General features: G+C 42.4%; 2 long non-coding RNA genes across 5 annotated transcripts; both read left to right on the top strand.

The window, feature by feature from the left end:
• The first annotated feature begins 7588 nt into the window (after nt 1–7588).
• LOC118145699 (uncharacterized) lies at nt 7589–35112 on the top strand. 2 transcript variants are annotated; one of them, XR_008474983.2, is made up of 3 exons: nt 7589–7646; nt 29054–29144; nt 29738–35112. It is a non-coding gene; the product is annotated as an uncharacterized LOC118145699 (long non-coding RNA). The 2 variants fall into 2 exon arrangements; XR_008474982.2 differs by lacking the exon at nt 7589–7646 and adding an exon at nt 12597–12656 and having other exon boundaries at nt 29738–33888.
• Nucleotides 35113–43964: 8852 nt separating this feature from the next.
• Nucleotides 43965–114350, top strand: LOC108593722 (uncharacterized). 3 transcript variants are annotated; one of them, XR_013523052.1, is made up of 6 exons: nt 43965–44059; nt 69503–69887; nt 95008–99816; nt 107602–107642; nt 113279–113372; nt 113549–114350. It is a non-coding gene; the product is annotated as an uncharacterized LOC108593722 (long non-coding RNA). The 3 variants fall into 3 exon arrangements; XR_008474985.2 differs by having other exon boundaries at nt 109494–113372; nt 113549–114349; XR_013523051.1 differs by having other exon boundaries at nt 113279–114350.
• Nucleotides 114351–144179: the final 29829 nt, after the last annotated feature.

Below are 144179 nucleotides of genomic sequence, written 5' to 3' on the forward strand. Positions count from 1 at the left end.
TGGTAAGTTGGTTCTAGTGATGGCAGGAGCACCGCCTGAACTGCTCTGCAGGGCTGCTTGAGTATCCTCATGGCATGGCGGCTGTCTTCCCCAAGGACAAGTAGTCTGAGGGAGAGCAATGTCTTTATGACCTAGCTTCCAAAGTCATCCATCATCATTTCTGCAGAATCCTGTAGGTGATGCAGGACATCCCTGCCCAGCCTGGGAGAGGAATATACCAAGGAGCTAGGACCCGTGGAGTCATCTTGGGGGCTGGCTTCCACAGTGATTCCAAAATTACATCATGCTTGTATGCCTTTCTTATAAGTTTCGTCCATCCGGTTTGTGATTGTATAACAGAAGTGGCCATCCCCAAATAATACAGCAAACTCACATTGCAGTCCTGCAGCTAGTAGGTGGTAGAGAGGCCCATCTACTTCCAAACCTTTTCACTTCTCCAGGCTGCCTCCTTGGGAGACTGGCTGTATCTCATGCCTTAATCTCTGAGCGGATTTTTAAATATTAAATTACAGCTATTAATAACAACAAAAGCAACTATAACAGCGACCATCATCATCACTGAAGCACACTACTCCATAGACACATTATGTACAAGGCTCTCACACAGCCGCCCTGTGGGGACTGAGAAGAGCTCTGGGCTAGTGGCTTAGTAGAAAAAGGAGGTGGCTGTTTCCTGTAGAAGCTACTTTCATCCCCTGGATATGGGACTCATGACTGAAGAGCATCTGGAAGTCCTTTAAACTTAAGATGTGAGACACCAGAGGGGCCTCTTACATCTGGATAAGCATCTCAGTCCAACTTGTATTTCAATTTACCATCCTCGTAAATCCTGACCACTGCTTTTGGTTAGAATATTGTCCCACATGTCTATTTCTGTTTTGCCTCCATTTATGGCATGATATTTGCTTCTAATTAGTGGCATCTCCTTTCTGAGACCATGCAGAAAGATCATTATTAATTCATGCCTGATTTTCCCAGAGGTTCTGGCCTTGGCCTTTCAGAAGAGCAGCAGTTTTGTCCTTACCGATGCACGTGTTCGATGACAAGTCACATACGGCAGTTGTTTTGTCCTTACCGATGCACATGTTCGATGACAAGTCACATAGAAAGGTTACACTCAAGTTGTGTCCGACTTTGCCATGGCCTTCCAGGATTGCTTATAATAGGTTAAACTGTCCTAAAATTGTCCAGCTGGAAGCAATCTCATTCTCATGTTAGTAAAAGGCAAATTAGGGCCCGTCCTATAATTGAGCAGTCCTTGAATACCACTGGATTGGGACACGCATAGAATTAGATTTTCATTTGTTCCTAACTTCTTTTGAATCTTCCTCTCCCCCAAGGAAGGGGAGTGGAATGAGTCTTTTCACATGGGGTTCATTTGATGTCTTACCATTGTCACCCTTCAGTTCTTGGTACAGTTAATTAAAAAGAACAGCAGTTTTGGAGCCTCGTTGCTCACTAGAGGTGGTGACTTAATGTTTTACTTTCTGTGATGTCACGTTATGTGTCAACTTGACTGGGTCGTGTGGTACCCAGACATTTGGTCAAACATTATTCTGGGTTTTTCTGTGAGGGTGTTTTTGGATGACATTGACATTTAAATCAGTAGACTGAGTAAAACAGACTTCCCTTTCTAATGTGGATGAGCCTCATTCAATCGATCGAAGCCCGAATAGAAGGGCTTTGAACTGAGAAACTGGCTTTTTTTCTGCTTTTGGACTTGAGTTGAAACATTGACTTTCTCGGGTCTGAGCCTACTGGCCCCCAGACACAAAGTATACCATTAGCTTTGCAGGCTTTCAGACCTCCTGGACTTCAGAGTGGAACTAAACCATTGGCTCTCGGGTCTCCGGCTCGCCCACTCACCTCGCAGATCTCAGGATGTGGCAGCCTTCATAATCTTGTGAGCCAATTCTTTATAGCAAACACATCCTATTGGTCCTGTTTTTCTAGAAAACCCTGTATAACACACCTACCTTGTGTTTGATCCCTGATACCATTGCCATGAACGGGCAAATTGTAGCAAGTCCACTCCAGTGATACGCTGCCATTTATTTTAACCAAGGGGGCCTTCACTATTTCTTCCCACCCCCACCACTAGCAATGGTATATCTTTACTTGGTAATCTCTCCAGGACATTTTCACTGTCCTGCCCTTTGTCACCCTATAGTGCAATGAAATCTTTTGTCTCTCAGTCTAACTCCTACTGTATTGCAGGAGTTGTCCTGAGGCAGCATATTGATGTGTCCTTGTTCAGGGACCATTTAATGATCTTCATGAGTGCATCTCTCATGGGGCAAATAAGGAGATGGCTTCTTGGAGGATGGCTTCTCTGGCAGTCTAAAGTCCAGGGTCCCAGCTCCACTGGCTGAGCCCTTGTCAGGTGCTGGGCATGATGCTTTTAGGACTCGGCAAAAGTGCCACTGCAGGTGTCCTTTTATACCTAGGAGATTCTGCAACTACTGATATTGTTTGATGGTACATTTTCATTTCTAATCTGAGCCTCTTACAGATACCAGTCCACCAGGTTTCACATATACCCTCTACTTTTGCCTGGAGGTCCAAGCAACAGGAGGGCTTGAACTGGAGCAGAGGCTGGTGCAGTGAGACCTGTTCTGATATCCTATTATCTCACTGCCCGTGACACTGCAGCACCTTCTATGGCACCCATGGAGACGCATATGCCTTCTGGGGCTTCTGGTAGTTTGTTTCTTCCAGGCTCCAGATATGATCCCTGGACTTCTGAGCAAGCAAACTGCTACCATCCGTTTTTATTTAATGGTCTCCTATGGGAAATCAACTTTTAGCTGCTTATAGAGATCTGATTAAAATCAAGCATCTACGTGATGACCATCTATCTACATAAGAAAAATATCAAAACCACATGTACCCTAAATTTCGTTTACTTGAGTTATGTCCTATCTGGAATAAAACAATGTTGCCCATGCCACAGATGGCTGTATTTAGGTGGATGTGGTATATCTGGGCAGTAGCATCTCCCTGTAGATACTTTCCGCTTCTGTATGGTGGTGATGAGCTGTCCCCTAACTAGGAGTATGGTGACCTCAGGGATGCTGGTTCTAAGTTCTCCTTACTTTATAGCTAGCCATGACTTTTAAGTGAGCTAGGAAGCCACCTGCCAGGGTTCACTGATGGCTCAGTGTGATACAAGTAACCAAATAGAGCATGGGGGCAACAATGCATTATCCAGCCCTGAAAGATTTCCACAAGTACATGAGATGGGTCCCTCATTCTAGTAGGATGAGCTAGGGGCTCTACGTATGGTAATTACCAAGGTTATCTACTTGTGCATTTCCTCCATCTCCTGCTAAATGACTTTCGGATTCTGGATAATGGCCTCAGTCACTGGTTTCAGTGGGGAGACATTTCTCATTAAGACCAAACTGCTTTGGCTGGGGCACCTGTGGAAAGAGTTTAAGCTTGTTGGAAAGGATCAGCATCTAAATCTAGTATGATGCTCATCACCGGAAAGGCTCTTCCTCTTGCTATGCGGATACCACAACACAAGTCGTCTTGTTCTCAGTCCTGACCCTTGTGTCACTAGCACAGGTAGGCTAGCACAGTAACTGCCAGGGATTCCCTCTTCCTAGTTGCTCTATTATGCAACTACCTTTTCTTTTGCACCAGCTGTCAGCAATGTGGGCTTTTTGAGAGTCCCTTTTGTATGACTGTATCAGTTAGATGTTTTTGTATGACTGCATCAGTTAGATATCCTGTAAACTATATGGGACTCTTTCCTTTTTGTCCGGACCAAAAAAAAAAAAAAAAAAATGTATACTGACCCTGGAGGACTTACTCCGGAATTGAGATTCCTTTCTGTTTCATTTGCTTGTTAAGGAGGCAGCAGCCCCTCTGTTTTTAGAGATAGGGCATGTCACAGCATGCCCCTGTTGCTTCCGCCCAATACTGAGCGTGAGAAATGGACATTCAGTGGAACTTCTACCTTGCCTACCATCCCCAGTTGGGGTGGGGCAGTCAGCATCATTGAAATGTAGAGTGGCCTTTCAAGAACCAACCAGCCCCCCTTCCCAACTCCATCTTTCTCTCTTTGTGTCCCGTCTTGCCCACATAGTAAAGTCCTGAGTGGCCACTCCCTTTGTGGCTTTGTTTCTTTAGCCACTGAGGTGTGCAGGGTCTGGGCTGAAGAGTAGAGAACTGGGCTCATGTTTTTCTAATCTGGTCTTTGTCCCACATTTGTATCTATAGCTGTGCATCTTAATAGCCTCTTGGTAAGGAATCCTGAGCCTAGAAAAGCTAGAAATGCTACCATAATTTCCCTACATGATACATATATTAACCTTTTCTGCTTCTTCTTTTCAGGGATAGCTCTCCATATTCCACTCTACTCATCCTTCTGTTTTTCGCATTTTGAATATAAGATTGTATATTTTTATTTTTCTATAATTTTTACCTTTTCTACTGTGAATTTAGTAAAGGGGGAGATCTTATCATGCACTCAGTCTGTCATCATGAATGAACGGGAAGCCAGATCCCCCTTTCAAACTCAATTCCCCTTTCTTCATTGTGTAGATCAACTTATCTCCCTACCCCCTACTCAGCTCTGAGCTCCTGTTTATATATGCAAAGGCTCATTGATGTGCTCTACTAAACAGTAGATTATATATTCCAACTCTCCTCTTTGGCAGCCTGGGATAATTGGCAGAAGGTTTAAAATTTCCATCTTTCCCTTCATCCTCCCCCATTAATCTCAGCCAGGGGAAAGAAGCTACATAAGTTTATATCCTTTCTAATATGAATTATGTCTTCCTAAAAAGGCAGATGCAATTGTTTTTAGTAATATTTTTTTTCTCTATTATAATTATAAGTAACAATTGTGGAGCACTTCTGGACCAAGAATTCTATAAAGTAAATTTACAAACATTAGCTCAGTTAATTCTTACAACATCTCAAATGTCAGTATTTCATCTATGTATACAAGCAAGAAAACAGGGACTGAGAGAGGTGTTGACTATCATCTCACACCTACTGAAGGGCAGAACTGGAATTCAAATTCATGCTTTGTCTGATTTTAGAGTGAACTTTTTAAATAAAGACTCTGATAGTAAATATTTTAGGCTTTGCAGGCCATGTAAGGAGTCTCTTGTGCATATTCTTTAATACATCTTTAAAAATGCAAAAACTATTCTCACCTGGTAGACCATCAGAAACAGGCCATACCAACAATCATATGATAAAAGAACTCAACATCACTGATTGTTGGAGAGATGCACATCAAAACCACAATGAGATACCATCTCACATCAGTCAGAAGGGCCATTACTGAAAAGTCAAAAAATAACAGACGCTAGTGAGGTTGTAAGAAAAAGGAACACTTATACACTGTAGGTAGGAGCATAAATTAGTTCAACAATTGTGGAAAACAGTATGGTGATTCCTCAAAACCCTAAAGACAGAAGTACCATTTGACCCAGTAATGCCATTACTGGGTGTATACACAATGAATGGAAATTATTCTATTACAAAGACATGTGCACAGGTGTGTGCATTGCAGCAATTCACCATAGCAAAGGCATGGAATCAACCTATGTGCCCATCAATGATAGACTGAATAAAGAAAATGTGGTACATAACACCGTGTAATACTGTGTGGCCATGTAAAAGACTGAGATCATGTCCTTTGCAGGGAAATGGATGAAGCTGGAGGCTATCACCCTTAGCAAACCAACACAGGAACAGAAAACCAAATACCACATGTTCTCACTTGTAAGTGGGAGCTAAATGATGAGAACACATGGACACATAGAGGGGAACAACACACACTGGGGCCTATTGGAGGGAAGGGAGAAGATCAGAAAAAATAACTAACTAATGAGTACTAGGCTTAGTATCTGGATGATGAAATTATCTGTACAACAAAGGCCCATGACACAAGTTCATCTATGTAACAAACCTGCACATATACCCCTAAACTTAAAAGTTAAAAGAAAAAGAAGAAAAGAAACAGGCCCTGGGCCACATTTGATCTGTATTTTGCCATCCCCTGTGCTAGAGCATCTGCTTTAACCACCATAGCCAGGAGGGGGTGGCCAGACGGGGAATAATTCCCCCTTGCTGTCCCCATGTCAACACCACAAATAGCAGCATGTTGCAGCAATGGTTTAGAGGCAGGCAAAGCCTATATGTTCCAGCTGCGTTTTTGTCCCTGCTTTCTGAAATGGGAATTAGACAGGACAATAAGACTGATCTTTTTTTTTTTGCTTGTTTTTAATCCGCTTGTCCCTATCTCCTGGTATTTGTCACATTGAGCATTTGGGGCCCAGGTAAAGAAGCTGTGAGTTCTGTGCCACTTTTCTCCTCCAAGGCTTCAGGCAACAACTGCTTTGCTGTTCCTTCTGGCTGAGAGACACGTATCATAAGCCTGTTTGGGGAGAAGAGAAGAGGTCAAAAGGGTAATAACTAGAGTCAGAGTCTTCACTTCCTCATTGTTCTCAATCAATAGACAGATAATTATTTAACGTTTATTTTAGAACATAAGGGAGCCCATTTGGTAGGCAGGTAATAGGTTAGAGCTCAGAGGTGATAAAGACCTAGCATAAGAGAGATTGACAATGGAGTGATTTTAAGGAAATAACAGGGCTTGGTTGCAGGATATGAAGCATGGGCAGAAACCTGGGCTGATTGTAAGAGGGCCAGCCTGGGTGACTGAGAGGATTATGATGCCACTGAATGATAAAAAACAGCAGGAAAATGTGGATGGGAAGATGCCAAAGTCTGTACTGGATGAGTTAAGTTTGAGGCTGTTTTCACATGCAATTTGAAATACAGGTTTGGAACTAATGCAAATGCCAGGCTAAATTGTTTAGGATTTAGTCCCAGGACAACCTGGACCTACTGGAAATATTTGTGCTGAGGTGTCTCTTCACAAAAGCTCTGTTTAGAAAAATTATTTTGTAGGAGGAAGAGGCCTTGTATATTATGATGCAACGTTTCCTGCCTATGATGTGATGGGTCGTGGCAGTAAGAAAAGAAAGAGACAGAGACATCCAAAAGATACTTCGCAGTGAGAATTGCATAAACTTGGTATTAAAATTTAATACACATTTCTTCTAAACACACTATTTTCCCCAATATTTTATTTTTATAAATTCTAAATGGACCATTGGGAGAAAATAGTACAATAATTACCCATATTCTCTTCACATAAACTTACCACTAATTAACATTTTTTGCCTATTTACTTGCTTTCTCTCTCTTAAAAGAAAAAATATTTTTGTCTATATAACCACATTATAATGATCACATTCAGGACATTTAATAAAGATATTACTGTCTTATCTAATATATCACCCATGTTCCAATGTCCGTGATTTATTCTAACAATGGATTTTATGGGTTTTTTTTTTTTTGGCATTCAATCAATGGTCAGATATTGCATTTAGTTTATCATGTCTTTTCCATCTTCTTTAATTTTGAACAGTTTCCCTGCTCTGTTGGTATTTTATGACAGTGACCTTTTGAAGAGTCTAGACCAGTTCCTTTGAAGAATGCCTGGTGATTAGAATCTCTCTGAATGCTTCTTTATGATGAAATTCAGGTTAGAATTTTCAGTGGGCGTAACATATAGGTAGGGCTGCATCCTAATGACAGCGCCGCAGATGATGCAGGTAATGTCGATCTGTCCCATTACTGGTGAACATAAGTTCCATCATTTGGTTAAGGTGGTGTCTGCCAGAGTTTGACATTTTTTTTTTATTGCATTTTAAGTTTTGGGGTACATGTGCAGAACATGCAAGACAGTTGCATAGGTACACACGTGGCAATGTGTTTTGCTGCCTTCCTCCCCTTCACCCACATTTGGCATTTCTCCCCATGCTATCCCTCCCCAGATCCCCCCTGCTGTCCCTCCCCTATTCCCCCCAATGGATCCCAGTGTGTAGTGCTCCCCTCCCTGTGTCCATGTGTTCTCATTGTTCATCACCCACTTATGAGTGAGAATATGCGGTATTCGACATTTCAAATGTACTTTTCCTTTTACCTGTTGGGTAACGCTTTGAGATTATTTGAATGTCCTAATTTCTAAAATTTATTCCCATTCACTTAATGTTTTAGCATCCATTGATTATCCTTGCCTGAATCAATTATTACATTGGTGGTTGAAAAACTGAGGTTTTCTAACTCTATAATTCGTTTACATTTGCTGGCTAGCATTCTTCTGCGAAAAAGAACTTTCCTTCCCCCAGCTTTTGTTTTTTTGGTGTCATTCTGAACTCATGGATTTTTAAAGTTCAATATTTTTTAATCCATTGCTATCATTTTTCTTCTTTTAAAAACTGAGCTATAATTTACATACAGTGCGGTGCCCAGATCTTACATATACAGTCAGATGAGTTAGGACAAGCATGTACACCCACAGGATTCACACTCTTATCAAGATACAGAACATTTCCAACACCACAAAGCTTCCTCAAGTTCCTTCCTGGTTAATCCCTGTACTCATTCTAGGCAATCACTTTTTCATATTAATTTGAATGTCCAATCCATTCCAAATTCATTCCAAATTCGGTCAATAAGAGCCTGTTTATGCTGGTGTTGGGGCTTTTCTGTTACGCTTCCATCGGTTTCTGAGCAGTCCTGGCTCTCCTGCACACCTGTCTTTTGACTTTACTTACGGTGCTTTTTTTGGTGCCATATTAAAGTTTATTTTACTGTAATTAAAAAATCTAGTTTGTTTTCATTGTACCTGGATCTTTAACCCTAGTTAGAAAGCCTTTCCCCACACCTAGTACCTATGCGATTCCATCTTTTACATTTTAAAAATGTATTTGGAGTTTATTCTGCTGAATGATATGAAGAAAGGAGCCACTTTTATCATCTTCTCAAAGATAATTCCGTTGTCCTAATGCCACTTGTTAAAAAGTTTGTCTTTTCCTCAGCGATTTGGGATGCCAAGCTCTATGATATACTAAACTTCTGCGTGTACTTGGGCTATTTCTGCATTTTCCCTTCCACGCCAATGGCCTAAATTTTCCTTTGTCTTGCGTTAGAATCATAATCTTTCTTTCTTATTATTTCCATTTGCCTGATAACTTGCCTTTCCCTTTATTTTTTAGCATTTTGAATCAATTCACCTTAGAGGTGTCTTTTGTGTTCACCATACCTTTGGCTTTGGCTCTTTGAGCCAAATTCAACAGACAAGTACGTTCATGCTAATTAGCATGACCAATGTTCTATCCCGACTTTGTCATGTTCTTTTGTTATTTTTCCTATCAGTATTACGTTGTATTTGCTGTGCTTCTTTCTATTATTTGTTCTTTGCTTATTTTTCTTTTTAGTATTTCTTCCATCATTTAAGAATTTGTCTGGTTGTTCTAGTACATTCTACTTTTTATGGCACCTGCCGTCTCCTCTTCTCATATTTAGGCATCTACTATTTTGTTGTCAGGTTTAAATGTTGTCTTGGACTCATCTCTCCCGTCCGTGTGACAGTCAATGAATTTATTTATTTTTTTCTTTATCTTTCATTTTCTCACTTTTAAAAGGAATCTGCCTTGGAACTACTTTTAAAGACATTTAAGCATTTAAGCATTATGGTCTCTCACCCTTGTCCCACCTTGGTTTTAGTATTAGAGCAATGAATGTATTTAGTTCTTGCTCTAAATCCTTTCCTTGATATTTTCCAGGCACCTCTTGGTTAGAAGATGCTTAGTTTCTAGTTGATTCTTCAGAAGGGGATTCTGAGTACAGATTTCCCTTCGTTCCTGCACATTAAAAAACTTTTCCTCTAGCCTTGATATTTGAAGGACAGCTTGATTGGATATAAGATCCTTTGCTTACGCTTTTAAAAAAAATTCTTGGAAATACTGTTTCATCACCGGCAGACGTTAAGAAGTCTGACTTCAAACCTTTTCTTCCACTATCAAGGGTAGAGAAAAAGTTTTAAGTTTGATCAAGATATATGCTTAATGTCTCAGACTTAAGCGTTCGGGTCAATATTCTCAGGCACAGGATGGCTCTTTCAACGTGCAGATTCAGGTCTTTTTTCATCTGGGGGAAGTTTTCTTTGAATGATAACTTTAAGTATTATTTCTGTTCATTTTTTTCTTCTTCAGAGATTTCAATTATATATGTTGAGTTACCTTTGCTGTCTTCTATGTTAATCATTGTCTGACACCTTTAAAGCACCTTCTTTACGTCATTTTTGTTTTCTTGACTGTCTCATTATATTTTTAGTTAAATATATTCTCCCTTGGGCACCTTTCAATTTAGTTTTCATTCTAAGATGATTTTGTCTTTTTCTTCAATTTATTTCCTAATTTAATTGACTCTTCTTTTACGCCTTTCTGGGAGTTTTTATCCATTTCTGTTCTCAGTATTTGAATTTCTTTTTTCTTTTTTTTTTTTTTGCCAATCAGTTTGAGCTTATGAGGTTGCTCAGGTTAGCCTTGAACTGATGACCTCGCCTTCGCGAGCGCCATGACCTCCGGCGGGAGCCACTTTGGACCCCTGAATTTATTATTTGAGTTGCTTCTATACGTGCAAATATGTGCTTAAGGATGTTTATACCTGCTTGCAGTGTTGTGGTATAGTTTTCTTCTGCTTCAGGTTGGAAATGGGGGAGAATTTTTACCAACTGAAATATTTTATATCTCATTTTTCTTTTTCTTTTCTTTTTTTTCTTTTTGAGACAGAGTCTTGTTCGGTCGCCAGGCGCCAGGCTGGAGTGCAGTGGCGCAATCTCCGCTCACTGCAACCTCCGCCTCCCTGGTTCAAGCAGTTCTCCTGCCTCAGCCTCCCGAGTAGCTGGGACTACAGACACACGCCACCATGCCCAGCTAATTTTTTATATTTTAGTAGAGACGGGGTTTCACTATGTTGGCCAGGATGGTCTTGATCTCTTGACCTCGTGATCCGCCTGCCTCGGCCTCCCAAAGTTCTTTTTCTTTTCATGTAACTTTGTACAGATACTGTCTGTTCTTCCTCAGTTCATTTTGAAATATTTATTTTTCCAGACTATTTTTTTTTTTTTGAGATAGGGTCTCACTCTGTCGCCCAGGCTAGAGTGCAGTGGAGTGATTTCAGCTCACCACAAACTCTCCCTCCCAGGTTCAAGTGATTCTTGTGCCCCAGCCTACAGAGTGGCTGGGATTACAGATACACACCACCACACCTGGCAATTTTTTTTATTTTTTAGTCGAGACAAGGTTTCATCATGTTGGCCGTGCTGTTCTGGAACTCCTGACCTCAGGTGATCCACCTGCCTTGGCCTCCCAAAGTTCTGGGATTACAGGTGTGAGCCACTGTGCCCAGCCTATTTTCTCAGACTGCTAGTGACAGCTGTGTGTAGACAGGGATGTGAGAGGCTTACCATAATTTTTTTGTTTGAGAATACTTTCTTATTGAGGTATGAAATGTGAGCTCTTTACTACATGGTGCCTTTCACAGGAGACGAGTCAGTTGTGAGCTGGTGATTCTCTTTTGTTTCTATAGGGTCGTCAATTTTAATTTCCACTTCCTGTTCCTTTTTTCCCTTTGCCACTCAGCCTCCAGATGATGCTTCTTTGAAGTCATCTTCTTCTCCCTCAGAAGCAACCCCTTCTTAAGCGGTCACCATCTTTGGCTCTCTGAGCCTCCAAGGCTTTTCCAGTAGATTCTTTAGTGGCCATGCTCTGATCACCAAGGCCCTGCATAGTCTCATCTGCCCACTCTGGGTGGTATTTTTTTTTATAATTCACTCCACGTCCACCCCCTGCTCCCCAGGTCCTCCCTTCCTTCACCTCTCTGGTACTTTTTCCCAATGGCTCTGCTGGTTTGATTTATTTCCTAACTTGTGCATTTCAGAGTATTCTTGGGTTATGACTGGTTTTATTAAGTCTTCTTTTAATTTTTAGGCCTTTTCTTGGGGGGAGGATATATGAATTGATTTGAATTCAATTGGCTATTGTTATCCTACTGGAAGTTGGATCCCTCATAAGCTTTGAAATTTGAAATACATGTTAGAGATTACTTAGCTCAAATCCCTCTATTCACAAATGAGAATCTTAGTTCCAGTAATAGCAAACAATTTGTCCAGCCTTGTACAGGAGCAGACCCAAGACTACCACTCTATTCCCTCTCTGTCTCATAACAATAAAATACCCTCTCAAAATGCAGATAAATTGCACGATGGGGGGAATCCCCAAAGTCAGAAGTCTCAAGGATTTCTATACATTTGTTTAGTTAGTGTCCTGACAAGCTACAGAGAATAGAAATTGTTCTCCTGAGTTGCTTGGAATTGTAATAGAAGGCCAAGGAAATAGCTCTGGTCCTGTTGAATTTTCAAGCCCTGGAAGAAATTGCCTTTGCATTCTTATCTCTGACTGTGCAAGCTCTTAGGGGTAGAGGAAGAGTAGAAGCTCTTAGGGGTCTGATCTAAGCTGGAGTTTTGCTTGCATATGGGAAGGTAGGAGAGAAGAAGAAATAAGAACATCGAATTTTCTCCTCTCTTCTCCCCCAGAATCCTCAGAGATTATTTTATTACCATTCTTTTTCATTTGATTCTTATCTATTTGGCAAAGAAACCACAAGGAAAGCCATGATGAGTCAAGGCCAAAACACTGGCTGAGGATGATTCACTCAGTCGGCAGCACTAATGGTGGACCTCCGGTATGCTAGACTGCTGAACTGCGGGAGAAACAGTGAGTTATAAAGCAAAAGTTTTCCCACAAAGAGTCCACTGTCTCAGGGAATGAGTCTGCATGCATTATACAACCAATGTGGTAAATGCTATATGATGTACATACAACTAACAAAGGGAGCACAGAGGTGGAAACAATGACTCTGCCTTGGAGAGCAGAAGTCTTTGCTAATGAGGTGGCATTTGAGTTGAATTTTAAAGAATGAATAAGCGTTTGCTAGGCAGAACATGCAGAAAATGCAATTTCATATTTAATAAACCAGAAGCAGATGGGGAGCGGTTAGAAGGTTAGGCATGGCTTTGTACCAGAGACTAGACCTTAAATGTCCTAGCATATCTTGAACTTTAAGTGAAAAGTAGCAAGAAGTGGCCAGGGTCTTAAATGGGTCAGTGACGTGATGCAATTTGTTTTAGAACGTTGGTTGGGTTGGGAGGGGCTCGCCTGGAAGCAGAGAGATGAGTTAGGAAGTTGCAGTCACATAATTGAAGGAAGGCCTGCACCTTGATGACTCCCTAATCTCTGTGTTCACTGTTAGGTACAACCACTGCCTATTGGAACTCTATCAGATACCTCAGACTCAACTTGTCTAAACCAAAACTCATAACTTCCTTCCTCGCTCCTTAACATGCATTTCCTATTTCACATTTTGAGCTCTCCAAACCCCGCCAGATGCCAAGGATCAGCTTCTTCTTCACTCCATACATCCAACAGTCACCAACCCTTAAAAAGTTCAAATTCTGTGGATATGGGGTGGACAATGAGAACACATGGACACAGGGAGAGGAACATCACACACTGGGGTCTGTTGGGGGGTGGGAGCTAGGGGAGGGATAGCAGGGGGTGGGGAGATTGGGGAGGGATAACATTAGGAGAAATATCTCATGTAGATGATGGGAGGATGGAGGCAGCAAGCCACCGTGGCACATGTATGCCTATGTAACAATCCTGAAAGATCTGCAGGTGTACCCCAGAACTTAAAGTATTATATTAAACAATTCAAATTCTTAAATATCCTCTCTCTTGATCCCAATTGCCACGGCCTTGGTGAGGATATGAGGAGCATAATACAGAGTAAAATACTATGTCAGGAGTCAATGGATTCGAGGTCTTAATGAGGTTATAGAGTTTCTGGAATGAGAGTCCTAGCATGTGGAAGGTGGGAGATTATGGCCAGCCAGTGTGATGCTTGGAGCTGAGATTCCAAAACTCATACAGTTTTTGTTGATGCTAATGTCTTCATACAGCTATGAGAGGCGGGGTACATGACTGTCAGAGAGAAGGAGGTTAAGAAAGTGAGAGGTCAGGGTACTGGATGGATTATAAAGACATGATTCCATTTGTGCATTTTCTATTTCAACTTTCAATCACATGTGCTTTACTCCTTTTCGCCTTTCCTTATCTTGGAAGGCTGAGAGTTTCAATAATTACTTCCACAGCAGACCACGTTGTGAACTAGATGCTTGCCCTGGTTAGCATTTTATTATTTTTTCCATGTGCTATTACCCCATCTCCAGGCAACTTGTAATGCTGCCTAATACCCTTCCCACTTTCACCTCTCCCTAAGTTCTTCTCCTATGCCTCCTGGTCTCCTGCCCACTCAACCCACACCCCACCACAAACTATCACCCCCACTTGCAGGCCCGCACAAACACGCACATATTGCTAACTCAGGCCAAAGCATGCACATTCTGGAGTAATGAAAGGACTCAGGGCTGAGGTCTAAACTGTGGGAAACTCCCACATTTAGGGGTGAGGAGCAGGAAGAGGAGAATTGGCCAAAGATGATGAAGGAGAACCAGGACATTTGTTCTAAGGTCAGCAGAGGAGGAAAAAAATCAAGAAGCACAGGTAGTGCTGACGGCACTGAAGTGTGCCGAGGGACCTTGGGACTCGGTGCCTGGAAGCCTAGGGTGGCCTGAGCAGGAACCGCTGTAGCAGAATGGAGCTTTGCAGTGGAGATTCAGGCAGTGGGTGGATGGAGCAGACACAAGGACAGTGGTTGTGTCCAAAGGGTTGAGGAACACATCCGTGTAAAAAGGGAGAAATGAGGTGATGTTAGAGAACAGTTATCAAATGAAGGTTTTGTTGTTGTTGCTTTTTTTAGTTGTTTACATGGAATCCAGGAAAACCTATGTCTGCTTGTGTTTCATTCTCTCTGGGTCAGGAGGGGAGGAGCTCAGGAAAGGTGTGTTTTGCAGATAAGAGGGAAGCTCCAAGTGTTCCCCCTCAGGTCCTCCATATCCTTGGTAAGGAAGGATGTGAAAACATAGAGAGCTTAGCCTGCTGTCACTGGCCCAGACTTTCAGGGGCTATTACTAGGAAAGAAACAAACTCCAGCTTTCTAAGATCAGCTTCTGAATTCTCATGTTTTTGGCACTGGGTGATTTCGAGTTTTGGCACTTTAAGGGCAATGAAATTCAAGTTCCACCTTCTCTGCCAGCCCTGGAGGGTGATGCTACTGTCTCTCCCTCTCCTCCATGTGAGTCCTTAAATCGTCTATCCCAGCGTTTCCAGATTATGATCAGCTTTTCATTGACAGACTGTGCTGAGCGCTGGCTCATTTATGGAGTACACAGTTGTTTCCTGTACTCCAGCCATGACAAATAGCTGACTGTTGGCATCACTGATGGAATAAGCAGGGCCTCTGCCACCCCAGCTTCTATTACTTTTTCATACGAGTTACTTTAATAGAAAGACTTAAATGCTTCTTTCTGTTGCTTTGCCTCAGCACTTCTGGGGTCATAAATTCTTCTCCCTCTTGTCTGCTCTTACCGGCATATCAATCCTTTCTAGTTCTATAAGCACTAAAATGGAAAGAAAACAAGGTTGTGGCTTTATGCATTTTTAATTTAACAAAATCCCAGCTTGGGGTTGAGGGAAACAATGCTTGTGGCAGAGCAGTGTGGCCACCAGCAAAGCCTTTGGAGAGGCTGGATCAGTGGAAGCTTTATAGGCAGTTCGAGTCTCTGCTCTTAATCCTCGGGGAGCTCCCACCTGACTTAGTGTGTGCTTCTTCTGAAGTCCAATCTTTCTTTACCCCTCTTCTTCCACTCCCCCTTGAGAACATATAGAACTCGGCTGGGATGGGCTGGGATGGACCAGTCTGCATTCTCAGCCTTGGAGCAGAATCCATGCATCATGTGGTTCATTTCCAGGGCTTCAGGATGAAGTATTTATCTGGTTGGATGACAAGAAAGGGGAAAGAGTGTCTCTGTTCTTAAAAAATATATCTTTAAGGTAATTCTCCTTAGCACTTAGTTCCAGGGTCTCCAAAGGCTGGTAGGAATTCCTTTCTCTCCTCCAACTCACATTTCACCCTCTGGAGAAAGAGCCTCCCTGGAGATGGAAAAAGAGCAAGTTGACATAAGGCCTAAGACAGAATGAAATAAAATGTCCCCCTAGGCATGGCCCCGAGGCATGATTAACACGACTGCTCATCAGCATAAAATATATTCAATTATGAGGGATTAAGAGGCAAAATGCTAAAGCAGATGAAATATGAGCACATTAGTAGAAAACAGTACCCCAGTACAGCACAGGATGAGGCTGCCTCCAGGTGGAAGTGTGTGTCAGAGACGCTGGGGGTGCACAGCTCTGCATTCGATGAGCGAGGACTGCTTCCCTCTTTGGGTCCTAAAGGCCTTCTATGTCCTGAGGAGGGCATGGGGCTGGAGAGGCACCCTCTGCCTAACCTGGGCCCATTCACCCTGACAAAAGAAAGTGCTTTGCAAGATCTTTAGTTTTCCTTATAGCAGTGAATTAAACCATGGTCAGTGGGCTGACCATGGCGAGACCTGCAAAAGGAGACGACCCGGATTATTCTCTAAGATCCTCTCCTGTGGATTTACACAGTTTAGGCAGAGATGGGAGTGGGTGAAGAATGCGGTGTTTGCATGGAGCAGACTGGGGCAGGGCCTTCCTTGGGCAGGTGAAAGCCCATTAGGCAGACAGAGAATCAGAAGAATGGCAAGAGCACCCTTTGAGATAGAAAGTAGTGACCCTGGAATCAGGCCCAGAAGGCTACTTGCCTGGAGTAGAAGATCAGCAACCAATCAATTACCTGAACAAGTGTTTGGCGGCGCCTTCTATTTTCTTTACACTGTAATTCATCAGGTAGTTAGCAATGCAGAGAAATGCTGAGCTGAACCCGGAGCTATTGAGGGGAGTGTGCAAATTGAGAGAGGACGTGTACTAAAGAAGCAGCAATGGAGAGAGACTCAAAACAAGGACCAGTTTGTAGGTGATATACCACGGTGGAATTCCCAGAAGTAGAATGAGATACTCCAAGACTGGAGCAAATTGTTGGAGAACAGTGCTGTGATTGAGAGTGACCTTAAGGGTTAGGAGGAACAGTCTGAAAGCTGATGTGATTTGAATGAGTTACATAACCTTTCTCTACCTCCTTGTCTTCATCCTTGAAATGGGAATTATAATGGCACCCATCTCCGGAAGTTGCTGTAAGAGTGATGGTTAATCAGGCGTGTGAAGCTCCTAAGACAGTGGTTGGCACTGAGTAAGCACTCAGTACATTTTTATTAGTATCATCATCCTTATCATCAGAGATGAAGCTGAGAAATATGAATGGAAATAAGAAAAATGGAGAGTCAGTGAGGTGACAGGAGCAGATGGCAGGGTTCTGACAATCTTTCAGTTACATTTGTCTTGTCTGGGGCTGTCTGCTTGAGACTGGGGATATAATGCTGCCCATGCAGTAGGGGTCTTCAGGGGCTGCATGGCCACTGACGGCCAAGGTAGGGGGGCCAAACAAGAATGAAAATAGAGGAATTCAGAAATGTCATCTGGTGCTTTGTCAGATGCATTTGGGATGGGTTGAGTTGCTTATTCCGGACAATGAGTAGGGTATGTGATTAGGTGCAGAGGCAGTGACTTGAGTAACTGAGCTACCTGCTACTTTTCCTCATAGTGGCATGGAAGAGGTGAGCCCACTGATGTCTAATTGGCCTTTCTGTTCCCTAGACAGAAGCACTCTATTTGGACTGGTTTACAGAGGAATGGTTTAAAGTAGCTTTGCAAACAAGGCTCAAATGTATCTACCTTCTTTTCTTACTTAAGAAGGGGTTTGAATATGAAGTAAGAGTTACTCTCATTTACCCCGGAAAAATAGAAGGGTAGCTTTTCTGGCAAAGCTGGTCATTTTCTTTTAAACAAAAGCACGGTAAGAGTATCACTTGTAAGTCATTTTGTAATCCACTCATCCATTCATTTGTTTGACAACTCTATATTGAGTTCTCCTTACATGAAAAGCACTGTGCTAGAACTTGGGAATAAGCAAAGAAGCCCTCAAGGAACTCGTAAGTGAACCTGTCAGGTTAACACACATCTGCCATCAAAAGAGGAGAGAGCAACAATGGAAGTAGGGGATGAACTGAGCCTCTTCTATTTCTGGGATGTGTGGTCCAAGTTCAGAGTAGGGATGGTGAAAAAATGCCGTAACATGGAACCAGGGACCGGATCTTCATTCCCTGTGTGATTCGGCATGATATGGCCACCTCATGACTAATAAATATCTTCCTCCAAAGCAGTAGAATGAAAGTTACAGAGAGAGAGGTCACTGGGGTAATGAACATACAACATCTGTCTTGGTCCCCAAGTCTCCAGACCATGCGAACCTCCAGCTCTGGAACCAGAATTTAGAATAGTTTCCTCCCATGTGTGTGTTACCTGGCCGGATGTAGCATTGGAACCAGGGAAGAGGGGAGACATGTCCCCAGTCCCATCTACTTCCTAAGCCACATTCATCTGCTCTAAGTCCCTCAGTATCTGGCTCCCTGGAGGCAGGGCCTTCACTGGAAAACCAGGTGGCCAATAAAATTGAAGGCAAACTTGAGAGTAGGGAGGTCTATCACAGGAGCTGAGAAAGGGCAACAGGGGTGGAAATCTTTTCTATCCAGCGGAAGAGGAAATTACTCATTTCCTTTAAGGCTAAGCTACCCTGTGTTAGGGTGGACTGCAGGGCAAACTAACATAGGCAACAATAAAGCCCAAGCTAGAAAGCTGGGATAGAAACTCTGTCCCCAACAGGGGTCTGTAAATAACTGTTGCACGGATGAATGAAATGCATATGTGTGCACCATGTTCTTCCAGCCCAAGGTTTTATTTGGTTTCCATGTCTAGAGGCCAGATGCCTACTGGGAGGTCTTCCAAATCACCAGTCTTGATTTTTTCTTAACTGCTCCCAGGGGATCCAGGGAGTGATTCTGGTATCTGGCACCAGCAGCATGGCACTGTGCCCTGAGAACATCAATGCACTGCTCATATTGGCTTAGGTCTGTGGACCCGCTGAGCAGAGCCTACCACCCAGATGGTATAGACTCAGATTCCAGTCCACTTGGAATGGCCATGTCTTGCCAACTCCATCTCCAAGGGGACAGTCTGTACAGAACTCACATGCCAAAATACCCGGGAGTTAGCCAACCAAAAGGTGGTGAGTGGTCTTGTCCCATAAGCACCACTTAAAACAGGCGGCAGATGGGAAACTGGGGTAGGGGGTGGAGAACAGCTGGATGATATTTGCTGCATAATAGCTCTTAAGGGATTTGAAAATCATTGTTTAATTTCCCTTTCCACCTTCTCATGTAAACAAGTGTCCTATATCAGGAGTGTGGAATCAGAATTTTTGGTGGTTGATCTCATCTTCACAGGCTCCGCAGCCACCTTCTTCCTGCTTGCCAAGACTCACACATGATGCGCGTGGACACACACAGACACAAATGTGCACTGGTGCACACATATGCATTCACCTCCATCAACAGGGGCCTTATTTCATTTATTGAGTATCTAAAGCCTTGCCAGGAGCCTAGGCTTCCTCTCTGAAGTCTCTTTTAAAAATTAAATCTGGCTCTTTGGGGCTGCAGCAGGAAAATGGAATTTGAGATACCGTAATCCTAGATATTTATATCCTCCCGTCATTTGCTCAGTTGGTCTTCTGCAGCTGTGGTTTGTTAGGGATTATCCCACCAAAAGGAATAACAGAAATACACATATTTAATAAGATTTTTTTTGTTGTTGCTCCCTTTCTTTTTCTGGTTCTAAATAGGCACTTGGAAGAAGGAAAGCTCTACTGTAGGAGAGGCTCTCAGGGCAAGGAACAGTTGTCCAGCAGCATGGGGGGGCGGGGCAGAGGAGGGAGTAAGAGGGGGGCAGCACCTGCAAGGAGGGAGGAGGGAGGGAGATGGGAGCCTGGAAAAGCTGGAACTGGATCCTGGTCCCAATGTTCATACAGAAGAGAGGAGAGTGGTTCTGCAAATGCCCCTTTACAGAAGAATTTCAAGTCCAATTCTGATTCCTTTAGCCCCTGGTTTGAAGGCCAAGTGTTCTGCAGGCTGAGCAATCTATTACCTACCTATCTTCATCACTTCTGGGTAGAGTTTATTTGGCCCCAAAGAGAAGTTCCTGACTTTGGAGTACTCTCCCCCTCACTTTGACTTCCTGGAGCCTTTCTTCCTAGGGGTGGAAGGGCTGGCTGGTAGATACCTGGGTATGGGTTACTATACCTCCAGGCCACAGGGGCCCATAAACACCCTTGACCTCAATCTCAAATGACCTCTAGGTGCACACATGCTCTGGGGCTACATTTCCATTGGTCTTTTGACTCCTATTCACAGTGTCTGGGGGACTTTTTGTTGGGGGTGTTATATAAAATTTTTTGAGTCTCACTTGAAATAATCAATCCCTCAGTCTAGGCAATTCTTTCTTCTCTGAGAAAACAGAGAGAGAAAAAAAGACAAGACTTTTCTTCTTGTTTAAAGCTGTGCCCTTTCTGTGGAGAGCCACTCACTCCAGCACTCTGCAATGTAGTGAAATCTCCCCAGGCTAACTCCTCCTGTTATGGGAGCTCAGCATAAAAATTACAGCTGCCTCAGAGGCCACCTGACCCTGATGCATCAAGCCCTGGAGTGAGGCCAAGTCGCCACTTAAAATGACAATTCTGTACAAAGTGGCACAATGACATGTTAAAAATATATAGATGAATATAGATGTAATATGAAAATACGTATTTTTCCTGCTCTCCCCATCAGAAACAGGCATGTTAAAGGTATTAATCGGCATTCTTCTCCAGAGGGATCCTCTAGTTATATGCTTTGGAAGCCAGACAGGAAGTGTGAATCATGAAGCAATGCAAAATTAATCCAGACAAAATGAAAAATGAAATGATGCAGCCAAGGTATCTGGGATGGAGGAGCCAGGAGGGTGAGAAGTCCTGCCCTGTCTTCCCTGGCTCTTTGTGGGAGAGGAAAGGCTTTATTTGTAGGGGGTGGTTGCTGAGGGACCTGGGACCTCCCCAAAGCAGGGTGAATTCATAAATCCTCTCACTGCTGAGGAGTAGAATACCTGGGGAGGGAAGGTCTGTGCAATGGCCCAGGCTTCCAAATGGCTGGCCCTGACTTTGAGGGCACCTGGAAACTAGTTGAAAGCTTGGCAGGTGTATGCGGAAGACACAGATGTGGTTCCTACCCTCCCACCCCCACAGTGCTGGCTCTAGACATGCAGAGTTGGAGGTGACTCAGACCCCTCATGCACCTGTCCCCAGCAGATACTACTCCTGTTGCAGGGAGTGGAAATTTCCCAGACTAGATTCCTTCCTCAGAGGTGGGAAACACAGAAACAATCCTTTCTTTGTATCCAGATTGTTTTTTTTCTTTTTAAAAAAGACAGAAGTTCTCTCTGTTGTCCAAGCTAGAGTGCAGTGGTATGATCATAGTTCACTGTAGCTTCGAACACCTGGGTTCAAGCAATCCTTCCATCTCAGTCTCCCAAGTAGCTGGGACTACAAGTACATGTTATCACCTCTGGATAATTGATTTTTTTTTTTTTTGTAGGGATAGGGGTGTTGTTATGTTTTCCAGGCTGGTCTTGTACTCCTGGCCTTAAATGATCCTCACACCTTGGCCTCCCAAAGCACTGGGATTATAAGTGTGATCCACTGTGCCCAGACTATTTCCAGATTTTGATTTCCTAGAAGCCTCCTCATGGGTAATTCCTGAGTGTTTTTCTCAAATAACCCCTCAGTTCAGACAGGAGAGATAATCTTTTTTTCCTTCCTGTTTAAGGACAGAAAATGACTTTTCTACTCTTAAAGTATCTTTCTATCGCAAGCAACTTGCTCCGGCTCTTTGTAGTGAGATATGAAATCTCTGGTCCTGACGGACTCCATGGACCACGTTTTGGGAGTAAAAGAGTAATTAGGTAGCACACATTGGTGTTTTTCAGCCCCTTCTGGGCTTACTGGCAAGCACACTATAGTTTTCTCTTTCTCTGTCAGCTTTAGTTTGCTACTCTGTCTATATTCTTTTAATTTTTGCTTTAGTTTTTGGAGTTCTAATGTCTGTCTTTTTGAAAACCTTTAAAATTCAGATATAGCCTGTGCAGAGTAAGGTGTGCACTAATCTCACATGTGCAGCCTCAATGAGTACTTCTATGGGAAGATGCCTGACAATCCCCTACCTAGGACGCAGAAAGTCCTACCTAGGACACACAAAAAGGAGTGTACCTGAACAAGACTAGTATCATTTATTCTGAGTCATCTGCTGCGTTCTGAGGCAACTGGGACACTCAGTCAGTCAGCTACCCTGCCAGAGGGAGAGCTGATGGACCTTCCCGAGCACGGTGGAGAGCTGCAGAGATCAAGTTCAACCCAGGTCAAGTTCATCCCAGGTCAATTTGAAGAACACATCCAGCCTCCTGGGAGGCAGGCTCTTGGGAGAGCTCCCTCTTGTCCCTTCCTCAGTCCCTTCTACTCCCCTCTTCAGCCGCAAGCCCATCACTCACTTCTATCACGGTAGTGAGTTTTTTTTTTTCCTGGAGTTTCATATGAATGGAATCATATAATATATACTCTTGTGTCCGGCTTTATTCATTCAACATTATGTCTTTAAGTTTCATCCATGCTGTTGCACGTGTCAGTCAGTTTTTTGTCTTTGATGTTGTGTACTCCATTACATGCACATACAGAATTTGTTTATTCTGTTGATGAATATTTAGTTTTTTTTCTAGTCTGGGCTAATCAGAATAAAGCTGCTTCGACCATTCTTTTACATTTTTAGCTGTTTTCGTGAACACATATTCCCATTTCTCTTGGGCACACCTAGAGTGGCATCACTGAATCATAGGCTATGTGTGTGTCTAGCTTCAGTAGAGCCTTCCAGATGATGTTCCAAAGTGACTGCAACAGTTGACACTCCCACCAACAGTCTATGAGTGTTCCACTAGCTCTACATCCTTTCCAACACTTGGCTTTGTCTCTGTCTTTCTACTTATGGTTGTTTACATAGGTAGTTGTGCGCTCGCTGGCTTGGGGCCTCTTACTCCTTAATCAAACCCTAAATATCCCAAAGCATACTGTGCAGGGATGGTGGTAAACAAGTCCTTGGGCTGTACCAGAGTGAAAACCAAAGGTTCCATGTCCTGGGACTCCTCTTAGTCCTAGGCAGACTGGGATGGTTGGTCAACCTAAGTGTGGTATAACGGAAAGGAAAGATGCCATGGCAAGAAACTAATCTGGTTTGAGTACTAGTTTACCCACTAACTGGTACTCAGTTAAGGGAAAGATTGATAGATAGATGGGTAGACGGATGAGAGAGCAACTATAGTAACACGTTGATAGAAGAAACTAAATGACGGGTATATGATGTTAACTGCCAATCTTTCTCACTTTGCTGCATGTTTGGAAATACTAATAATATAATGTTGGGGGGAAAATGAAATAGAAATAATGCTTCTTACTTGTAAGGGCATCAGATTTCAGAACTCGGAAGTGACTTATTTCCTGTTATAAAACAGCTAAAGAGAACAAATCCCTTCATCATCCTGGTCTGCCAGTTCAGCTGCCCCACCCAGTTCCTCTATCTTTAAAAACCTTTCAGAAGAAGAGAGACAAAGGATCAAATATCAAATAAGAGCAACTGAAGAGAACTTGTCTTGAAATTCCAGTAGTCACATTGCTTTGCTCAGTCTTCTTGTGAACAGAGCCTGAAGCTTGGTGTCACACCTCCCTGTCCCCCATGACCTGACACTGGTCACAAGTAGAATAGACTGGGCTATTAACCACGACCTGATACCTTCTTGAGCCACATTTCCAGCCTCTGGATTCTAACTCTGTTGTCATCACTTGCAAAGCCGACTTACTTTTATCCTCTTCAAAGACATCTCTTGTTCCCATGGCAACTTACTGGGGGTCTCCTATCACCATGGGAACATGGCTGCTGGGTTTAAATACACCTTATCACCACAGCATTAAAAAATATGGGGAAAGAGGGAGACTGGTTGTCAAGGAAACAGGCTTCAGGTCTTCTCCATGAGAGATAGGCTGGAGGAAAGGAAGTGCTGTGGGGTGTTTGGAATCAACACCATGATCAGTCCTGGTCCTGCTGGGACAGCCATGCAGCCATTCAGTGTGCAGATTCCAGGGTGAGTGTGTGTGCAGGTATCGTTCTGTGTTGACAATCTGCAGAACCTCATAGGAGAGCACCTTGGGGATTTCAGGGGTCTCACAGGAAGCTCTCATATCTCAGCCTGAGGAATAGGAGCAGCATGGTCTCTCTTGTGCATGTGCGGGCACATGCACACACACACACACACACACAGGGCAGGTCACTTTGGGGCATCTTTCTTATTATTAAGAGGGTAGCAATTTTGTGATGGGCAGCCCAGGAAAACCACATCAAAGATAAAAAGGGCTTAAGAGGGGCTTAAATAATGGGAAATATGAATTCTACCTAGGACACAGAAAAAGGTGTGTACCTGAACGAGGGCAGCACTGTTTATTCTGAGTCATCTGCTCTTTTCTGAGGCAAACGAGACACTCAGTCAGTCAGTGATCCTGTCAGAGGGAGGGTTGAAGGGGCTGGGGTCACCTACCTTCCCAAGCAGAGTGGCGAGCTGCAGAGCAAAGGAAGGCGCTTGATCCCGTTACTCCTCAGTGGAGGAAAAAAACGCCATAGAAGAGGCTTTGTGAATTCCTAGATCATAGGCTTCCAACAATGTCCAGTACTGTGCACAGTGACTGGCTGTCACTGCTCTGGGAGATTTGAAGGAACAAGGCAAATACCACCTAATTCAACTCTATATCATCCCTACCCAAGTGCCCAGGTCCTTATGCATTTCTGGGAATTGCATCTCTAGTGGGCTCTGTCCAAGGGAGGAATATGAACAAATGCATCCCAGGCCTGGCTGACAGCTCTTCCTTTTCAGCAGTCTGGAGACCCTCAAGTCCTCAAACTGTCATGTGATGGCTCAGCCACCCATGGTGACATCCTGCCCAGCTTGGTCCTCTTCTCAGCCCATTCCCAAACCCCCTGACCTTTCACTACATCAAAGTTTACCTTTTTCCTCATAGACATGGAGTAGGGGAATGAGAAAGAAGAAAGACAAGGCTCTTAGAAAATTCTGGGTTCGAATTGCAGCCTCACCACTTTTTAGATCCATGACCTTAAAGGAATCTCTTACTTAAGTTTCTATTTTTTCAATAAATTCATAAAATTATTTTAAGGATTAAATGAGATAATGAACATAAAAATGCACCACAAACTATGGGTGCTATGCACTCATGAGGATTGACTATTAAACCTCTGGAAGCACCTTTCCATTCTAACGGGGGCCTTAGACTACAGGAGTGATTCTGAGGGGGGCCAGTCCAGGTCTTGCTCAGAACCAGGAGGTGGACATTTCCAGTAGTGAGCTGATGTGCCCAGGGTCTGTATTCTGCCTCCCCATATGCCCCTCAGAGCCAAGTACTATGCTAGGTTCATAATAGGTTCCACCGTGGCTGCTGATGGACACAGGCTTGGTGCTATTGACAAAGACTTTCAGTGCCCTTCACATTGCTCCACACAGGTGGGTGCCAGTGTGTCCATCATACCCATGGGGCAGGCAAGGTCTCTCCAGCGGTGAGAGCCAAAGAGCCCAGGTGCAGACCCAGCGGAAGCAGCCACGTAGAGCAGCCACAGAGGCAGGGCAGGAAGGTTAGGCATTGTGATTTTCTTCCAAGACTGCCATGATTCACAGTCTGGCTGCCCAGAGGGGACCTCTCTGCAGCTCTTGACTCCATTAATGTCAGCTCACTCCCCACCCCTGGCCAATGCCCCATCTTCTCCTCTTAACACTTGTCCACTTGGCAGGCCACCCTGGTAATAGCTCCAGGAAAGACAGATTATCAGTCCCTCTCCAGAAAGGACCAATCATTCATGGTCTCACCTAGAGTTTTATGGCAAAGAAAAAAGGCAAGATGAGTATGATTTCCTGCTGCCACCTGGGACGTGAAGCCCGAGAGCAGAACCTAGGCCTGGGATGGGCTAGATGAGAGCCAGGCAAGGAGGAGATCAATGGAATGACAATGAGGCAGAGGGTAGATGCAGAATCCAGGCAACAGGATGCAGGGGTGGGATCAGGAAAGAGCCCAGTGCCAGGCTCCCTCCAACCAGCCGGAGCGCAACATCAGGGGCATGAGGCACTGTGCTTGGGGCAAGGCCCCGAGGCACACATAAACTCTGCCCTCCAGCAGATACACCAAAGCATCATTTTTGTAGTAAAATGAAGGATATATTTTGATGCAAAGCACAAATTTTCCATGAATTTTTAAGAAAACCGTCGAGACTTCAGATGTTGTTCTTGCTACTTACCCCCCAACCCCCAATTGTGTCCTTAGAGCCCTGGAGGTATTTGTTCTTTTCTGCCGTTCATGTATTTCATTCACTCATTCGTATGTCCATTCATTCATTCAACAAATAAGATTAAGCGACAACTATGTGCTAGGCACAAGAAGTGAAGTAGGTAGCAAAATACCACACGAATCTTGACTTCATGGAGCTTACACCATTGGGGAAAGCTTTGACAGCCTAATAAGCCAAAATTTCTCTTTTTTTGTGTTTGAAGAACAAATGAGCATCCTGCCACCAAAACTGCATAGGCAGAGGTTAGATAAGCAACAGTTGCTTACTGAATGAATGTGTGAATGACAAATGGGTTCCTGTATTGGATGAGAAGGCAGACAGGCTTACTTCTCACATGCGTTCTAACCCATGACTCTGCCTTCTCTGCCCTGGAATCGTTTCAGCAGCTCCTTTCTACTTGTGTCTTTTAGAGTCTCATGCCTTGGTCCCTTCACAGGTAAACTCAGCTTCCTCCTGAAATCTGGACAGCCCAGGTTCTCAGAGTCTTTCTATCATCTTTGTCTCCTTTGGCCAACCAGGCAGCGGAATCTATATGAGCATGGCAGTTAAGAAAAATAAAATCAGTTTTCTATTGATAGAGGCCAGAGGAAAAAGGGAGAAATGAAACATTTCTTTCCTCATACTGTTTTGGCCACCAAATGCATTTGCTTCAAACATGGTAGGAGGCCCAGCAAAAGCAGGCTGGTTCCTATTCCAAGACGTATAGAACCCCAGCTCTGGAATACAGCCACCAAAATGGCCCAGCTCAGAAATAAGGAGACGCATGAGTGGTCCTACACACTCTTCCCTCCAGCTGTGGTCACAGTTACCATCTCCATGGGTGCAGCCAGTAGAAGGGGCAAGAAGGAAGTCCCTGGGCATCCTAGAAATTGGGCTGAGTTTTGAGTGGAAGGTTCTGAATGACCTAGGCTCCTGTGGTATGACCATTCCCACTGACTCCCTTGGTGAGGGGTGCGTGTGTGTTTGTGTGTGTATGTGTGTCATGTGCATATGCAAATGCGGTGTATCACTTTCACAGAGCTCCTGTCAAGTGCAATTTCGGCACGTTTTCATGCATCCCACATTTAACCCTTACAGCAACTCATTCAGGGTAGGTGCCTCATTTGTGAGGCATTAAAACTGCATTTTGAGGCCATGCGTGTAATCCCAGCACTTTGGGAGGCCGAGGTGGGTGGATCACTTGAGGTCAGGAGTTTGAGACTGGCCTGGCCAACATGGTGAAACCCTGTCTCTACTAAAAATACAAAAATTAGCCAGGTGTGGTGGCACACACCTGTAATCACAGCTTCTCTGGAGGCTGAGGTAGGAGAATCCCTTGAATCCAGGAAGTAGAGATTGCAGTGAGCTGAGATCAGGCTATTGCACTCCAGCCTGGGAGACAGAGCAAGACTCCATCTCAAAAAAAAAAAAAAAAAGTGGGGAGAAAAAAGAAGCTCCATTTTGGAGGGTAAGGAAAGTCTCTGACTCCATGTCATGGGCAACATGATGTCTCTCCCTTTAGCTCCTACACAGTGTGGGCTTCAAAGGCAAAGTTGCTTGAATGCCCAGCTCCCTCCAGGTGGGAGACATAACTTGCTCTAAAAAGAGGGTCTGTTTACCAGAGTGGCTCAGAATCAGACCCCACTAGAGCGGCTGCAGGCCCCTGAGTGCTCAAGAACTGATGCTTCTGGGAAGGGAGACCTAGCACATCCTATACTCCTAAAAGAGCTGCTGCACTTCAGGAAGTGTGCACCCAGACTGCTGAGCTGCTTCAGCGCGTACCTTGGGCTAGAGCCAGTTTCCCAGGCTGCTCCGTGGACATCTCTGAGATTAAGTGATCGGGCAACTGCAGAGCTGGTTCCCAACCATGACTCAGCAGAGAAGCATCCTCTTCCCCATGGCCCAGCACCATTAGCATAGAAGCCCCACTCAGCACCGCGAAGAGAGGATTCCTCTCTCTTGTCTGTCCCGGTAATTTATCACCCAGAAACAGGGTTATTGAAAGATGTTTGACTCTGAAATGACTCTTGCGGGGAATAGGAAGAATAAACCTGTCCCTTAAGTGCCATGTCTCATTCTCACTGCAGGGGAGGGACAGGAGGAAAGTGAGGTAGAAAAGAAGGTGGAGCAGGAAGGTCAGGAGAGGGAAGCTGGGTGAATGTGAAAAGTTCTGTGGAGAAAATGGTGGTATGTGGTTACTGGTTGAGGAGCTAGAGCCCTGGGCTGGGGTGTCAGGCTTCCCTCTGACCAGGAAGCAGAACAGTCCTTAGACATTTCTGGTGGAATCCCTGCTGTTCAGTGATATGTGAGTTTCAGAAGCCCTGGCCCCACCCTGGGTGTGTCAGCACCTCAGAGATGGGGAGCAAAGACCTCACAACACCCAGAACCATGGTACCTCTGTGGCTCTCAGGAGCTGAGGCTGGGGCAGAAATACAGTGATGTTTACTCTGGGCCCTGGATTAGCTCTGAGGCCAGGGTGGGGAGAGGGGAAGTACAGTTCTCAAAACAAAATCAAACCAAATCTTGTTCTTATGAGGAAGAGGAAATTTAAGGGATTGAAGTGCTGTCCTTAGTTTTCCAAAACCCAATGCTTGCCTCAGTTTCCCTCAAGTCCATTGCCACCCAATTCTATTGAAGAGGATGCTCTGTCATTCTGCTGCCTTTCACAGTGAGCAGGATCACTCTGTTCCTACCGTGTGAGTAACCGCTTCCCTTTTTCTTCATTTCCAGTGATACAGACAGGACCTCGACTAGGTCAGACAAGTGAGGCACTTGCCTCTGGTAAAAAACAGAAGGGGCACCAAGAGGCTTGGCAAACAAGGTAAATGATACTTTAATACAACATTTAGAAAATAAAAATCAATGCAAAAATCCTTGATGTAGAAAATATTCAAAATTTCATTGAAGACTGGATTGGTACTGATTTCTCCACTTGTCTCAGGCTCCATTATGGCTGGGCACTGCACAGCACTGGATACAGATAACACTCTATGTGCCATCAGGGTGGTCGGGGGGAGTCCAGCAGAAACAAGGCAAATGTGCCCCCTTTACACATGGGAAATGGAGCTTCCAATCTAGAGAATAAGGGAACCAGTGGAACAAATGGGTCAGTCATCTAAAGTTGACAATTGTGATTGGCTTGAAAAACAGGGTTTGGTGGTGGATGGTTTGGATAGGATAGAGGAGCTCACCTAGGAATGCAAAGTCTCTGCCATAATTTGAGGGTTCAAAAGGAGCCAGCTGTTACAGGTTGAACTGTATTCGCACAAAATTCATATCTTGAAGCCTTGACTTCATGACCTCAGAATGTGGCCTTATTTGAAAATACCGTAATTGCAGCTGTAATTAGTTAAGATGAAGTCATACTCGAGTAGAATGGGCCCCTAATTCAATATAATTGGTGTCTTTATAAAGCAGAGAAATTTGGACATAGCCACCCTTCTGTACGCAGTGAGAACACAGGCAAAGACGTCTAGATGAAGGCAAAGACTGGGGTGATGCTTCTATATGCCAAGGAGCACACCGAAGATGGGCAGCAAAGCGCCAGCAGCTGGGAGGGGCCTGGAGCAGACTCTCCCTCAGCCCTCGGAAGGAACCAGCCTTGGACTTCCACTTCCCAAATGGAGACAGTACATTTCTTTTGTTTAAGCCCCCTGGTTTGTGGTAATTCATTAAGGCAGCTCTAGCAAACTAATACACAGGCCATGCAAAGACAGACATCCCTGGGGCATGAAGAGTGGGAAGAGTCCCTGAGGAGAGTAAGGGGTCAGCCTGTTTGGGGAACCGGAAGAGAGTAAATGTGTCCACAGCACAAAGAGCGAGGTCACGAGGTAAACAGGAGCCAGTCCATCTAGGAGGACACTCTGGAGTAATGCATTTCATTCCAAGTACAAGGAGACCTTGCTAATTTCATGTGACCCCTTGACTTCACAGAAATATCGCTGAACCCAAGACGTTTGTCACTGAATCCAAGACATTTTTCACTGAGCCCAAGACATTTCCAATTCCACTGAGCTTGCTGTGTTTGTGAGTGAGCCTAGGGGTGGAGTGGGGCCTAAAAAGCAGAAAAGGCTGTCAAGATTTAATGAACCCCACCTAAGTCCCCAGTGGATATTTCTGGATGTCCTGGGTTTTTGTTTTGTAAGGTCTGTCTCTGCCAATTAGTAGCTTAATAACCACTATGAATGACCAGGATATTCAGCCACCAATATCATCTAAGTGGGGTGGGGAACCAGGAAGCAGAGAAGACTGACATTGTGAACCCCTCTGATAGAAAGTGGGTATGAGGACAAAATAAGTACTAGAACTCGGAGAGACTGGACCTCTTTCTCCTTGTAAATCAAGCTGAACAGGGAAAGAGGAGCTGGCAGGAGAGTTTGTCCTGCTGGTGTCAGCCCCCACAGAAGTCCCCAAGCTTCCTGGACGCCTCCATGTGTGCTGTTGCCTGCTTGGACCCCATCCTCAACAGCAGCTCTAAGGGCTTGTCTGGAGGCCCTGGATGGAAGGTGCTTCCCAGCCTGAGCACCTGCAGAAGTGGCAGCTGTATTCTTTAGGTACATGAACGGCCTAGTTTTCAAGCCTGTGTACAAAGGTGTCTTCTTCCTCTGGGCAAACCACTCCCAGGGGCAAGAGCCACAAGGGTCAACTTAGCAATCTTTGTCAGTGGCAAGGAGGTGACACTAATCTCAACCACAGTCTTCTTAGCCAACTTAAGCTTATTTTCTTCCCTTGTCTTTTCTTAGAACTGCATCACTTCTTGCACAGGTTCTTTTTTATCATTTATAAAATGATGAAGGCCTGGAAACGAGCCAAGAGTGACTACTTGTTCCTGAGCTAATCTCTGTTTCCCCAGGGATACTGCTGGAAGTTGGACAGTGAGTGGTCAGAATTCAGAAGTTCCAGGTCAGAGGTTGGCCTCAGCCATCCCCTGGGGTGATGGAACCACAGGAAGGATCCTCTGATTCAGTCCCCAAAGTGGGCCCTGTGGAGCAACATCCCAGATGGTAGGAAATGGATCTGCAATTACTCCTCAAGGCTCAGGGAGGGGTTTTAACAAGAACACTGCACATCTTCAGAGCAGGTGGTCTTGTCTGTCTCTATAATCAAACAAAAAAATTTTTTTTTCCCACCCACTCTTCTATAACAGACTGCTGCCTGGGATCCTAAGAACTGTTGTCTTTTTGATCTCCCTCTTCGCAGCATGGACAGTGGGTCCCCTCGATCTGCACACCCTGCTCTGCCTCTCTCTGCATGCTTAGGGTTCAGGGAGGTTACACCCTTGGGGACACTGGCGGCTGCTGGATATGTGCACAGGGGGCATGGAGAGCGGTCTTCTCTTCTGATCTCCACGCAGGGGACCTAGTGAGACTTGCTGTAGGACCTCTGGTGAAATTATCTTGACTATTGACTAGCAAAGAGATGAGAAAGGAGAGGCACTATAGATTTCCTTTAAGAAATAAATATCATCTCCTCTTTTTCTCTTTTCTCCAGTAAAAAGTGCCCAAATTTGGAAGTATCATGTGTAATTTATTGTCCCACTTTAAATGTTTCTTGTAACTATGAATTATTGTGCTTGGATCGGATTCCATTATAATAAACTCCCACTTGGACTCCAAATTCTTTTACAACAGTGGAATTTTGCTTGAACTAATGCATTGTTATAAATCACATTTTCTGACCCCAGCCTGGAGTTTATGCTTGGTTTTCAACTCCACAACTAACCAAAAATGGGATCTCAAGCTAGTCGTCTCAACTCTTTTACCCTCAGTTTCCTTTACTGTGCATTAGGAACATTAGATATGGCCGCCCTCCTTCCTCATAGCTTTGTTGGGAACCAATACGATTATTCTGTAAAAGTGTACTGGAAACCAAAAAACCTCATCAAAATGTTAGCTTCTTGTTTGTTGATAGAACATCAATTACATTTGAGGAAGGTATTTTGTGCTCCTTGCTTATCTGGTGGTGATTTAAAAATCCTGTCTGCTGTGGATAATTCATATTCCTCTTTGCTTTCTAGCTTTGAATATGCCTGCAACACTCCTGTAACCTTGCATTTCCTTACCTATCCAACAGGGAAACCAGTACTGGCCTGCCTGCCTTCGACTTTTGGATCATTTTGCTTTTACTTTACCTCAGGACATGTAGGACTTAGATAATGTTGGTGGACATCTGATTTATTGATGCTTGGCAAAGAGGGGGACTCAAGCAATACATGCAGTGCCAAGCGAGATGTTGAGGGAAGGCTTTTTTAGAGAGCTTCCCTGTGCACAGCTGTGATCCAGGTGCATTAGAAGATGCTGAGAGCTCACAGGAAGGGAAGATGAGATTGCTAAGGCTGAACTGGAGGCTAAGAGTCTATCAGTAGACTCCTTCCCCTTTCTTTCATGATACTATCCTGCTGGGGTTGAATGTACGTATCCCTCCAAAATTCGTATGTTGAAACCTAATCACCAAGGTGATTAGGAGGCGGGGCCTCTTGGAGGTGGTTCGGTCACTAGAGGCCCATCTTTGTGAGTGGAATTAGTGCCCTTATAAAAGCGCTGTAGGAAACAGGTCTTTTTATCCTTCCACCTTCCACTATCTTGGAAGCAAAGAGCAGCTTTCACCAGACACTGAATCTTCCAGCACCTTTATCTTGGACTTCCTAGCCTCCCAACCTATAAGGAAATATCAGGTCTTAGATGTTTTGTTATAGAAGCAGAACCGGACTGAGACATATCTCAACACTTATCGTGGAATATGTTGTTTGGTGGTGGGAAGGCTGAGAGAAGCATTAGAAATGAAATGGAAGAGAAAATTTAACATATAGTCTAAGTAAAATATACTTTTGGCATGGGTTGGAGACACTCAGAACCTACTCCTACAACACCAGCGCATCAGTCAGTGTCATGAATCTTTATCTTAAATGTTTCATCCTCATACACTGCTAGTGGGAGGGCGGGCTTGTGGAGCCACTCTGGAGAGTAGGTATGCATGACTTCATTGCATTAAGTCCACAAATATCCTCTGACCCAGCCATTTCAGGGCTGGGGAGACACTGGAAAGGGGACATGTGAAAACATGCTCACAACAGAGCTTTTTGTGGTGATGAGGAGTTAAATGCAATATGGGCATCTGTTTCTGGGAGAAGACAGGAATAAAATGTGGCGGGTGTAGATCATAGGAGCACCTGTAGCAGCTGGCAGCTATCGATTCCATGTAAGCATAACCACATAGATGAACCTTAAAAACGTGGCTAGTGGCAGCTATCGATTCCCTGTAAGCATAACCACACAGATGAACCTTAAAAACGTGGCTAGTGGCAGCTATCGATTCCATGTAAGCATAACCACACAGATGAACCTTAAAAACATGGCTAGTGGCAAAAAAGTAAGAAATAGAGTGAGATCTATAACACAACACTTACACTAATTAAAAATGCATGCATACAAAACAATATTTATTTACATCAATACATATAAATAAGCATATGCACATTGAACAATTAGAATGATAGACTGTGTTTGGTGGGGAGGTGGGGAGATGGATATGTGAATAAAAAATGAATATATACATTAAAACAAGAGAGGGACCTTGCACGGAAAAATATAAGAAATATGATTTACTCAATCCTTTACGTATGAAGTTGAAAGTAAATTAATTAAAAATATCAACTCTTAACCCAGGCTCACACCTGTAATTTGGTGAGTTAGTCTGGGCTCTTTGCAGTCTGAATATATTTCAATGACCCAGTGAGTTCTATACTAAATGAAGGGAGTGTTTGGTTGAATTAAGTTTCTAAAAAAGAAAAGAACAACCTGTTCTGCACTGATCCCTCCACTGGGTCTTACATAAAGCTCTGTTGGTTCCCACAGCTGCTCTGCAATTCCTATATTTTTCTCTTGGTTGCTCCAGCTCAGATCCCTCATGGCCTCCTCCCTTGAACTTCACTCTCTTGGATTCTCTGATCTCAGTTCATCTTCTCTCTTACTCTCATCACGTGAGCTCACCAACAACTTACTGGGGATCAGCATCATCTGTCCCAGTTAGGATTATCGATTGCAAATGACAAGAAAGTAGCCTTGTTGCTTTTAGCAAAATAAAGAGTTTTTACAGACGTGGAAGTCAATAGAATCCACAAGAGATGGAAGGAGCAAGCTTGGGAAATAAGAATCTGAAGGGGGCCTGGAGGCTGGGCTGCAGGAGGAATCTGACCTGATGCTCTCATAGCCGCTGCCTCTGACTCTACAGCAGGACACTGGTGCTGGACAGCTGACTGGCAGTAAGTAAATTTGGCCTCCAAAGTGTCCTCTGAGTGTCTTCATCTTCCTGTTCTTGTACCCTGAGTACTCCCTGTCTGCATTTGATGGAATTTTCCTATGTATCTAGTGGGACATTGTGTGAGTCAAGACTAGGTTATAAAAGACACTGATTTCTGCCCTTCACTTTCTCAGATCATTTGATCTCGGGAAAACTAGCTGCTGTGTCATAAGATCACTCAAGAAACCCTGCAGAGAGGTCTTTCTGGAGAGAAACTGAGGCTTTCTCCAACAGCCAGTGACGAACTGTGGCCTTTTGTTCGTGATCATGATAGTGAACCAGCTTGGAGGTTCATTCTCAGCCCCAGTCAAGACTTCAGATGACTGCAGGTCCAGCTGACATCTTGACTGCCACCCACGAGAGACCTCAAGTCAGAACCACCCTGCTAAGCTTCTCGCAAATTCCCAACCCAAAGAAACAAAAAATAAATATTTGTTGTTTTAAGTCACTAAGTTTTAGGGTGTTTTTTTATGCAGCCTGCGTAATGAATGCATGCCCCACTTACTATTGGATTATATCCACCATGTTGAAATAGCTGAGGGAAGCTACTGATGGACTGAATGTGAGTCACGGGCCATACCCTGCTTCCCGGGGGCTGGTGGAATGGAGCCACATGGAGTGAGGATCCCTTTGCCTCTTTAGGAGAGGTGGGCACCGCAACTCACTGACACTGTGCACACAGGAAACTCCCCCAACTAGAAAGATAGAGTTTAGACAGTCACAGTAAAGAATTCATACCTGAATGTTGCAGTGTCTCTATTCTTCTCATCAGAATGCGTCAGGGCATCCTTCTTCCTCTTCCCTTCTTTGCTGTTTCCAGCAGAGACACATCCATCCTTTCCCCAAAGCTAAACCTGAGCTCTGCGTGGCCTGTCGATCTCTTTCCCTTCATGGGTCTCGTCTTCCGCTCAGTAGTGACCTTCGTTTCGGCTCACGCATTTTAATGTTTTCTGTGTGTCAAATATGTCAGTTCTCTGGTTCTGGATTATCTCCCCTCATTTTTCTTCCCCCTGTAGGAATGGTCTCTGTTTGGCTCAGGAACGTTTTAAACATCCTTCCTCAGTGAACCGCTGGGAGTGCAGCCTACCTTAATACGGAAGGTATGGGGTAAGGAATGGGACATACTCAAATGACCACAAAGCCAATGTTCACAGGCTCTAGGGGGATGGAAACCACGTCCATGGTCTGACTGACTGCATATCTCCTGCAGCTGCCTGCCCATTCCCATCATTCCGACTTTGATTGGTCAACTGTGTGAAGAAAGCCTTTGGAAGCACAGATGGGGCTGCTATAGTCCTCCCATTCTTACAGACTAGAAAATCACTACATTGCAAATGTATCGAGAGGAAGAACAGTGATTTGTCATCATTATGTCACAATGCCTAGCACAATGCCTCAAACATAGACCATGGTCAAAAATATATATATTGAACGAAATAATTGAATGAAATGGGGAATGGATAGAAGGTAGAGATACTCTGTCACCCATGCATGCACGATGGAGATTTTTTCTTTCACAAACAGCCCCTTGGGAGTGGTGAAAATAAAATCTAACCGTGGGGAAGGGAAATGTTGTGATCATCAGAAGCTGCCTTGTCTGAGATCTGAGTAGCGGGTAGTCCCAGAATTGGAGACCCACTGAGATCAAGGTTTTCTGATCTGGCCTCTGGGAGGATTTGTAACCTTCTCACAGTGGCCCAAGAATTGACACAGGCCTTCACTAGCACCTCCCTGCATGGCTGAGGCAAGGCTGGGGCAACAGGAGAAACTGACGATAAAGGCGATGAGATAATCTGCCTTCCAGATCCAGCTATGCCCCCTCAGCTTCTGGTTCACTACAGGATGTCTTCCTGGCTCCAGGCAGTAGAGACCATCTCCAATCCATGCTCATACCAGGAACACAGGTTTGGGGGCCTGACTCTGAAGACTCAAGCTCGAATATGAGTTTGAGACAGAGACTGAGGTTTCTGAGCCCCATCCCCTGAGTGCTGGTTCCTGTCTAACTGTCTCTTCTCTGCGACTGACTGCAGGATCATCTTGTTCAGAGGAAACCATTTCACCCACAAAGAAGTGGTCTCATAAGAGGCAACACAGCAGCTGTGGCATTCCTAGGAGGGAGCAACATTTTGGCGTTGGGAGTCCTTTTGTGATGAGGAAGAGGAGCAGGGCCAGAAAGGATTTGAGCCTAGAAGCAGAGGGTAGAACTGGGCATGATCTGAACTTTCTTCCATCCTTCTCTTTATTTATTTTCCTTTTTCTATTCTTTCTCTATTTTCTCTTGCACATTTCACATGTACTAAAATTGTTATCATAGGAACTCCATCTACAGAGTTAGGAATGGTGGCAGGGGTGTTTGTGGAGGGCATCTGTTTGTAATTAACTACATGGCAATGCTGTCAGTCTTCCTCCCTTCACTTCATTATACTTCTGCTTCCTCTTTATCCATTTCTTAATGCCTATGTTTGTGCTTCCATCTTGCCCACTCTATCGGGAACCTCATCAGAAATCTACCCGACATGCAGGATGCCTTCCCTAGTTTTCTGCTTCCCTTCTCTCTCTGCAACATTCATATGAGTCGTTCTCTCCCCTGGCCTCCGTGACCACCCCAGCTCCTCCAGCAATTGTCATCATTGCTTTGGGGCTCTCTTCCACTGCTCCTTCTGTCTTTCTATGCCTCACATGCAGCCATTCTCTGAAGTTCAGTTTTCAGTGATCTCATTCTTTCTTACTTCCTCTCTCCAAAGTCCATCCGTACAAACTGTTTCATCACTCTATATAGCTGATTCCTAAATCTCTCTACCCTAGATTCTCTTCCAAATGTTAGGCCCACATTTCTGCAGTCCAACGGCCATTGCCACATGGATCTGTTTGCAAAACATCAAGTCGTACAGTGAACATGGTGGGGGAGGAGGAGACAAGGTAAGAGAATAAGCAGTAGACAGCAAGAGGTTATGAAGCACCATGCGTGCCTCCGTCGGAGCTCAATTACTGACCACAGAATTCACTGTGCAATAAGAAAGGTTTTCATACAGGCAGTTGCATACTGCAAAATTATTAGAAGGAATAACTGTCAACTCTCAGAAGCTACTGACACGATCAGGAAAGCTGCCCCCCCGCAATGCAGAAAGCTGTCAAATCAGGAAATACCTCTTCAGTTAGGAAGCTGCTGACCAGGAAACTCCACATCTCCCTAAGCAGCACCCAAAAGAGAATCCTCTGTACCTTGCCTTGCTTCCTGTTGGTCTCAGTTCTGAAACAGAGGCTCACATGAGTTTATATGATTTATAGAATCTAAGTCATATTCAGAGCTCCACCTGCAAGAGATCCTGAGAAATGTATGATTTGATTTCCAGCCTCTGCCTTCTACAACATGTTGGGATAAATGCTGAGTGAGCCAGTCTGTGGTCTGTCATGTTGTGTGCACTGGGCAGGGCTCTTTCTATTGCAAGTGGCAGGAATCCAACTTCATCTCACTTGGAGTCAAAAAGAAACATCATTGGCTTGTAATGAATGTGAAGGAAGGGCAAGGGCCAGTCTGGCTCCAGGGACAAGTGACACTGAGAATCTCTCTTCTCTCTCTCCACCTGCTGCTTCTGCTTTTCTTTCTGTGTTAGTTCCATTCTCCCCACTGAAGAACTTTCTCCGTGAGCCTGGAGATGTGGCCATCATGCTCCTAAGCACCCTTCTTTTACCGTTTCACCATTACAGAGGAAGAGGCTTGCTTTTTTTGGTTCAAACTGTAAAAGTGCCCAGAAAGACCATTATATGTGAAGCTTGAATTTAAAAGGCAGCTCCTTTTAAAACCTCATTTTAGAGATAGATGAAAATCAGGTTCCAAAAAGGAGGGACTCACTGCTTAGCAATAGCCACTAGAGAAATAATATGAGGTCCAAAGAATGTCCCAATCTGTGTCTCCTACACTCTGATACAACTTTTTTCCCCCTCAGATCTAAACATGATAGAAAACTAATGCAGAACCTTAAGCCATAAAGTGGCACAATAGAATAAGAATACTTTTGTCCAGTTGCTAAAGGGACTGAATGAGATAATGAATGTACATGACAGCATGGTTCACAGTCCCAGTAGATGCTTGCCTTGACTTAGATTCCCCCAGAAGCTCTTTCTTTTGTTTTTTTTGAGATAAAGATTCAAGCACAAGTCATTTACTTGGGAAGTGCAGGGGATTCCCGTAGTAGAATGGAGAAAGGGGAGCAGACAGTGAAGGCTGAGTTATTCAGCTACTGCCACTATAGTTGACCGAAGCTTAAGCCCATGAAGAAACTCTTGGAAGTAGTACAAAACGCACCCCTCAGAATTACCTCACCTGAGGGGCAAGGGAACTAGCATATGTATATGTCACTTCTGGGAGTCACTGTGAGAAGGCTGCTTCTGTGGGGTTATTCCTCTCCACTGCTCTCCTGCTACAGACATGGGCAGAGTGGCCTTCTATGGTTCTAGCCTGAGCACAAAAGTTCCAAGGGGCACGGGAGAGTCTGCAGTGCTTAATATGTGTGAGCTCCTCCCCAGGTTCCTCTCCTACAGCCATCGGCTTAAAAGTCCCTTGAGTGTAGGAACCACATCTTATTTATTCCTAAATCTCCCACAGAAGCTGGTGCAATCTCTTACACATAGTAATGGTCAAGAAATATGTATTCTTGGCTTAATTAATGACATTGCGGGACAGCTTTATCCTGGTGATCTTTTGGTATTGCCTCTGTATATCTTGGATGTCTGGGACAGAATAAATTTTGTGTCATTATATTCTTTCCTTAAGTATATAATAAAACATGATCTGATTTTTATACTTTGTAATACTTCTCATGCAATTGTATTCATAAATAAATTTTAAAAGCCTACAAACTTTATGTTACAGGGTGTGTGTGTGTGTGTGTGTGTGCTTTATTTCAATAAGAAATAAACTGGAGGAATTTGGAGACTCCTGGCATGTGGATTCTTATGCGCTTCCACATCTGACTCAGCATAGTCATCAGCCAGCAATAATAACCTGCTCCCTGTGCACTCAGCTTGTCAAGTTCTTAAGCCAATGAGAACCAAGATTTATGTTGTATTGAGAACTCCTTTCCTCTAGGGGTGAAGAGAGGCAAGAAAGGTCTGATATAAATCTGTTGCCTTAATTCTCTTCTTCAGGTCAGAACACCTGGGTTCAATGAGGAATGATCAGGGCCCCAGGTGTAGATAAGCAGCCAGCTCTAGATTCTTCTTTTATATCACCATGCACAGGTACAGTTTTCTCCCATGCACCTTGTCTTGGACCCCAGCTCTGATCCCAGCTCAGTAATCTTGAACCCAAATCCCAGTCACCTAATTTTCTGGGACTCCTCTTTCCCTGGTTGCTGGGTAGCCCAACATCTACCCTAACTCAGACAGAATCCCTGTCACTATTCATTGTCTTCCTTAGAATTGTCTCTGCCTAGAAGCTACTGGCACTGTGCTTATCTGGTGCTTCAAATAGGTCAAATTCCTTAAATATTGATGATGGAGTTTACTGTGTCTCCTTACAATTGAGTGGTCACTGCCAGTGCTCACTGGTCCACGCAACCCTCAACTCTTGCCAACATTGGCAAGAATCCCATTCACCATCTTCTCATTTCGGATTGTATTGATCTTCCAGCATGCTTGGAGACAGAGTTATCAGTGGATGCATAGGATATTGTTCAAGAGGGTTATTTTAGTTGCCTAGATTCAGGATTCCATCTTGCTTTTCTTATCTTTAGACCAAGGGATCCTGATGCTGTCTTTCTGCATCCTTGCAGATGGGTAAATCCAAGAGATGGGATTTGATAATGAGCATCCAGCACTGGGTTGTTTAAAGTAACTGGCATGAATGCCTTGTTCATACCATGGGGTATCCAGACCAGTGTTCAGTTTCAGATACCTCCACTGTGCCCCTTAGGGTTTCCTAAATGTATCAGTTACTGAAAAATGCCATCTCCATTTGGGATTGGTGGCTAGGTGACAAAGAGAAGATAGAGTTATTTTTCTAACTTATTTTTCAGGAGAAAAATATTTTGATAAAATATTGACAAGTTTTCAACCTTGCTCCCTATAGGACCCTCCAGTTGCTCAGAATTTCTGACCTTGTCTTTTTTCTTACCTCTTCCCTTGAAACTTCCTTTTCCATTCCTCCCTCTTGCCTTTCATTTCTGCTTTCTTCATCTTTCTTTCCGTCTCTTTCTTCTTTTAAGAGGCAAACCATAGCTTCACTGTTTGCTTTCTTGTGCTCTTGGTACCTATCATACATTCTCTTTAAGTTTCTTTACTCTAGTTATGAGCTGCGATACAATTCTTAACTATTTTCAGAGCAGTTGGGCAACCTTGGTGCTTTCCTTGATTTCCTAAAGGCTGCATGTATTTCTTGAAAAGCTTCCAAAGCATCAAATGACATCTACAAAGGTCCAGAATTGATGCTTCAAGTAGATTCCTTGCAAAGTCACTATCGTAGTCTCCGGAGCCTTGGTCAATAAATAGCAAATCCTGGAGACGTAAATAATCATTTCTAAGATTGTATACTTCGTCTTGAAACAGTCCCAGCCAGTTTCTTACTCAGAGCCTGGAAAGGGAGAAGGGGAGGAAGAGTTACAAAATTTCCATTTAAATTGAGACTCTTTCCCCTGGAAACCCAGAGGCCTCTCTGCTGGCCTCCTGCTGTTTGCTTCCTTTTATGCATCCTATTCGGAGGATGGCATGATTATTCCCTAAACATATTACTGCAGCTCTTCCGGCAGATTCTCTCTTCTAGGAATGTTACAAATGAATTACCATACGGTGTTGGCATGGGGCCTCAGCCAGCAGGAGCCAATTATTTAAAAAATTTCCAAGCAAATCAGATCAGTGTTTCGCAAGTTACTGGCCAAGAATCTTCAGAAAGTCGTGTGGCGTCCCTTCTCCACAATATGCGTTGCTGACCTAAATGTGTACAAATTTCATCATCTCTAGGTCCATACCCCAAGCCCTGTGGGTTTTGTTAGGGTCACCAGCTCAGAATCATTTGCATAAATTGAACAAAATAACTTCACCTATCAAAACTGTAAATGGATGTTTGATGAGATCAGATCATTACGTTTTCTTAATTAGGCAGCACAAACTCCCCCTTGCCAGATGGATTGAGCCGCACCTATTTGTGACACAACTTCATCACACTTTGCCTTGCTGTCAGGGCCGTGTTTCAGGGAGAAAATATGTTCCCTTGGCTAGATTAAACATACGCCATCCAAATCTGGCATTTCCATCTATAAGAAAGAGACTGTGCTGAATTGGATCACGTAAGAATGTATGTCATGGTTAAAATACATCAGCAATCAGCAAATGGGGAGCTTCTGCCACGTCTGATTTGAATTCTTAACAAAATCATTTATTTATGGAAAGAATGGACTCTGCTTTTATTAGTTAGCACATCAAATGGGTATTCAAAAATATTTAGCCTGAGGGATAAAAGAGTAAGCACAAAATCAGTGTGTCACAGGGCCAGCTTTGGTTGTTTCTGTTTCTTTGAACTGTCAGGCTGTCTGGAGATGGTTCTGTCTCTGACGACAGGTGCTTCGGAGCAGTGAGGTGTTTATGCCACTTAGACAACAACTTCAGGCCGTTATGTCTCTTTCCATCAGGCGCTTCTCCTGCCAAATTCTTTCTGGTAAAGTTTGATTCTGTTTATTTTCATTCTGCTATCAAGAGAAGTAGGGCTCTCCGTGGTCACCATTATCCATACACTGTAGAGCTTTTACTAACTGGAAAGTACGGTTCCATTTAAACGTTGAGTACCCAATAGAAAAACATGTTTTAAAAGTCATAATGAAAACGTGTGAGAAATATTAGCGTCTACTTTTGTCTAAATAGAGCTGTTTTCTTTGATTTTTTTATTACGTTATAACAGGGTCTAGAGTACATTATTATCATTTTTCAGAATGATCCCTGTAGGAGATCAATCCGAATCTGTGCTGATCTCTAGGCATACATCTGCGATTATGAACCACCATATTGAGAGGGGTTTTGTTGCTATCGTTGTTGTTTGTTTCTATTTCCCTTTTTCTCCTACAGGAGAAAAATATACTCGTATTCACTGAGATACTAATCTAGGTTATTTTCAGTTACTTCCCAGCCTATGAGTAGAAATGCATCATATTAACACTAAAACTTACATAGTCACCATATATTTGTATATAAAGTGCATGAATAGATTTGCAGTTTCCTGCCTCCAGGTGTTTCTGGAAATTCTGCTGAGGTTGCCTTAAAGTCATCAGGACTTGGTCCTGGTTGTCCTTTGCTGTTAGAGCAGCCTGGCAAGGACTCCGGAACTGCTGGTAAGAGTGGTTCCTCGCCTGACTGTTCACTCCATGGCTTCTTCTTGCAGAACCCGCTGCCCTTAATGCTGGAGAACTGCAAATCTGTCACTGCCACCTCTGAGTCGATCGCTTTTAAGGGACCTTGGTCAAGACTGCTTTTATGAAGAAATGAGGGTGATATGACTTGGCTCTGTGTCCCTAACCAAATCTCACCTTGAATTGTAATAATCCATACGTGTCATGGGAGAGACCCGGTAAGAGGTAATTGGATCGTGGGGACAGGTTTTTCCCATGCTGTTTTCATGATTGTGACTAAGTCTCTCGAGATCTGATCATTTTATAAAGGCGAGTTCCCCTGCACAAGCTCTGTCTCTTGCCTGCCACCATGTAAGATGTCCTTTTGCTCTTCCATTGCCTTCTGCCATGATTATGAAGCTTCCCCAGCCATGTGGAACTGAGTTCATTAAACCTCTTTCCTTTATAAATTACCCAGTCTCAGATACGTCTTTATCAGCAGTTTGGAACAGACTAATACAGAGGGGAATGCCACTTCTCTCTCTGTTTTTCTCAAGGAAGGGCTTTGGTGGTGGGAGGCAGGGTTGAGCACAGGGTTATTGCTTGGACCCCTGTTGTTAGGGCTCGTGGACACAGCTGTCTTCTTTTCCTTGAGCCTTTTCATTGCTGCTCATCTCATTGAGCTGGGATGGATTCTTTTTGCTCCACCTTGAGATGGCCCTGCAGGAGATTCACAGAAGGCAGAGGATGCCCTTGGGGCTCATAGAGCCATGGCAGCTCCATAGTCTAAAATGAGGTGAACTGTTACACTCAGTGGGGAGGGTGGTGCAATTCAGACCAATAGCGTGTCCCAGCTGGGTGGCTCGGATCCCGAAGTGTTACCAAGTTCTGTGAATAAGTCCTTTCAGTTCACATACACTGCCCCCTTTCTCCTTCAGGGCACACACAGCACCCTGGCGGCTGGGCTGGGCTGGCTTCCCACGACAGCTGCAAGTTGCATCTGGAGCCATCAGTCCCCTCCTTCCTTCAGTTCTGAAGCTGTGTCTGATTCACTGTGACAGCCCCTCTCCCATGAGTCCCATCATCCCTCCCTGCATCTCACTTCTGTTGGGAATTCCCAAAGGTAAGCACTGGATATCTCCGATGATGTCTTACCTATTTTGGGTAGGGCTCCAGTTGTTACTTCCAAGAGAGTCTTTAAACCTTATTTGAATCAAATGACAGGGGAAGAAAAAAAGCATTAATTAACTCCATATGCCTGACATATTGAGAATCATCTCTGCTCCTAGCAGGATCCTCACAGACCAAAGTTTTCTGTTGCCTTCTTTCACCTTATAGAGGCTTGTGTTTCAGAGACTGCCTTTTCAAGTTTCTTTTTGTTCTTTTAAATAAGGGGCCACAGAGTAGTACAAATTATATGTATTTTCTATACATTTTTACATTTTAATCTCTCAAGTAGTTTTACTTAGGTGTAATGAACATATAATAGATTGCACATTTAAAGTGTACAATTTGATAAGTTTTGACATATGTATATAATCATAAAACCAGAGCCACAAATCAAGATAATAAATATATTCGTTATTCCTCCAAAATTACCTCTTGCACCTTTATCCCTTCTTCTTTATCTGGTTTCTTTCACTCAATGTAATTATTTGAAATGTATCCATGTCATTGTATGTATTAAGAGTTCGTTCTTTGTTGTTACTAATATTCCAATGTGTAGATATACTGCAACTTGTTTATCCAGTTACATGTTGATAAATATTTGGATTGTTTCCATTTCTGGACCATCACAAATAAAACTGCTAGGAATCTTCATGTACAAGCCTTTGTATGGACATATGTTTTCATTTAAATTGAGTAAATTCTTAGGTGTGAAATGGCTGAGTCATATTATGGTAAGCATATATTTAATTTTTTAAAAAAACTGCCAAACCTTTTTCCAAAGTACCATTTTACATTCCCACCAGCAATGATTGAAAACTTCAGTCCCTCCACATCCTTACCAACTCTTAGTATAATCGGTCTTTTTAGTTTTAGTCATTCTAATGTGTACAGTGCAGATTGAGGTTTTAATGTTCACTTTTCTAGTCTAATGATGTTGAGCATCTTTTTGTGTACATATTTGATAATTATGTGTCTTTTTTAATAAAGTGTGCATTTGACCCTTTGCCCATTAAAGAAATTGTTTAAAGTTTCTTACTCAATTTTGGGAGATCTTTACATATTCTGGGAACAAGTCCTTTGTTAGATACATGTTTTGCAAATATTTTCTCCCAGTTTGTGACTTATTCTTTTATTCTCTTTGTAGTGTCTTAAAAAATGAGCTAATTAATAATTTTTATTTTATTACCTGTTGAAATAATACTTTAGATATATTGAGTTAAATAAAATATATCAATAATGTCAAGTCAGTTGTTTCTTTTTACTTTATTAATGTGTGCCTGTAGTTAACCAAACTATGAGGTTGAAGACATAATCCTCCACACTGCCAAGTGTGTCCATGACTTATGACACCAAGTGCAAGGAGTCAGAATCCAACTACAAAGTTAATGGAAAAACCACTTTCCCTTTGGGCACCAATTGTAAACTCAGGGGCTTTCCAAAACCACCCTCAGTTTTGGCAATTTTGTAAAGGCACTCACAGAACTTACTGACAGCGATTATACATAAAATTATGGATTTTTGGAGGGAAGTTTACAGATTGAAATAAACCAAAGCAGGAGACTCATAGGACAGAGATCGGGAGAGTTCCAAACATGAAGCTTTCATTGTCCTTGGGACATGTTACTCTCCTGGTTTCAATGTGTACACCTGGTGTACTGACAACAGGGGGAGCTCACCCAAGTTTTGGCATCAAGGGTTTTTTACTGGGGTTTCATTGTATAGGCATGATTGATTGATTTCCCATGGAGCTGATGTCAGTCTCCAGGTCAGCTTGATCCAAATTTCCTACTAAATCACACTGCCAATCTTTCTGGCATGGCCAGTCCTCACTCTCAGAATATTGGGTGTGCCTAGATCTACCTTGAGATCTGGTAGGGATGGTCCCTACCCTAAACAAAGGCACTCCTATCAGGTGTGACATTGATTGCCTCCTAGAAGCAAAGGCATAAGGTAAATCTCTCTTTGAGCAAGATCAAATTCTTTACTACATGTAGCAACTGGAAAATGCTTAATTACATATGTGACTCACATTGTAGTTCCATTAGACAGCACTTGCCTATACTTTTTATAGCCAAAATTCTTGTAGTCAATCCTATCATATTAGATCTCAGTAATAGCTTTAGATGCACACACATAACCAAGTTGTACCTTCTTCTGTGATCTTAAGTATTTCTTCAGCTTTTAAAAAATATTGGCAGTGTGACCTATTGGGAATTTTCTTTATTACTCCTCTTTCCAGGTAAATTTAGGATAACTAAATATATTTGTATGTTTTAGAATACCTGATCTGTTTTCAACTGTTCCATCTGGCAGACTTCTTAATAAGTGATTTTTTTCCCCCATCCTTGGAGCTCCATTTTTCTCCATTATGGGCTCATCATTCTGCTCTCCTTAAACCATTGTCTAGAAAAACACTTCTTGTCTAGGAATCAAGTTCTTAATTGAACATATCTTCTTTTCCCTTTCATAGTCTACACCTTATATTGAGAAAGAGGAGCCCAAGTATTCGTAGACTTTATGCTCTCTAGATCATTTTCAAAAGTTTGATTCATCCTTTAAGAATAATAAGACCAGAATCGTGTTCTAGATCCCCTGCGTAATTGCTCCGGAGACACAGTCTTCTTCTCAATTAGTCGTTTCAGGACTACGTGTAGCTCTCTCAGTCAATATTTGGACTGTTGATCAGATATAAAGTTTTTGGTTCACATACGATTCATTTATGCAGCACGTATGGTGTGATATTAAGCAAGAAATAATAAAAGATGAAAAAGAAAGTTTCTGTCCCCAGTGAGTTTTTAATCTGGAATGGAAATTGACAAAAAGGTCTTACATGGTCGATACATTTTAAGCTTATAAATTCTGTAGGACAATCTGAAGAGAGGCAAGGAACTGTACTGCTCAGTCCACAGACTATGGATGCCCTGGGTAATTTATTCCACACTATATTAACCTATACTTCATGAGAAGAAAAGAAAGTTTTTAGATTTGATAAGGCATCCATTAAAAAAATACCCACTCTAACGTGGGCTGCAACAACTGGGTAAAAGAAACTCAACTGGCTATTTGTTTGAAAATGGGATCTTGTAAGGTTAAAGCAGGCATCAGTTACATTTAGTTTCTGTTCACCTTCTTCCATTCTTTCATGGGCACATACCAATTAAAATGCATGCACTTTGTTTTTATAAACACATTACTTAGGGCTGACAATCACTAATGCCAAACTAAAACGACTGAGTTATTCTGCTGTGATTATCACTGGAGGCGAGCATTGTACAAAATTCTGGACGCTTGTGCAGTTTTAAAATAGTTTTTTTTTAAGTCAAAGACCCATTTTGAGTCAATTGTTAAAGCTGGTGCAAGGTATGGGTTGAAGTTTATCTTTTTGCAGGGGAACATATAAATAAATAATTACTTCAGCATCTTTTGTTGAAAAGACTAGAAGACTTTCATCTTTTGTTTAAAGTTGTTTCTCCACTGAATTGTCTTTGCACCTTTTTCAAAAGTCGGGTGTGTATTCATTCTGAATTGTCTATTCATTTTCATTGATCTGTTTGTCTATCTTGGTATCAATACTAAAGTGTCTAGATTACTGTAGATTAGCAATATGTTTTGAAGTAAAGTGGTATTAGTTATCTCACTCTTTTTATCTTTATTAAAGTTCTTCTGGATATTTTAGGTTCCTGAATTTCCTTAAGAATTTTAGAACAAGCTCATTGGGATTTCCTTAGAATTGAATTATCAATTTGCTGAAAACTAACATCATAAAAATATTAAGTTGTTTGACCCATAAACACAGTATTATCTCTGTATATTTAGGTCTTTAATTTCACTCAATATGATATTAAAGTTTTTAATGTATAGGTATTGATGTCACTACTTACATTTACATCTAAAATTTAATATTCTTATCCTATTGCAAAGGTTATTTTGTAAGACTTTTAATTCACTCTAGTCGCATATTTCTTTGTATTTTCTACCTAGAAAACCATATTCTCTGTAAATAAAAACTGTATTACCTGTTCCTTTCCAACATGGGTATTTTTGTTTCTTTTTCTTCTCGTATTATAATGGCTAGAACTTCCAGTACAATGTTGAATAGAAGTGCCAAGAGCAGATAACCATGCCATGCTCCTAATTTTATGAATGTAAGCATCCATGTCATTATGGTTAACATAGTTCTCTTTTATTGCCAGTTAGCTAAGAATTTCTTTTTTATCATGAATGGATGTTGAATTCTGATACTACATCAATTACTACATCTATTGAAATGATCACTTGGACTTTTTCTTTATGAGTTGTTATTTTAAAGTATATTGGTTTAAAATGTTAAACCAGCCTTGCATCCCTGGGACAAACCTCACTTGGTCATGATGTATCACTTTTTATATGTTGTTAAATTCAGTTTGCTGAAATTTTATTTAGAATTTTTTTGTTGATGTTCACAAGGAACTTTGGGCTGTAGGTTTCTTTTTTTGTAATGTCTTCGTCTAGTTTTGGAATCAGGGTACTGCTGGCCTCACAGAATGAGTCAGGAGATAGCATTCCCTCCTATTCCATTTTCTGAAAGTATTTGGTACAATTTATAGATAAAGCCATCTGGGTTTGGAATTTTATTTATGGAAAGGAAATTTATTTAATGGCAAATTTATTTTCTTCAATAGATACAGAGCTATTCAGGCTGCTTCTCATTCACTGATCTTTAGTAATTTGTGTCTTTCAAGGAAATTGTTGATTTCTTGCGAATTGTTGAATTTATGGACATAATGTTGCCCTCATTCTCATTTTAATATCTGAAGGATCTATAAAGATGCCATTTCTCTCATATCTGATATTGCTAGTTTGGTTCTCGTCTCTTTTTTCCTGATCAGCTTGGTTAGAAGTTTCATTAACTTTCTCTGATTTCTCATCGCTTGTCTTCTACTCTGATACAGCTTGAATATTTGTTCCCACCTGAATCTCATGTTGAAATGTAATTCCCAGTGCTGGAAAAGGTGAAATGGGGCTTGTGGGAGGTGTCTGGATCATAGGGGCAGATCCCTCATGAATGGCTTGGGCCATCCCCTTGGGTGATAAGTGAGCTCTTGCTCTCAGTTCACATGAGATCTGGTTGTGCAAATGTGTGTGGCACCTCCCCACCGTCTCTTGCTCCTGCCTTCACCATGTGATGTGCTAGCTCCCCCTTTTCCTTCTGCCATGATTATAAGCTTCCTGAGGTCTCATCAGAAGCCGAGCAGAAGCCCAGAACTGTACTTCCTACACATCCTGCAGAACCATGAGCCAATTAAACCTCGTTTCTTTATAAATTACCCAGTCTCAGGTATTTCCTTGCAGCAATACAAGAACAGCCTAATATGCATTCTGATATTTATTATTTCTTCTGTTCTGTTTAATATGAGTTTAATTTACTCTTATTGCTCTAGTTTCTTAAGACAAAAACTGAGGCCCATTAATTTGAGCCTTTGTCTATTTTATAATAATAGGCATTGAGTGCTATAAATCCACCCAATTACTGCTTACTCTGTCCCCAAAATTTCGATTTGTGTTTTTCTTTTCATTCAGTTAAAAATACCTTTTATTTATTGTGGTTTCCTCTTTGACTTGATCTATCATTTAGTTTCCAAATATTTGGAAATTTTCCCAATATCTTTCTGTTACTAACTTCAAATTGAATTCCACTGTGGTCAAAGAGCCTTGAACTCTTTAAAATTTTAAACATATTGAGACTTGTTTAATGGCCCAGATTATGATCTATCTTAGAAAATATTATGTATTTTCCTGAAGAGGTTGTGTATTTTATTGTTGTTGAGTGGAATGTTCTATCAATGTCTGTTAGGTCAAGTTGATTAACAGTGTTGTTCAACTTTTCTATACTCTCACTTGTTTTATTCATTATTGAGAGATAGGTATTAAAATCTCTGACTACAATTATGGACTCCTTGTAGTTCTACCACTTTCTGTTTCACACATTTTGAAACCATATTGGCAAGTGCAAAAGCATTTAGTATTATTATGCCTTCCTGATGAATTATGCTCTTTAAAATTACAAAATGACTTTATTGTTGGTAGTGTTTTTTGCCCTGATCTCTAATACTCAAATAACCACAACAACTTTCTTTTGATCAGTGTAAGCATTGATGGCATTAATTAGTATTGATTAGTAGTACATTTTTCTATCCTTTTACTTTTTTGTGTTTAAAGTGTGTTTCTTGTAGGCAGTGTATAGTTGAGTTTCGCTTTTATATCTAATATAATAATCTTTGACCTTTAATTGGTGTGTTTAGGTCAATAGTTGACAAACTTTTTCTGTAAAGGGCCAGATAGTGAATATTTTAGTCTTTATGGACCAAGTCTGTATGATCTTTGCCTTCTCCTGCTCCTCCCCCACTTCTTTCCTCCTTTTTTCTCCTCCTTTCTCCTCCTTTTTTTTCCTCCTCTTCTCCTCCTTCTCAATGACTCGTTGGTAATGGAAATACCATTTTTAATCAATGGCCATAAAATACCAGGCTACAGGCCAGATTTGGGCCATAGGGCTTAGTTTGCTGACCCCTGATTTATACCGCTTATATTTAATGTGACTGTATTGTTAGGTTTAAAAATATGCCATCTTGTCATTTTTCTCCTTGTGCCATCTTGGTTTTTTATTGTTGCTATTCCCTTTCTCTACTTTTCATGTCTTCATTTGTATTAATTAAGTGTTTTTTTGTAATTCATGCTATGTCACTTCTGGCTTACTAGCTGTGTCATTGTTACTCAGTGCTTATAATACATATCTTTAATCACAATCTATCTTCAAATGATATTGTGCAGTGTCACTTATAGTATTAGGCTTACATACTTAAATTTTTCCACTCTCGTTCTTTGTGCTAATGGTGTCATATGTTTTTTAATTTTATACATGTTATAAATCCCATATTATTATGATTTTGGCTTAAACTATCGTTTGTTAAAGAAACTTAAAATATAAAAAATTATATATTTACTTATGTATGTGCCATTTCCAATGATCTTCTTTCTTTTGTATAGATCAAGATTTCCATCTAGTTTCATTTTCCTTTGCCTTGATGGATTTCCTTTCTGTAACATTTCTTGTAGTAAAAATCTGCTGCTGGTACATTCTTTCAGCTTTGTATGTCTGAAAAAAGCGTTTATGTTGCCTTTTTTGTAAATACATTCCCTGGGTATAGAACTTTAGGTGACAGTCTTTTCTTTCATAGCTTTAAAGATGCTGCTCCACTCTTTTCTCACGCGTTAATTCTGATGAGAAAGCTGCTGTCATCCTTGTCTTTGTTTCTTTGTGCATAAAGTGTCGCCCTTAACCTCACCCTTGGATTGCTTTAAAGAGTTTCTGTTAGCACTGGTTTTGTGCAATTTGGTTATGATGTTCCTCGATGTAAATTTCTTCATGTTTATTGTGCTAGGGTTTATTGAGCTTCTTATCTTTGTGGGTCTACAGTTTTCATCAAGCTCAGAAAAATTTGTTCATTATTTCTTCAATTATTTTTTCTTCTTTCCTCCTCTTTCAGGACTCCATTTGAATAAATATTGGACTGCTTGAACTTCTCCCATAACTAATTTTATACAATTCATTTTTCTCTGTGTATTTCATTTTGTACAGTGTCTACTGCTAGTTTATTTACTAAAGTTTCTCCTGCAAAGTTTAGTACACTCCTAATCTCATCTAATGTAGTTTTTATTTTAGACGTCATAATTGTCATCTCTAGTTCATTTCAGTCTTTTTAATATTTAAATATTAAATATTACATCTTTATTTCAACTTGCCGAACATGCGGACATGGTTTATAAGAACTGTTTAACATTCTTTTCTGCTAGTCTAACATCCATGTCTTTTCTGAGTTGGTTTTAATTAGCTGAATTTTTTTCATGATGAGACATATTTGTATGCTTCTTTGAATGTCTATTAGCTTTTGATTGGGTGCCAGACATGAAGTAAGTTGTTGGGTGCTGGCTGGATATGTATCTATGAATTCGTATAGATATTCTCGAGCTGTTCTCCAGAACAAAATTCAGATACTTGGAAATGCTTCAATTCTTTTAAGTGTCGCTTTTAAGATTTATTAGGCAGCACCAGAGCAGGCTCTAGTTTAGAATGAATTTTGCTGATTCTGGTCTTTCATGCTCCATCTTAGACAGAAGCAAAAAACCTTTTTGACAAGTTTTTAATTTTAGAAAAACCTATTAAAAGCCTAGAAGAAAACTGTACCACCTAAGGTGCCAGTATCAGGAGTCAACCTTGTCTGGGTTAGTATTTCATTCCTCTTGGTTTTCTGTATAACATTACTGTCCTCTAATGTTTTCTTTATCTAATAAATAGATGTATTCATAAATAATAATCTACATTTTTACTTTTATAGAATTTTACCTTCTTCTTTTAGTTCACATATGATATATATTTTTCTATATATAAGATACATGAATATTTATATCTTTATAATTTTGCAATTTCTCTGATCTCCAATGTTTGGCAAGGGGTGGACTTAAGCAGTATTTTCAGTGATAAGATTTTGAGCGGACCTCTGTCCATATGTCCCAGTTTCTATTGCCTATAACAAATTACTTTGAATCTAAATGATTTTTAAAAAAATACATTCATGGATCACACAAGTTGGGAATTCATAATGAGTACAGTAGTGCTGGTTTAGCTCTCTTTCGTGATGTCTGGCATCTGTGCTGGGACGTCTCACTGGCTGGGGGCTAGAATCACCTGGAGATGTCTTCACTTCTATAACCAGAAGTTTATGCTAGCTGTAATCTGCAATCTCATATGGGGCAGTCAACCTGAGCATGTACATTCGGTCTCTCCCTAAGACCTGGACTTTCTCACAGTGGTTTTGGGGCAGTTGGCCTTCTTAAATCATGGCCAGGGCTCCACCGCAAGTGTCCCAGTATATACAAAGTTGAAACTGTATCACTTTTTATCACACAGCCTTGGAAGACATATGTCATTATTTCCGCTTTACTCTATTTGATAAAGGAGTTTCAGGCCCACCTGGATCCAAGGGAAGGGATGAAGGCATCATGTGTGTTTTTTTTGTTTGTTTGTTTACTTTTTGTTTTTTTTTTTTTTGAGATGGATTTTGCTCTTTTTGCCCAGACTGGAGTGCAATGGTGTGATTTCAGCTCACTGCAACCTCTGCCTCCTGGGTTCTAGTGATTCTCCTGCTTCAGACTCCCAGAGTAGCTGGGACTACAGGCGCAGAGAGCACCATCTCTTGATAGAATACTAGAAAGATTACATTGTGAAAGTGCTTGGGAGATGTGAGATACTGTTGCAATAGTATTTGAAAAATATAATCTGCTACAGTCTGCCTCTGATCACAAAAAAATTCACATCCGCTTTCACATGTAAAACTTAGTTATTCTCCCCATGCCCTCCAAAGTCTCATCCCACTGTGGCATCAGTTCAAAGTCCAAGATCTTGTCAACTAAATTTTGTTCATTTGACCTTAGGTCTTCTCTGGTGCAACTTGTCTAGTATAGCTCTTGCTATAAAGATATATGGATTAAAGTGAAAAGTTATCTGCCTCCCATTCATGCACACATCCAGGTGGGAGAGGCATATGATAATCACTATAGTATTTCTATTCTAAAAGAGGGTAATGAAAGGCACACAGCAGTCACTGATCCACAGCAGTTCAAAAATTCAGCCAAGCACATGTCAGTTCCTTAGTTAGGGTTCATCCTACTCCCTGGAGTTGTCCTCCATGACTCCTGGCTTCTGTTTCCGTAAAAAATTTTCCATGTTTGCAACTATGTAGCCTTCTCAGCCTCCTTTCTATCCATAAGAGTTAGGGATTCAAAGACCTCTGTTTACTTTCTGTTTCCTGTCTGTTTCTGTCCAAACTGATACAATTCCATTAAACATTTTTGGGATTCCTGTGTTATTATCTTTTCCCACAGTTTTTTAGTTAAACCCTACCCTCACAAATCTCTTAGAGATTAGCCCTTCTTTACCTTGAGATTTCTGTAAGACAAATCCCTTAAGAATCTTAGAAACCCTGTTGTTTAACAGAGGAGGTCTGCAAGAAATTCCTTTAAGTTACTTAGAAGGGGCCAGAGGCAGTGGCCATGCCTGTAATCACAGCACTTTGGAAGGCCAAGGCAGGCAGATCGCTTGAGGTTGGGAGTTCAAGACCAGCCTGACCAACATGAAGAAACCCCAGCTGTACTAAAAATACAAAATAGCCAGGTGTGGTGGCACATGCCTGTAATCCAAGCTACTCAGGAGGCTGTGGCAGGCGAATCACTTGAACCTGGGAGGCAGAGGTTGCAGTGAGCTGAGACGGTGCCATTGCACTCCAGCCTGGAAAACAAGAGCGAAACTCCATCTCAAAAAAAAAAAAACAAAAAACTTAGAAGGCCTTTTGTGTATTTGAAAAAGTCTATGCAGCATGAGCTTAAGTAATTCTGAGGCCCTAATAAAGAGTTTTCAAGCCATGCTCTTGGCTTTATGTTTACTCTGAGATGTTTTTACATTTTAGCACCCGGATATGATCTCCACCTTGATGCCATTTTGGTTTTTGAATGTTTTTTTGCTATGAGAGAATGCCTTTATCTTTCATCTAAATTTTTCTTTAAAATGCAATAGTTTCTTTTTTTGGCTCATCTATATGTATCTTATCATATATGCCTAAAATAACTCAGTAGGCACTTTGATATTTTGCTTGAAAATCCTCTTAGCCAAAGCCACCAGCTCATTAGGTTTATTTTTATTTTCCATGTCATTGCAAAAAACACTTTCATTGCAAGAAACATTACAAAAAACAATGTTACCAAACTTTCGGCCACTATATAATAAGGCCACTCTCTTTTTCTCCAGTCTTGTCCTTTGAGCCTTCATCCATCACTATCTCCTCAAGGCTGTCTCATCACTATTGGTCAAAGTAATCAAAACTCTGCCAATATTCACAGGGAAGAGAGTGGCAAATATTGTTGGGGGTGAGATAACGTCACACTGTAGAAGGGCAAGTAGTAGGACAGGAGATACAAGCTGGTACCTTACATATTAAAAATTCAGTGCTTGTGGGCAAGTGAGGTTTATCAAAAGATGCAAAAAACCCACAAGAAGACACTATTGCGGGGTAAGACTAGAGAAAACTACTCCAGGTTGGGAGCAGAGATGCATGATTAGGCTTGACCCTTTTGAATCTTCTAAGAATTTTCTTGCTGCTTGTTATAAGATAGAGTTGTGATGGTGAGGCCAGAGGAGGAATACTGAAAGGAAATAGCCAAGAGTAGAAGGCATCCTGAGGTCCCAATGTTACTAAGATAATGTAAGCTAACATGGCCTTTGCTTTTCTCTTTATTATGCTAAGCCTTGAGGGGTTCACACCTATTAAAGAAGTGGTCCTGGATTAATAAAGCAGTTCAGTGGACACTTTTTAAAAAATTATCCCACTTTTGGCCACCTATTTCATTTTCATATTCCAATGCTTTCTTTATTAATATTTAAGGAGGACCAACATTGTGCCACTTACTGCAGCTATTGACAGTAAGGGCTTGACCTAAATTAGCTCAGAGTGACGGGCAGAGACAACCATGTTAACAAATATTATATATATACTTGATAATTTCTAGAAAAAAATATTTTTTGAAAAACAGCTAATGGAAGAATAGAAAAGTGAAGAAAAGTTTAATCGTAGGCTGAGTGGCTGGAGTATTGCTGACACAGAGTTCATTCATGAAAAGTAAAAATTAATTTCCAGGTAGAGAAGTAGTAGACCATGAAAATGGTATTTCTGGAAGAAGGATTAACAATCGCAGAAGCATAAAGTCACAAAAGGACATAGCGTGTCTAGAAAGAATGAGAAATTTAGCATGGCTGAGCCCTAGGGGTCCTAATGGAAAGTAAGAGGCGAGGCTGGAGAAGGTTGGAGCTAGATCGCAAATCCTTGTACATTATGTTATTTAGTGTTTATTTTATAGGCACTGAGAGGCTAGTAAATGTCCTTAGATAGAAAGTGATGAGGAAGATGACACTGATGGTAGTGTGAGAGAAAGAAAAAGAAAAAAAATGGTGGCAGAAAGGACACTTAGGGGGTTGTCACAATAGTTCAGGAGAGAGAATAGCAAGCTCTATGCTGAGACAGTGGCAGTGGGGACTCTGGGAAAAGCTTAGGTGCAGAAGATTATGCTGAAGCTTATCCTGTAGCATGTGGAGACTGATTGAGTGGATGGTGCAGAGTCATCAAGGCCGCTAGCTTGGGAACTCAGTAGATGGTGATACCATTAATTCAAACAGAAAATACAGAGAAAGAAACAGCTTTGCAGTAGAAAACCAGAGTTCAATTGTGAGCCTGTTAGGTTTATGGCACTTCTGGTATATTAAAAAAAAAAAAGATGTCCAAGACACCATTGAAAATACGGGTCTGGAGTTTGGGAGAGAGGTTGACACTGAAGGTGAAGTTGAAATCATGGATGTTCTCATGTTATAAATGATACGAGTTTGGGGACTTGGGATTTGTGCTAAAATAGAGCACGTCAACTACTGACAAGGCTTTGCTCCATTTTAAATGCAGGAGCCTGTCATCATTTCAAAAGATCTAACATCTCTTCCTAGAGAACACTAAGAGAGGCCTTGGGGGCTGGCTCAGAAGAGGGGTCAGTTGATGATTGGTGAATTGAATCGAGATTAAAGGCCAGTCCCGGGAGATGTGTCCCTGCCTCAGTAACTGATGTGTTATTTATTAAAAGTACCCCACTCACTTCCCAAGAAAAGAGAGGGCGTATAATAGAAGATATATACACATTAAGAAAGAGTAAGAAAATCCAGTTATAATAGGAGAAGATAATTATCAGGGACCTTCCACTAAGAATAAGAAGTATCACTGAACACAAAATGTCAGTGTGAGTTCCCTGGTAGCCAGGGAAAGGAGGCATAAAGCAAAGCATACCCATTTATCAGGAAGGACAATCCATTTCCCTAGCATTTAATTCAAGGAGGAACTAAGGAAATAATACGAAGACCATCTTCAAAAACAATCTTAGGAAATGCCAAATATTATTCTTAATATTGTTTCCTTATTTAGACGAAGTTCTTGATGTTAAATCTTATTTCCATGTAGACCTTTCTATGGATAGCCAATGTGATGTTATGTACCCTTAGCAAGTCCTCTCTTTTTTCTGCTTCCCCCACAAAAATGTCAATCAGAGATGAGGAAGTTTAGCTCCAGAAACAGTGTTCCTTGGAAACCAGGAGAAAGGAGAAAAAGCATTCTTAGATTGCGTTTAAATGAAAGTTGAGAAAAAAAAACAATTTATGAGGCAACAACCCCTCCCCAACTCAGGAAGAAGCAAGGTTCATGGCCCCAAAGATTATCTGTGGCTTGGGGTTTCTTGCAGCTCTGTAGGAAAAAGGGAAAAATCATAAGTGGATTAATTGCTTGATATAGAGCCAATGAAAGGGCATTTCTAGCAAGACTCTGTCAGTGCAAAGCCCCTGTGGGCCAGAGATTCTGACCAGCATGGGAAGCCAGGGCTTGGCAACACAGGCATGTGCTGGCCACTCCTGGATTTTCATCCAGTTTCTAGGTTTTTACCAGAGGTAGTGGAGGCCTGGCTGTGAAGAACAAATAGAAATTGGCTTTATCTCCTGAATTAACTCTAACTGATTGGTGGTTGCCGCCTCAAACGCTGTGTTGAGAGGGTTTCTGAGGCCCTACCTAGGCCCAATATAAAGTGTATTATTACTGAAAAACAATGTTTGACACAGACATGGAATCAAAGTAATTAATATACTATAATTTGTTCCTATAATTAACATTAATATAATTAATCAGCATTCACAGATTAATGGACACAAATACAATTAATCAATATAAATAATATGATTGGCCATCTCTGATGTCCAAGTGTTAATAACAGTTGCATGTGGACTTTCTAGCTAGTGCTGAGTGGAGTGCCTGGGACAGTTAACAGTGCCAGAAAGGAGAAGCAGGAAAGTGAGAGCTGGGACTAAGCCTGGAATCCCTCCCCTCCACCTCCTGCAGCTTTTGAGCCAGAGGGAAGAGACTGGGTGGCCCGAGGCTGTGCTATTAATTTGCCTGCTTGCTGCAATCCTATTGAGTGACCCTAAAGGGCTCATCTGTTGCTTCGATATATATGTTTCTGGGTAAGACTTAAGATATGGGTTAAATCTTGGAGAACACTGCCAGGGTTTTACAAACACTACTATTCTCAGTGGCCCCAGCAAGGTAAACAAATGAAACCCAATCAGGGCGCGGCAATGAGACTTGATGGGGAGTGAGGCAACTGGAAAAGTGAGAGTCTGGCCGAAAACCATCAAAAGCTACATTTTTGAAAAACAGGCTGTGTGTGTGTGTGTGTGTGTGTGTGTGTGTATGTGTGTGTGTATGCACACATGATGGGGATAGAGGCCCTGCACACACATCTGTAGCTAAAGTTAGCCAATTGGTAACCAAGTTGCTACATCTGAATAGAGGAATGAGTGGCTGGAGAATGTGTTGGCTCCACATTTTGCCTACAAGATTGAGGCTCCTGGTGAGTGCTGCAAGCTCACCTACTTGCTGGGGTTGATGAAGAGGAATCCCATACGTCTCTTAGCTTCCAAACCAAGAGGAAGCAATGATGACAGCAGTCATAAGCAAGAAGCGGGATGCACTGTCACCTCCCCGGTGGAGGTTAGCCGTGCAAGGGGGCAGAAGGCTCCAGAATGTTCAAAGGCAGAGCTAAGATTTTTCCAAATAAACTACTTTGTATTTGTTAGTAAGTTTAACCAGATTTCCAATGAAAATCCCAAGCATTATAACCATCTAGTGCAAGGATGAGATGACATTGACTTGAAAGATTTAGTGTTCTTGCTTTTGCTTTAATATTCCTGCTGAATATACTTAATTTTGGCCTGGACCTGGTCTTCCAGGGCCCACAAGGATGAGCTGGCTATAAAAGGACTCTGCAGATGATGAAACGAATTGTCCTGCTGAATGGAGATATTCAAATCTTATCCATCTGGCTGCCGAATAGCCTCTGCCGAGTATGACTATTTGAATTTAGCACAATTGATATTGAGCTGTTCTTTCTGAGAGTAATTGGCCACCTGGTTCATGGCCATCCTGCTAATGTCAGGAATACTGTGTCATCAGTGTATTAAAAGCTACTTGTCTTCCAGTCTGGCAGCCAGCATTCAGAGTGTCTAAGTACGCTTAGTAGGTGTTGATTGCAAAACAAGAAAGCCGGGACCAAGCCCTCCTCTGGGTCACCTAAGGTTAAATTTGCTCAGTTACCGCCTCCTTCCTACCTAGTCACTTAACTTAGCGCTGTGGCCTTTGGAGAAGTGACACCCGTCTCATTTTCTAATGTGAACCAGGAAAGCAGAGTGTCAGCTATGAGGGAAAACACCCATTAAATGTATAGAATCCGCCAGATGGAACCATGAAGCCAAATGTTTTTCTGAACTTGGCATTATTTTAAAGGGTGAAGTTCAGAATGGTATCAGATAAAAGTTTGTTTAGTTCTCGATTAGGAATTGTTTTAATGCAGTGTTGGCGGCATTGGGACTTTTTATGAGCTGCGCTGTTGACTGAAATGATGCCCTCCCTCATTGGGTGTTGATTGAGTGATCTTTTGATTCCCTCCCTATTAACATGCTAATGGTTAGGGGTACAGCGCCTCTCAAAGGCACCTGTTATTCCAAGGATGGATGTCTCTGACCTTGCACATTTCTCCCAAGACGCTGGGGGAGAAGGGGGTTCTTCAAAGTCCTCATTAGCATAGTGTAGCTCAACTCCTAAGGGTGATAATTTTAAAGAACAGAAACACAATTAGGAAGATTTTTAAAAGGTTACAAATGGTGGGTGCGTTCTGAGAACGTGTGGCTCTACATGTCAAGGGCATCTAAGTTAGGCCTGACAGCAGCCGGAGCCCAAAGGCCAGCTCCTCTCTGTGCACCGAATTTACATAAGCTTTGAAGATATTTTTAGGTTTCTGCACTCCCCTTAATATTCTCCTGCTTCTCTGTCTCACAAAGAGGGAATGCTGCAAGCTTAGGATTCTGAGCATTTGGTCTTCAGAAGTTCTAATGTTTTCTTTTTCAGATCTTCTGGGGATAAGCAAAAGCAGAAATTGATGAGCCCCTATACATGGGCACCAGGGGAGGGTGGGTCAACTCCTTTTAGGGGACATCTGCTCACGTGAGATTGCTCATTTTAAAATGAGATTAGCTGAGAAGACATACATTGAAGACACTGGCATAGTGCTATGCGTATAGGAGCTTAACAAATGTAGTTTTTCTCTCCTTTTACCCCTCCTGTGTGAAAATGGTCTATCTGGGACTCTGAATCAAGGTTATGGTGAAGACCATAGAAATTCTGGGAAGACAAACATCCACTAATATTCATTATTCATTTATTTATTCAGCAAACAATTATTGAGCAGCACGGCATGCTGGGCATTGAGTTAGGTGAAGTCCAAAATGATAAAAAAGAAATAAGACCTAGTCACTGTCAATAGTCTCAAAGTCTAAACAGTGTGTGTGTGTGGGTGTGTGTGTGTGTGTGTGTGTGGGTGTATCTGTATCTGTTGAGAGGTACAGGGGCCTTGTGCAGGCTGCTACCTCATTATGGTGTGAACCCAGAAAATCTGAGACAGGTCTCAGTTAATTTAGAAAGTTTATGTTGCCAAGGTTGAGGACATGCCTGTGACACAGCCTCGGGAAATCCTGACAGCATGTGCCCAAGGTGGTCAGGACACAGCTTGGTTTTATACATTTTAGGGGGACATGCAACATTAATCAATATATGTAGGAAGTACACTGGCTCTGTCTGGAAAGGTGGGGCAACTTGAAGCAAAGGCAGAAAGACTCAAGGTGGAAAGGGAGCTTATACGTCACAAATAGGTAAGATGGTTGCATTCTTTTGAGTTTCTGATCAGCATTTCCAAAGGATGTAATCCGATATGCATCTATCTCAGTGCCCAGAGAGATAACTGACTAGAATGGGAGGCACGTTTGTCCTAAGGAGTCTCCAGCTTGAATTTTCCTTAGTGATTTTGGGGACCTAAGGTATTTTCCCCCCACAATGGTAACAAGTAAGTTCATGGTGTTCATTTGTATCGCCTGAGACTTCTGCAGTAAGAGAGTACTGCTCTGCCATAGGAGCCTCGGGCTTGGCCCTGGTCCTGCCTCTGAGTAGTTGTGTGATCTTGGGCAAGTCACTGTGCCCCACGAGCCTTCATGCCAGCAGCAGAACGCAGCAGGCTGGCAGCCGGAGGTAAGTAGGAGAGGCCATGCCTGCATCAACATGCTCACGTTGTTCATTTCATGGTTGTAATCAAATGGGATGATAGGGAGAATTTTTCTCCAGGGTCTGAGTTGCCGCCATTGGATGAGATGATCTCAAGCTTCTTACAGTTCCAGCATTTAAGAATTCAAGGACACAAACCACCTGCCCCTTGGCCCTGTGCTCTTCTCAGTAGAGTTAATCTGCCATGGCAATAATTACATGTGTAAAATAACATGACAACATTAACCTTTGAAAAAAGACAGATTTTGTTTCTATGACAGTGAGTCATAGGCTCTTTGAGAAAACATTTGGTGAAGCATCAAGTTACAAAGGAAGGATGAACCACTGATAGAACCAGCCTGGACTTAATGCCAGAAGCTCCAGGGCATGTAGTTACCTGGTTCTCTCATCAGAGTTGGGTCATGGACACTCATCCCTGCTGAACTCTCCTCCAAAGTCCGTTTGTTCATTGGATGTACTGTGTACAAACACTGTACTGGACATATGTTCTTTGATAAGGAAGACATTTGAAGGTGCTGGCTGCTAGGAGATGCTCCATTTCCTACCTACGTCAAACTGCCTTCAAGGCTACCCCCAGGTCCCCTCCTGTCCTGATTCTGGGGAGTTAAGACTCCAGGGTCCTTTGGGCAGGACTCTACCCAAACAGGCCTCACGGCAGATACTGCCATCTTGACTTCTAACAATAGAGTGAAGAGCAGGGCCGGGTCCTGGAGATGGAGATTTGCTCAGGGTTACATGGCCCCCAAGCCCTATTCAGAGCTTTCTGGATCAGGAAACATAGTCCAGATATGACAACCCTTGAGGGTGCCAAGCAGAGATATCCAGTGGGGGCTGGATCTGTTTGCAGTCAGTTTGCTCGGCTGTGCATTTTCATGAAGTCTGCCAGCAAGGACTGCCTTTAAATGATCTGTGCGAGGAAGCCTTAGAGGATATCTCCTCTCTCACCCCAGAGTAAGGACTGAAATCAATTCTCAGCAGAGGCCATGACATCCTCCACTTCCAATCCCACATTCCATACCTTCCGTCAGGCCCAAATTGACAAGAGATAGGAAGGAAATGGAAGGGCCACCGAAGCAGGTGGATGATCAGGTGGCAAATAGCAATGCTCACCTCTCAGGCTGCTGCAGTGCTGCTGTGGGTCTCTGACTCAAGAGAGGGCAACCCAAAGACAAACAGATATATGGTGGCACACACACCGAGATACACGCACACACCAACAGACATGCAGGCGTGCATCAGCACACTCAAAACACACCCAAACACCTGCCCTTGGTGGTAGACACTAGGATGTACTACCCACATATACCACTAGTAACGGGGGACTTACTTCCCCTGCTGCTGGTAGTACCAGGAGTCAGTCCTCAGCCAAAGGAAAGGAGATTGCCTTGCCCAGGTCACATCTTTTCTAGGGCAGCTGGCATTCAAAGGCTGCTTAGGAGAGGAGGGAGGTAATGAGGGCCTGGCCTCCTTGCCCAGCTCAGAACATCAAGGGTCATCCCGGCTCCAGAGTTCCCATGGAGTTGGCTGAGGCCTTCCTTGGGACCACATGTTAGCTCAAGTTCTCCCTCCATCCATTCCACTTTTATCCTTTCTTTTCCACAGGCATTGGCCCCCAAGGCCTCCCCTAATAAGGTACTAAACTCAGTCTCAAAGATGCTTCTCAAAGGATCAAGAGTGCAATGCAGATACACACCCATAAACAAAGACACACACAGACATACTCACACACATACAAAGATACACACACATTCCTCAAGGAAACCAGAGTGGGAGGTGAGAGGAGAGTTTGCCCTGTGATTAGAGCTGAGTGACACAATCCCTTTTACAATATGAATTTATCAGGCTTTTTCTTTCAATTTCTTTCAAATGCTCACCTTTAAAATCAAAAGTGAACATTCCATTATTATAATAAGAGAGAGAAAATGTAAAACTATTAATAAAACCAGTTCTTCACAAATAACTCTGTGCACAGGCCCTCACCCTGTAAGAACTCGTGGTTTTGCTTCAGGCCTTCTTCTGTGTCTGGCAAAATCTCCAGTGTCCTGGTTTATCACCACCAAAGATATCTGCATTATTCCCTGACCCCTGCCAAATTAGACCCTGGGGTTGACAGATCTGGTCTACCAGCTGCACTTGTTTTAAAATTGTTATTCATAAAAAACACGAGGAAGAATCAAAGTTCGGAAGAGCTCCGTAGAAGTAATATTCTCATCCCAAGTGGATATTACTCCAGCCCCAAACAGATAGGGTTTCTGAAAGTAAGAAGGGCTTAGGAAACCTTGTTCCTGCTGCTGAGGACCTCTGGAAATCATCGATTCTATATTTTCATACCTCGGTTTCTGGGCAAGGCTTCACCCATCACACAGATGTGGATAGCCTCTCAAAGGACTAGCAAAGTTTTGTGCTCTTCCCTGATGGGAAGTCCTTCCTGTGTGCAGCTGGAATTTCCACCAAGAAACTTCAGTCTGTTTTATTGTTTTTGTGTTTTTGCTTTGACCTCAGTAGGGGTCAGCAGTCTGCTGGCACTTCATCATTATGTCATGGACTAAGTGAGAGCACCAGGGCCGTGGAGCTCCGCAGACTTGGCTCTGAGCCCTGCCCTGCTACTGACTAAGTAGGCTAAATTCCACTGGGCCTCTGCTTCCTCTTCCTTAAGATGGGATAACAATTATAACAGTCCCGGCTGTTGGAGGGATCAGGGTAATCATATGAGAGGGCATTCCACAAACTTTGGTCCTTAAGCCTTCATTTCTTGGCTTTGTGTTGCAAATTCCTTCATCCTTTTATTTTTCTCCAGCCCTTCTTCATTCTTATCCTCTGGCCTTTTGACTTTGTTTCCCCAGGGACTGACACTGCAGCAGGCTCATGATAATTGCACAATAATTAGGTGTTGAATGACTGAATGGAGGAAGAGCACCAGGAGGGTGCTGTAGAGGGGAGGCCTGTCCTGGATGGGAGGTCACTCCGAAGGTCCAGTGGTACAGATAATTGATGGACACTTTTTCTAGAATAGAATAGGAGAAAGACATCTCCTTCATTGCTTTTCTCTCACCAACTCACCTGTCCTCCCCTCGCTTGCCCCTTGTTACTCCTTTCTCCAAGTCCCTAGCCCTCAATTCATGGGTCCAGTGTGTCCCAGGTCCTGTCCTCTCCCACAGATCTCTCGACTCCATCCCAGTCTTTCTGTTCTGCCTCCCTGGTTCAGCTCCTCCTTTGCAGACCCTGGGGAATCTGGGCACCCAGACTGCCCTCTCCCATCTGTCCTCCACAGTGTAGCAGAGCCTTCTCTCTAAAGAGCAGTGCTGTTTATCCCTCTGCTGCCCAAGCCCTCTCCTCCCATAACATGCACACACAGCCCTTTAAGACTTCCTGGCTTCCACTGCCCACCACCCCATCTGTATCTTGTGGGTCCCGTTCCCCATACACATTGTGATCGTCCACATCTCTACCCTTTTCACTGTGTTCCGTATGCCCCAAAGGCCCTCTCACAGCCTCCTTGCCCATCTAGTTACTCCCGCTGTCCTTCAAGATTCTGGCCAGCACCGTTGCACCCAAACCCAGACTCTGGCTTAGGGGCTCCACGTCTGTGCTTCCCCAACGCCCGCTGCCTCCTTCTGTCATGCCACTTGGCACTACCGCATTGTGACTATCCGTTCTCTCATTCAGATTCTCTGTAGGGACAGTGTCTCATTTCTTAGTGTGTCTTAACACCTAGCACAGCCTCTGGAATTTGGTAGAATTTCAAAAAATGTGGAGCAAATTAATGACTAAATGAATGAATGGTTATGTGAATCCTTCTCCGTCGTTGTCCTTTTTGAGGTGCCTTGGCGCAGGACAGATCTTTACCAGTCAGATAGGGGCCTGTGCCACACTGTGGGAGGCCAGCAGTTGGGTGTGGGAAGGCCAATTTGGTACACTGGATTTCTTTTCAGCTATGAGAAACCAAGAATACACAAGAGGATCTCACTTCCCTTGTCTCCCTTCTTCCTCCAAAGAGTGGCCCTAGGCTCCACATCTACCACTGGTTTCTTTTCTTGGCCTGGAGTTGTGGGGTTGCAGGTGATAAGCCACTGGAATTCCCACATCCTTCTCCCTTCCCCTCCTGCCCGCCTCCCCTCTCCTCTCTCTTTCTCTCTGGGCCAGTTGCGGAGTACTCAGCCTCCAGCTTGCATAACACAAATCCTGTCATCTGAGTCACTCCAATTTCTGCCTGATAACTGAAGATCATTTCAAGCATTCTCTGTGCTCAATTTGCAGTGCCCAGCAGGGAGCATATCACTGAGTCACGACGTAACATATTCCTTTCCTGGGCTTTCTGTGGAAAGCCAGAAGCTTTTGCTCCAGAAGCCACAGAACTCCTGAGATGCAGAGGAAGGACAGGATCTGCCAGGACCAGGCAGATGTCCACACCCAGGGGAGCCCAGATGACCCAGAATAACCTTCTGCTGGCCTCAGAGGGGTCAATAGAACCTCCAGAACTCACCTAGCCCATTGCCCTGACCTTCCTCAGCATCACAGTCACAGTTTTGGTTGCCTTCACATTCTATTAACTGGAATTTTACTTGTGTCTAACATAGATTGTTCATGCTACAGTTGCTTTTATCTTCATATTTTCTTATAAAAGTCACTTAGGGCAGGCCTATCCTAGAAAAAATTGTGTGCTAGGAATTTAGAGCCTCATCCCCCCATTTCCCTTCTTTCTGGGCCCTGTCCCTGTTCTCCACACCAAGTGCCCTTATGCTACCCAGGGACCATTTCTTTTTGGAATAATTAATTCACTCCCAGGTATTACTGATGTAATATCAATCAATCAACCCCAGGAGCTATTTTCTCTGTAGAAGGGAGCAGAGGGCTCATGAATTTGTGTACCTCAAAGGCTTATATTTCTAGTGGTGAAAACTGAGACACTGCAGTGCCCAGGATGATGTAGAACGCAGTGGACCAGGAACACCAAGTCAAGGTCTTAGAATGCTGGGACTGGGAGAGAAGGTTGGTATTACCTAGTCCCATGTCTTCTTTTCACAAATGAGAAAGCTGAGCCTCAAAGAGGCCTTCACCTGGCCACTGGCGGCGTCAGTGTTAAACCTGGTTTTCTGTCTCCCACTCCTGCACTCTTTCCACTCTAATCATAGTTAACCTTTCTTGAGCACTTGCTGTATGCCAAGTATGGTTTTAATCTTTTACAAGAATGTATTCATTTCTTAAACCTTCACAACCCTGTGAGGTAGGTGTTATTATTACCCCCATTTTACAGAAGACGTAACTGAGGCCCAGAGAGATTGCATCCGTCTCTCAAGGACACGAACTGGGAGGTGGCAGAGCCGCTGCTCATACCCATAACGCTCTGCTCACACAGCCTCATCCACTGGATTTCATGAACTTCCTTGAAGCCTTCTTGCGGCAGCAATTTTCCCATGTTCCTTTTTTTTTTTTTTTTTTTTTTTTGGTTAGGCATCTGTGCCTTCTCACTACTAAACATGCATCTCACATTCCCCACCCTGGCCTTAAAGGCCACCAACACCTCATTGAGAACCCTTGCTCCTCACAGGAGGTGCTGCTGATCCCTGACAGACCCGCCTGTTTGTACCCCTCTCCTGTGGTTGTTGTCACAGGGCTGTTATTAGAGCCAGAAATAGGATGCTGAGCTCTAGTCCTCCTCCAGAATTCTCACCCAAGAAGTTCCCACATGGCTGTGATATCATGGCATCCCCCTCCTCCTCCTTATGATGTAATTCCCACAGCCCAGCTCCCTCTCATCCCCAGATTCCCACCTGCACTGAGCAGGAGTCACAGATCATCTCACATAACCAGGAACAGTTAAGCATGGGACCTCTGAGAAGTAGAATCTCTCTCTGGTTGGGGCCAGAAACTATTCTCTCCCATCTGCTTCCACCCCTCCCAAGAGGATAATTCATCCTGGCTACCACATGTTAGCCCCTCATTTGCCTGGGAGTGAGGTTGGGGACTTCTTCCTCTTCCCTCACCTCTTCTTTACGGGACCAGGGCCAAGATCCTTCCACTCTGAAAACTACAACCATGAGGCATCTCAAATCAGCTGTGTGTCTGTCTTGGGTGTATGTCTTTGTGTGTGTGTGTATGTGTGTGGCTGAGCTGTGGACTTATGGAGGACATGGCATCAGTTCATCATTGGGAAAGTGGTTTAAAATAAACTAAATTCCCGGGCATGGGATTGTTTCTGGCATCAGCTTTAGATGGGCCTGTTGCCCTTTTCCTCACAGCCAGAGCAGTGAGGCTCTGGGTGTAGTCCTGGCATCAAGATTGGGGAAGGAATGGCCACCGGCCAAGGGCTGTGTTCTCTACAAAGGATACATATTGACTTGATTACATGTTGCAGACATGGGGTGCAGAGAGCCAGTTAGGGCTTCTTGTGGTTCCCCAACTTTTCTTTGTTAGCACGCAGGCTCATGGCACTTTTCAAGTGTGATTCTGTGCTAGACACTGTGCTGGGAGCTGAGCACACACATAAGGGAAGAAGGGTTACAAAATTTAATCATGTTACAACTCAGATATAAGAGAAAATGAGCTCTGTTATCTAAAACGAATTTGGGATTCTTTCCCAGAAAAAGAGGTGAAGGGTGGGGAAAAGTAACTAAACGTCCAAACGGGTTTAGAGCTTGATCTCATCCAATAATGTCATAGCCCTTTTTGGAAATGCCAGTCTCCAAAACAAAAGCTGCTCAGTCTCCCACACTGTTCCTCTGTTCTCCTAGTCCTCTTCCTCAGGTGGAAGAAGGGAGGAGGGGGCTTTAAGTAACATCATGATAGAGGAAGAAGTTTCAGGGTTGTCCAGACCCTTTGGTCTCCAGAGCCACACCCTTGTCCTCATGGCAGGTCTTTTTGCTCTGTTGGCATTTTTAAGCCAAGTCCCTGCCTTGCATAATTTGTTATCTAGTCTCTTTCTTTGGATTTGGGTAGAGCCCATGTCTCAGGCCTTTCCTGGTGGACTCAGCCTCACTTTGGCCCTGTAAAGTTGAGCCATGACTTTTATCAGGCCCAGCCTGCATGGTGGTAACCATGGCCTTGTCCCAGGTCTATGGTGGCCTGCTATTCAAGACTCCACAGAAGGGCCCCTGACTACTAAGTCCTGCCTTTTCCATAAAGCAGCCAAGGGTAGTTGGGTCAGCAAAGCCCAACCTTAGGAGTTCCTTCTGCCTGTGTATGCTACTGACTCCTCCAGCCTGCCAGGTTGCTTCTATGTCTGTCTTGTCCAGTGTCAATAAACCCTTAACGGGATGGTGTATTAGTTATGTTTTTATGAGCAGAATCAATTTTAGTGCTTGGCACATAGTAAGAGCTTAATAAATGTTTGTTGGATAAATGAATGAATGAGTGAAACGTGTTTGGCTTGGACTCTACATTATGAAGACCACATAGCATCCTTTAGATAAAATTGGCACTGGGAGATGACAGAAGCTTCCAGAACAATTGGAAGACGAGTTGTCTATGAGAGTAGCTAGTTTTGTTGAAAAATTGCCAGGGATCAGGCACTGTGCCAAGGGCATTACAAACACATTTTCTTACCTGAAGTCTAAAACAACCCTTTGAGGTAAGGAGTGGGTGTACTATGATTATCATCATGTTACAGAGGAGGATACAGACCCAGAAATATTCTGTAACTTGCCCAAGGACACACAGCTGGAAGTTGGCAGAGTTTGGACTAAAATTCCATAGCCAAAGCACTCTGCAACCTCCTTTCAGCCTGGAAGCGTCATAGGAGTTTCCAATAGATGGGCCTCCTAAGACTCAAAGAACTGTTAGAACTGTGAGAAATCCCAAACAGAACGAAATTCCGACCTAATGGAGCCGAAGAATCAGCAGGAGCCCAAGTTCTAGTTTGCTGGGACAAGGAGGAAATTCTGTAAAAACTCAATGCCTTATGCAAGGTCAAATAATTAATGTCTTCCAGCAGTTTCCATCCTCTGAGAAGGGCCCAACCTGCATGCCACCGTGTCCCTTCAAGTGCAGGCAGTCTGGGAACGCAGGATAATGGATCCTTGAGCGTGGCTAATACTTGATGGAAAAGAATCTTTCTCTTCTGGGGCTACAATGTAATTTCATACTAAATTTACTGTGGTTTATATAATTCTTTTCATTCACAGCAGAAGGAGGTTCTTTGCTGCTTCCCTTTTCAGAAACTTGGAGACCATATATCTTTGCAAAGTAGATTTTTAAAAATAAAACAAAGAAGAAAAGATTAAACCAGAGAAGCTCCCAAGTTTTCTGCCTTCTGCCTGGACCAGCTTCCTGTGCTTCTTCCTTTCCAAAATTGATGTGGTAAATGTTATTGCAGTAGCCCTGGCTCACAAAAGCCCAGGCCTTCCAAGAATGCAACCTTCATGGAGAAATTCTGCGACTCGTTCTCCTCTGTGGAGGCTGGAGAGTTAAGATGTAGAAGGAGAGAGACAAAGAGACAAGGAGAAATTTGCTTTATTAGTGGCTTTCAAGAGAATGAGGCCAGAAGACAGAGTCCTGGACCTTATCCACGTGAGTCCCTCTTCTTTTTCCACTGTCTGTCTCCTGAGCCTTTACTTACTGCTTCAAAGACCTTTGCTTGTCACTCTCCAAAGTGTCCAAGCCCTTCTGTGTCCTGAAAGAATATACCTCCTTCTATCCCTCAAAGAAGGCAGGCCTGAGCAGGGAGACTGGGTAGAGGAGGGGCAGGTCAGACTCAAGGGTGGGTGCCAGAGTCTTGGTGACTGGAAACCTAAGGAGTTTGGATATCTCACTGATCTTCAAAAAATCCTCACTGTCCCAGTCCCCAAACAGGAAATTCTGATCTTGAATTGAACTTAGAATAAAATCCTCCTTCAAACCCCACGAAGCACTGTAGAATCTTCTTTCTGCCTTTTCTTCCAACCTCACCTCATGCCACTCCATCTCACCCCCTTGCCTTCCACATCTGGCACTATAATTTCCTTTCTGCCTCTTTAACACACGAAGACATTTCCTGCCTGTAAGGTAGCTACCCACTTTCCTTGGAGTGCTCAGCTCTGTGCTCCTCCTTTGGCCGGCTACATCTTGAGCTAATTGCCTTATTGTCAGAGAGGTCTCCCCAACTGTCTGTCCTTTTTTTTAAACTTTAGGTTCTGGGGTACATGTGCAGATCACGCAGGATTGTTGCATAGGTACATACATGGCAATGGTGGTTTGCTGCCTCCCTCCCCCCACCACCTATATCTGGCATTTCTCCCCATGTTATCCCTCCCCAACTTCCCCACCCCCTGCTGTCCCTCCCCTAGCCCCCACCAACAGACTCCCCTCCCTGTGTACATGTGTTCTCATTGTTCAACACCCACCTATGAGTGAGAACATGCGTTGTTTAATTTTCTGTTCTTGTGTCAGTTTACTGAGAATGATGGTTTCCAGATTCATCCACGTCCCTACAAAGGACATGAACTCATCAATTTTTATGGCTGCATAGTATTCCATGGTATACATGGGCCACATTTTCCTTGTCTAGTCTATCATCAATGGACATGTGGGTTGGTTCCCGGTCTTCATTATTGTAAACAGTGTCTCAATGAACATATGTGTGCATGTGTCTTTATAATAGAATTAGTTATAATCCTTTGGATATATACCCAGTAATGGGATTGCTGGGTCTTAAAACAGGTCCTTATCCCTCTCACTCTGTATTCCCTTGCTTTTAAAATTTCCTTCATGGCACTTTGCACAACATACATGATCTTTACATGTGGCACGCCTGCTATCTGACGTAGTGCCTAGCCCAGAGATCAAATTCAATCGACATTTACCAAATGAAAGCTGAATTCCAACTCTCTGTCATTTCCATGACGGTGAGCTCTCTGAAGGCAGGGACTGTCTTTCTTCTCTGCACCCTCAGTACGTAGCACAGATCCGGGAGTGAAGACCCTCTGCACGTGTTTGTGAATGAATGAAAATCTGCATCAGAGACTTTCTGCTCAAAATGTCTGCAGATGAATTTCTCTGATCGGTGAGATACCAGGAAGACAGAGCAGGCCAGCCAGGCAGCAGGCCATGTGTGAGTGTCCAATTATCCGATGACATCATCTCCAGATGAGTTGAAAAGAACGTGATCATCGGAAGCAGTCCCAGTCCACTGAATCTTTCTCTGGCATCTGTATCCTAGCTGTGTATCTGCTCCTGGTCCCTCTCCCATGCCTGCTCCTGAAAGCTGAGGTTTGGTGTTGGGTTTTGTGAGGGTGTTTTTCCCTGCTCATTGCTGGAAGGGACCTTGAAGGGTTTCTAGTATCTGGTCCAATTTTTCAGTGAGCAGAAAAATCTCTGCTCAGTCTCAAAATTCTTCTAGTGTCAAGGAATGCACCACTCAAGTCAGAGCCCCCAGGACTACGTGTCGGTGAGGTTTAGCAATGGCTTGCTCAGGGAGGTTCCAAAATCGCCTTGTTTGAACTTTACCCTTCAGTCCCAGCTCCCTGACCTGGGATTACCTTCTACAGGATGGTCCAGTAGATAAGGGAGCTGAATATCAAGCCTGTCTTTCACTCCAGCCAACTACTCCACTCCAGAGACGCTAGCCCATTCCTGGGTTTCTGCCCACTCTCACTGATGTGTTCTTGCCCAAACTCAGTGGGTAGGAAATGGGAACCAAGTCTTTAAGTCCCTCTGTGGAATTAGAGGTATATCTCAGCCGTGAGAGAAAATGAAGGGTTGTTCTGTTTACTTGACCAGGGGTGACAAGGAGACCAAAAGTGATGAGACTGCGGAATTTTAATTTCGTCTAACACATCACCATCTTTTGTCTGTAACTCTGCCTGCCCTCATGAGACAGTAACTGGAAGCCTCTATGAACACCTATTTTCACTATCTTGAGGGTAGAATATGTAATCCTCTCCTTTCTTTTACCTCTTCCCTCTTAGGCTTGTCATCCCAGAAGACGTTGCTACAAGGCATGTCCTCGTCTCAGGTGGGCAGTGAGCCTTTCTGAAAAGCTCTGTATAAGGGAGCAGCCAACCATTGATTTTCCACTCCAAGGAATGGCCCCACAGGGGAGATTTCCTCATAGCCCTTCTCTCCTCTTAGGCAAGGTTAGCAGCTCTAGTCGGCAAATCATTCTCAAGTTCCACAATCTCAAGTCCCCCTCTTGCCTGATCATGTCCCTCTGGTCACTGTCCAGCCCATCAATGTCAGAATAACGGCTGGCTTGATGTTTTGAGATGGCATTATGGTGGTGAAACATACCAGTGAGACAAGAATACACAAAGCCTGCCTTCAAACAATCTCTTATCTTCGTAAGATTCTGTAATTGTTGCTTGGGCTACTATAGCAAAATACTATCAACTGAGTGGCTTAAACAACAGACACTTATTTCTCACCTACCGGAGGCTGGGAAGTCCAAAATCAAGGTGCCAGGCTATTTGGTTCCTGGTGAGAGCTCTCTTCCTGGCTTGTAGGTAGCTGTCTTTTTTCTGGGTCTTCACATGGTAGAGAAAGAGAGTGGTGAATGGGGGGTAGGGGGACAAAGAGAGAGAGAAAGAGAGGAGAGAGAAGGAGGGGGAGAGAGAAAGGAAGGGAGAGAGAAGGGGGAAGGGAGAGAGAGAGAGAGAGAGAGAGAGAGAGAGAACATGCTCCAATCTTCCAGTCTTTCTTCTTTTTTTTTTTTTTTGAGATGGAGTTTTGCTCTTGTTACCCAGGCTGGAGTGCAATGGCCCAATCTCGGCTCACTGCAACTTCCGCCTCCTGGATTCAGGCAATTCTCCTGCCTCAGCCTCCTGAGTAGCTGGGATTACAGGCATGCACCACCGTGCTCAGCTAATTTTTTTTTTTTTGTATTTTTAGTAGAGACGGGGTTTCACCATGTTGACCAGGATGGTCTCGATCTCTTGACCTCGTGATCCACCCGCCTCGGCCTCCCAAAGTGCTGGGATTACAGGTGTGAGCCACCACACCTGGCCCAGTCTTTCTTATAGGAAGGCACTCATCCCCTCTGAGGACCCCATCCTGATGACCTCGTCTAAACCTAGTTATCTCCCAAACACCCCATCTTTAAATACCAACACATTAGGGGTTAGGGATTCAACATATGGAATATGGATTTGGGGGGAACACAATTCAATATACATAGATAAAGCAAAGAAGAGCAAGCCCCAGTGCAGAGCTCAACCGAGCAAGACCAGTACAACAGAAAACTCCTTTTGTCAGGCCTAGGCCGGAGTCAGTGTAGAGCCCAGAACCAGGGCAGCTCCCAAAGTCTGCCTGGTTCCTTGACCTCTCAGTGACCACACTTGAGGCTCAGATACTTGCCTCCAACAAGAGAAATGACAGATCCAATACCACCCATCAGCACTAGGGAAAATGACCGAGAGACAGAGCAAGGGACACTGTTGGTGCTTATGTGCAGAGTAGGACTGGTTCTGGCCTCCTGTCCCAGGTCTTAGGCTGGGTCAGTGGCCCTGGAGTCTACATCAGTCATGCGGGAAGAGAGGGAAGGAAGAGAGAAAGTCAGAGAAAGAGACAGCTGGGAATAGTTCTGGTCAAGAGAAATTGATTTAAAAAAGGACAAGATCACACCCATGTGCCTGGACATAGTAATTCTTTCAGAAGGTTTTACCTCTTGAAAACATGACTCAATTAGATGACCTTGAATTTGGCCAATCCAAACTCCAGGGTCGGGGGTACCGTGGGGGCAAGGTCTGAGGGATCCAGTGTTATTCCTGGCAGCCCAAAATCTATAACCATTTAAAGGAGAGCACCCATAACTGCATCAGTCTTTATATTTGGTCATTTTTACCTCCCTAGACCTAAACTGGCACAATAAACATGCATTTATGCAACTTAAGACTGCGTTACATCTCTCAGTAGCTGCATCTCACTGTTGGGTTATTCCGAGTTTATATATGTTCACCCAAACCCTCAATTACTTTTCCCACGATGTGCTTGCAAGTCAGCTCCACCCCACCCTGAAATTGTATAAATGATCGTTTGTAGCTTCATTTGGGAGTCCACATTTGTTTCTGTGAAAGATCGTCATGTTGATTTTGCCCCATCATTGAAACCCACCGAAATTATTTTGAATTGTAATTTTGCTGTGCAACATATGAACGATTTCTGCCTTCTTCACGTTACTGAGATTTTCACTGCCGCATCTCAAGAGTCGCTGCTCAAGCTAAAAATGTCCTACTTAGCATTCATCCAGCTGCCTCCTTCACTGCTTCCAAAACAGAGCTCAAAGCTAAACTCTCCCAGGAAGGCTTCCAAGATTAAACGGGGGCAGAAATAAGGCTCCTTCCTTCTAGGACAAGAGGGAACTCCACAGAGCTGCTTCTCAGAGTGGCCTGGGGCTACTTGTGGATTTCAAAGAGGAAACTCTGTTCGTAGAAATGGAGAGCACAGAATGTGAAACTGCATAATGTCAAATGTGCCGCTTCTAGGGAGAGAGAGCCTTGTGTCCTCAGATGCGAGGTGCCTCACTGGCTCCAAAGAGATACTCATCTCTGCCTGCATGCCATGCCTTCTGGGCTATTAAAATACTTACCTCTTCCTGAGAGAGAAAGAGTTCTCCAAGAGCCTGCTCTGTAAGCTCTCAACCCTCCCAACCCCAGAAGGGTTGAAGTATTCTGGCTTAGGAAAGGCAATATAGCTTGGAGGTCAAGTGTTCAGATCCTGGAACCAAATGGCTCTGGGTTCAAATACTTTCTGTGTCACTGAATAATGGTTTAACCCTGAGCAAATGCTTCTGCTTTCTAAGCCTCAATGTCTCCTTGTCTATAATACAAGACGCTTTACAAGTCCAACCTCTAAAGGATAAAATGAAATGACGACGGTAAGGACCAGTGCAGAGGGCTCATCCCATGGGAGGCAGGTACTCAACAAATGAGTGCCCTCATCATCGTGCGGTCACACTTTCCTTAGCTCATCTCTGATTACAAATCTGTGACAAGTCTCAGTTATTGGCACCAACTTTCTACTTGCCAGCATACTGGCCACAGCATCTACTTAAAATGGACGTTTATCTAAAGTACTAATGATCGATAAGCATTATGTTCTGAAACTGGGGAATTAGTGATGTTATCTGAACTACCTTTCAGTGCCTTTAAACTGTTGCTATTTTAGTTATCTGCCTAGGGAACTATCCCCAGACTCAGCAGCTTAAACAGCAAGAATTTAATACCTTTTCATGAGTCCATGGGCTGGCCAGGCTCAGCTGGGTGGTTCTTCTCCACATGGGATTGGGCAGAATCATGTGTGCAGCTGCCTTCAGCTGGGAGCTGGGCTGGATCACTCTCAACGGCTTTACATGTGCCTCACGCTTCAGCTGGGGTTGCTGTAACAGCTTGGCCTGGCTGAGCCATTTTTTCTCTCTATATAGCCTCTCCTCATTTAGTCGTGCCTGGTGATGACTGTTACATGTTGGCTGGATCCTAGGAGGGTGAAAACAGAAGCTGCAAGTCCCCTTAAGGCCTAGGACTGAAAATGTCACTGCATAGCTGCCGCTTCATTCTGTTGGTCAAAGCAAGTCATGGGATTGGCCTAGACTTCAGAGAAGAGGAAATGGACTCTACTTCATTATGGGAGGGATGCATATGTCCAGAGAAGGAAGGGGTTGTTGGTGGCCACTTTTGCAGAAAATCTACCACTTCCCTCTGCTCTGATTTCTATTCCAGTCTCTTTATGTGGACCATGCAAGCAGGTGCTACCCAGAGGAACCCAGCTGTTGGCTCTGGCCCCGGCTTTCTCCATTTCCCAATCACACTTGCATGTGGCCTCTGCACTTCTACCACCATTTGCTTCTTCACACTTGGCTCCTCATGTGTGCCCTGGGGGAGAGAGAGAAATGGTGGTCGTTTTTTCTTAGCGTATTGTCTCAAACTGGAACTTTTACAACATACTTCCTTTGGAAATATGTTGACCTGACATTTCTTAAGACCACAGTGGAATGACATTAGAGACAGCAATAAAAAATATGAACACAGCACATAGGGAAGGTAGCAGAGGTGGTACCTATGCTAGGTGTCCTGCACTGTCTGGTCTCATGGAAAAATCTACGTAGATCCAGCTATAAAGTGCCAGGGCAAGGACACCCCTGCTTCTTGAGACAACCTGTGTCCTGTCCCTGGGCTGAAAACAGCCTCAGCCAAGAGGAAAGACAAAGTGCCTCCTTGCAGCCTCAGGACCTGCACTCAAGAGAGCCAGTGCACCAATTCCAGCGTGCAGGGAGGCTAAAGCTTTATGCCTCCTCCGAAAAGGGCTATCTTTCATTTTTCCGCAAGGAGGCAGGGAGTGCCTTTCTCCAAAGTTGGTTTCTTATTTGCTTCCTACTGAGAAGATTGCTCAGTAATCTCCTGGATCTGGATGGGCTGCTGCTGCTGATAAACAAATAATGAAACGACAGTTCTTACTGAGGACTTTCTATGAGCCAGCACCACACTATGTGCTTTCGATGCACTGTTATTTAAAACTTACACATTCACAGTGATTTTTGAAGGTCACACAGCTCACAGCCACTATGTGGCCAACCCTGGCTTCAAACCCAGGTCAGGCTAATGTTGGAGACAATACCTTCACCATCAGACCAAGCACAGTGCTTCTGGAATTATTTTATCCAGAAACACCTGCTCAGTGCCAAATGCCAACTCCTGTCTCAGATAGAACTGGATTATCAGCTGCTGCTGAAGTCAGCATACCCCAAAGCCTGCTCAGGCCCAAAGGCAGCATGGGACGGGAAACACCAGACCCTGGTTCTAATTAAACAGAGTGCAATTACCCTGAAAGGTTTGAGAGAAGAACACAGAGAAGACAAAAAGGGAGCACAAACAGCAAGGCAGGCAAGATGCCTTGGAGATGGGAGCTTTACTTCAACCTGTTTCACAGGCACAGGTGCCTCCGAGAGCCTCCACTGGCTTCTATTAGCAGCAGCATCTGCTATGGAAGGAGAAGGCATCGTTTTCCGTGTCTACATGAGGCTTCAGGCACCTCTCTCCTTTAGCCTTCCTGGAGCTCCCAATGCCAGGCCCTTGAGAAGCTCCTGAGCTGGAGCTGTGGGACTGGGCTCTAAGGAGACTAGCATTTTGATAACCCCCTTCTCCTGCCATGTCTTCCCAAACCACTTGAGAGTCTCTGCAACCCTGATTCTGGCTTCTCAGGCAGCTGCCATCCAAACAAATTTTTATGTTTGGCTCATTACCAGTCCTGCCACCCTCCAACAAAGCAGACCTAGCTAGTTTTGCACCTAATTTGCATGACAACCTACACTTTTGCCTGGGAGGACCCTCCACTAAGTTTCCAGGTTATTTTCCTTTTGTTCTGTTGGGCACCGCTCAGGCTAAAGAACACTAACCAATGGACTGATTTTGACCTAGAAGACAGTCTCCCCGGGATTCCTAGGGTCTGTGTCACCAACTCTATCTCTCTTTTGTTTCCTAAGTATTTATTGTTGGACGTGACCTATTTAACAGAAAGTAACTTAAAAATGTACAGCTCAGTGAATTATCGCAAAGGGAACCACCACCCAAATAAAAATGGAAGAGCATCCCAGAAGACCCCTCAGGCCTGTTACAGGTCACCCTACTGTGCCCCACTGAGGCAACTGCTAGCCAGATTTTTGTGGCTAGTATTTGCATTTCTGAATGTTATCACTTAATCAGGCACCTGTACATACTAGTATGCATTTCTTCATTGTACTTGAATTCCTTCATTGTACTTGCATTTCTTCATTGTACTTGCATTCCTTCATTGTACTTGCATTTCTTCATTGTACTTGCATTTCTTCATTGTACTTGAATTCCTTCATTGTACTTGCATTCCTTCATTGTACTTGCATTTCTTCATTGTACTTGCATTTCTTCATTGTACTTGCATTCCTTCATTGTACTTGCATTTCTTCATTGTACTGGCATTCCTTCAATGTACTTGCATTCCTTCATTGTACTTGCATTTCTTCATTGTACTTGCATTTCTTCATTGTACTTGAATTCCTTCATTGTACTTGCATTCCTTCATTGTACTTGCATTTCTTCATTGTACTTGCATTTCTTCATTGTACTTGCATTCCTTCATTGTACTTGCATTTCTTCATTGTACTTGCATTCCTTCATTGTACTTGCATTCCTTCATTGTACTGGCATTCCTTCATTGTACTGGCATTCCTTCATTGTACTTGCATTCCTTCATTGTACTGGCATTCCTTCAATGTACTTGCATTTCTTCATTGTACTGGCATTCCTTCATTGTACTGGCATTCCTTCATTGTACTTGCATTTCTTCATTGTACTTGCATTCCTTCATTGTACTTGCATTCCTTCATTGTACTTGCATTCCTTCATTGTACTGGCATTCCTTCATTGTACTTGCATTCCTTCATTGTACTTGCATTTCTTCATTGTACTTGCATTCCTTCATTGTACTTGCATTCCTTCATTGTACTGGCATTCCTTCATTGTACTTGCATTCCTTCATTGTACTTGCATTTCTTCATTGTACTTGAATTCCTTCATTGTACTGGCATTCCTTCATTGTACTGGCATTCCTTCATTGTACTTGCATTCCTTCATTGTACTTGCATTTCTTCATTGTACTTGAATTCCTTCATTGTACTTGCATTTCTTCATTGTACTTGCATTCCTTCATTGTACTGGCATTCCTTCATTGTACTTGCATTTCTTCATTGTACTTGAATTCCTTCATTGTACTTGCATTTCTTCATTGTACTTGCATTCCTTCATTGTACTTGCATTCCTTCATTGTACTTGCATTCCTTCATTGTACTGGCATTCCTTCATTGTACTTGCATTCCTTCATTGTACTTGCATTTCTTCATTGTACTTGAATTCCTTCATTGTACTGGCATTCCTTCATTGTACTGGCATTCCTTCATTGTACTGGCATTCCTTCATTGTACTGGCATTCCTTCATTGTACTTGCATTTCTTCATTGTACTTGCATTCCTTCATTGTACTGGCATTCCTTCATTGTACTGGCATTCCTTCATTGTACTTGCATTCCTTCATTGTACTTGCATTCCTTCATTGTACTTGCATTCCTTCATTGTACTTGCATTCCTTCATTGTACTTGCATTCCTTCATTGTACTTGCATTCCTTCATTGTACTTGCATTCCTTCATTGTACTGGCATTCCTTCATTGTACTTGCATTCCTTCATTGTACTTGCATTTCTTCATTGTACTTGAATTCCTTCATTGTACTGGCATTCCTTCATTGTACTGGCATTCCTTCATTGTACTGGCATTCCTTCATTGTACTGGCATTCCTTCATTGTACTTGCATTCCTTCATTGTACTTGCATTCCTTCATTGTACTGGCATTCCTTCATTGTACTGGCATTCCTTCATTGTACTTGCATTCCTTCATTGTACTTGCATTTCTTCATTGTACTTGAATTCCTTCATTGTACTTGCATTCCTTCATTGTACTTGCATTCCTTCATTGTACTGGCATTTCTTCATTGTACTGGCATTCCTTCAATGTACTTGCATTCCTTCATTGTACTTGCATTCCTTCATTGTACTTGCATTTCTTCATTGTACTTGCATTTCTTCATTGTACTGGCATTCCTTCATTGTACTTGCATTCCTTCATTGTACTGGCATTCCTTCATTGTACTTGCATTCCTTCATTGTACTGGCATTTCTTCATTGTACTTGCATTCCTTCATTGTACTTGCATTCCTTCATTGTACTTGCATTCCTTCATTGTACTGGCATTTCTTCATTGTACTGGCATTCCTTCATTGTACTGGCATTCCTTCATTGTACTTGCATTTCTTCATTGTACTTGCATTCCTTCATTGTACTGGCATTTCTTCATTGTACTGGCATTCCTTCATTGTACTTGCATTCCTTCATTGTACTTGCATTCCTTCATTGTACTTGAATTCCTTCATTGTACTTGCATTCCTTCATTGTACTTGCATTTCTTCATTGTACTTGCATTCCTTCATTGTACTTGCATTCCTTCATTGTACTTGCATTTCTTCATTGTACTTGCATTCCTTCATTGTACTTGCATTTCTTCATTGTACTTGAACTTGCATTTGTAAGTTGCATCATTTAATCTGGCATCTCTACATGCTATAGTTATTAGAATTACTAAAAAATAAAGTCATACAGTATGCTTTTTGTGTTGTGCTTGTTTTGATTAATGATATGTTTATGAGATTTATGTATATCATGGCTGGATTTCATTTATTTTCATTATTATATCAAATTCTTTTTTTTTCTTTGAGACGGAGTGTTGCTCTGTCACCCAGGCTGGAGTACAGTGGCACAATTTCAGCTCACTGCAACCTCTGCCCCCACAGCCACCCACTTCAAGCAATTCCCCTGCCGTAGCTTCCCAAGTAGCCTCCTGAGTAGTAGCTACAGCCACGTGCCACCACACCCAGCTAATTTGTGTATTTTTAGTAGAGATGGGGTTTTGCCATGTTGGCCTCGAACTCCTGACCTCAAGTGATCTGCCTACCTCGGCCTTTCAAAGTGCTGGGGTTATGGAACTGGGCTACAGCGCCCAGCCTCAAATTCTTTTTTTTTTTATAAATACAGCACAAATTATTTCATCATTCCATTATTGATAGACATTTGGATGGTTTCCAATTTGGGACAGTTACAAACAAAGCTTCTATAACCATTATTGAGCACGTCTCTTGGTGTTCATGTGGAATAGCTGGGTAACAGATATGTATGTTTGGCTTTGAGAGATATGCCAAACTATTCTCCAAGGGGATTATACCAATTTTCAACCTTACCAGTAGTGTATGAGGGTTCTTTTGCTCCATATCTTTGCCAAAGCTTATTATGGTCATTTTTTTAATTGTAGCCATTCTGGGTAGTGTTCTCTTTCCGCATACTTCAATTTGCTTTCAATTTTTAGATTTCAGTGATTACTAATGAGACTGACTTCCTTTTCATATTTATTGGGCAATTGAATGTCCTCTTTTGTGAAGTGCCCACTGGTGATTCTTGCACATTTTTCTATAAGGTTGTATATATTTTACTTACTGATTTGTCAGACATCTTTTTTATGTCGTGGCAATGAAAAAACATAAATTTGTTGGTTACGTGTGTTACAAAATCCTCTCCATCTATGCTTGGCTTTTCACTCTCTTAATGGTGTCTTTTGATGAACAGAAGATCTCACTTTAACATTGTCCCATTCATTGATCTTTTCTTTATGCTTAGTAACTTTTTTGGGTCTTGTTACAGTTAGACGTCTTTGCCTACCACAAGGCCATGAACATATTCTATATTTTTTTCAAGGAGCCTTATCGTTTTGCTGTTTCACAGCCTTAGCCATTGTTGCCTTTGGGCTCTGGGGAATCTGAGGTGACTAGGGACTGGAGTGGTCCTCTGGCAAACAGCAGCTCCGGAGAGGTGACCAACAGCTTCTTCATGCAGGTCCCAGATTCTGTTTCTCTTTACTGGGTGGAATTTCCTGTCTGAGGTCTACAGCTGCCCCCACCGGTGCTTTCCAGCCAGCAGTAGTTCCAGGCCTCCCTGGGATGAAGCTCCCAGAGGAAGGGGTGGGCTGCCATCTTTGCTCTTTGGTAGCCTTAGCCATTCTGGCCTCCTAGAGAGTCCAAGGTGACTGCAGGCTCGAGCAGACCCCTAGCACAGCACAGCTACTCTATGAAAAAGCCACCAGATTGTTTTTTTAACACAGGTCCCCAGTCTCGATCTTTCTCACTGGGGGGGCCTCCTGACTGGGGTCCCCAGCCACTGTGCCCAGTGCATTCTAGCCAGCAACAGGTCTGAATCTCCCTGGGATGGAGGTCCCAGAGGGAGCAGCAGGGTGCCATCTTAGCTGCTTCATAGCCTTCAGTGTTGATACCTTTAGGTACTGGAAAATATGAGGTGAGCAGGGACTGGAGCAGACCCCCAGCATACTGCAGCAGCCCTAGGAAAAGTAGCCAGACTGTTCCTTCCTGTATCTCCTCTGGGTGGTCCTCAGGCCAATATTCTTGACAAACCCATGTATGAAAAGCCCATATCCAAGATCATATTGAATGGGCAAAAGCTGGAAGCATTCCCTTAACAACCAGCACAAGACAAGGATGGCCTCTCTCACCACTGCTATTCAACATAATACTAGAAGTTCTGGCCAGAGCAATTAGGCATGAGAAAGAAATAAAGCGCACCCACATAGGAAGGCAGGAAGTCAAACTATGCCTGTTTGCAGATGACATGATTCTGTATCTAGAAAACCACATAGTTTCGGCTTCAAGGATCCTTCAGCTGATAAATAGCTTTGGCAAAGTTTCAGGATACATAATCCACATACAAAATCACTAGCATTCTTACACACCAACTGCCAAGCCAAGAGCCAAATCAGGAATGCCATTCCACTCACAATAGCCACAAAAAGAATAAAATACTGAGGAATACAGTTAACCAAGGAGGTGAAAGATCTCAAAACTGAGAATTACATGACACTGCTCAAAAAAAAGAAAAAATCAGAAATGACACAAACAAATGGAAAAACAGTCCATGCTCATGGATAGGAAGAATCAATATTGTTCAAATGATCATACTACCTGAAGCAATTTATAGATTTAATGTTATTCCTATCAAACTACAAATGACATTCTTCCCAGAAGTAAAAAAAAAAAAACTATTTAAAAATTTATATGGAACCAAAAAAGAGCCTGAATATCCAAGGCAATCCTAGCAAAGAGAACAAAGCTGGAGGCATCACATTACCTGACTTCACACTATACTATAGGGCTACAATAACCAAAACAGCATGGCACTGGTACAAAAATAGACACATAGACCAATGCAACTGAATAGAGAGCCCAGAAATAATACTGCGCATCTACAACCATCTAATCTTCAACAAAGCTGACAAAAACAAGTAATGGGAAAAGAACACCCTATTCAATAAATAGTGTTGGGTTAACTGACTAACCATATGCAGAAGATTGAAACTGGACCCCTACCTAATACCATATACAAAAATCAGCTCAAGATGGGTTGAAGACTTAAATGTAAAACCCAAAACTATAAAAACCCTGGAAGACAGTCTAGGCAATGCCATTCTGGACATAGGAACAGGCAAATATTTCATGGTGAAACTGCCAAAAGCAATCACAATAAAGACAAAACTTGACACATGGGATCTAATGAAACTTAGAGCTTCTCTACAGCAAAGGAATCAGTAAGCAGACAACCTATGGAATGTGAGAACATTTTTGTAAACTCTGCTTCTGACAAAGGTCTAATATCCAGCACTTTGAGGAACTTAAACACATTTACAAGTAAATACACAACCCCAATAAAAAGTGGCAAAGGATATGAAGAGACATTTTTCAAAAACAGATACAATACCCGTGGCCAACAAACATATGAAAAAAAAGCTCAATATCACTGATCATTAGAGAAGTGCAAATCAAAACCACAATGAGATACCATGTTATACCAGTCAGAATGGCTACTATTAAAAAGTAAAAAAAAAAAAAAGATGCTGGTGAGGTTGTGGAGAAAAGGAGAGGTGTATAAAGTGTTGGTGGGAGTGTAAATTAGTTGAACCATTGTGAAAAGCAGTGTGGCAATTCCTCAGAGCTGAGAACAAAACTACAATTTGACCCAGCAATTCCATTATGAGCAGAGAATATATACATTGTATATAAATCATTCTACCACAAAGGCAGATACATGTGTATGTTCATTGCAGCACTATTCACAATAGCAAAGACATAGAATTAACCTAAATGCCCATCAATGGCAGATTGAATAAAGAAAATGTGTTGTGTGTACATCATGGAATACTACACAGCCGTTAAAAAAAGATCATGTCCTTTGCAGGAACATGGATGGAGCTGGAGGCCATCATTCTTAGCAAACTAGCACAGGGAGAGAAAACCAAATACTACATGTTTTCACTTATATGTGGGAACTAAATGATGAGAACACATGGAAAGAAAGAGGGGAGCAACAGACACTGGGGCCTACTAGAGCCTGGAAGGAGGGAGAGGATCAGAAAAAATAACTGTTGAGTGCAGGGCCTAGTACCTGGTTGACAAAATAAGCTGTACAACAAACACCCTGTGATACAAATGATATAAGTTTACCTATATTACAAACCTGCACATGTACTAGGAATAATGTTAACCAGCTAACTGTGTGATTCGTCTTTCATTTGTTATTTCAAGAGGAAAGCTTTCAACACTTCATCATTAAGTCTGATGTTTGTTATAGGTTTGCTGTAGATTTACTTTATCAGGCTCATAAGTTCTGTTTCTGCTTTGCCAGGCGATTTTTGTTTGCCTGTTTGTTTTAATGATGATGGATATTGAATTTTAATGCTTCTTCTTTATCTATGAGGATGATCATGTGAATTTTTTGTTGTGTTAATTGTGGATTAGATTAATTGAATTTTGAATGTAAACCAAATTCGCTTTTTTGGAGTAGATCCTATTTGATCTCATGCCTTGGCCTTTGAACATTGCTGGTTCCATTTGCTAGTGCTTTGTCTAGTTATTGGCTTCCATATTCCAAATGAGACCACTTATAGTTTTTCTTTATCATCATGGTTTTGTAAAGTTGGATACTAAGATTATTTTGGGCTCATAAAAAAAGTTAGTGCTACTTTATTCTCTAGAATAACTTGTATAAGATTAGCATTATTTTCTTTCTTAAACATTTGGCAGAATTCACCATTGAAGCTATGTGGTCCTGGAAACATTTTAGGAGGATGAGATTTTCATATTTAATTTATTTAATAATTTTATATTCATATGTTTAATATTTTTCTGATGTCAATTTAAGTTGTGTTTCTCCTAAGAATTTTTTTGTTTCATCAATTTTCTAACTTATTAATATGAAGCTATAATGTCCTCTTAATGCCTCTTTAATGTGTGTATAAGACAGGATGCCATCTTCATTCCTGACATTGCTGCCTTCTCTCTCTCTTTTTCTTAATCAGTTTTACCAAGGACTTATCAAGTTTATAAGTCTTTTCAAAGAACCAACTTTTGGCTTTGTTTATATCCTCCATTTTAGGTTTGTTTCTATTTAACTAATTTCTGCCTTTAAATTTATTATTTTCTTCCTTTTGCTTTCATAGGGTTTAATGTGCTGTGTTTTTTTCCCTAAACTTTTAGGATGCTTGCTTATATCACTGATGCCTTTATTCATTTCTTATATTTTACTACATGTAATTAAAAACTATAAATTTCTCTCTAAACATTGTTTCAGTTACACCCTACCAGTTTTTGGTATTTAAAAATTTTATTATTTGTGATTAAAATATAAGATTTTGATCATAATTAATGTTTGACTTATGGATTATTTGGAAGTATAGTTTTAAAATATATATGGTAAGTTTTGTTTGTATCTTTTTACGACTTATTTTTAGTTTAACTTCTTTTTTTTGTCAGAATATCTATTCACAATGTCGATTTTTGAAATTTGTGGCCCAATACGTGATCAGTTTTGCGGATGTTCCACAAACACTGGAAACTTATTTGTATTCTTTCGTTTGGCGGTGTGGTGTTTCATTTTTTCATTCAGTTAAATCTAAACTTTGGGGCCGGGCGCGGTGGCTCAAGCCTGTAATCCCAGCACTTTGGGAGGCCGAGGCGGGTGGATCACGAGGTCAAGAGATCGAGACCATCCCGGTCAACATGGTGAAACCCCGTCTCTACTAAAAATACAAAAAATTAGCTGGGCGTGGTGGCGCGTGCCTGTAATCCCAGCTACTCGGGAGGCTGAGGCAGGAGAATTGCTTGAACCCAGAAGGCGGAGGTTGCTGTGAGCCGAGATTGCGCCATTGCACTCCAGCCTGGGTAACAAGAGCGAAACTCCGTCTCAAAAAAAAAAAAAAAAAAAAAAATCTAAACTTTGTATTGCTAAAATATCTCATATTTTAACCAGTTTCTTGGGCTGCTTTTCCAGTTACTGGAAGAAGTGAGTTAAAATCTTCTACGATTTGGCTTATCTATCCCACCTCTCAGTTGTTGCTTTAAATATTTTGAGGCCAGGTTCATATTAGTTCAGAATTACCGTTTTTCCATCTGGTGAATTGAAACTTGGACCACTTGAAGTGTTTCTCTTTCTTCCAAGTAAGCGTTTCAACCTTAAAATCCGCATCATCTGATAATAATATCACTCCACTAGCTTTTCTTTGGTTAACATTTGCATAGATTCTTTTCCCCACTATTCTTTTACTTTCAACCTTTCTGTAGCTGAGGTTTTAGATGTGCCGCCACAACTAGCAAATAGTTGAAAATTTAAAAATACAGTCTGACAAATCTTTATGTTTTAATCGCAGCATCTAGCATATTTATATGTACTACAGTGGTTGCTATGTTTGGGTTATATCCACTGTTCTACCATATGTCTCCTATTTCCCTGCCTGTTCTACCTTTCTATTTTCTTTCTTTCTTTTGCCTACTTTTGGGCACGTTTTTGAAGTATAACTAAGTAGAAAATACCGTAATCTAAAATGTGCAGTTTCATGAATTTTGACAGCAGTGTATACCCATATAATCTCCACCTGAATCAAGAAAAATGTTTCTTTTTCACCAGAGAAAGTTTCCCTGTGTCTCTTACCAGTCAATCTCTGCACTCCTACCTGATAACTAGCTGCAAATATTTTTCTGTTTTCTAACAACATAGTTCTGCTTGTTCTTCAGTTTCATCTGAATGATACTGTTTTGTGTGTGGCTGCTTTCACTTGACATGACGTTTTTGAGATTTATTCATATTTGGCATATATTGATAATTTGTGTCTATTGCTATGCAATATCCCATTGTATGATTATATCAAAATGTGGTTATCCATTCTCACAATAATAGACATTCGAGTTGTTTTTAGTTTGGGGCTATTATGAATAAAACTGCTATTAACTTCTTCCCCAAGTGTTTTTGTAAACATACATTCTTATTTCTATTGGGTAAATATTTAGAAGTGAAATTTCTGGATCACAAGACTGTGCATATTTGATTTTGTAAGAGACAGACACACAGATTTCTAAAGTGGTGACACCATTTTATATTCCCAGCAGCAATATATGAAAGTTCCTGTTGCTTCACATTCTTACCAACATTTAATATTGTCAATCTTTTTAGTCTTAGCCATCTAGTGGATATGCAATGGTATCTTATTATGGTTTCAATTTGCATAACCCTGACTACTACTGAGGTTGAATTGACAATATTGAAGATTTCTGATCATTCGTGTACCTTCTTTTGTGATGTGTCTATTCAAGCCTTTTATTTTCATTTTTATTTTTACATAGGTTATTGGAGTACAGGTCGTATTTGATTATATGAGTAAGTTCTTTGGTGGTGATTTGTGAGATTTTAGTGCACCCATCACCCATGCAGTATACACTGCATCCTATCTGTAGTCCTTTATCCCACTTCCCCCCCATCCTTCCCCACAAGTCCCCAAAGTCCATTGTATGATTCTTATGCCTTTGCATTCTCATAGCTTAGCTCTCACATATCAGTGAGAACATACGATGTTTGCTTTTCCATTCCTGAGTTACTTCATTTAGAATAATAGTCTCCAATATCATCCAGGTTGCTGCAAATGCCATTGATTAATACCTTTTTGTGGCTGAGTAGTATTTCATCATATATATAAACCATAGTTTCTGTATCCACTCATTGATTGATGGGCATTTGGGTTGGTTCCATGATTTTGCAATTGTGATTTGTGCTGCTATAAACATTTTTACCAAATGTGGGGGAAGGGGAGAAGAAAAGCAAAGCACACTGCCATGTGTGTACCTACGCAACTGTCTTGCATGCTCTGCTCATGTACCCCAAAACCTAAAATCCAATAAAAAAAATGCAAGTATCTTTTTCATATGATGACTTCTTTTCCTCTGGATAGATACCCAGTAGTGGGATTGCTGGATCAAAAAGTAGTTCTACTTTTACTTCTTTAAGGAATCTCCACACTGTTTTTCATAATGACTGTTTTAGTTTACTTTCTGAGCAGCAGTGTAGAAGTGTTCCTTGATCACCACATCGTCCATGCCCACATCTACTGTTCTTTTGATTTTTTTATTATGGCCATTCATACAGGGGTAAGGTGGTATTGCATCGTGCTTTTGATTTGCATTTCCCTGATTATTAGCGATGTTGAGCATTTTGTCCATGTGTTTGTTGGCCATGTGTATATCTTCTTTTGAGAATTGTCTCTTCATGTCCTTAGCCCATTTTTTGATGGGATTATTATTATTATTATTTTCTTTCTGATTTGTTTGAGTTCATTGCAGATTCTGGATATTAGTCCTTTGTCAGATATACAGATTGTGAAGATTTTCTCCCACTCTGTGGGTTCTCTGTTTACTCTGCTGACTGTTCCTTTTGCAGTGCAAAAGCTCTTTAGTTTAATTAAGTCCCAGCCATTTATTTTTGTTTTTATTGCATTTGCTTTTTGGTTCTTGGTCATGAAATCCTTGCCTAAGCCAATGCCATAAGGGTTTTTCCAATATTATCTTCTAGAACTTTTGTAGTTTCAGGTCTCAGATTTAAGTCCTTAATCCATCTTAAGTCGATTTTTGTATAAGGTGAGAGATGAGGATCCAGTGTCGTTCTCCTACATGTGGCTAGCCAATTCTCCCAGCATCATTTGTTGAAAAGGGCATTCTTTCTCCACTTTATGTTTTTGTTTGCTTTGTTGAAGATCGGTTGGCTGAATATCGGTTGAAGATGGGTTTATTTCTGGGTTCTCTATTCTGTTCTATTGCTCCATGTGCCTATTTTTATACCAGTACCAAGCTGTTTTGGTGACTATGGTCTTATAGTATAGTTTGAAATCAGGTAATGTGATGCTTTCAGATTTGTTCATTTTGCTTAGTCTTGCTTTGGCTATGCGGGCTCTTTTTTGGTTCCGTATGAATTTTAGAACTTTTTTTCTAATTCTGTGAAGAATGACAGTGGTATTTTGATGGGGATTGTGTTGAATTTGTAGATTGCTTTTTGCAGTCTGGTGTTTTTCACAATATTGATTTTACCCATCCATAAGCATGGATGTGTTTCCATTTGTTTGCGTCATCTGATTTCTTTCAGCAGTGTTTTATAGTTTTCCTTGTGGAGGTCTTTTGCCTCCTTGGTTAGATATATTCCTAAGTTATTTATTTTATATTTCACAGCTATTGTAAAAGGGATTGAGTTCTTGATTTAGTACTCTTCTTGTTCATTGTTGGTATATAGAAGAGCTACTGATTTGGGACATTTTAATCTTGTATCTGGAAACTTTGTTGAATTCTTTTATCAGTTCTAGGAGATTTCTGGAGGATTCTTTAGAGTTTTCAAGGTAAATGATCACATGGTCAGCAAACAGTGACAGTTTGACTTCCTCTTTACCGATTTGGATGTCCTTTATTTCTTTCTCTTGTCTGATTTCTCTGTTTAAGACTTCTATTGCTATGTTGAAGAGGAGTGGTGAGAATGAGCATCTTTGTCTTGTTCCACTTCTCAGAGGGAATGCTTTCAACTTTTCCCCATTCGGTATTATGTTGGCTGTGGGTTTGTCAGAGAAGGCTTTTATTACATTGTGGTATGTTCCTTGTATGCCAATTTTGCTGGGAGTTTTAATCATAAAGAGATACTGGATTTTTGTCAAATGCTTTTTCTGCAGCTATTGAGATGACCATGTAATTTTTGTTTTTAATTCTGTTTATGTTATGTTTCATATTTATTGACTTGTGTATGTTAAATCATTCGTGCCTCCCTGGTATGAAACCCACTTGATCATAGTGGACTATCTTTTTGATATGTTTTTGGATTTGGTTAGCTAGTGTTTTGTTAGGGATTATAGCATCTATATTCATCATGGATGTGGGTGTGTAGTTTTCTTTTTTTTGGTATGTCATTTCCCGATTTTGTTATTTGTGATGTTGGCTTAATAGAATGAATTAAGGAGGGTTTTTTCTTTCTCTATCTTGTGGAATAGTGTCATTAGGATTGGTACCAAGTCTTCTTTGAATGCCTTGTAGGATTCTGTTGTGAATCCATCTGGTCCTCGGCTTTTTTTTTGTTGGTAATTTTTAAATTACCATCTCAATCTCACTGCTTGTTATTGGTCTATTCAGAGTATCGAATTCTTCCTGATCTAAACAGGAGTGTTGTATTTTTTGCAGGAATTTATCCGTTTCTTTTAGGTTTTCTAGTTTATGTGTGTAAAGGTCTTCATAGTAGCCTTGAATGATCTTTTGTATTTCTGTGGTATCAGTTGTAATATCTCCCGATTCATTTCTTATTGAGATTATTTGGATTTTCTCTCATTTTTTCTTGGTTAATCTTGCTAATGGCCTATCAATTTTCTTTATCTTTTCAAAGAATCAGCTTTTTTGTTTCATTTATCTTTTGTATTTTTCTTTGTTTTAGTTTAGTCATGCTCTGATCTTCATTACATCCTTTCTGCTGCTGAGTTTAGGTTTGGTTTGTTCGTATTTTTCTAGTTCCTTGAGATGTGACCTTAGAATATCAGTTTGTACTTTTTCAGTCCTTTTGATGCAGCCTTTTAGGGCTATGGGCTTTCCTGTTAGCACTGACTTTGCTGCATTCCAGAGATTTTGATAGGCTATGTCACTATTGTCATTCAGTTTGAAGAATTTTTAAATTTCCATCTTGATTTCATTTTTGACTCAAAGCTCATTCAGGAGCGTGTTATTTAATTTCCACATATTTGCATGGTTCTGAAGGTTCCTTTTGGAGTTGATTTCCAGCTTTATTCCACTGTGGTCTGTGAGAGTGTTTGATATACTTTCAATTTCTTAAATTTATTGAGGCTCGTTTTGTGGCCTATCATATAGTCTATCTTTGAGCAAGTTCCATGTGCTGTTGAATAGAATGTGTATTCTGCGATGTTTGGATGAAATCTTCTGTATATATCTATTAGTCCATCTGTTTCAAGGTATAGTTAAATTCCTTGTTTCTTTGCTGACTTTCTGTCTTGATGACTTGTTTAGTGCGGTCCATGGAGTATTGAAGTCCCCCACTATTATTGTGATGCTGTCTATCTCATTTCTTAGGTCTATTAGTAATTGTTTTATAATTTTGGAAGCTCCATTGTTCAGTGGATATGTGTTTAGGATTGTGATATTGGACAAGGCCTCTTACCATTATATAATGTCCCTCTTAGTCTTTTTAAATTGCTGTTGCTTTAAAGTTTGTTTTATCTGACATAGGAATAGCTACCCCTGCTCACTTTTGGTGTCCATTTGTATAAAATGCCTTTTCCCACCCCTTTACTTTAAGTTTCTGTGAGGCCTTATGTTTTGGTGAGTGTCTTGAAGGCAACAGGTGATTGGTAAATTCTTATCCATTCTGCAGTTCTGTATCTTTTAAGTGGAACATTTAGGCCATTTACATTCAATGTTAGTAATGAGATGTGAGGTACCATTGCATTCATCATACTGTTTGTTGCCTGTGTACCCCGGTTTGTTGTTTTTGCTTTTAAAATTGTAATTTTGTTTCATAAGTCCTGTGAGATTTATTCTTTAAAGGGGTTCTGTTTTGATGTGCTTCCAGGATTTGTTTCAAGATTTAGGGCTCCTTTTAGCAGTTCTTATAGTGGTGGTTTGGTAGTGGTGAATTCTCTCAGCATTTGTTTATCTGAAAAAGAAGGTATTTTTCCTTCATATATGATTCTTAGTTTAGCTGGATACAAAATTATTGGCTGATAATTGTTTTGTTTGAGGAGGCTGAAGATAAGTTCCTAATCCTTTCTAGCTTGTAGGGTTTCTGCTGAGAAGTCTGCTGTTAATACAATAGGTTTTTCCAGTGATACCTAATACTTTTGTATCACAGCTCTTAAAATTCTTCCCTTTGTCTTAACTTTAGATAACCTGATAACAATGTGCCTAGACGATGATCTTTTTGTGATGAATTTCCCAGGTGTTCTTTGTGTTTCTTGTATTTGGATGTCTAGGTCTCTAACAAAGCTGGGGAAGTTTTCCTAGATTATTTCCCAAAATATGTTTTCAAAACTTTTAGATTTCTCTTCTTCCTCAGGAATACTAATTATTCTTAGGTTTGGTCGTTTGACACAATCCCAGACTTTTTGGAAGCTTTGTTTATATTTTCTTATTCTTTTTTCTTTGTCTTTGTTGGATTGAGTTAATTGCAAGACCTTGTGTTTGAGCTCTGAATTTCTTCTTTCTACTTCTTCAATTCTATTGCTGTGACTTTCCAGAACATTTTGCATTTCTGTAAGTATGTCCAAAGTTTCCTGAAGGTTTTACTTTTTTCTTTATGCTATCTATTTCCTTGAATATTTCTCCCTTCACTTCTTGTATTGTTTTTTTGGATTTCCTTGCATTGGGCTTCACCTTTCTCTGGTGCCTCCCTGATTAGCTTAATAACTAACCTACTGAATTCTTTTCCAGGTAAATCAGGGATTTCTTCTTGGTTTGGATTCATTGCTGGTAAGCTAGTGCGATTTTTTGGGGGTTGTTAAAGAGCCTTGTTTTGTCACATTACCAGAGTTGGTTTTCTGGTTCCTTCTCATCTGGGTAGGCTCTGTTGGAGGGAAGGTCTAGGGCTGAAGGCTATTGTTCAGATCCTTTTGTCCCACAGGGTGTTCCCTTGATGTAGTACACTCTCTCTTTTCCTATGGATGTGGCTTCCTGAGAGCCGAACTGTAGTGATAGTTATTTCTCTTCTGGTTATAGCCACCCAGCAAGTCTACCAGGCTCTAGGCTGATACTGGGGGTTGTCTGCACAGAGTCCTGTGATGTGAACCATCTATGTGTCTCTCAACCATGGATACCAGCACAGCATTTGAGGTGTCTCCCAGGTCCTGCAGGAGCAGTCTGCTTCATTCAGAGAGTCTGTGGGTCCTCTCAGGATTCCTGATTTATTCCTGCAGTTGTTCTTGAGCTAAAATTCACCATGTGAGTCTCCACACACTGCTCTGCCCATCCAAGTAGGAGCTGCAATCTAGTCCTGCCTCCTGTTTGCCATGATCTGTGATTCTGGCAGAAGAAATTCTTCTCTGGAGAACTGACATCACTAGGTGTTCTCCTGAGAGTTGTGCCAGTCTGGGGGCTGGGAAGTCCAAGAGCATGGCTTCTGCTTTGCACTGGTGAGGGCCTCCTTGACAATCACAAGGTTCCACAATTGGCCATCTGCAAGCTGAGGAGCAAGGAAGCCAGTCCCAAAGCTGAAGTCCCAAAGCTGAAGAACTTGGAGTCTGATGTTCAAGGGCAGGAAGCATCCATCACAAGAGAAAGATATAGGCTGGAGAGCTAAGCCAGTCTACTATGGAAGCCTTTTGTTTGAATTTTAAATTTGTTTGTTTGTCATGTCATTTAATTTTTGAGTTATGAAAGTCCTTTATAGATTCTATTTACAAATTCTTTGTCATGCATATATATGCAATGCAAATGGTTTCTCCCATCTGTAACTTGCCTTTATGTTTTCTTAATGGTATCTTTGATTAGCAAAATGAGGAAGTCCAATTTATCAATTTTTTTCTCTTAGGGTCTTTCTCTTGTGTCTTGTCTAAGAAATCTACAATAAAGTTGCAAAAATATTATCTTTTATGTTTACTGTTAGAAGCTTTATAATTTTAGCTTTTATATTTAAATATGTGGCTCCTCTCACATTAATTTATTTGCATTACACAACTTAAATTTTGCATTATGGGCAAACTTTTTATATCTTTCTATATAGTCCGTTCCAGTATCATGTATTGAAAAGACTATACTTGTCTGACCTTTGTCAAAGATCAATTAAGTGTAAATGTATAGATCTATTTCTGGACTCTTTATTTCATTCTATTGATTTTCTTGTGTATTCTTATATCGATACCAGACTATCCTGATTAGTGTAGCTTTGTCTTGAAAATAGTTTACTGTGTAGATTACTGTAACTTGCATCCCAGAAACAGGTAAGTCCTTTCCCATTAAGAGATGGAGTCTATCCCTCTATCTCTTGAATCCATGTGGGCCTGTAATTGCTTTGACTAATATAATATGGTAGAAATGTTTCTATGTAACTTCTTAAACTAGATCAGAAGAAGCCTTGCAGCTCTGACATGGTCTTTTTGAATGCTCACTCTAGAATAAACCGGGCAACATGTCAGCACTCTGCCTATCCTGATACCTCCCTGCTGTGAGGAAGTGATGCATGATCAGCCACAGATATTCCAGCCATTCCTGCCCAGACTCCAGACCTGTGATCAAAGTAGTCTTCAGATGACTCTAGCTCTATATGACTTTAACTTTGTCAAAGACCCCGAAGAACAACCCAGCTGAGCCCATGCAACCCATAGAATTATGAAAGATAATGATTGTTTGCAGGCAGCTAAGTCTTGGCATAATTTGTAATATAGAAATAGATAACTAGAACAGTAGAGTATTAGCAAAGAACAAAATTTTGAGGGTCGAGGGACCTGAACTCAAATTTTGCATGTGACTTTGAGTAACCACTATCAAATTACCAGTCTGAGGGCTAAGGAATTTATATACAATTTATCTCATCATTTTCTCTGGTTCCAATGTGTTCCCCAAAAAGTGTAAGTTAGAAATTTAATTGCCATTGGTGAAACCTTTAATAGATGGTTAACCTATGAGGATTGTGCCCACATGAATGGATTAATGCTGTCATCACATGAATGGATGTGGTATTAAGGGAAGGGGGGTTTGACCCTCTTTTACTTCCTCTCTCTCTTGTCCTACTTTCCATAGTTCATCATGAGATGACAATGCAAGAAGTCCCTTCCCAGGTGCTGGCATCTTGATCCTGGACTTCCCAGCCTCCAGAACTGTGAGAAACAAATTTCTGTTTATTATAAATTACCATGTCTATAGTATTCTGTTATAGCAGCACAAAGTGGACTAAGACATCATTCAAAAAAATTTTAAGTACCTACTGATGATAGGGAGTGTGCTTAGGAAATACAAACATGAATATAACATAGCTCCTCCTGTCACAGAATTTACAGATCAGGGGAGAAAATAGACACGTTTTCCTACGAGATAACTGATGACAGTGTATTTTTGTTAGTAGCAATTGCTATAGCAAATTCTAAGAGAAATAGCTTTGCTAATCTGGATTCACAGAAAACTAACGTGTGCAAAACATCAGATAATGATTCTGTCATAGTCCACCTGACTTCCCTTTTGTACTGGTTACTGGGAAGGTCAGAACTGAAGGTGAGGTTCAACTCTAGTTGTTTTTAATGTCTCCTCTCTTTTTCTCCAACATGATTTTCCATTTTCTAGTTCTAATGTTAAATTCAAACTGCAAAAGGCATTGTATTTGGCATAAGTTGGGGTAATATCATGAATAAAATGTGTGCTATTTAGATCAATACAAATGGAAAGTACAGTTGTAGATCAATTAGAATCGTCCCATTCTTGTTTTTGTGCTTGGGACGGCACCTGCTGAGAACACGTCTTTACTACAACCACTATTACAACTACCACTGTTTATGCTACTGCTAGTAATAACCACAGCAGAATGTCTGAGCCTAGTATACCAGGCACTGCACTAAGTGCTTAAATGAATCATTCTGTATCATTTTCACAACAACCCTGTTATGTAGGTGTCACTGTGATCCCACTTTTAGGGATAAGGAAGCTGAGACTTGGAGAGGTGAAGTCATTTACTCAAGGTAATGCTACAGTAATGAGTGTCAGAGGCAGCTCATTCCATAGTTCATGCTTTAGCATTAGGTGTTTGATGCATGTGGGTCCAGGGAAACTGTGCTTGGATGGACTTTAATTATGGCTCAACCTGGCACAATTCCAAGACTTTTCCTGGCAAGACTCAGGGATTCTGGGTTCCTACAGGGGATGACTAACCAAGGTCCTCTCCATCTCCCCCTATACATGGAACCCCGTTTTTATAAACACTTGTATTCATGGTCCCTGAATCCAAGGCAAAGATTCATAAAATAGCCCGTGTTTGCATTCATAGAGAACAGAGGAAACCAGACAATGGACAAAAGAGAGGAGTTAAATTCTGGCCATTGTTTCAAAATGTTTGAAAAGTCGGCAGTGATTTTCAAAGCATACATCCTTGGCATCATTAAAGCCTCCTTCCTTAAAGACTCAAAGGGATATCTCTCTAATAGAGAGAATACAGACAGTGTGGTGGGAAGGAGTGGGAGATATATTTGTTCAAAAGCAGAAAGGGCAGTAACAGGTATTAAGCACCAGCATGTGCCAGTATTTTTATATGCATCTCTCATTTAATCCCTTCTCATCCAACCATGAGAAGTGAGGCCAAAGACCCTGGAGTCCGGTGGACCCCACTGCACAGTAGTGACCTTGGCAGATTATATATCCTTTCTGGGCCTTGTTTCTTCATTTATAAAATGAAAATAGTACTTGCCTCATAGTGTTGCTGTGAGGATTCATTAAAATAAGACATGTATGGCATTTTGTAGGGGCATTATAAATGTTAACTACTACCATTACATCAGGTGCTGAGCTTCCATAGGAACATGGTGCACCCTTGTACTTGGCTCAGTGGACAGGGCTGGAGAGGCAGGATGGGAAGCAGTAGGCTTGGGGGTCCAGGGAAGATGGTATAGCTGGCAGTGTTTGGGTCCTGGTGGCTAGCATCTCAAAAGTGATGAGTGTGCTGTCATATTCCAAATCAAAAGTGATTTTGATAACATTTAATAGTGGTTTTCTCTTTTTAAAACGTCTGTACTTGTCAAATAAATTATATGTGTGTCAATTCTGTAGCAGCTTCCTCTAGAAATTGTCATGATTTTGTCTCTGTGATTAGTTGAAATGTTATTAGGTTGGCTATTGTGTACCAATTGGAATCTTAGAGCTTTTACAAATTTGTTAAAAGCTATTTTTTTATTGTTGTCGTTCTCAGCTGAGCTAAGGGAATGGGTATGGGCTGCCTAACTGGTCATCTAGTTCCCAGGGGAAGGGAAGTCGCAAGTTCCAAGGCCACTTCTGGTCCTCATGTCCTTGGTTAATATCCCGAGAGGAAGCTGAGACGGGCTGCTCTCCCCACCAGCATGAAGAGATGGAATATGAGTCAGATGTAGTGTGAGTATAGATGTGTGTTCCATCCTGGTTGGACCTTCCTGGCTTGCTGACTTTAGGCATATCCCTTCCCTCCTCTGCTAGTTTCTTTTTTTGTAAAACAAGAAGGTTAGAATCCTTAATTTAACACATTTCTCCAAACTCTACAACTTAGGGCTTTGGTGTTCATTCGCAGAAGAGCTTGCCCAGCCAGGCAAGCTGTCTGTTCTACCAGGCAGACTTTGAAGTGCTTCCCAAAAGAAATAGTGTGGACCTTGAATGGTGGTGGAGAAATGTCTTGGAGAATAAGCAGGGCTGGGCATTATAGTTGGATGGCATGTTATAGTCAGATGGCTGAGAGTGAATGGGAAGAGGGTCTGGGAAAGAATTCAGTTAGAAAGAGTAGGTTGAGAAGCAGAGGGGAAAAGAGGAGAGCGAACTAGAGACGGCACCATAGCAAAATGCTCCAGGTCCTGGGGAGGCATCCTGGGTTGTCCCACAGCAAAAGAAATGTACAGTTATGGATGGACATTAAGAAGGAGAGGCCAAAGGGGCCGTAAATAAAAGGGCAGAAGAAAGGCAGTGGGTGGACACAGACAGGACCCCAGGAACAAGGGATCTGTAAGTTCCTACTCAGCATGACCTCAAGCAAGAGACTTCTCTCCAGGCCTCCATTTCCTTGCCTATACAACGAAGCAGATGATACTCTTCCCAACTTAGGAGCTACTGTGACCAGTAGATGAGATCACGCAGGTGGTGGAGAGTATATTATCTGGCAGTTGTGAACTTTGAACAAATGGTTGCTATTTTTATGATTTAACCAGAAGGAGCTCATAAGAATAGAGGGGTGATAATGGGGGCCAAGCCTGGAGCCTTAAGAAGAGATGTAGGGGGTCCTAGCATGGCAGGCTTCCTAGATTTAGTGGTGGAAATGTTCCCCAAGGGACAGAAGCAAAGACTGCAATAGGTGCTTAAGATTCAGAGATCCTGGATATCAGAAGAGAGAACAGCAAGAACGACGAAGGCTGAATTTCCTGCCAGCCAGTGTTTTGGGGACAGGAATAGCGGTGAAGTTAGATTTATTTTAATTAAGAGAATAAAGCAGCGTGAATGTCTCACACACCTGAATTTGTGGAGTAAGATTTGTGCCCTTAAATCTGTTATTTCAATGTATGGTGTTATTATATGTAAAGAGAAAAAAAATAATCCAGAAATGATGGACTTCAGGGAGGAGGAAGAGAATTTCAGTTTGAGTTTCATACAAGATAAGATGAGAAAGACAAATTGTTACACTTAACTACACGGCTTACTTACCTCTCAGTTTCATACATGATTCTTGGGGCCTCTGGTTTGGAAAGTCAGAACTTTGAAGGAGCAGAATTTTTTTTTTTTCACTTGAGCAAGAGTCTGGGTTGGCTTCAAACTGCTCCCTGCCTGCAGAATGGAGCTGATGCACCCCCCAGTCTCCAGGCTCGCCTGGGCAATCTCCCCCACCCACCCATACTACACTGCCGTCACCTCCCTTATCCCCAGTGCTACCTTAATTACCCTGAACCTTGGGGGACAGACACACCGACCACATAAGCTCTCCAGGGTAGGGTCTGAGCGCATGAGTTCAAAGGGCAGGATATCATAGTGAAACCCAGAAGGCTGGCCTGGCTGAATGACAGAGGACAGCTGGAGGGATGAGAAAGAAGCTTGAGTATAAAGGCAGCTGAAAATGGTGCGATTTCTGTAGGGAAGGAGGGAACCACAGTGTGGAGGGAGAGAAGAGCAGATAAAGACAAAACAAAAGGTTACTTCCTATGGGGATTGTGGGAGCGAGGTCTGTGGATAAAGAACAGACCTAACACGAGACCTGAGAAGCCAGATAAACCAAAACATAGCCTTAGTAACGGGCACCCTTCATGAAGCATCCCCTAGGAACCAAGGGAACAGCAGAGCCTTTGTTCTAGGGAGTCACCTCTGCTCGATGGTTTCCAGGCTGCGCTCCTCAGAGTCCTGGGGCTCTCGGTAGGTGTCCCAAGGGCCGTTGTGAAATAGGGGAGAAAAGGAGGGAAGCTGCTAGGGATAGCCGGGGGAGATGAAAGGGTAGAAGGAGCTCTCGGCCTTCCAATTTGCTTCAACAAAGCTGCTACAATCTTATCTTTTTAGTAAATTGGGATTTTTAATACATTTTGTCTGGAAGAAAAAGTCCCCCCGCTTTATTTTAAGAAAAAGGCTTTAAAATTAGTCTGGTGATATGGACATATGATAAAACCCAGGAAAAGTGATTTTTCTTCAGTTATTTCAAAGCGGCTGGCAAGATGACACTCCAAGGAAAATGCCCGTCAGCTGAAGCTAGGAGCACCCCTGGCTGCTCAGAAAACACCACTGAGGAGCCAAGGTGAAGCTGTGCAGTTCGAAGGGACTTTGGGGGCTGCTGGCTCCTCTCCAAAGCAGGCCTAGGCCGGTCTTGCTGGACAGAAAGAAAGAAATGACACACCAGAGAGGTGGAATTCCCAGGTGAGAGAACCTTTTTGACGTACTTCATTAAATGCCTTGTGTGAATTTCTTCAGCTTCATCCCCCACTTTCTTCCTTGCACTTGGCACTCCAGTAGCACCAAACTGCTGATAGTTCTCTCAGCCCCACAATGACATTTAAAGATTAATTATTTAATTAACTAACTTGTTTGTTTCCTTATTTGCTGCTGGTCTCTACCTGGAATTCCTTTTTCTCTTCTCTGCCAGTTTATCCCAGTTCGGGCTTCACCTCTTCCAGGCAGCTCTCCATTTTCCCTTGTGTAATGTTAATCATTTGCTCTTGGAGTCTCACTCTTTTGCTTAAACTAAATCCTATTTTGAATTTATTACCAACTATAAAGAGGAATCTCTATATCCCTTAAAATGTTAAAATGTAGGTGAAGTTAATTTATCTTCACATTCCACTATGGAAAATTAAAACCTTTCCTAAGATGTTTGCTAATTAGTCGGGGCTGGGGGAGAGAAGCGAATTGAGATATTACAATTACTCCAGTTTCAAGCTTCAAAATCTCACTTTATGCCATTTATGCGTACTCTAATGACCTCGTACATGTAAGTTTTAGTTTATGGGTATTGATCCAAGCTTGGAACTGACCCTTCCCTGATTTTCAGAGGATATAAGATATGAAATTCTAGTAAAGGCAAATCTAATCCGCAATGGCAGAAAGCAGATCAGTGGTTTTGTAGGGCCAGGGATGGTAGGAATTTTCTGGGAAGAGTTACAAAGAAACTTTTTGGGATCATGGAAATGACCTATATCTCAACCATGGCAGTGATTATACAGCCATATATATTTATCAAAACTTATCACCAAGTATACTTAAAGTGTATGCATTTTGTTGCATGTAAATTATACCTAGATAAAGTTCATTTTAAAAAAGAATCTTCTTTAAATGCCTTCTTCTTGGGGAGGAAGATCCTTACTTCCCCAAGAGATTTAAGCACTGCTTCCTTAGAACTCCCAGCGGTCCCTATGTTGTTATTGTAGTATGAACCACACTGCTATGATTGTCTGTTTAGCTGTTTGTTCTCACTCTATTCTAGAAGCCTCTGACAGTTAAGTACTATATTGCATTCAACCATTGTATCTGCAAGAGCCGGGGCAGTGCTCAGTCCATAGTAGGCACTCTATATGAGTGAATGGAAGAAAGACTGAAACGCACTCAAGACAATGTCCTGAGAGCTTCTGAAAGTTAAGAGGCTCCAAGCATCAAAATGAAGGAAAAAACGTGGTGCCTAATATCCCAAGAAAGAAGCTGGACTCAGACTGCTGAAGACTGAGAGGCACAGAGACGTCTTCAGCAGTCTGAGCCCAGCCTCTTTCTTAGGATACGAGGCATCACCTGCAACCTCCTCTTACCTCTCCTAGGACATTTGAATTCAGAGAGCATATGTGTGCATGTGTGAGCCCATGAGTTTCTACGTGTGTATGTGTGTGTTCTTTTGCATGTGTATGAATGTGATTGCATGTCTATATATAAAATATAATTTTAAGAGTGTCCCTAATACATCCCTACAATTATCCCAAATGTCAAGATAGGCTCCAAGGCATTCCTGGTGATGTTGGTTCTGTCGTCTCTGCTAGAAATGCCTTTACCAGTTAACGAAGGGATACTGGACACAAGGAAAGATCTCTGACTTCATTCCCATATTTGGCTCTCCAAGAGACTTTCACAGGCTAGTATGAGGTTGGGGGAAAAATGGGAATGGGGAAACAGCTGGATAACAGGAGGGAATCTAGTATACCTTTATATTTTGAGTCCATGCATGCATTTTTGGCTTCACCTTGCTTGTGCAAAGGCAATTCCTTATAATATAGCCTGGGACCAGATTTTGGCCACACTAAGCAATGAAATGAAGATATAATCACTTGTTTGCTTTCATTTATACTCAAAGGTGTTAGATGGATGGCAAGTGAATAGAGCAATCTTTCTGGGCCTGCTTTCTCACCACCCTTAGATATGACCACTGAACTCCCTGTGGTTTGTGCTGGTTTCTCTCACACTTCTACCAGATTAGGGGACATCTGGTCCCCTAAGAATCACAGTTCACTGGACACAACAAAAGTGAGGTGGGGAGAATCTCCCTATACATCCCAATCCAGTTAGCTTCCTTACTGTCCCTTCATCCATCCACTCAATTCAATCATCCATTTATTCTTTCGTTTATTTATTCACCTGAGGGCCTGATAGTCTCTGAACTTACAGCCTGAGGACCCAAGGCCTTGAGTGACAGAATTGTGTGACAAAGCAGATTTCCATAATGAAATGTAAAAGCGAACCTGAAGGATTTAAAAATATGTCTCTGGAACAAGTTGGGAAATACTGAATTGGGGAGTAGGTGGGGCCATGGGAAGGGATTGTATCCATTAGGGTCCAGGCAAGAAAAGAGAAATCACTCTAAGTGTTTTAAATGTAAGAGATTCAATGTGGGAGTTGGTTGTAAATATTTAAAGGGATAAAGAGCAAAAGAAGGGCCCAGAGGCAATCCAGACATCACTACCCTCAGGAAGCAGCTACCACTCCTAGGTGTGTGTGTAGTAGGAAGAGGTGGGATGATCGTCAGAGATGAGAAATATGGAGGAGAGCCCCCCAACCCCTGCTCCTGATGGTGACTGGTTCTTCAGCATCCAGGGTAGGAGTGCCTCATGGCTGGACCTTGGACCTCTGAGAGGTGGAATACAGCTGATGCTTCGGCACCAAAGGAGCCTTTCTGTGGCAGGCTGGGCTGGTATCTGAGACACTATAGCTAGAGGGACCCAAGGAGGTTGGCCACTGAGGCTATGGCTGTCCTCTTCTGCTGGAGAAAAGTTGACCAGAAGTGCAGACAAGAGGAAACACCTTCTCTCCTCCTCCTCCTGCCACCTTCTGCTCACACCCTCATGCCCCCCATTTGCAGAAGGCCAGCTGGCAAGGGAAACTGGGAGTGGATTATTCATCCCCCAGCATTGCAGAGCAGTACCCGGAAGGGTGAGCTCGTAGCTGGGGAGAAGTAGGTAAATAACCAGCATGGGACCCCTCAGTTGAGGGGCTACCTTGCTGGCCCCCAAGAGATAAATTTGTAAGAATTGAAAGGAAGAGCCAGGGAAGTCACTGCCTTTCAGCTGCCAGAGAGGGCAATTTCAAGCACCTGGACAGTCTCACAGAGCTCTTGCTCCTCAGGGCTCAACACAGGCCCAACCCCTGATCTGGGCTTCAGCTCTGCAAACTCAAACTCCAGTCTGTCAGTTCACCCTGAGTGATCAGGGCCAGGCCAGCCATGTTGACTGGGTATGACCCTGGGAAATAGCTACTGCCGCACCATACAGGAGAGAGCTCCAGCAACAGGACCAGGTATATTGCCAACTAGCTTACAGCTCCAGATCACAGCAGCTGCAGCCTAGCATAGTCAGATTCTTGGACTCACCATTTTCTGGGCTCTACCACATTGACAGCTTTACATATTGCTGTTTATATTCCTTTGATCACATCTCAATCTTGAGGCCATTTGTAGGACACTCCGGTCTGTGCACATTTATAAGCTAACCCCTCATGGGGTGCTACAGAGGACATCTTTTTTTTGGGTTTGAGGGTTTCCTTTTCTTCTCCTTATCCTTTATCCCTTTCCTGTTTTAGCAACTGACTCACTCTCACCCTCTCTTTCCTCCCCCAAAGCCCCCTTTTTTCCAGGTAGTTTTGATGAGTCACAGTACCTTGGCCTCCTCTGATCACTAGGCTGTGTATAGTACCCATTACTCTTACCACAAGGCTTGAGTCAAGGGTAGGGGCAACAAACCCAAGCAGCACCAACTGGTATCCTTCCTTAGCGTTGTAAACAGAAAAGGGCTCTCTCCTTCTTCCAGGGTTCCCACACTGGCACAATGAAAGCCTGGAGCTGTCTATGAGTGTATAGACCTTGGGGGAAGAGGAGGAAACCATCATGTAGAGCAAAGCTGAACCTCAAGATGGAAGGAATGCTGATGACATCATTGGAGTCTCTGGGTTCACTTCACCCTGTTCTTCCAAGTTATGTGAATCAACCAAGTTCCTTTATTCCTTCACCTAACCTGAACGGACAAATTTCATTCAATGTATGGCAAAAGAGTGACATTTAATAACCCCGTTCTTAGATTCTGGAAATGATTCTTATTTAGTGCCAGTACTCCTATGTGGGTGAACACATATCTATTTTTGAGAAATCAATGCACATTTGTAGGCCAAGGCCAAATTCTGAACGTTCCTTTTAACATCAGATATGTATTTTGGTCACATTAAGCAATGAAACTAAGATGTAATCACTTGTGTTTGCTTTCGTTTATACCCGAGTTGTTAGATGGATGGCGAGTGAATAGAGCAATCTTTCTGAGCCTGCTTTCTCACCACTCTTAGATAGGACCACTGAACTCCCTGTGGTTTGTGCTGATTGCTCTCACATTTCTACCAATCACAGTTCACTGGGCACAACAAAAGTGAGGTGGGGAGAATTTCCCTATACATGCCAATCCAGTCAGCTTCCTGACAGTCCCTTCATCCATCCACTCAATTCAATCGTCCATTTATTCATCAGTTGTTCTTTGAGTGCAGATCCAGAGACAGTACTCTGATGGGGACACAAGTCAGACACATGGCTGTTCTAACTAAGCTTATGGCCCAATGTAGGAAGCAGACTAGGCAAGTACAGTAGAGTGGAGCATTGCTGGAATGGAGGAAGTGCTGGGTGCTAAGAAAAGCATAGAGGAGGCACCTAGCTCAGCTTTCCCAAGGAAGTGGGACACATGAATGATGAGTGAGAGTTGGCCAGACAGAGGTGGCAGAGTGGGGAGGCCACAGAAGCTGTGGAGGAGGAACACATCACAGCCAGCGGATAACAGTTCTTGGCAGAGCAAATATCAGGTGTAAAGACTTGGAGATGAGAGCTTTTCTTCTTTTGTTTTTGAGATGGAGTCTCACTGTGTTGCCCAGACTAGAGTGCAGTGGGGCAATCTCGGCTCACTGCCACCTCTGCCTCCCAGGTTCAAGCAATTTTTCTGCCTCAGTTTCTGGACTAGTTGGTACTACAGGCATGTGCCACCATGCCCAGCTAAGTTTTCATATTTTTGGTAGAGATGGGGTTTCACTGTGTTAGCCAGGAATGGTCTCGGTCTCCTGACCTCGTGATCCACCTGCCTCAGCCTCCAAGAGCTGAAACGTTTAAGGAACAAAGAGAATCTCAGTCTGGCTGAAGTTTGCAGCATGAAGGGACAGAGATAAGGCTATCATGGCTCATTTCTCCCTGTTGAAATGAGCAGCCATGGCCGCTCTTCCTGGTGCCAAGCTTGGGAAGTTCACACCTTTTCCAGTCTTCATGTCAGCTATGGAGATGCAGGGAGGCCTGCTTACTAGTGGAATAAGAAAATTGATGCCATCAATTTAACTCTATGCAGCGTGTAGCATTAATCTTCTCTTCCCTTGGAAAAGCTTACTGGTGCACCTTTTTGGAAGAATCCTAAGGACAGGGAGGGTAAAGAAATGTTAGCAAGAAAACTACAGGAAGTTAGAGAAAGCCTAGGGCCAGTTTCTGATAGAAAAAAAAAAAATCTCCCCCTCCCCCGTTGGGCACTAAAGAAAAAAATTAAATGAGTGTCAAAACAGTTTGCAGATGTGCAAACCATTTACTAGACATTAGTCAAGGTCTAGCGTTTTTTTAAGAATGCAGGGTTAGGAATTAGACATTTTTTGGGTTCTGATCCCAGCTCTTCCACTGACTGGCTGCGGAGCTGTAGGTAATTTGCTTAATCTCTTTGAACTTTCAGTTCATGGTGAAACAGGACTCTGTGCTGATTAAGGAATCAAATGCAGTACCCAATACACAGTAGATGTTCAATAAATGATAGATAGTATTACTTTTCTGTGATATAGATACGAGATTTTTGGCAGGATTAAATACTTTCATCCATGTAAAGTAATTGATTAGCCTATGAGAAGCATGTGTGTTAACTGTTACTACTATTGTTAGCTGTTATCAGAGATAGCTGTGTATGGAGAATTCCTGAAACCTCCAATCCTACTGTGAAAACTAGAGACAGGAAACAGACTTTGACACATAGACCAAAAACAGAGGTGACAAGTTCGTCTCATGTACCGACTGGCCATGAGTATCTAGAATGTGCCTGAGGTACAATTCTGAAAGCTATCTGGCTCAGCAGGGAAGAATATGCTATGATCGATTAGTGATGTCTGTTCTGGGTGGCAAAGGGAGTCCTGTCAGCACGCGTGCTATAGGTTTGCCTTCTTTAGAAGTTTCATTCTAGACAGTTAGTTTGGGAACCAGTAGCAGAGATCTGGGGCTGGCCTTGTCCACTTGTGCTAGTCTCCACTCGCTCCATGTTTTACTCCTAGCACACAGTTGAGACATGGCCGGAGCTCAAACCCAGCTGCCTTTTCCTCAAGAAACTTTCGGTGGCATAAATCAAGACCTGTAAATCCACCATGTGGACGACACAGGCTGTGTGCCCAGCCCAGGCTCTGTGAGCGGCAGAAGAGGAGGGAGTTGCTTAGTGACATGACACAAAGGGCGTCTTTGATTCATCGCCCAGCCCCAGCCCCAAGCCCCTGGCCAGCAGTGAGGAACGGCTGCAAATGAGCAATAGAACTCCTTTACAAATGTCACTTTGCTGTAAAATGTAAATGTTTAACATTTAGAAACGAACGCTGACTCCCAAAATGCCTAGTGCTGGGTGGCTTTTATTCATTCTCTAAGGGATTCTTTGTCCTCCCATGGTGAGAGATTTCACTGCATGATTTACACCCTGTGCTTGTTAAATTGCTGGCATGTCTTGTCCCAGATAGGGCAGCAGAAGAGCAGAGATTTGCAGGGGACTTTATACCTTGCCTGTTAATGCAGAGTATTAAATAGACAGTGCAATTCCATCTCCAGCCCACTGCTCAGAGGTGCTATGAACTCTGAACAGAGATTTCATTTTATTTCCAATTATCCTGGACTTCAAAATATAAGATTGTGTCATTGAAGGTCGAGAAAGACCAAAAACAGCGAAAAAGGCTATTCACTGGGAGTTCGTTCTTTTAGACCTGCTCTTCAGCTAAATTCTGTCTTAGCGGTCTAGGACTGAGGGGCTCCAGGTACATCAAGAGTATGGGTGATTGTTCTTGGGGCTGAATTCCTTTTCTCCCAAGACAATTCTAATGAGGGTAAGCCCTGTAGCCACTCTGGGCCTCCCGATGATTGACCTTTGGATAAAGAGGTACCTAGCATAAAAAGGAAGTCAAAGACATATGGGAAGTTTCAGAGCCAGGCAAGGAAGACCATAGGGTCACAGGAATCACTGGGCATAGGGGCAAGAGGATCTAGATGGCAGTTTCACTCAACCTCCGTTTCCTGTAGAGCATATTGTTTGTTAAATTTTTCTCTGCACCCAGCCGCCACACTTGGTGCCTTCCATAGTTTTGATCACAGTAGGAACTTAATGCCTATTTGTTTAATTAATTAAACAAGTAGTGAGTCACCGGCAAACCTAGTACTGGCCAAAGAGACTATGTCTAACGTTCCAACGGATGAACTCTGCAACTTCTGACAAGTCTTTTAACCTCTCTGTGTGAGATTTTATGTTATTTCTGTCATAGTCTTTGGAAGCGATTGGAGTGGGAAGAGATTGTTAATTTACCAATATGAAACAGAGACTCAGACAGGAATATGATATTCTCTCGACATCATATTGAGTCAGTAATAAGGTCAAAATGAAAATTCTGCTTTTTGATTTCTCATTAATTCTTTTTTTTTTTTTTTTGCAGTTTACCATATTGAATGTTCACACCTTACACTATGAGCTCAGGTGAGGCATCTATTGATCATTAAGGCCAGGACTAGGGGGAGGCAAGGGAGGAGCTGAAGGTATTTGCAAAACTGTGAGAGTGGTGCCTCCTTCAGTGGTGTGCCCTAGATGCCTTGCTCACTTCACCTTTATCCCACCCCTGTGGATCTTACCTGTGGAAGCATGGATGAAAGGGTAGTGCTCAAGAAAGGAAATCTGCAGGTGAGCTTTAGATAATTCATTTTCTTCAGGCTTGGTACCTGGAAGTCATGGCTCTCAGAACAGAAAGCTGGAAAGGAATTGCTTTTTCAGGGATGTAAAAATAGCAAGGAAGCATGCATGCATTTAAACATCAACCCAGGATGAGTCCAGGGGATCTCTTCTCATCCTTCCTCGACCGGGTGACTGATGACACTTGCCAATAGTTTTTGAACAAATCTGCCCCTATCAGAAGGTAGGGGGATGAGAGGACTGGGAAATTCCTGCATGACTGATTGGTATGGTTTACCACCATGCAGGGGCTTTGTATTAGGACACTTTTGATCACAGTGCATTAGAAACACATCTCAAACAGTCTTAGGCACAAATGGAAATGTATTGGATGCGTACTGAAGAGATCTCAGAGATCACTGGAATTAGGGACTTAAGTGACCTAAGAAGCTTTTTAAAAAATCTCTAGCCTCCATTTCTTTTCTCTCATTTGTGAGAAAGGGGTTTCCTTGGAATTGAGGAAAATAGTCACTAAAAGTTATCAGGCTCAATGTCCTAGACCCTGACATCAGTGAAGAAGTAATCTTTGTTTACTTGCAGTTTTAGAAACACCACAGAGACTCTGATTAGCCTACTTGGTCAGGTGCTTACTTCCATATCTATTATTAGGCTCAAAATCATAGTCAAATAGAACCTATACAGCCTCTGGGCCACCTCTCTATACAAGCTCTCACCAAGGGTGGATTCTTGTGAGCTGGGCAACCAACTCAACCTAGCAATTTTCTTAGCCATACTCATTATGAGCAATGGTGCAATAATGGACATTCTACTTTGGAAATCTGGCCTAATGAGGCTTGCAGAGCCAAAGCAGGTGGAGGGAGTTACCTACAGGAAGCCCATGTTTTGTATAGTCTCTTCTGAGAGCTTCTATATAATTCCCCGGGATCTCTGTAAATCAATTGGTTACTTTAATGGGAACTGATTTATTTAGTCAAGCATACTCATCAAACAGCTGTAACCCTTTTCATGGATTCCAAGATCCTTTTTGGGTAAATAATATAAAGCTCTGAGCTATTTCTAGGAATGATGTAAAAATTCAGCAATTCTCATGGGAATTTCTTGGCTGTAAAACCTAGCACCTGCTGGGCTATCCTCTAGAGCTTTCCATCTCCCCAACAAAGTGACAGTACTAGTTTTGGTGTCAATGAAATTCTTCCTTCCCTGAGCTGAAGTTCTTTTTGTTGTTTTCAAGGAAAGTCATAACCTAGCCCAACCCAAAAGCTCCACAAGGAACTCCGTGAGGGTGACGCCTCCTTCAATGGTTCAAGGCTCAGAATACAACCGAGTTGTATTCCTCCTGTTCCTTACTTGGATAAATTTTCATTAAAACCAGAATGTCGAAAAAATTAAGAACATGCTCTCTAAAAATTGGGTTCCTGGAGTTCAGTGGGTGGAAAGACATAAACCTCTCTTTGAGAAACTTCTTTAATGAATTCAAAGAAGGGATATTAGAGGTAGTATAATTCATTGGAAATAGCACAGATTTATTTTTTAAAGTTATTTAATTTTAAAAGCAGGAATACTTATAAGCAAATTTGGGTAAAAGAGAAATTCACCTATAATTCCTCCAAAACAATATTGCTTTTGTGTTGACTCTTCCAGGCTTTCATGTAAGTGGTTGTACCTGGCATACATGTGGTCCATATGACAGTGAGCATGAAATGATTGTACCAGATGGACAAAGAAGAACTGGTACCAATTTTACTAAAACTATTTAAAAAATTGAGGAGGAGGAATTCCTCCCTAACTCATCGTATGAAGCCAGCATCACCCTAATATCAAAATCTGGCAGAGATACAACAAAGTAAGAAAACTTCAGGCCAATATCCCTGACTAACACAGATGCAAAAATCCTCAACAAAATGCTAGCAAATCAAATCCACCAGCATATCAAGAAGTTTATTCACCATCATCAAGTAGACTTTATTCCTGATAATATGGTTTGTCTCTGTGTCCCCACCGAAATCTCACCTGAAATTATAATCTCCATAATCCCTATGAATCCCCACCGAAATCTCACCTGAAATTATAATCTCCATAATCCCTATGTGTAGAAGGAGGGACCTGATAGGAGGTTATTGGATCATGGAGACAGTTTCCCCCATGGTGTCCTCAGGATAGTGAGTGAGTTCTCAAGTGATCTGATGGTTTTATAAGTGTTTGACAGTTCCTCCTTCACACTCACTCCTACTAAAGTGGTGGTATGGTTTGGCTCTGTGTCCTCACCCAATTGTAATTCCCACCTGTCAAGGGAGGGACCTGTAATCCCATGTGTAGAGGGAGGCAGGTGATTGGATCACCAGTGCTGTTCTTGTGAAAGTGAGTGAGTTCTCACAAGAGCCGATGGTTTTATAAGTAGTGGTTTCCCAGCTCTTCGCCCCCCTGCCACCCTGTGAAAAAGGTGCCTGCTTTCCTGTCCACTACGATTGTAAGTTTTCTGAGACCTCCCCAGCTATGCAGAACTATGAGTCAATTAAACCTCTTTTCATTATAAATTATCCAGTCTTGGGCAGTTCTTTATAACAGTGTGAAAATGGACTAAGACACCTGGGATTCAAGCTTGGGTCAACATACTCAGATCAATAAATGTAATTAACCACATAAACAAAATTAAAAGCAAAAATGATATAATCATTGCAATAAATGCAGAAAATGTTATTAATAAAATCCAACATCTGTGAATGATAAAAACCCTTGACAGACTAGGCATCAAAGGACATATCTTAAAATGATAAGAGCCGCTATGAGAAACCCACAGCCAACATCACAGTGAACAGGAGAAAGCTGAAATCATTTCCCTTGAGAATGCAAACAAGGCTATAATGCCTACTGTCCCCACTCTCATCAGAGTGAGGAGAGTGGGAGTATGCCACATAGTACTGGAAGTCCTAACCACAGCAATCAGGCAAGACAAAGAAATAAAAACTACTCAAGAAAAAAGTCAAACTATCTCTCTTCACTGGCAATGTAATTCTATATTTAGAAAACCCTGAAGACTCCACCAAAAGGCTGCTAGAACTGATAAACAATGTTGGTATGGTTTTGTGTTAAAAAATCAATGTATAATAATCAGTAGCATTTTTATACACCAATAATATCCAGGTTGAGAGTCAAATCAAGAATATAATTCCAGTTACAATAGCCACCAATGAAATGAAATACTTAGGAATATAGCTAACTGAGGAGGTAAAAGGTCTCTACAAGGAAAACTATAAAACATGGCTAAAAGAAATCAGAGATGACACAAAGAAATGGAAAAACATCCCATGCTCATGAATTGGAAGAAGCAATATTGTTAAAATGGCCATACTGTCCAAAGCAATTTACAAATTTAATGCTATTTTTATCAAACAACCAATGATATTCTTCACAGAATTAGAAAAATAAATTCCAAAATTCTCATGGAACCAAAAAAGAGCCTGAATAGCCAAAGAAATCCAAAGCAAAAAGAATGAAGCCAGAAGCACCACACTACCTGGCTTCAAACTATATTATAAGGCTACAGTAACCAAAAGAGCACGGTGCTGGTACAAAAACAAGAGACATCATCCAATGGAAAAGGACAGAAAATTCAGAAATCCACACATTTACAACCATCTGATCTTTGATAAGACTGACAAAAATAAGCAATTGGAAAAGGACTCTCTACTCAATAAATGATGCTGGGATAATTGGCTGGCCATATGCAGAAGAATAAAACTGGACCTTTACCTTTCACCACACATGGAAGTTCTGAAGAGGAATTGGAAATTTACAGCTTCATAGTATGTATGTATTTGTTACAAGTAACTTGGGTTTAGAATTTCAACCATTCCTTTCATAGTCTTAATAAAGTCCTTTGTTAAAGAACTCTTCTGGCATTATCACATACCTAATTTATGTTAACTCTACTAGGGCATCAGAACCAGGTATACCGCAATGTGTGCTTTACTCACCCTGACAATACTGGCATTGTGATGTGATGGGCTACATGTCATGTTCTGCCAGGCTAGGCGGAGAGGACACAGAGGACACATTTACCATTGGAAACATCTATTTGAAGTCCATGATCCTTAAAAATCATTTGTACTAGCCTCACAGACATCTCAGCTACCTATCTTTCTTTGCATCACAAATTTCTACCATCTGTTAATTGATTACACATAAGAGGTGGGCCAAGAAAAGGTAAATTTTGGAATGATGATATGTGTGTCACCAGCTATGGAGAGATGAAGAATAAAGAATTACAACCATCTGGTGGCAGATCTGTCTCCAGTTGGAGAGCTGGAGCATCTGTTGGCGCCGGAATGTCCAATACAGCTTCTTCACTAATATGAGAAGTGCCTGGTCTATGGTGGCTGAAACAGCTGGGGTGGACAGGGTCTCTGTCTCCGCATGACTTGTGCAAGTGGCTAACTGGGGCTTCTGCATAGCATGGTGTTCTCATGGTGCTTGAACTTCTTCAGGTAGATGGCTTCCTCCAGAGCGAGTGTGCCAAGAGGAATCGATGGAAGTTACAAGGGTTCTTGTGACTTAACCTGAGAAGTCCCAGAATGTCCCTTCTGGCACATTCTTTTGTCCTTAAGGTCAGCACAAATTCAAGGGAAAGTAATAGATTCTACCTCTCAATGGAAGAAGTAACAAAGAATTTGTGACCATCTTTGATTTACTGCAATCATACAATGGGCGAGCTCAAGAAAATAGGTAAGTTCTTTCAGTCTTAGGCCGAGAGCGACAGTACCCTAACCAGCTTTGTTAGCCTCCTGTTGCATTGGCCCCTGAGGCTACCAACAAGGTATGTATGAGGTTCACTCAAAGTCAGAAGGTTAATTTGACCAACTCAATGAATCTCAGTATGCACTACACAGCAGAATTACCTGGGAAGGTGTATTAGACTGTTTGCATTGCTATAAAGGAATAGGTGAGGCTGGGAACTTATAAAGAAAATATGTTTATTTGGTTCACAGTTCTTACAGGGTTTACAAGAATCATTATTTCAACATATGCTTCTGCTGAGGGCCCCAGACTGCTTCCACTTATGGTGAAAGGTTAAGGGGAGCTAGCATGGGCAAGAAGAAGCATGAGAGAGGGGAAACGGGTGTCATGCTCTTTTTAACAACTCACAGGAACCAGCAAAGTAAAAACTCACTCAGTAACTCAAGTGGGGCATCAAGCCATTCATGACCCACACGCCTCTCAGTAAGACCCATCTCCAACAGTGAGGATCAAATTTCAACATGAAGTTTGGAGGGTCAACCGTCCAAACTATAGCAGAAGGTCTGTTTGTTTTGATTTGATTTGTTTTGTTATGTTTTTAATATAAATCTCTGGACATCTCCTCTAGAGAGCCTGATTCAATTGTTCTGTTGGATTTTGACAATGTTATTATTATTTTTATTGCATTTTAGGTTTTTGGGTACATGTGAAGAACATGCAAGATTGCTGCATAGGTACACACGTGGCAGTGTGATGTGCTGCCTTCCTCCCCATCACCTATATCTGGTATTTCTCCCCATGCTATCTCTCCCCAACTTCCCACTCCCCGCTGTCCCTCCCTTATTTCCCCCCTACAGATCCCAGTGTGTGATGCTCCCCTCCCTCTGTCCATGTGTTCTCATTGTTCAACACCCACCTGTGAGTGAAAACGTGGTGTTTACCTGGCAATGTTATTTTTTAAGTTTCCCAGATGATTCCAGCCCAGGCCTGAGAATGACTTAGGGCTTCTTCTTGGACTCCGGAGGCTGCATAGATGGGTGCTGTGGAGTGAGGAGCACCCACTGAAGTTGTGGTGAGGTCAGAAGTAACTGAACAGGATCTGACAGATTTGGGAAAGCCTCCTATAAAACAATTTATAATTTTCTAACCTGTTTGAAACACACATACACAATATATTTGTGTGTGTATGCATGCGTGCGTGTGTGTATCTTTATTAATTTAATTATCCATATAACATTTATATCATATATAATACAATATAAAGACATATATTTATCTTTGTAAATATAACTTTAATCACTGTGTAGTATTTTAGCTTATAAATTACCTAACTATTCCCATCTTCTCAGATATTGGTGACTGTTGTTTTTATTGAAGTAAAACGAATATTTTTCAACACTTAGCCCTTTGCTTCTTTTGAATTATTCTTTGAGGACTCATTTGCTAAGGTAGAAATCTGGGTTTTCAGAACTCCTGACTCTGTTGCTAAATTAACCATGTGATCCTGGTCAAATTATTTCACCTCCTTTGGTTTATAAATTGAAGGGATTGAGATATATGGCCCTCGCTAGATTTAAAATCCTTTGATCTCAGGGGTACATCAGCAGGGCTGCCAGATTGCACAATTCCAGCATACCAGTAACTGAACAGCCAAGCAGACACATGGAGTTTTAGGATTTTTCCTTCCTGAAAGTCCTACCCTGTAACGTCCATCACATGGCTGAGACACCTGGGTTTTACTGCAGATTAATAAAATCTGGTACAACAAATATCCACTCAGTTAAGTGACTGATCTGTTTCTTTCAGGGCCTGCCTATCTTCACCATTTTCTATAACTAGTTAATCCTTTTTTTTTCCCCAGAGGAAGATGTCTGGGGCCTTACCCTTACCAGTGCCCTTCCACCTCCCCATTCTCTACCCCTATTCCCTATCTACGCCACCTTAGATGTACCAGTGCTTTCCACATGCTCTCACTCATAAGTGGGTGTTGAGCAATGAGAACACAGGGACACAGGGAGGGGAACATCACATACTGGGGCCTGTCGGGGGTGTGGGGCTAGGGGAAGGATTGCAGGGGGTTGGGGGTAGTGGAGGGATAGCATTAGGAGAAATATCTAATGTAGACGACGGGATAATGGATGCAGCAAACCACCATGGCACATGTATACCTATGTAACAAATCTACACATTCTGCACACGTACCCCAGAACTTAAAGTATTACAACAACAGCAACAACAGCAAAAAGATTTACCAGCGTTTTAGAAAAAGCCACAGGGACAACAGGGATCCAGAGCAAAGCCCTTTAAAGTTGAGAAAATGCCCAGAGAGATCCTTAAAAAACAGATCCATAAGCCTCTAAATCAGACGTTCTGACTCAATAGGTCTGAGGGGTGGACTCAGAACTTGCATTCTTTTCTTTTCTGTTTTGAGACAGGGTCTTACTTAGTCACCTAGGCTGGAGTACCAAGCTGCCCATGGAGGCTGCTGCCACATTTTTAGCATAAGTAACCCAAAGCAATCTTAATCAGTAAAAAGTGACCTTTTGAATTCATTGTCTGCTTCTATCTCCTACTCATCTGCTCTCCCAGTTGGCCTCCAGGTTGGCTATGTATGCAAAATGTCTCTACTGAGTTGGGAAAGCGGGAAAGTGAGATGACAGCCATTTCCCTGCTCCTGAGGTCAACATGGCCTAACAACTTCAGCAAGCCCAAATATGTACAACAGTATCCAGCCCACTCACACCTGGAGGGGGCCATGTTGGTGGTCGCAGTCCAGCTGCTCAGCCATCAGTGATTCTGGCTAATGGCTCCCCGTTGGAGCAGCTTCCTGAGGTTCCTGCTAATCCTGTTATTTGCGAAGAGCCAAAGCCCCCATAACGGCAGTTTGAAAGCTTGCTTCAGGCTGTATTACGTTAGACCTTTCGAGGTAGATGAAGGCAGCAGTATCTGACAGTGAATCAATGGCTCCAGAGGAAAAGAGCCAACATCCATGGGTCCCCTGTATTGATCTCTTTCTGTCTCTGCTGGAACACCCACTTTGCTCTCCTTTGGCTGCTTCAAGTCTATTCCAAACACCGCCAGAGAACATATTAATTCCTTTTTAGTCTAAACTGGGGCTGGGAAACTTTCTTATTCAGGAGAAATCAGGTGTGGTAACTACTATTGATTACCTTGTATTTATTTTCCACTTCATCCCCTTCCTCCTAAGGAATGCTGATATTATTCCATCCCAAGGAATCCTGACTTTATTCCTGTTACCACTCTCTTCCACTTAGTCACATGCTTCAAGGGTGGTAATTCTAAGCCAGTCATGGTGGTCTTATTGCCCATATTAGTGACTGGTTTTGGTATGAGCATGGAATGTAATTCTGGCCAGTAAGACCTGAAAGGAAGTCCACTGGGGGGCTTCTAAGAAAGGTTTTCTCTCATAAAAGAGATACAGAGGAAGAGATATACAGGAAGAGATGTCTTCCTCCTTTGCATGTTGACATGTCTGGTATGATATCTGGAACTGCTGGAACTATCTTGTGACCATGAAAAAAGTTGGCCTGGGAACAAAACTGACATACTGAAGATGGAAGAGTATCAGAATGGTAGAACTTAGGTTCATGAACCATTGAAGGCTCCACCTCAAGACTTCCTCTTGTGTATGATAATAAATATTGTATTGGTTAAGTAACTTAGACTTGTAATTTCCTACCACTTGTATCTGAAGGATATATACATATACATGCATATATATGGAAATCATCTACTAACATATGAGAAAACAAAGATCAAAAACATATACACAGGCAAGAACGAGCTTTACAGGATTCAGAGTTCTAATTCAAACTCTAAAGGCAGGTTTATGGCAAAACTCACAGAACATCTAATTCTACTTGTCACTCCTCAACATCCAGACCATTGACCCAGGAAGAGATCTGCAGCATCTCAGCCCCTCCCAAATCCAGCTTCCTTGTCCTTGCATGGTGTACATTTCCACCTGGCAATGGGATTTGCTTAGAGGGTGTCCACTTCAGCCTTCATGGGTCCTGCCTGGCACTGGCACTCTGAAGGAGGATGGTACACATCTCTGGCTCCTAAAGATTCTTTTTCCTGGGCATCAGGTCAATTGCACTGATTCTCAAGAAAGCTTTGTTCTTCTTAGCAGTCTCTATAAACATATAAAGACTTGCTGTGACCTGTTACTTTCTTTCTTATCCAAATTGACTAAAGTATATATAAGAAAAGCAATGATCTCTTTTTCTTTTTTCCTTCTTTTTTTTTTTCTAGGTGGAGTACAGTGGCACAGGCTGGAGTGTAGTGGCACAATCTCGGCTCACTGAAACCTCTGCTCCCACCACCCCCCACACTCCCATCACCCCACCCCACCAAGTTCTCCTGCCTCAGCCTCCTGAGTAGCATGCACCACCATGCCAGGCTAATTTTTGTATTTTTAGGAGAGATGGGGTTTCTCCATGTTGGGCAGGCTGGTCTCAAATTCCTGGGCTCAAACGACTCACCCACCCCAGCTTCCCAAAGTGCTGGGATTACACTCATGAGCCACCACACCCAGCCATCTCTTTTTCCTAATGAAAGTCAAACCCAGATGATTCAAAGTAGCCCTTGGATGTTGAGTTGAACCTGCATGTAAAAAGCAATCACTGTGCCTCACGTCTCCGACTCAGGTCACCACAGAGTCACCTTTCTCACTGCCCTGGCTGCCACCACCACAGTAGGCTGATTGGGTAGCGGCATTCCCCCTTTAATGAAGACAGGACTCTCTCTAATCATTCATAGCCCCTGTGAAATCGGGCTAGAACACTTCTAGGCTGTTGTAAACTCTCAAAGACAACGAAAAGGAAACAAAAGAACACACTAGAATACCAGTTTGTAAGGCAGAGTTTGCTCACCTTCAGTTGGGTTTCTGCCTTTGCAGTCTTGGTGTATCAGTGAGAAACATATATGTACACTCAAAATTTTAGTAATGGGAATTACAAATAGAGTCACGAATAAACCAAGGGAATTTAGTTTGTTGTTTTCCAGTAGTTTACAGCCCAGTAGCAAACACAACATGAATTATTTCCTAGAAGCCTTTCCCACTGAATTCCCCAAAGTAGAAATACATACCTGAACTACCAACAGTGAGCAGGAGGAGGCTTTGATTACAGCTGCAAACTCTAGAATATTCTTAAATCAAGGCTGAAGTAGGATTACGCATAAAATATTCTAGGAGAAGAAAGAAAGGGGTGAGAATTGCTTAGGGATAAAGATGGTATTAACACATATAAGGCAATTAAATTTAGAAAGGTAGAGATGAATCTTTTTTTTGGCAGAGAAAAAGACTGTAGCCTTGAAGAATAACAGAAGAACATTTTACATCAGCTAGTATTTGAGCTCCTTGAATAAAGAACTTACCCGTTTTGTCTGCTTGACAGTGAGTGAATGAGTTCATGACAAAGGCTTATAAAAACTACAGAAAAATAGGGATGTAAGTGAATATATTTATAATCATATTTTGTTGCAAAAGTCAAATGAGATTCCATGGTCATATTGGAGGGGTAGTTTCTAGTAGTTAAAAACAGATAATCCATAGCTACACAAATTTCCAGAGAGTAAAAGGAGAAACAATTCAACTTGTTTGAGGGGACTATTATAATCTTGGTATCTAAACAGATAAACACTGTATAGGAAAAGACAATTATAGGACAGTTTTATTGGAGGTGTGCACATTAAGCATGCATGGAAGTGTTCTAAATAAAATATTAACTACTTAAACTCAGCAAGTTTAAATAATATAAACTAATCAAATATAGCTTATCCCTGAAATTCAAAATTATTGTTAGAAAATCTATCAATAAAATTTGCATTAATAAAGGATCAAAATCATAATCATTTTAATAAGTACATAAAACACTAAACATTCAAAAGTAAGCATTATCTTAAAAAACTTAGCAAACTAAAAATAAAATGAGACTTCTGTTCACAAACTCTTAAGGTGATGAAGGGTATCACCAAAAACCTAAAGCAAATATCCACTATTCAGCAATACACTCATTGTTTTAATGCAATAAGACAAGAAAATGAGACTAGACACATGGTTTGGAGGTGAGGAGAGAAAATGTCATCATTTACAGATAATGTGATCTTTTATAGAGAAAATGCATAAAACTCTACTCTTATGACATATCAAGACTGCATGTTTTTGAAAATTAATCTGTTGGAGTGTGTTAAACTTCCTTGCATATATATTTTAAAAGAATAAAATATGCCTTTAATAATGTTCTTAATTTTAAGAGAACTGCACATTTATTTTACAGGATGAGACAGAGACAGAGAAGGAATGTTGTAGTGGATCAGTTGTTTGTAGTAAACGTCTTTACAAATTTAGTTTTCCATAACAAATATATGCCAGCCTCAAAGTAACAAGTCAACAGTCCTTACAACGAACACAACAAATATTTGAATACTGTAGGAAAGCGTTTGGCCTTTTTAGCAAACAGATTTAGGGAGAAGCTCAACTTTATTCTAGCAAAATTCAGATTAAATATAGAATTAAATTTTAAGATAATCAATTTGTAAATATTTACCAATCTCTTAATGATTGAGTATATGATAACTAACTGAGTACTTGTCTTTTGAAAGCACATACATCAATCTTCTACTTTTCAAACATTCTATTTAAATTGCCAACTGACACCTGTACTTTCTATGTTCCACATTATTTCAGGCCATGACTGAGTTAAAGAATATGGAGCTTAAAATTAATGTTTCCACATATCAGAGAACCCATTTAAAACTATGAAAAGAACAAGAAGTTTGCTGGATCAACATACAGAAACCAGTACAATTCCCATACATTACTAATGATCAATTTGAAAAAGGTAATAGGCAAAGTGATCTCAACAGTGAAAATGACGATAAACTTGCCTTGAAATACAAAAAAAAGATAAGATCTATGGAGAAAGATTCGTAATTTTTGTCGAAGGAAAAAAAGAAGGTGTGAGGAAAAAAGGAGACACTCCAATGATATGGGGTGAAACTGTGTCTCTCCAAAAGATGTGTGTAAGTCCTAACCCCAGTACCTTGGGCTGTGGCTTTATTTGGAAAATAGGATCATTGCAGGTGTATTTGTTAATATGACACCACTCTGGAGCAGAATGGGCCCTTAATCCAATATGGCTGATGACCTTATCAGAAGAGAGACACACGGAGGAAGATGCATGTGAGGCTACAGACCCAGAGAGAGGAAGAAGGCCATGTGAGAGAGATTAGAGTCATGCTTCCACAAGCCAGAGAATACCTGGGGTTATCAAAGGCCGACACGGGCAAAGAAAGATTATCCTTTAGAGGCTTCAGAGGGAGCACTGCTCTGCCAACACCTTGATTTCAAACTTTTAGCCTCCAGAACTGTGAAACAATAAACTACTGCTGTTTAAGCCACTCAGTTTGTGACACTTTGTTAGGGCAGCCTTAAGAAACCAATATAACCACTTATAATGAAGGGAAGACTTCGATATCACAGATATTCATTCTTTCATTCAACAAATATTTGTTGAGCTCCTACAACACACCAAACACACAAATGATTCTTCAGTTAAAAAAAAAAGACTAAAATCTTGTTACCAAGCAATCAATGGGCTCACTGCCCCATGCACTTTGAGGTCAATCCCATGGCACCTGCTTTTGAGAAAAGAAACGCTTCATTGCAAGTAGACTGGCAAAGAGACAGGAGGAAATGCTCAAATCTCTCCTTGAGCTCAGGGCTGGAGTGGCTTTTATCAATGCAGGGTAAGGAAGTGTGATCTGGTTGGATCCTGCAATGAGGTGATGCTGTGAGGCGTGATTTAACTGGATCCTGCCATGGAGTGATGCCAGAGCTCAATCTCATTGGATCCTGGGTCCTGCCATACAATGTCAGCTTCTTAATTCAGTCCCAGCTCCTTAGTCCCAGCACGTAAGTTCCACTGGTAGTTGCACACTTGGTTCATCTGGGCATGCTCAGGTTATGAGACCTTAAATCCGGGGTTCATGGCAACTTAAAAACAACTTTATTACATAAAAGTCGAACTAGATTGGTCTGGTGCAGTTGCAGTCTCGGACCTCAGGGAGCTTCTATGTTAATTTGAAAAACTGATTCTGAAATTTTTATGGAAAAGTAAATGTCCAAGAATAGAACAAAAAGATATAGAACTGTGTGGTACTGATAAAAAGGAAGACAAATGAATAAACAGAATTCAATAGAAAACCCAAAACAAACTCATGCATATATGGTAACAATATATGATAGAGATGTAATAGATTTCTCAGTAAGGAATAAACGAACTACTTAATAAATGGGGTTGAGAAAATTTATTATACCTGATAAAAGATATACACATAATTTAAAATGTGCAATTTAAATCCATTGATTCAAGAAAATATTATAAATTATTTTTAGGACACTTGCATGAGGAGGGATTTTCTTACACACACACATTCAATTTTTTTCAAAGCACAGAATAATATGACTATAAAATGGAAAGTTTCTCTATGCCAAAGGACATTACGAAGTTAAAAGACATAAGCAAACTAGAAGAAAATATTTACAATACATATAATAGAGGAATGGCATCCAACATATATAAATAATTTTTACCAATCAATAAAACAATAACCCAACTGAAAGAATAATTTGCTTTTGCTTTAACTGTGCCTGTGCACACTTGCACACACACATACATGTTGCAATAACACCAAAATAGGATGTCACAGTTAAAGCAAAAGGCTGGGATATACAATTTACAGAAGATAAAACATAAAACTTGAGGTTTAACTCAATAGTGATCAAGGAAAATCAAATTAAAAAGAAACCATTTCACCTATCAAATTAGGACATGATTGGGAGGATGATGATGGTAAGTGTTGGGGTAAGAATTGTGTGTTAGTTTTCTGTTATTGCCACAAATTTGGTGGCCTAAATTTTTTATCTTATAGTTCTCAGAGTTGGAAGTCCAACAAGGGACTCACTGGACTAAAATCAACGTGCTGCAGGCAGGTCTACATTCCTTCCTAGAGTGTTGAAAGGAGACGTTTTCCTCGTTCTTTCCAGCTTCTGAGGCCTCTCCCTGCTTCTTGCATATAGCACCCCCACTGCAGAAGCAGCAACAGTGCATCAAACTCTTATGCTGCCATCTCTTTCCGACCACAGCTAGGAAAGGTTTTCTGCTTTTAAAAACTTAAGTGATTTGCCTCACTTAGAAAATTCATGATAGTCTTCCATCTTCAGGTTAGCTGATTAGCAACCTAGTTACATTTGCAGACATTCTATTTTGGTGTTATTGCAACATGTATGTGTGTGTGCAAGTGTGCACAGGCACAGTTAAAGCAAAAGCAAAATATGGGCCAGGTGTGGTGGCTCACGCCTGTAATCCCAGCACTTTAGGAGGCTGAGGTGGGCAGATCACTTGAGGCCAGGAGTTCAAGACCAGCCTGGCCAACATGGAGAAACCCTATTTCTCCTGAAATACAAAAATTAGGGCATGGTAGTGTGCACCTGTAATTCCAACTACTTGGGTGGCTGAGGCAGGAGAATCGCTTGAACCTGGGAGGTGGAGATTACAGTGAGCCTCTGCATTCCAGCCTGGGTGACAGAATGAGACTCCATCTCAAAATAAAACCCAAAAGCAAAACAACAACAAAAAAACCACACGTGAACATATCCATCAACCCCAAAAGCTCCCTGTGTGCTTTTGTAATGCCTTTCTCCCACCTTCCTCCTCTCTAGGCAACAACTGATTTGCTTCTAGTCACTGTAGACTCATTTGCATTTTCTAGAATTTTATATAAATGGAATCATATAGTATGTGCTCCATTTTGTCTGACATCTTTCACACAGCACAATGATTTTGTGACTCATCATGTTGTGTGAATCGATTGTTCATTCCTTTTTATTGCTGAGTATTTTTTCACGGACTACAACAACTTGCATTCATACATTAATGGACATTTGGGTTGTTTATTTTGCCATTAGAAATAATGCTTCTATGATTATTCATATACAAGTCTTGGTATGGACAAATGCTTTCGTTTCTTTTGGAAAAACAACTAGCAGCAAAATGGATCATGTGGTAGATACATGGTTAGTGTTTTAAGGAATTCTAAACAGTCTTCCAAAGTGGTTGTGTAAATTGTATATTCCTAGCAGCGGTGTATGAGAATTCCAGTTCCTCCATATCCTCCCAAATACTTGGTATATGTGGCATGACTAGGCTTTTTAATTTCAATCACTTAAATAGATGTATAATTCATTATAGTTTCAATCTGCATTTCCCCAATGACTAATGATGTTGACTTGAATCCTTGCCAATTTATTGAAACTTGTCTTATGGTCCAGAATATAATTTGTCTTCGTGTATGTTCTGTGTCTACTCAAAAATAATGTGTATTCTCCTGTTTTTAGCTGGGTGTTCTATACATGTCAGTTAGGTGAAGATGCATGCTAGTATTGCCTAAGTTTTCTATAACCTTACAGATTTTCTGTATACTTGGTCTATCAATTATTGAGAGGAGGTATAAAACTGAATTTTGCATTCTAGTTATAGGTTTGTTTACAACTCTATTAATTTTTGATCGATGTATTTTAAAGTTCAGTTATCTGGTGCATGAATGTTGAAGATTACATCCTCTGTATGAATTAGCCATTTTAACTATAAAATGAACTTTATTTCTGTCAATAAATATCCCTCGCAGTGAAATCTACTTTGATATTAATGTATATAGACATTCCAGTGTCTTTTGATTCATGTTTATAGATCTTTTCTATCATTTCATTTTTAACCTACTTTTCTCATTATATTTTAAAATAATTTCTTATAGGTGGCATATTGTTGAGTCTTATTTTTTCATCTGATTTGACTATCTCTGCCTTTTAATTGAGTACATAGACCTTGTTTAATGTGATTATTGATGTGGTGAAGTTTAAATTACCATCTTCTTCTTACTTTCTGTTTGTCTCCTTTGTTTTTTCTCTTTTTCTTTTTTGAAGCCTTCTATGATTCAATTATTTTTATTATTCCATGTTACCTCTTTTATTGACCTTTTTTCTGTAACTATTTGTTTTGCTTAGTGGTTGATTTAGATTTTATAGCATACATCTTTAATTTTTCTCAATCTACCTTCAATGACAGGATCCTTTTTTTTTTTTTTTTGGAGACAGAGTTTTGCTCTGTTGCTAGGTGCCAGGCTGGAGTGCAGTGGTGCGATCTCGGCTCACTGCAACCTCCGCCTCCCAGGTTCAAGCAATTCTCCTGCCTCAGCCTCCTGAGTAGCTGGGACTACAGGTGCATGCCACCACGCCGAGCTAATTTTTGTACTCTTGACCTTGTGATCTGCCCGGCTTGGCTTCCCAAAGTGCTGGGATTACAGGCGTGAGGCACTGTGCCGGGCGACAATACATTTTACATAAAGTATCATAACCTTCCAATAGCATCCTTTCATTACTTTCTTTTTTAACTTTGTGCTTTGTCATATATTTTACCTCTGTATTATATGTTATAATCTCCACATTATATTATTATTGTTAACAGTCAATTATCTTTTAAAGAGATTTAAATAATAACAATATCTTATATGTTTATCCATGAAATTATTATTGCTGGTGTTGTTCATTCTTTTATGTAGGTAAAGAGTTTCATCTGGTGTCATTTTCCTTCTTTCTGAAAGGTGGCATTAACATTTCTTCTAGTGCAAATCTGCTGCTGAATTCTCTTTCAGCTTTTGAATGTCTGGAAATATTTCATTTTGCCTCTCTGTTGGAAAGATATCTTTCCCCTCAGTGCCTTAAATGTCTTTTTATTTGCATTTTTGACAATAAGTCTGATGTCATACTTATTTTTGTTACTCTGTAACAAAGGTGTTCTTTTTCTCTGGCTGTTTTTAAGATTTTTTTTACATCATTAGTTTTGAACAGCTTGATTATGATGTGCCTCACCTTCATGTTTTCTGTGCCTGGAGCTCATTGAGTTTCTTGAATCTATGGTTTCAAATTTTTATCAAGTTTGAAAAACTTTTGGCCATTATTTGGCCATATATTCAGATATGTTTTCTGCTCACACCTCTTTTGGTGACTCCAATTATATGTGCATTAGGCTGCTTAGAGTTGTACCACAGTTCCCTGATCCCTTTTCATCTTACTTGAGTCATTTTTCTCTGTGTTCCGTTTTGGGTAGTTTTATTGCTAGTGTTGAAGTGCGCTCATCTTTATTTTGCAGTGTCTAATTTGTTGTTGGTCTCCCAATTTAAATTTTTTAATCAATGCCTTGTAGTGTTCATCTATACAGGCTTGATTTTGTTCTTTTAAAAATTTGGGTCTTCCATGTTCCTGCTCGACATATTCAAGATTTTTATAGCTTTTTTTTCTTATTCTGTCTTTTTGAACATGTGGAACACAGTTCAAAATACTGTTTTAACATCCTTGTCTCATAATTCTAACAACTATGTTAGTCTTGGCTCAGTTTCAATTGATTGATTTACCTCCTCATTATGGCCTAGATTTTCTGCTTCTTTGCATGCCTGATAATTTTTGATTGAAAGCCAGACATTATGAATTTTACCTTGTTGAGTGCTGGATATTTTTGTATCTCTATAAATATTCTTGATGTTTCTTTCTGGGATTCAGTTAAGCTACTTGAACATAGATTAATGCTTTCTGGTCTTGGTTTTAAGATTCATTAGATGGTACCAGAGCCGCATTTAATTTAAAGATAGTTATTCCCCACTAATGAAGCAAGACTCTTCTGAATATTTAAACCAATGCCCCACGAATTATGGGATTTTTTTTAGTATGGCTGGCGGGAACGGGGTTCTATGCAAATGCACCTTTAGAACAAGACCCTTGATCCATTTCTAACCAGATTTCCAGGTCCTAGGCAAATTCCTATCCTACCTAACAACTTCACTTTTCCTCTGGCATAACACCTTACTCATTTATATGACTGGAGTCTTGGGTCCGCTAGAAAACTTCCCAAGGAGGATAGAAATATAATGTCATGAAACCCTGTTTTGCCTTTTTTTTTACAGTGTATGTAGCAGATTAATAAAAGAGCCAGCACTTATTAAAGATGCTATTTATGTCAATGATAAAACATCAATTGTCTTTGCCCAAAAGTAGCTTGTTTTTAAAATTTGAGGTGGGTCTGGGGTGGCTGATGGGGATGCAGGTGAAGACCCCCAAGCTGTCCAGTAGCATTGCTACTGACAACAGGGAAATCAAGTGTTCTGGGAGCACAGAAGACAGGAGCGACAGCCACTAGAGACATATATGAAGATGAGATTTCAATAAGAAATAGGCAGAAGGGTTAAGAGACACTTGAGGACTAGCAGCTGTCAACATTAGGACAGTTAAATCTTTCATGCTTGGCTCACAGGGAGACAAACTTGAGGTAGCACATTCGAGTCTGAGTGGGCAAGAAATGCCTCCCCAAAAAGAAGAGGAACCCAGAGAAAACAAGGCTACACTAACTTTATCACAGAGAAGCTGAGCTGTGGGAACCTCAACGGGTAAGCAGAGAGAGAGATCTCCCTTTCTCACTAAAGATAAATATCCTTTTTATTCTTTGTTTTCTAGCCACAGTGCTAAGTTACATGTTGAAATTGATGGTGTTTAATTAGACAATTTGACCATGAGGCTAAAGTTACAACTGAGCTCTAACAATGAGCATCTTCTTTACGATGTATAGAAACTACCAGCTCGTGAGAAGAGTTTTATTTTTAAAAGCTACCTCATAATTTTAGGAATGGAGATCATTGAAACTACAATGAATGAATGAATTTCCTTTATATTGATTGAGTGCCTACAACATGGCACTCAGTCTCTCCTTTTCTGTCTAGCCTTTGCCTAGAACTTCAGAATAGCTTTCTTGGAAAAATCACCTTCGTATTAAGACAGAGTCGTGGTAGAAGTCACAAGGGCCCACTCTCCCTTCTAAATTCAGACACCTATCTTGCCAAGCCACACAAAGTTGGGGTAAAAATAGGGTTACTGGGATTTCTCTGCCTCTTCATCCTCCAGTTCTTTGGGAATTAGTGGAATTCCCTACTCATACTTCCTAAATACTTCTAGGATTCCAGAGGATATCTCACATGCCTCACAGGGGTTCCACAAGCAGGGCCTCCAGATCCCAATCTTTCTGTGGAGTCAGCTGCTTTTCTCATGGCTTCATCCAGAGCTGCTGCTGGAGGCCACCCGCGTCTATTCAGGCTGGAGGCCACCACCACAGCTGCTACTGATCCTAGGTTGCAGCAGCCCCCTCTCATGCCACGAAAACTTGCTACTGGGGCTGGCAGCTCACCTCAAGGACCAGTCCAGATATTAGTGAGGCTGTGTCTCATTCATCATCATCATCATCCCATCATCATTTTGACCTTCTCTTTTATAACAGCCTTCATGCCCCAGAGCTCAGGCATGGATTCCTGAGGGCAGGTACAGGCCTACTCCCAGAATCACTCCACCCTTCTGATTTCAAAAATGTCATCTCCTCTTGACTCTCCTTTCTTTAAACGTTTTCCAAAGAGGCTCTTCGTTCCATATAAACTGACCCCTGATAGTCCTGAGGGTCTTTCAAGATGCCCAGACATGCCCACATCCTTAGCATTATGTTCAATCGTTAAATTATCAAAATCCTTTAACAAGAAGGATACTCAATGGGGAGGTGGGTAGGAGGGTTTTTGAGATTGGGGAAAAGAATGATGGGTCAGAGTTGGCAGGAAATCACTGATACTGGAGGAATGGACTGAAAAAAAGAGAACCACTGGGTGAGGAAACCAGTGGGGCTGGTTCTAGAGGGCAAATTGTAGAGTACAGAACATAAGATTTCAGTAGCCTTGTTCCTCAGACTCCTCCCCTTCCTTTTCCTCTCTGTGCCCATCCAGTTGTACCTTCTTCCTCATCTGCCACTTCCTCCTCCAGACCTTCCTCCAATCCAAGCTCCTGCTGCTCCAGGCTTTCTAAGAGCTTGCCACCATGGGAGAAAACTAGTTCATTAATTTTCTTCATAGTGTTAATGACTAAAGAAGCCCTAAAATATTCACCCTGGAAGGTGAGGTGGGCAACTTTCAGTCCAGCAGCAGGTCAGAAGGGAGCCCATTTTGGCCAGTGGTGATTCTGGGAATGCTCCTGAGCAGATGCTTGGAAACCCAGCTTTGTCTGACACAGGCCCTCTTTCTTCAGCAGAATCATTCTTCAGCTCTCCCAGTGGTCCGCTCCCTGGAAACAGTTTCAGGGATTATGCAAAGCTAATTGCACTCTCCAGGAAAAGTTCATGAATGTTATTTATGTCCTTAAATAACACCCCTTATACATCCTAAGTTCTTTGGAGATATGCAGAAATAGCACAGCAGGTTCTAGAAACCCAAGAGATTCTTTGTCATCTTAAAACAATATTTTTGTCCTAACAGCTGTTTATAATAATCCCTTGAAAAGCCAAAAATGCAATCAGCTTCCCTGCGGAACTAAGTGCATCAGTTGCTACACCGTGTGGAATGCTTTGTTCGGCGCCAGTCCTGCTTGGTTTTGTAGACTTGATTGGAGAGTTGGGCAGAGCTTAGGAGGCTAAGGAAAACTGAATGTTACACTTCACCTCATTTTAGTTTTTATGTGTGTGTTTTTTTGTTTGTCTGTTTTTTTGAGACAGAGTCTCCCTCTGTCACCCAGGCTGGAGTGCAGTGGCATGATTTTGGCTCACTGCAGCCTCTGCCTACTGAGTAGCTGGGACTACAGGTATGTGCCACCATACCCGGCTAATTTATATATTTTTAGTAGAAACGGGGTTTTACCATGTTGGCCAGGACGGTCTCGATCTCCTGACCTTGTGATCCACCTGTCTCTGCCTCCCAAAGTGCTGGGATTACAGGCATGAGCCACCATGTCCAGCCTTACAATCCACCTCTTAATGGCCATGATGGCTTCATCCAAGTAGAAGAAGTAGTCTCCCTTTTCCCCCAGGGATCTTCTGTCAGGTTCTGCCTTGGATGACTGGCTCGTGACAGATGCCCTTTGCCATTCTTTTGGAGGTATCTAGTGGTGATTGGTTTTTAACTTTTCTGAAAGTGTGAGAAGCCAAGAAGGAAATGAGTACCCTCTAGAAGGCCTTTGTTGAACCTCTCAATGGAGCTACAGTGGAGACGCTGTGGTCCACTCAGTAGGGTAGGCTGGTAAGAATCACAATGGATGTAAGCTGCCAAGCACAGGACTTGGCACAGAGCAGGTGCTCAAAATGGTCATTTACCTTTCCCTGTGCTGGGAAAACCCCTGCCCTGTTCCACTGAATGAAAGTATGACATCACCAGGCCTCTACTGACCTTGGAAAATAAGCCTCAATTTAATGACTGCTGGGCTGAGTTTTGGACTTGCATATCGGGCCTGCGGCCCCTTTGTTTTGGCCAATTTCTCCCATTTGTAACCAGAACATTTACCCAATGCCTATAACCCCATTGTATTTTGGAATTAACTAACTTGCTTTTGATTTTATAGGCTCATAGCGGAAGGGACTTGCATTGTCTAACATGAGACTTTGAATTTGGACTTTTTAGTTGATACTGGAATTAGTTAAGATGTTGGGAGACTTTTGGGAAGGCATGCTTGGTTCTGAAATGTGAAAAGGGTGTGAGATTTGGGAGGGGCAGGGGCAGAATGATATGGTTTGGCCCTGTGTCCCCACCCAAATCTCATCTTGAATTATAATCCCTACATGCTGGATTACATGAAATGGTCCAGTGAAGTCAACTTGTCACCTAGTTGATGGGAGGTGATTGAATCATGGGGGTCTTTATGCTCAACTTTCACTGACTATTCTCCCACCAGGGAGGCTGGGATCCCAGGATCTGGGTCCCTGAGGACATTTTGTAAAGTTCTCATGCAAAATAACTCACAGAAGTGAGGTGCAGAGATTAATAAGAAATGATGACTCCTCTGGGTTGTCATGGGGCAAACATCCAAAAGAACATGTGTAGATGGTCCATGTGGAATGTTTTACCTACTGACTAGTCATTGGCAGGTGTTGCTGCCAATAGAATTCAGTTGAGATGATTGCCGATTTGATGTTGTAGAGAAAACATTGTGAGTCCCAGGATGGTGTGGGCAGGGTTGGTAGGTAAGAATAAGTTAATGGAATAAGTGAAGTGACAGGGAAGATTTGAAGGGGAAGGAAGAGGAGAAAGAAAAGGAGGAGAGCTAATGTTGTTTTAGCTCCTCCATATGCAAGGCCCCTTGCTAAACCCTCCAAATACCTGTCTCATTGAAACCTCATGAGGCCAGTACTTATAATCAGTATAGTACAGATAAGGAAACTGAGCATCAGTAACTTGCTCCACATCGCACAGCTTGGAAGTGGGTCACATATCTTAGAACCCAAATTTGAGTCTGTCTAATCTCAGAGCCCTTGAGCTATCCACTATAGGTATTTAAGTTAAAATGAGAAGGTATCAGAAACCCCTTTTAAGGTTGGACTCTGAAAGGTGGCTAGGACATCAGCAGATGAAGGCAGAAGGGATATTTCAGGGGGCAGCAATGTCCATGTGAAGGCAGAGAGGTGGGGCGCACAGGTGGAAAGACCTGCTTATCTGGGAGGCAGAGTGGCTCCTTATTTATAACACAACCTTTGACATTTTAGGTTTCTGCAGAGTGGAAACAACACTGAAAAGGATATTCTGAGAATTATATGAGATGCTGTGCCAGGCAGAGAATCTGGCATTCAATAAATGGTAGTTTATCCATCTGTCCAGCAAATATTTTCTAAGTGTCTACTATACATCAGGCAGGGAAAGAGGTCTGTCTAAGCGGACCTGACCTAGTCCTTGCCCTTGCAAAGGTTATATTCTAGCAGGGAAGAGTTACATTTAATCATTTATAATATGGTTTAATAACAATAGTGATAAGGTTTCTCAAAAGAGAAGTATGAAGTACTATAAACCTTTATGACAAGGAAGTCGAGCTAAGAAGGATAAGTAGGAATTACCTAACAAAGTCAGTGTGTGTGCATTCGTGTGTGTGCAGGCCACATTAGGGGTCATTTTGAGCAATGAAAAGCTCTGAATGTCTTAGCAGGGGAGGGATGTGGTCATTACCTGACATGATCAGGTATTAGAGGGAGGATAACTAGGCTCTGATAGGGAGCCACTGAAAATGCTTGAGTAACAGAATGATACCATCGGCACAGCCCAGCCATCTTAATGATCTTACTCTCAGGGCCATGTACACACATAATTGGCAGGGAGAGAGACTTAAGGCTGAGGGGTCAGCTGGAAGCCCTTGTCAAGGAATGAGCTGATAAATGTCTGAATTACACTGCAGGCAAAAGGAACCTACAGGAAAAATGAATGCAAGCACATTTTTCAAGGAAGGAATGACAAGGTTTTGAGAGGTGGAGGAAGGGGAAGCGTAAGAGATGGCTAGGAAGTTTGAGATCGGCATGATTGTAAGAACGAGGATGGTCACAGCCAGAAATAGAAAAGTCAATAGAAAGAGCTGCCTTATGGAGGAAGATGGGCGACTTCCATTGTCAGCACATTGAGTCAGAGAGGACGGCGTGCTCTGGGAAGAGCGGAGTGCCTGGCACACACATCGGAGAAATACACGTTCTGCTGGTAAGATTATAAACAGGAGTTGCTGAGGGAGGGTGGCTAGGGGTGGCCTTTGGTCACCTTAGGATAATGGTGTAGTTGAGAATAGAGGAGTGGACACTGTCAGTTAGGGGAAGAGAGAGAAGAGGGGCTGAGGCACAGAGCATTGAAGGCCACCCCCCTTAGGAGATTGATGCAGAAAGCCAGGGAGCAGGCAGAGACCAGAGATGGGAGCAAGGGCTGGAAGTCAGGAGAGGCTGGCAGCAGATGGAAAGTGGCCAGGTGCCCTCAGAGGCAGGGGACTGGGCTGTGATAGAACCCTGAATCCCCCTCCCCGTGAACCCCCCCCGCCCACCACCGCCCACATTTCACTGCAGCACTGGAGGTTCCTGTCCTTGTGGAGCCTGCTTCTTCTCAGCCACAAGTCCTGGAGGTGAGTACTGGTAAGAGGTACTATTCTGGCTGGCTACCATAATTTGTGAGGCCCGATGCCAAATAAAGATGCAAGGCTTCTTATTCAAAAGCAGGTAAAAAGTACTGTTATACGTTCTAAAATATAAAACTTTTGCCTTGCTTTGGCAGTCTCTCTCTCTCAACCTATCATGGTGTTTTCTCATCTGCCATTTAATGTTGCTTTTTCTCAGGCATGGGGATGCTCCTGACAAGCACAGACTTTCCCAGGCTCTTAGGCTCCCCTGGCTGTGACTTGGTGTGTAGGCAAATGTTCTGTCCACTGGCTGCGGGGCTGCTGTGCATCTGAAGCCCTGCTCCCAGTGGCAGGAGCTGATGAATACAAGGTGGGGTAAGGGGAGGGAGAATGGACAGGGGATGGGGAGTGGATGGTGAAAAAACTTCCACCCTCAGGGGAGAAAGGCAGGTGGCAGGAGGTGGGATTTCCAAGGAACTTAAATTCCAAGCCCCAGTGCTCACTTGGGCAAACGTACCATCAGACTTCACTTACAAAACAGAAATTCTAGGATAAAATTGTCAAGAATTTCATTTTAAGATCGTGATAGCAGAGCATGAAGCTGCAGGCATAGGACCTGTGTGACTGCACTGGCCACCTGCCTATGAGGCTGGTCCCCAGTGAAAGGTGACCTCGGAGCCCACTGCCCAGAGGCATGGTTGCTGAGGAGGAGCTGGAGAGGCTTTCTCTTTTTCTCCACTGCTGTCTTTTTTTTTTTTTTGCATTTTAGGTTTTGGGGTACATGTGCAGAACGTGCAAGATAGTTGCATAAGTACACACGTCGCAGTGTGTTTTGCTGCTTTCCTCCCCTTCACCCACATTTGGCATTTCTCCCCATGCTATCCCTCTCCATCTCCCCCACCACTGTCCCTCCTCTATTCCCCTCAATGGATCCCAGTGTGTAGTGCTCCCTTCCCTGTGTCCATGTGTTCTCATTGTTCATCACCAGCCTATGAGTGAGAATATGAGGTATTTCATTTTCTGTTCTTGTGTCAGTTTGCTGAGAATAATGTTCTCCAGATTCAACCATGTCCCTACAAAGGACACGAACCTAATCACTAAAAAATCTGGAGAACAGTTGCTGGAGAGGATGTGGAGAAATAGGAACACTTCTACACTGCTGGTGGGAGTGTAAATTAGTTCAACCATTGTGGAAGACAGTGTGGCGATTCCTCAAGGACCTAGAAATAGAAATTCCATTTGACCCAGCAATCCCATTACTGGGTATATATCCAAAGGACTATAAATCGTTCTACTATAAGGACACATGCACACGAATGCTCATTGCAGCACTGTTTACAATAGCAAAGACCTGGAACCGACTCAAATGCCCATCGATGATAGACTGGACTGGAAAAATGTGGCACATACACACCATGGAATATTATGCAGCGATCTCCACTGCTGTCTTATCTCTGTCTCTCAGTAGTCTATGTGAGCACCTGTGGCCCCAGCACAAAGCAGCACCAAGTGAATGCTGCCCCCTGGAGTTGTTCAGGAAGTGAGTTTGTTTCTCTGCCCATCCCCCCACCCCCACCCCAGCCCTTTTGTTCTCCTTCTAAAACTGGGGCTTGAGGAGGCTCAGGACACTGACAGGCTGCAGCACAGTCTTTATTGAGTTTCTTATTTTCTGTCACAACTGCCAAGCCCCACAGGAACAAAAGGAAATCCATTCTTTATCCACCACTGTCCAGCTGTCAGCTCCAGGGCCAAGGGAGGCAGCCAGGAACACAGGTCTGACCTGTGTACTCAGAGCCCACTGGTGCCTATAGGGCAGAGCTCAGCCTGCCTGCAGCCCTGGGAGCTGCCCAGGGAACAGCAGCTTCCCTCGATTTAACACAAGACCTTCTGAGGGGTAGGCCTGGTGCAGTGGGCATGCAGCCAAGAAAGGCGTGAGGCACCTGGCACTAGTGCTTCTGCCTCCTCCCTCCACCCCCACCTCCTCTTTCTCATGACCCCCTCTCCCTGGGGTTTCCCAGCTGTGGAGTTGATCAGGGATGGGGGCAAGGGTGGGGATCCTCCCATGGTGCACTCTCTGCCTAGGGCTCTTCTTCCTTGCACATCCATTGGCTCCTAGAAGGAGCCCCAGTTAGGGTTCTTCAGAGTCAGGAAGGTGCTGAGGACCCACATTTCCATAAAGACCAATACTGAAGTGATCCGACTGACCTCCGTTCTTAAAGTGGTGAATTTAGATGCACTGGCAGAAAAGGAACACAAGCAGATCTACTTTTCTCTAATTCCATGACTACTCCACGTCTCTTGTCCCAACTGACACCCTTTTCCTTTCCTTCCTTCCCTCCCTAGCCTCCTCTCTCTCCCTCCCTCCCTCTCCTTCTTTCTTCGCTCTCTCTCCTTCTTTCTTCCCTACTTTCTTTCTTTCTTTCCTTCTTTCTCTTTCTTTCTTTCTTTCTTTCTTTCTTTCTTTCTTTCTTTCTTTTCTTTCTTTTTCTTTTCTTTTCCTTCCTTCCTTCCTTCCTTCCTTCCTTCCTTCCTTCCTTCCTTCCTTCCTTCCTTCCTTCCTTCCTTCCTTTCTTCCCTCCTTCCTTCCTTCTTTCTTTTGAGACAGGGTCTCATTCTGTCACTCAGGCTGGAGTGTAGTGGCACAATTATAGCTCACTACAGCGTCAAACTCCTGGGCTCAAGTGATCCTCTGGCCTCTGCCTCCCAATCAAAGTGCTGGGATTATAATCATGAACCATGCCCCACCCCCCTAACTGCCCAGCAAACGTCTCACTTTCTAAGTACTTATCAAATAAGCATTATATTTAAACCAGCCAAAGCTATAGGGCTGAGTTAAGCCTCCAGTTCTACATTTAAGCAGACGGCTGTGGACTTTTGAGAGGCTAGAGAAAGGAATGATCAGGGAGTAACATGGGGAGAGGTATTTGGTCTTCAGAAGCTTCCCTGTGCACTGCAGCTCACACCTGTAATCCCAGCCTTTGGGAGGCCAAGGCAGGAGGATCACAAGGTCAGGACATCAAGACCATCCTCTTCATCATGGTGAAACCTCATCTCTACTAAAATACAAAAATTAGCTGGGTGTGGTGGTGTGTGCCTGTAGTCCCAGCTACTTGGGAGGATGAAGCAGGAGAATTGCTTGAACCCAGGAGGCAGAGGTTGCAGTGAGCTGTGATTGTGCCACTGCACTGCAGTCTGGTGACAGAGCAAGACTCCGTCTCAAAAACAAAAAGCAAAAAAAATAGAAGCCTGTGGGGTACTGGTGTAGGTGGCTACCAAGGTTTGTGATGTTACCTCCAAAAGAGTTGTCCCCACTCCACACCCAGAATGGAGATCAGCTCTACCTCAGAGTCAGCTTTGAGAGAGACAGTCCTTCAGCAACAGAGCAGAGCTTGAGAGTGATAAAGTGCAAAGGCTTTAGAAGATGGTCCAAACCCAGGTGAGCAGATGTATGGTGACTGTACTGGGCTGGCCAGTGCCAAGTGCTTCGGGGAGCTCAGGAAGGCAGGGGCCTCCCTGTCCTCAGGGAGTGTGCAGGGGAGGTGGGGATCAGAGGTGGGAGTGGCTGCTCACCATGGGACTGGTGTGCTGAGGCAAGGCTGTAATGCAGAGGAAAGAAGTGGGAAGAAGTGAATGGAGACATGGAGACAGAGTGGTGGCCAAGGGTGGGCAGCAGCATGTATACAGGCATGGCACAGATCGTACCCACATCACTGGTTTGTTGTGAGGGAAAAGCATGTAGAACAATATTTGCTGCATCATAGACACTATATTTTATAAGACGATTTGTTGAATCTGGAACTAGTCTCAGATGCAATCATATTAGAAGGAGCACAGTCCAAGTAGCCAAAAATCATAAAAAGTGAATTCCCAATGTATAACTTGTATCTCCCAAGAAACACTAAAGAGTGGATAATTTGTAATTTCCGACAATTTTTATATTCCCAACCTTCCGACTCCATCCTGCTCTGTGTTCTCTCCTTCCACAGCTCCTTCCACTAATGCACACCCAGCCTGTGCCCTCAGCTCAGTCTGTCTCCTTCCTTCGGTGCCTCAGAGACCTCCTTTTTCTGATTGTACCTCGGTAATTGATTCGGAGTGTTAGCTGCCGTGCTTTGGAATCCATGGCTGCCTTTGCCCAGAACCCATGCTTCCCAGAGGCTGCTCCCGCCAGTGACTGAGTGCAGCTGGAGGCTGAAGTCGGAAGATAGTGTGCCCCTCTGTCCACTGGCTTCGGCTCAATGACCATCAGTGGCTTTGCTAAACCTTCCTTAGCCTTCTGCATTCCCGCCTGCCCAGCCTTGTGATCTGACAGCTCTCCCTCGCTTGCCCAGCTCACTTCTTATTTCCTTTCCCACAGCCATTTTCTTAAAATCCATCCATATTTGATTTCTCCTTGCCATCTGCTTCTCAGAAAACCTGGACTGATCTCCTCTCCCCATCTTCATTCATTATATAGATCAACTCAGCCTCTCTGGACAAGTCCTTTCTCGGTCTTCCTCACATCAATTCAGCATCAGCAAGGTGCAGAACTAGTCTGGTGCATAGAGAATGCCTCAGAGGTCTTGAAAGGGGTGAGAATCTGGGCAGAGAGACCCACCTTACTCAGGTAATGGAGGCAGGGTTTACTCCTAATATCTGCTCATTGATGTATTTTATCCCAGAACTAATGGCACCAAAAAGCATTTTTAGTTCTTCCTGCATGCCAGGCACCGGGATCAGAACTTTACCTGAATTATTTCACTTAATCTTCACCACAGTGATGGGAGGTAGATATTATTATTTGCATTTTACAGATGAAAGTGAGGGAGGTTAATTATTGACCAAGGCCCTATAACCTTATAACGTATAAGTGGCGGAGCCAGGCTTGAAGCCCCCAGTGCCCATGATCTTGGTGAGCAAAATATTGCTTATAGCAGAGGCAGTGGTGGGTTCTGGGGCTCTGGGACCAAGAGGAACACAGAGTGGGAGGCAGCCTGGGGGCAGCCCATTCCACCGTGTGGAATCACCTTCCTCCCCAAAATAGGGAAGAAGCTGCATTCAGGGCCTGGGTCTTGCTGCTCACAGGATAGTAACAGCTTTGAGAGAAGCAGGTAGAAAGAAGTGGGGAACTGGTGAGAATGGGGCAGAAGAATCTGCTGGAGAACATTCAATGTCATCCTGAATTAGATCATAAAAAGTAAGTGCTTTTTAAAAGCAATTTTACTCAGCAGGGGATGTGCTGTCAAGTTGGCTGGTGATTCAGAGGCTTTCTGCCTCCCAACCCCTGCTTGGGAGGTGGGGGTGAGGATGTGACTATGGGAACAATGGCTAAGTTCTCTGTTGTCTGCTAAAGGTTGAAGTGACCCAGCTACGACTGAATACCAACCTGGCTGCCCTTAGCTCTTCCTGCACCCCATTAGAGTCAGATGGAGCTGGGCTCAAATCCCAGCAGGACCACCCACCCAGAAGAGCTGTGTGACCTAAGAGGAGTCACTAAACCTCTTATAGCCTTAGTTCTCATCTCTGAACATAGAAACGATGCCAGAATCTTGGCATGGGGTTCTTGTGAGCATTAAATGAAATAATATCTGCGTAGTGTGACAAATAGTAAGCCCTCAAAATTGGGATCTCTTTTTATTATTTATTCTTGTCTTTATTATTAACACCTGCCTGAGAGATTAAAAGCGGAGGGTTTGAAGTAAAAGGAAAGGCAGTCATTCCTCCTTCTAGAAAGTAACAGAGATTGCTACTGCTCCATAATGTTGAGTTTCTCTTCTTCTTGGACCTCGCTTGCTGTATAATGAGTCCTGATGAAGGGGATGTATGCCGGAGTAATGTCCACCCACGGAAACCTCCTACACATGACCTTCCACCTTATCTTTCTGTCTTGTGATGACCTTGTCAGAGATGGCAGTGCCAAAGATGGTTAGAGCCTGGGTGCCTGCATCACTGCATGGAGCAGAGCCCTCTCACTCCACCGCTGGTGCCCCCTAATGGGCTACTAGGTGAGTGCAAGACAGCCTTGTGTAAAGTCACTAAGAATTTGAGGGTTTGTCATAACACTCAGACAATCTTAACTTTAACAGTCACCTAAACAACCACAGGGACTTTGTACCTTTCTATGACTTTAGATTGTTTGAAAGTTACATGAAATCAGAATGACAGGAGACAGTCTCTAAAGCCCTTCTCAGCTTAGACTTTCAAGATAGCTCATTGCTCGCTAATATGTAGTTAAGAAATGCCCTGTACCCTCCTGGGAACCTATGAGCCAGTAGTCCTAAAGAAACCTTCAAAGGGGCCTGGGAACACCACCTAGTCTCTCTCATTCCCTGGGCTTCCTGCCCTGAGCCAGCCCTGCAGTAACTCACCAGGTTAGGGAACAGAGTGTGAGAGTCACTAAAGCCCCAGATCATGTGAGTGAGCCAGAGTAACTGGTATGTCTGTGCCAGTGTGTGGCGGCTGCAGCTAAGTTGCTTTGCAAATACTTATTTGTAGACTTTTTTTTTCTTAAACAGTTGTTGGAGGGGTGTAGTTATGGAGATCTGAAGCTAATTTTCATGTTTCTGGGTGTTGGCAGGCAAGATGTCAGTCAGAAACCCCTGCAGCAATGGCTGGGTTCTCTGTCCCCTGCTCTTTCTCTCCCGGCAGGCCTCTTTCCTTTTATCCTGGGGCATCTTCACAAGTGCTGACCCGGGGAATGGGGAATATCCTTGCCATGAGCCATTGGATGCTGTCAGAAAGAGAAGAGATCTACCCAGGGATCACCTTTCTGGAGAAGCATAAAAGGAGAAAGTGAGAAGGGAGAAAGTGGAGTGGGGGAGGAGAGAAGAAAGGAGGGGAAAGGGAGGCAGGCGGGAGGCGGGGAGGAGAGGAGGGGCATTCATGTGAACTGGGTCCCTGCAGGGTGCCTTAGCACATCCCATTCACTGCAGCCAAACAGAACTGGGTTCAACTCCTACTTAAGCCAACTACTGAGTGATGTCAGAAAATTTTCAAAGCTTTAGTTACACATCGTAAAATGGAGATTATCTGGGTGTGGTGGCTCCCATCTGGTTTACTCCTGTAATCCCAGCATTTCGGGAGGCTAAGGTGAGAGGATCGCTTGACAGGAGTTCAAGACCAGTTTGGGCAACAAAGCAAGACCTTCCCTCTACAAAAAAAATACTACTAATAAATGGGGATTATACTAGCCATCTCTTAGTGATGTGAATATGAAATGAGATAACGTACACAAAGCCCACGTTGGCCCACAGCGGTGCTAAACAAAGAGCAGATATACTTGTCTTTTGACATCCAGGGGGATTGGTTCTGGGACCCCTCACGGACACCAATATCTGCAGACGATCAAGGCCTTTATATAAAATGGCATAGTATTTGCATACAACCTATGCATATCCTCCTGTGTCTCTTAACAATGGGGATGTATTTTGAGAACTATGTTGTTAGGTGATTTTGTCATTGTGCAAACATTATAGAGCAAGGATCCTCAACCCCTGGGCAACAGACCAATATCAGTGTGTGGCCTGTTAGGAACCAGGTCTCACAGCAGGAAGTGAGCAGCAGATGAGCCAGGGAAGTTTCATCTGTACTTAAGGCTGCCCTCCAACAGTTGCATTACTGCCTGAGCTCTGCCTTCTGTCAGATCAGCAGTGGCGTCAGATTCTCTTAGGAGCATGATCCCTACTGTGAACTGCACATGCCAAGGATCTAGGTTGCACCCTCCTTATGAGAATCTCATGCCTGATGTTCTGTTACTGTCTCCCATCACCCCAAGATGGGACCGTCTAGTTGCAGGAATACAAGCTCAGGGCTCCCATGGATTCTACATTATGATGGTTTGTATGATTATTTCATCACATATTAATACTACAATATAATAATAATAGAAATAAAGAACACAATAAATGTAATGCACTTAATCATCCTGAAACCACCCACCCCCGACCCCATTCATGAAAAAATTGTCTTCCACAACATTGGTACCTGGTGACAAAAAGGTTGGGAACCACTGTTATAGAGTGTACTTACAGAAACCTAGATGACACATACTCTACTGTACACCAAGGCTATATGCTATAGCCCATTCCTCCTAGGCTACAAACCTGCACAGCATGTTACTGTACTGAATACTGTAAGCAACTGTAATACAATGGTAAGTATTTCTGTATCCAAACAGAAAAAGTACAGAAAAAATATGGTGATATAATTTTGGCCAGGAACGGTAGCTCATATTCATAATCCCAGCACTTTGGGAGGCCAAGGTTGGAAGAACCCTTGTGCCCAGGAGTTCCAGACCAGCCTGGTCAGCATGGCAAAATGCCATCTCTATGAAAAATAGAAAAATTAATCGGGCCTGGTTACATGCGTCTGTAGTCCCAGCTGAGATAGGAGGATCACCTGAAACTGGGAGGTGGAGGCTCCAGTCACCTGTGGTTGTACCACTGCACTCCAGCCTGGGTGACAAAGTGAAACCTTGTCTTAAAAAATAATAACAATGGTCATCGTAATCAAATAACCATCATCGTCATCATCTTATGAGCCCACTGTCACGGATGAAGTTAATAACTGACTGAAACGTCACTGTACTTTAAATCCTCTCTGGATCAGTTATGACAGCTAATACAATTTAAAGAGCATGTGAATAGTTATAATACTATATTCTTAAATTTTCCTACTATTTGTTGTTTTGGTATTTTTTTTATTAGTTTAAAAAACATCTTTGATCTGTGATTGGCTGAATCTGCAGATGTGGAACCTGCAGATACAGAGGGTGACCGTATTAGCATTCAGCTTGTTTCCACTCTGAGTTGAAAAAGACTTCCAGACACCCCTCCCAGGCTGCCTCTCTTTCACATGCCCCTGGGCTACCTGAAGTGGCTCTTCGGTGGACAAGGCTGAGATGGAGATGCTGTGTTCACAGCTATCAGCAGAAAGGGAACTGTGAGGAGAGTGGTTTCTGTGCCTCCACTGGGCATAAACTGGAGTCTGAAGTGAGCAGAAAGCCCTGATTCCACTTCAGCTGCTGAGGCAGTGTTGCAACATGGTTAGAGCACAGACCTAGGGCCCAATTGCCTGGGTTGGAATCCTGTGGCTACTACTACTGACTTCATATGTGCTCCTGGGCGAGTTACTTAATCTCTCTGTGCCCGAGCTTCCTCATTGTAAATTAAGAATAATAACAAGTCAGTGTTGTTTAACAATCTTATAAGGTATTATGCAAAGCATACTTAGTAGCAGATATACTGTATGCACTTTGTGAATGACAGACGTTCGAATCTACAGCCCGGGACAAAGCCAGTCACAAAGCTGCTGCTCTCGTTGATGCTGTGTATGGAGAATAAAGGCACTATTTATACTATACCCATGTCCCCTTCTGTCCCACATTCAATGCACTTGAGACCTAAACCAAACAGAGCTGAACTACCCTTTCCAGATTCTTCCCAGATCCATCCCTGGGTTCATCACTGGTCTGCAAGTCCCAAGAGCTGAAGGCTGGCCAAAGAGCGGCTGTTGAGGGGATGGGACAACTGCAGATGCAGCTTGAACTTATGGCCAGGGAATCTGCCCCTCTGTGCCAGTGACCCCACCAGTGGTGTAGTCTGGCACCAAGGTGTAAAGAGAAGGAAGCTGGGCAGGAAGCCTCCGTACCTTTGCATCAGGCTTTGTGAGTCTTAGGGAAGAGATTACATAAAGATATAGGGTGAGGCATCCATCTCCAGCTACCCATCCTTTCAGCATGTTTAGCGGATCATAGTCCTGATGCCAAGGCAGGACAATGGCATATGCAAGGGCCTCCCTAGTTAACTAGAATGGATGGGCAAGGGCTGGGTTTGCACACCTGCTGGCTTGTGCGGACTCATTGTTATTCTGATGGTGAGGACCCTGAGCTGGGATCAGGAACAGAAGCTTCGGGCATTCAAGGCCAGCTCTTCCAGACTGTAGGGCTGAGCTCAGCTGCCCCAGTCTTGCTAGACAGACACTCTAGGGATGCGCCAATGACTCTAGGCTCTGAAATTCAAGCTGCCAAATCCCCAGTGGCAGGCTTTTTGTTTAGATGTTTGGACTGCAAGAAGCAGAGACCAATCAGCTTTCCTCAAGTAATGCAGGGTTTTTGGTAAGGATGCACTGGGGAGTAAGAAAATGAGAATGCTAGCCACAAAGCATAGCTTCCAGGGCACTCTGGAGAAGCTGAACAAGCAGGCTCTGGGAGGAGTCAATTCCAGGATGAGCCAGGATCAGGGAGGTTTAGAGAAGAACACATGGCAGTGGCATCAGGGCATTAGTGGTATTGGGGACACAGTCCTGATGGGTCTGGGCTTGACTCTATGCATTTTCCTCTCTCTATGTCTGCCCATTTCTCTTCCTTGTTCTCTGCTCTGACTTCTCTCTATCTCATGGTTTCAGCTTGGTCAGAACTTTGGCCCACCCATGGCCCCTCATGCTCCCCTCCCTAGTCTCTCTATACTTCATGGCCTTCAGCTCCTCTGTTCACTGCTGATATGCTTTGGCTGTGTCCCCACCCAAATCTCATCTTGAATTGTAACTCCCATTACATTTCATGGGAGGGACCTGGTGGGAGATAATTAAATCATGACGGTGGTTTTCCCATACTGTTTTTGTGGTAGCGAATAAGTCTCATGAGGTCTGATGGTTTCACAGGGAAAAACCCCTTTTGCTTGGTCCTTATTCTCTTTTGTCTGCCACCATGTCAGACATGCCTTTCGCCTTCTGCCATGATTATGAGTCCTCCCCAGCCACATGGAACTGTGAGTCCATTATACCTCTTTTTCCTTATAAATTACTCAGTCTCAGGTATGTCTTTATCAGCAGTGTGAAAACAGATGACTACACCTGCTTACTGCCCTATTCTTCCCATATTCTTCTAAGTCATTAATACCGGGGGGAAATTATCATGCCAGGCCAACTCCTTGCCCACCTGCTAGTCTATAGATTAGATTCCTGGGTCAGATGCCTATCACTCAGCTGTAGTCAGTTGAGAGGAACTTACATGATCTAGAGCATGGCTGCTGAGGGTTCCCTGTGACATGGACAACCAGTGCCATGAACAATCTGTCTGGAACAGCGAAGGAGGGAGCCTGGGCCAAGAGCCCTTCCCAGAGTTCACTCACTTGCTTCTCTGTTCTGCTTTTTCTCCTGCAGACCCCCTCCAGGCTCTCCGTGAGGGCAAGGAAGCAGGGGGATCAATGAGGACACAGCTGAACAGAACTGCAGATCCACACGAGGTCTGAATCTCTAACCCTGCCTCCTTTCCCTTCTTATTCTTTCCACTTGCCTCTGAAGAGAAGTGACTGCGTTTACTTAACTACTTTTTTAAACAACAAAATCAACAATGCTACAGCTAATATTTGATGAGTAGCTTCTATAATGAAGTCTCACTCCTCAGCACCAGAATTTCATCTGAAGCCAGTGGAAAACGAGAGTATGTGAAATATTTATTACAAATTATGTTTTACTATTTGCCCTCATATATATCATCTTATTTGATCTTATTAACACCATAGTAAAATCACTAGGGAAGCCTTTCCTACCATACTAATTTCGTGGATAAAGAAACTGGAATTTAGAGAAGCCCAGTTGACTGCCAAGGGTCACAGAGAGAGCAGGAAGGAGCTCAGCAGTAGAGCTTGGGTGGCAGCACTCCCACGTGCTTTGTCCTATAGAATAAAAGTCACATCATGGCTAGAAGCTTTCCCTGTGTTGCTTGTCTTGTCCCACATGTTGTTTTTGTTGACATTCCTTTTTTGATCCCAGATTCCCAAGAAGTATCATCTCCTCTTGGATAGGTATCGTGCCTGAGTGTTTTTACTCAGTGCTAACTTCCCAGTCTGGGCCATCTACCCAGGGAATTACCTCCCTTCTGGTCCACATGCTTCTCAGGCCTGCTCTTCCCTGTCCATGGTCCTGGACTCAGGATCTGCCACTTTTCCTCTCTGGGGAATGGCCAGGGTTTCCTCTCCTCAGAAGGCACTCCTCATCCTGAGGTCTCTGCTTGCCAGAAGCCCCATTTCTAAACTCCAAGGCTACTGAGCTGGCTTGGTCTCCAACTTCCAATCAGCAGGGTTGCAGGATTCTGCCTGAATTTTAAACCAGGGATTTAGGTGGCAGCCCCCTCCCTACAGCTGGTCAGTTCCATCATGGGATTTTTTTTCATCTTCTGAACTAGAAGGAGAAACCTGTGGATCCAGAACAAGACAAGGATCTGGGCCAAGTTCTAGGAGAGAAGACAGGAATGGTGGCATCTACAGGAAGCTTTTATTTAATTGCTTTATAGGAACTGGAAGAGAATGTAAAGGAGGAAGCTGGCACTCAGCCTGCCTTGGAGTGAGGAAGGTGGGTGGAGAAGTTCTCCCTTAATCAGAGCCTGGTGGGAAGCCAGGAAAACTGTGGCTTTAGCTGATTGCTGCTTTAATGGTGACTGGGACAGAGAGAACCACGCAGCAAAAGTGTGTGAGTTGTGCGTGTGTGTGGACATGTGTGTTTACAAGCAAGTCATTGCTGATGCCTTTCCTTTCCCAACGAATGGTTGACAGTCAAGGCCTCTGAGTTATATCAGATTTTCCTTTAACTCCTCAGGCATCTCCATGGCA

This window comes from Callithrix jacchus, chromosome 10 (genome assembly GCF_049354715.1).
Source record: "Callithrix jacchus isolate 240 chromosome 10, calJac240_pri, whole genome shotgun sequence".
Lineage (NCBI taxonomy): Eukaryota > Metazoa > Chordata > Mammalia > Primates > Cebidae > Callithrix > Callithrix jacchus.